The sequence below is a fragment of the Pezoporus flaviventris genome, unplaced genomic scaffold (assembly GCF_033815535.1).
Source record: "Pezoporus flaviventris isolate CSIRO_AGI_PZ_B2104156 unplaced genomic scaffold, CSIRO_AGI_Pfla_v1 ptg000095l, whole genome shotgun sequence".
Taxonomy (NCBI): Eukaryota; Metazoa; Chordata; class Aves; order Psittaciformes; family Psittacidae; genus Pezoporus; species Pezoporus flaviventris.
In genome coordinates, this window is record NW_026892643.1 from 1,102,798 (window position 1) to 1,243,206 (window position 140,409).

Consider the following 140,409-nt stretch of genomic DNA (forward strand, 5'->3'; position numbering starts at 1 on the left):
TCCCAGCCGCCCGAGTTGAAATCCTGTGCAGGCTCCCCGTTTCCGGTGCGCTGGGGGAGGGTGCTTTGTCGTGGTAAGTGCTTGCAGGTTTAAACCTGGCATTTCTCCGGCGGCCGGAGGTGTCTCCGGAGGGCCCGAGGCCAACGCCGTGTTAATACCACTCTCTTGTACAAAAGTAACGGGGATTCATAAAGTCCAACGCACCGATCCTGCGAGTATGTCCTTTGAGTGCACTGCTATCATCAAGCTGGTCCAAGCTTGCTTGGGATGTAGCTAGGTTCTTGTTACTAATGAGTGCTACCCCCTCATCCCCCTCTGATAAAGGGCCAGGAAAGATGGTGGTACAGTTTGGGAAAAATACTCCATCTAAACAGTAACAAAAATGAAGACGGCTAATGAGATGACAGTAACAGTTTCTCATGGGAACCAGTAGTGCTCTGGAAAGATGCACATTTGTATGCTCCTCTGTTTACTATAAGACTCCATAATCCTTTTTTGGTTTTTCAGTTTTGAAATTTCTGCAACATCACTGGTTAGAATGATCTGATGTAAGGAGAAAAGATTTTCTTTCAATTAGAGGCTTAAGTTTCAGTCAGAGCCATTTGTTTGCTGACCAGTTGCTCTCCGAAAGCTGTCAGGAAAGGAGCTCACTCCTGGGGCTGCTTATTATTCTTATTCTGCTGTTCTTCCCTTTGCGTTGTCACGTCTTCATTTTAAGTAAGGTCTAAGGTGTCAGCATGCTTTCCAGGCAAGCCCAGTTCTGGTCTGCTTCCTTGTTGACTCGTTTTCATATTTCCAGAGCTTTTGGGTGGCAAATATATTTCTGGCTTTTTGGAGCACATTTGTTCTCTCTCTGACTCTTTGGTGAAATGCTTGCCATGTGCAGTGTTTTAAGCTTTCTAGTGTTTTGCTTGGGCATTCTGTTTGGTTTTCCCTCTGTGTGTTTTTAGTGCCCACAGCACTGGTCTGTCTACAAGAAACAATATTATACACTGGCCTCTTGCAGTGCCCGTGTAGTCCAAAACCACTGAAGCAAAATGAGAACGCGACACATATCTGCAAATATGTTGAATACCAAAGGCAAACATGGATTTTTTTTTTTTTTTTTTTTAACAGGACTGTGAGAATCCATTTGTAAATGTTGTAGGGCCTGGTCAATCTAGTCAGAAGTGAGCAATGATTTCAATGAATAATCTCATTTCTGTAGATGACTTGACACCTTCAGGTAATAGAAATGAGCCTAAAAGAACATGTAATAGCACAAAATACAAGGTACTGCATGTGTGGATTAATAAGTATACATAGCATAAATCCAGGAACCCTCCAGCGGAGTAATAGGAAAATACTTGGCTTCATTAGTCAATGCCAAAAGGAAGCTGCTAGTTCAATGCAGTTGGGGGAAAAAACAAATGTGACTGTGGTGTGCACACAGTCAAGCTTCTGGGTGACTAGTGAGACAATACTGTGTCCAGTTCTGATAAACCATGTCCAGGAAAGAGGAACTTGTACAGAAATACACCCAGGATGGCTACTGGAGAGAACAAAGCTTATCTACAAGAGTGCAGTAGGAATATTTGTCTGATTAACCTAGGAAAAGCAAATGGAGGAGGGTTGGGAATAACCAGTAAGGCAGGGTAGAGTTAAGCTTAAGTGAATAAGCATTTAAGATAATCAACAATATTGATAGATGAGCATGGATTTAAACTGATCATAATCTAGATAGAAAACTAAGAGCTATCTCAGGAAGCTGAGGGCTTTGCCTTCAATTAAAACCAGTGAAAGATGAACATGTGTAACAGGCTTCAAATTGTATTGTGCTTCAGAACAGGAAGATGATCTATACAAAATAGATTTGTGATCTGTGTTGAAGTGAGGAGATTTGGGCCTCCCTTATTACTCTTCCTGAGACTGGAACAATCTCCTGATGTTCAATACTCCTTAGAAAGAGAGAACTGCTGATTTGCGATGAGGATGATGATTAGAGTGAGAAGGCAACAGTTCAGAAAGAGATAACAGAAGTGTTCACACTAGCAAGATTTACACCAGGTGTTCAGTCTCATAGATTACTGAGTTTGATGGGCAGCAAAATGTTTTTTCTCTTAATAAGGATAGTGGAGTGATGTGTGCATGGACTAAACAAACATGTACAAACCCAAAATATAGAAGGAAAGTATGGAAGGAGCATGGAGGATGGAAAAGAAAAGGCAGAATGGTTAATTGTGGGGGAGGTGATGGATGCCTTGAATGGATGACTGTTCCCAAGGATCTCGGATACTTTGTTGTGAGGCTGAACACCTTCCCATTGCTGCCTTCACCCTTGGTTGATTTTGATTCACCTGGGGAGAACAGCAACATTGAAAATTTAGCTAATAAGTGCTGGACGCTCAGCCCTAAAATCAAATACAGTATCAGTTATGTGGAGTTACTTATAATGAGGTGGAAAACATAGAGCTGTTTAGGTGCTGCCAGTCTTTCTTTTATGCACGCTGCTTATACTTTTGCTGTCCTTTACCAAAGGGGAGGAGGGGGGAAGAGAGGAAGAAGTAAATTTCATGGAAGAGAAACTTCCTGCCACAAAAGATTGAGCTGGGCGAGGCTTACCAGGCAAATATCTCAGCCCACAGCATGCTTCCCCAGCACAACTTCCTCTGCAGCTTTTGAAAGGAGACTCAGGAGGCATCCAGTCGCTCTGTATTGTACAGATGGGTTTTGCCGGCTGCCTAGGATTCAGAAACTTCAGTTTAATTGCTCACTTCTCAAGTCTTTTTTATGTCTTATATCAAACTACTCTATTTCAAATTTCAGCAGCCTGTGGCTAACCACGCTCTTTTATGATGAAGTTTCTCAATAAATATAGATTTTTTTTTTTTTATCGTGTACAGAAACCACCATACTGTTTCATAATTTTTTTGCTAGCTACTGTTGCCTTTGGCTACACATTAGGGCATGAAAGAGGAACAAGGTCTCTAGTACCTGTTTTAATTCCAAAGCCAGGGTTTGCTAATTCTTCAGTAGTAACAGTACCAGTGGCAAGATGTAAACTGGAATAATGTGAAAAATGGGAAATCCATAAACCCATAGCCCACTCCCCCTGAGAGCTAGTCTCCTGATGCTGAAGCACAAAGGAACTTGTGAAATAGAGTCTGTCTACTCTGCAGACTGTTCTGGTGATTATTTGATTTCCCTGGTCGCAAGATTTTTTTAAGTGCATGTTAGTAGAACATCAGTGATTTCTTGTCCTTGCTTACTGTCATATTTTTACATTTGGGCTTTTAGTGCCATTCTTTCAGCACATGGATTGCTCCTAAGCATGTGTCATTACAGTATTTTAGGAAGTGTAGGAAGTGTTAAGGATTGAGATTATGTTTAGTCTTAAATATTACTTGCTATATTAATTATCTTATTAGAACTGTCCATAAATGTGTTATCAAATTCAGGATACAACTAACTGGAGTGAAAGGTGGCTGACTTTTCTTACGCTATCCTTAGCATTTTCAGATGTTTACACTGTTAATTTCCCTTTCATCCCATTGGAAATGTTGTCCTTTTTTATTTTTCTGACTGCAAATTTGTAGGGGTTTGACATCTTTGTTCATTAAGACAGCAGCTTTCTAGAGGAGAGCAAGCACCGCCTGAGTGCACTTGCAAAGGGAAAGGAGGTTGGACCTCCTCTATCCTGTTTGGTAATGGTTAGGTAGCAGCTTTGGTAGCCCAAGAGCCCGACCAGTGGCAGCAAGGTATAGGAGGTATGCTTAGCACAGTTGAGTGCATGGGACTGGATCTCAGCTGATCCACTGAGTGTAGCAAGTGAGCCAGTGATCAGCATTGCCATGCTTTAGTTCTGGTATCTGGTTTTGGGAAGAAATTCACAAAGGTGTGGTAAGTGGTAGGAAATTCTTGGCAAAATTGAGACTTTAGCACTTGGATTTCCAGCAGTCAAGCATGCTGAGCTGAGAGATCTTAAATCAGCTGATCAGAAATGTGTGGGCAGATTTTTTCTCTTCAGGTTAAATTGCTTATACCATTCATTTAAGCATGTTTAGAGTCAGAGAACCAAATGGTCTCTTGCACTCCCTGTGACTCCATAGGGGTGTAAGCAGACCCTGCTTGCTGTGTTAGCTTCCCTACTCTGCCCAGAGCTACACCGCCTTTCTCCCCATGACACCTGTGCTGGGCCATTTCAGCTCCCTGAATTTGTAGAAAGCAAATCCAGACTAGAAATGCAAATTCTTGTATAATTGCTACCTGCCAGGGACTCAGCCATGGAAGAGGAACAGAGTTAACACCATCCTCAGCTTAAAACAGTTTAAACCCCCACCTGTTTCTTCCCAAGAGACTTGTGTTTTGTGTTGTGAAGGAAAACAAACTAGATTAAATTCCAGCAGAAGGAGATTCAATTAATGTGTTTTACCTTACAGCTAGAGAGGGTAACAAGTGTGAACACAATTACTGTGGCTCCACCAATAGATACTCATTAAATTGCCATACCTGCCACTTTCAATTGTGTACTCCAGTCTCCAGGGTATGCCTTTTTTTTTTGTTTTTTACAGTTTGAAGGAGATGGAGGCAGTAGGACAAGCCATACTACAGTCTTTTCTCAGTCATAATTTAATTTTCTAACCAGAAAGGAGCATTAAGGCTTCAGTCCCATGGGTTTATTTCAGAGCATGGCCAGTTTGATAGCTCTGCAAATCAGGACAGCTTTCTGCTGTTATCATCTCATGAATATTCTTTCCAGACATTGGGAATTAACCATTCAAAGGAAGGGGATCACTTGTTGAGGGTTAGGGCTGATGTTTTCTAACTACTTTATGCAATCAGATAGCCATCCCTGTCACATAATAAGGTCATTGTGTTTAATTGAAGATGGTGGTAAAATTTAAAAAGAGTAATTGCTGCTGGCCCCTCTTTTTATTGTGAGTGAAAATTTGATCAAACCATTCCCCAAAGCACCAAGAAATCTAAGTGAAAATATTATCATTTAGTTTGGGACCTGATTTTTTAATAGATTTTAGCGTAGTTTTCGTGGACTTCTGCTGATGGGTTATGGCACTTCACAAGAAATTGGTTTTTTGCTTCCCATAAAAGCAAAGAAGAAACCTTGGTGTGCTTCCACTGCATATCTAAATTTTGTAAGAAATACTCATATGCCAATAAAGTTAAGTTAAATAGCTGTCATTCAGATGTAGGTTCAAAAGAGGGAAAGTTAGTTTCAGGATAAAAAAGAAACATAGCAAAGTAAACTAAACCCAGCTAATTTATTATTCCATTTGACTCTTTCTTTCTCCTCATGATATGCAAAAATAAATCAATTCAGTTGCAAGACTTAGTAGAAAGTGAAGATAATGATAGTCTGGTTTTATTAAGGTACAAAAGTCTTGCAATATCTGTCACAAGTCACATAGCCACTTTTTTTTTTCCCCTGAGTCAGACTTGAAGCAAGTTTAACTCCTTCTTTTTAATAACCAGAGTATAAGCATCAGGGACTTGTATTTCATAGGTGTCAATAAAAATTGAATATTACAGTTACAATAATATTTTCTTTTTACATGGTTATTTTGAGCAAAATATTCAGAACTGAATTAAATTGTAAGATGCCTTAATTGCTGTGAGTTACACTGTAAATTAAAATAAGATTTCTAATACAGTTTTCACATTTCTTCTATATGCATTTTCTTGAAAGGGGCAGCATTTAATCTTCGTCTCATGTAATCAAATCATAACTTAGGTCAGTTCAATTCAGTACGTGTCCTAAAACTGAGGACACATCTTTTTGGTGGGTGTCCAAATGGACACATTTGCTCTGGGTGTTTGGGTTTTGATCATCTGTTCTATGCTGTGGAGCTGGTTGCTCTGCAGAGTATCCAGATCAAACAGTGAAAGACCCCTGAGAAATCCCCGAAGAGGCAGGTTTTAAGGGCAGACTGCAGAGAGGGAGTTTCAGTGGGGCTGGCCATTGCTTGAGGGATGTGAGATGCCCCAAAAAACTCAGCAGCCAATTTATCAGCCAGTGCTGCCCCATCTCCATACACAAATAGCTGGACAAGTGTGCCCAGCTCAAGCACGGGCCCATGCTCCCTCCCTCAGTGAACTGACAGATTTAGATAGGAGGTAATTTGGGGATATGGGCGTGGGGAGGCAGGTCTCACCTGTAGAGTCACTTCTTTGTTTCTACCTGAAGGTCTTCTTCTGGAGTTGCCACTTCTGGGAGCTTGTTGAGCCCAACCTCTAATTAGCAGAACAGGAAGTTTTAACTAAAAGCTTCAGAATCATGAGTTTTATGTATGATCTTTATCAACATAGGAGTTGCTAACCACTGGCCTTCAAAGATAAACATTAAAGACTTGAAAATCAAGAGGGTTTGCATCCCCACACTGATCACTGGATTTGCCTTTTAGTCTTTAGATATTATTGCTTCATTTCAGTGCTTCTTCATACATTAAACGCGTTTTGTTTTGTTTAGGTGTTTTTTAACAGAAGCCAGAAGACACATGTTCTTGATCCCAGTAGCTGGTGCTTTGAAAAGACCCAATATCATAAATTTGTGATAAAATCAGAAGTTTTGGCAACAGTGACTATGGATAAAGAACAAAATAGCTGAGTAATCATTCTGAGCCTGGAGAAAAGATTCATGCAAGGGAAACTCAAAAAGGAGCTGAGTTAGTGAGGTGTATGGCACTCTCGTACTTTTTATTTAGGTCTTCAGTGCTGTACATGAATACAACCTGTGACTGCTGCTTTCAAGCAAACTTTCAGAGCTGTGTTATGTGGGAGGCTTATCCAACAAGCACAAGACACGTATATGCTACTTTAAAGAAGAACCATAGCTCATTTGCTTAAGGGAAATAATACAAAGACTTAGCTCCAGCCTCTCTTTGCACACCCTCTTGGGATATCAGTGGGGGCAGATACAACTGTAGGTAGATCGTTGCAAAATAATTGGGGAGCAATTCAGAACACACAAAATCTATGCTATTAGATTTTCCAGAATGATTCAGGAACTTTCATATAGCCCTGATTGCACTGCACAGAATGGCAGCTTGTATTGGGCTAACGGCATGTTTTCTGGACCATGGCAATGCAGCCTGTTGCCTGTGTGTGTCTGGGAAGGGAGGGGAGGGAATAAACATGTGTCCTTGTTCCCCACAGGCCTATACTTCTTTTGGAGGTGTGTGTGTACATTAGCTGTGGTAATATGTGTAACCACATAGAGGAAATACATAGAGAAAATATGTTTCTGTCAGATAACATTGTATCTTTCTTTGCACAGAGGAATATAGAAGCAACAAAAATTGCGGGTCACTGTGGTCCTGAAACGTGCTCTTAACCATACGAATCAGCCACCACCTGTCTAGTTAAGGACTAGCTTTTCATGAAATACTCTTACAAACAATTATTGAACTGTTGAAATTATTAAAAGTGTGCTAGAAAAAAAAAAAAGTGTTGTATTTTAAAAAGTGGTAATTCAATTTGCATATATTGTCTAAGTGTCTGTGTATGTAAATAGCTTCAAACCCCGCTGAGTTTTATTTAAAAACAGTCATGACCAAGAACTTTTTAGAGAGTGGTTAATTCTTGCCTCTTTGACCAAGAAATAATATTTTTTTATATTCTAAGTCACGTAGCTGTCCAGAAAAAAAAAGGATGATAATATAGTTAACACAGACAAACCCTATTTACAAATCAAAAACAAAGTAGCATATTTTGGTTAAACAGGCTATTTGCAACTCTCTTTGCACTTTTTAATTTCATTTATTTTGGTATTTTAGCTAGTGCCTAAGAAATGGATTGTCTCTGATGCTGATACACTGTCACACAAAGCCATTTGATTAGAGAAAGAAACATCTATTAAAAACGTGTAAAGGAAATTAAAGAGCAAGAACAGTCTTAGCTACAGTATTTTCTGTGGCCTTGAAAACCTTCAGCCAGAGTCAGTTGCTGTAAGATGGCATAAACTCTAATACCTTAAAGCTGTGTTGGTTTATGTGACCAGAGGAGATGACCTCTCTGGGATTTGTGGACCACTGCATAAACACCAGAGCTTTCAGCCTGCCAAGGATAAAGTAAATAATGCTTTTGGTCCAGTCCTGGCTCCATGCTCACATATTGCTCCCTGATTTAAACAGCATCACGTGAAGCAGCAGAGCGGAGAAGAGAGCCTTCATCAGCTCTGCATTTCTCCCTACCACAACCTCCCCAATCCCCAGGTGCTGCCATTCTCACCTTGCAGATGGGGGAACTCATGAAGAGGGAAGCTGTCTCCTCACTGCCATGCTGAAAATGCACTTTTAGTCAAAAGAGGCAGTGGCAGAGCTTTCCAGTACTAAGTGAGGGGCAAACCCTCCTCCTGGGGAACCCTTGGCAGGGCAAGAACACTTTGTTCCTCCAAGCCCCTCACTTGTCACAGGAGTGATGTAGAGGCAGGTGGAGAAAAGGACAAGAGCAACATTCATGTCCTCCAGAGGCTAAAACTGAAGGGACACTCTTGCAGTGCTGCAGCACTCCCTTTGTGCTCACACAGGTGCTTCATCCATGTGAGGGCAAAACAAATTAAATGGTAGGCCCCCACAGGCTCTACCTGTGCAGTTGTGCCCATCTGTAATGTGTTGGTAGATGGACACACAGGGACAAAAGTGGGAATCTAACTTGTTCAGAATGTAAATGCCTGAAGAATGGGATTTTTAAATAGTTTTCTTTTTCCCCTGAGATAAAGGAGGCAGTGATGAACCCAAACCTGGGGACCTGAGGATTGGGAAAAGGTGCCAATCTGAGCTTTATCCAGAGGACAAAGGCAGTGGTATGTGAGGTGCCAGGGATGCCCCCAGCAGCACAGCACAGAGCAGTTCCTCCCTGCACCGGGTGCAGCAGGTTTGCTGTACCAGCAGACATAGCTGCAGGCTGCTGTCATCATAAACCTCCAGCTATTTTCGTTTTATCAAAACAAATGCAAAGTTAACCCCTAAACGGGTGCAAAATGCTCTAAAAGGGTATAGGGCTTTTCCTAACATGGAAAAGATGCATCAATCCAAGCCCTGTGTCTTATGCTGTGTGGAGAAGGCATGTGTAAGGATGCCAGGAAGGGCTGAAGAGCTTTTGCTGGGGGGCTTGGTTGGAGCTGGGTGAACAGCTGAAGACATGAGCAGATGCCATCAATAGCAAAGGGAAGCTCAGGGCAGAAACAGGCAGGCATGTTGCAGGCAAGCCTAGTCTTACCTCAGCCACCTCCAAGGTGTGTAGGTGCCCCATGGCAGCTAATCAAGTTCCCAGGTGATTTAGAAATAGCCTCAGGCTCCTTATGAGGCTGAAGCTGAGGAGACTCCCTCATGATCCAGCTGGACCTGTAAAACCCACCTGCTGCCCTGGGTCCCCCACAAGTGTGTTTTCCAAGTGTGACAGATATAGGCATTTCTACATTTGTCTTTGCATGTGTTCCATCCAATTCTGCCATGTTTTGCAAGAAGGAAACATGGCAGAAGGGGATGGCTCCAGGGCAGCCAGGGCTGGAATCCACAAGAGATTGGGCAGAAGAAATCCCAACTAGGAGAAGCCAACAGGACTTACTGCAGAGGCCACAGACTTCTTCTTCATACTTAACTAGCTTCTCAGATGGGTCTTGCTACTGCTGACACCAAGGTTAGGGGACTTCGGGTTTTATTGTGAACAGTGATACTATTTTGGATATGCAGGAACGGGACAGCTGGTGAGACTGTTAGGATTCTGCCACAGGGATGTGCTGGACTGCTCAGGATGAAGACACATACCCCTGGTTTGGGCCTGAGTCCTCTCCTTTGGGCCTTCCTCTTGCCTCCAGCTCTGCTAGGAGGCTGTAGGATGTTTGTTCCTATAGTAAATCTATAAATCTGGCTGGTGGACAGAGCTGCTCTTGCTCACTCATACACTGAGGAGACCTTCTATGGTTCGTTCACAGCCCACCTGGTTATGCATGTGCTGATTGCCACAGACAGCCACCATGGGATCCTGAAGAAAATCATTACCTTTAAAAAGATGTGAGATGCTTGCTTCCATTTCCAACAGCCAGGGCACGTTTCACTGCAGAGCAGCTGGCCACAGCTCCTGCAGAGCACTAGCACATGGCAGTCTCCATAAATCCACACACTAGCTTATCCTAATACCTTGCTCCAAGTAACCCAGCCCAAATTTACTCCTTTTAGCTCTAGTAATAAGTTTCTAACCCCAGCAAAGCCCAGCTGCTGCAGGTCTCGCTGCTGAGAAGCCCCCCCCCAAACTCCAGCTGGTTCAGTGGGCCCTGTTAACCTTTTGACACCATGATGCTATACCACACATTTCTGGATGTTTCCATCACTGAGTGAACTAAATCCAAGCTCTACAAATACCACATCTTATCAGGGCCATTTTCTTGATCAGTTTTGCTGCAAATTGGCTCAAGTGTATGGACTCCTGGAGCATGAAGCCACATCCAGCTATGTTTCAGAAAGCAGCTGAAAATTAAAGGAGAGGCAGCTGTATCTCTACAGTATTCCTGAGGTAATAATAGTAACAATAAGGGGAAGTAAAATAGGACAGTTACATTTCTTTGTGATGTTTTTTTTAAAGTAAGGATTTAGTTGAATATAAAATGATCATTGATTTTAGGCACTTGATGGACTAATGTTTGATTCTAACAGAGACATTTTCTGAGAAAAGCAGAAAGAGAGCCATGTCAAGAAGAAGCAACCCTCACTTTGTTAGAGAGAGGCTGCTGAGTAGTGCTGCCAGAGTCCTTTATATAAGTAGGAATAATTATATTGCACAGAAATCTTCTGATAATTACTCCTGAAGAAGAATGTATCTGCTTCATTCGCTGAAGGCTGAAGGCTCGCCTTGTATCAGAGAGGATCATCTGCATTATGGCTAAAATTAAAGCAAAGGGAGAGGAAACAAACAAGAAAGGATATAAAACTCCCAAATGCCAGGTTAAAAAAAAAGGAAAGTCATTTCCACCAAGGAGCAGTGAAACATCTTTTAGAGTGAACATCTGATGTAGATGGAGATGAGAGGCAAATAAGAGAATAATTATACTGCGCTTGGTTTCCACTTGAAAAGGAATCCCTAGCTCCTCGCAGTATGATATCCCCTCACAGTTCTACACCTTGTGTTTTCCACTGGGTTTTCACCATACCCACGAGCTCTCATCAAAACCTTTCATATGAACAGCAGTCACTGTGAAAGACTGGAAAATGTTTCTGGCTGAATAATTGTATGCAGAGAGCTGTTTCTGCTGCTGAAGCAGGGTTTGTTTGCAGTCAGCCTGGATTGCAGCCTGTCCTCTCCGTCTTCTTCCTGACCTTCAAAAGCTGGATGGAGCAGGCAAGGCAGTGCCTTCATGGAAGTCAGATCCTCTCTAGGAAGGTTTAGACCACTGTACCTTCCACCCAGAGCAAATCCATAATTAAATGACACTTTAAATGCTTGTGGTTTCCTGTTTTAGTTACGAAAATTAAGGCCATCTGGTCAGTTCCACTGGAACTGACTCTCACACAAGCTTTTGTGAGCTCACAAGGAACTTCTCTGCCTGGCTTTTAATTTGGATCCAAGGGTTTCTTAAGGAAGGCCAGCAGAATAAATGGGAAAAGATAAAATACAAGCTCAGGAGCATTGCTACAAGCTCAGGAGTGTTGCATCCCAACTAGAAGGAAGTGCAGCAGGAAGGCCAGGAGACCTCCTTGGATGTATAAGGAGTTGCTGAGGAAACTTAGAGGGAAAAGAGGTTTATAATAAGTGGAAGCAAGGACAGGCGGCCTTGGAAGAATACAGGGATGTTGTCCAGGAAGCTAGGGACCAGGTTAGGAAAGCTAAGGCCCAGTTAGAACTAAACTTGGCTAATGATGTGAAAGATAACAGGAAGGGATTCTATAGGTATGTTGTGAATAAAAGACAGACTAGGGACAACGTGGGCCCTCTGGAAGCTATCAGGAGAACTGGCTACCCTGGATTTGGAGAAGGCTGAGGTTCTGAATGACTTCTTTGCCTCAGTCTTCACTGGCAAAGGCTCTGACCACAGCACCCAAGTCTTGGAAGGCAGATACAGGGACTGTGAGAATGAAGACCTTAGGCCCACTGTAGGAGAGGATCTGGTTTGAGACCATATCAAGAACCTGAACGTGCACAAGTCCGTGAGACTGACAAAATTCATCCACGAGTCCTGAAGGAGCTGGCAAATGAAGTTGCTAAGACACTGTCCATCATATTTGAAAAATATGGCAGTCAGATGAAGTTCCTGATGACTGGAAAAAGGGAAATATAACCCCCATTTTCAAGAAGGGGAAAATGGATGACCGGGGAATTACAGACCAGTCGGTGTCGCCTCTGTGCATGGCAAAATCTTGGAGCAGATTCTCCTGGAAAGCATGCTAAGGCACATGAAAAACAACAAGGTGCTTGGTGACAGCCAGCATGGCTTCACTAAGGGGAAATCCTGCCTGATCAATTTGGTGGCCTTCTATGATGGGGCTACAGAACTGATGGACAGGGGTAGAGCAGTTGATGTCATCTACCTGGACTTGTGTAAAGCATTCGACACTGTCCCACACGACATCCTTGTCTCTAAATTGGGGAGACATCAGTTTGATAGGTGGACCACTCAGTGGATAAAGAACTGGCTGGATGGCCACACACAAAGAGTTGTGGTCAATGGCTCAATGTCCAGCTGGAGACCAGTAACGAGTGGTGTCCCTCAGGGATCGGTGTTGGGACCGGTCTTGTTCAACATCTTTGTCGGTGACATGGACAGTGGGATTGAGTGCGCCCTCAGCAAGTTTGCGGATGACACCAAGCTGTGTGGTTTGGTTGATAGGCTGGAGGGAAGGAATGCCATCCAGAGGGACCTCGACACACTTGTGAGGTGGGCTGATGCCAACCTCATGAGGTTTAACCATGCCAAGTGCAAGCTCCTACACCTGGGTCGGAGCAATCCCAGGCACAGCTACAGGTTGGGCAGAGAAGAGATTCAGAGCAGCCCTGCGGAGAAGGACTTGGGGGTGTTGGTTGATGAGAAAATGAACATGAGCCAGCTTCAGTGTGCGCTCACAGCCCAGAAAGCCAACTGTATCCTGGGCTGCATCAAAAGGGTCATGACCAGCAGGTCAAAGGAGGTGATCCTGCCCCTCTACTCTGCTCTTGTGAGACCTCACCTGGAGTATTGTGTGCAGTTCTGGTGTCCTCAGCATAAAAAGGACATGGAACTGTTGGAACAAGTCCAGAGGAGGGCCACGAGGATGATCAGGGGACTGGAGCACCTCCTGTATGAAGACAGGCTGAGGAAGTTGGGGCTGTTCAGCCTGGAGAAGAGAAGGCTGCGTGGAGACCTCATAGCAGCCTTCCAGTATCTGAAGGGGGCCTATAGGGATGCTGGGGAGGGACTCTTCATTAGGGACTGTAGTGACAGGACAAGGGGTAATGGGTTCAACCTTAAACAGGGGAAGATCAGGTTACATATAAGGAAGAAGCGGTGAGGGTGGTGAGGCACTGGAATTGGTTCCCCAAGGAAGCTGTGAATGCTCCATCCCTGGTGGTGTTCAAGGCCAGGTTGGACAGAGCCTTGGGTGACATGGTTTAGTGTGGGGTGTCCCTGCCCATGGCAGGGGGGTTGGAATGACATCATCCTCAGGTCCTTTCCCACCCTAACTATTCTATGATTCTAAAAGCCTCTATGCACAGATTAAAACAGGACTGGCTAATACTTCTTGTAAGTCAGAAGAGGACATTTTCCCCCTGAAGTTTCCCTAAGCAGTAAAGGATTCATATTAATGTGCACATGTAGCAGTGGGGAATGTTATTTGATTACTGCAGAACTGGTCATTTACAAATCATCTCCTCACATTTCAGGCAGCATGCTCTATCTCTGCTGGTGAGAGAAATCAATTCGTTCCAAGTGATGGGCCTGAATGACATGTTAAAGCGCTGCAATGGTGCAAAGATCGAGCTGTGCTCCTCAACCACATGATGGTAAAAAAACCTACATCATTTCTAGCATGAAAGGAAAAAAAGAGGAACATGATGTTTTAGAAAACAACCACCCTCAGATAAAAACAAAGGCATAGAAGCTGACAGGCAGCATGGGGTTCCTGTAGTGCCTATGTGCTTAAAAGAGAAGCTCATGTGAATGACAGAACAAGAAGGATCTGACACTCTGGGGGCAGGAATGGGCATGCACAGCACCTTGCTGTGTGCCCCAGCTTCATGGAGTGGGTCACCTTAGGCATCTCTGTAGGCAGCCAGGCTGGAAAGGCTCCAGAAGAGGCAATCCTGCCTGCAAATTGAATGTTGTTGCCCTCTGGCAAAGCCTCCCTCTCTCTTACCATTTGCTTATACAGGAAGCCTGAGGCTGGATGCAAAAGGCCTGATTTTTGTGTGGTAAAAGCATACTTCTCTTCTGCTTGCATACAGAAAAGGATGCTCAGAAGAAAACTATTGCCACTGTTTAGGCAATCCATATAAATACCAGCAAATAGAGCGGCTGCAAGCGAGAAAGTGTAGAGTTGTCTGACAAGCTGATGTAATAAGATTTCATATAGAATCATAGAATAGTTAGGATTGGAAAGGACCTTAAGATCATCCAGTTCCAACCCCCCTGCCATGGGCAGGGACACCTCACACTAGACCAGGTTGCTCAAAGCCCCATCCAACCTGGCCTTGAACACTTCCAGGGATGGGGCATCCACAACTTCTCTGGGCAACCTTGTTCCAGGGTCTCACCAGTCTTATAGTGAAGAATTCCATTAAAAGAAGCTGTGGCTGTGAGGCATTGCTGCCCGTGGCAGGGGGGTGGAACTGGATGATCTTTAAGGTCCCTTCCAACCCAAACCATTCTGTGATTCTCTGACCTGAGATACCTGCATGAGGCTGACAGACTTAAGATACGCGTCCAGACCCTTGCTCCTCCATAGCAGCAGCTTTAGGCCAAGCAGGCACCCTGCAGTGTCTGAAATGATACCTGACATCCCTGGGGAGAAAGCTGGATCCCACCTTCAGAACTTTTCCAAGTGTGAAATGCTTGGTTGCAGTCCTGAGCTGTGCTGTCAGCTCCCAACTTCAGCACCTCTGAATGTGCTCTGCTGGCACTCAGTGTGGTGACTACAACCATAAAACAAGGAAATAAAACCATGTCCTCCCTGTAGCCCTCTGTGAAAAGGAGAGGCATTCATGGCAAACGTAAACACAGCTCAAGTTTAATGCAGGAACTCCTCTGTGTGACTAGTCCTGGGGGCTGCTCCTACAAGGTGAACCTCACACCATTGTGGTCACCCTTGTCACCACCACATCCTCTGAGGAGCCACCCACCATGCAGGCTACACCCTGACTGTTTTGTGGCAATTAGACTGAGGAGGACACTCACCTGAATTTGTTTCCCTTACAAGTAGTATCCAAATCCAGCTCTTTGAAGATGAGAGGAACAGGGCGTCTTTCCTGTAGTGATTTTCCTAAATCATATAGCCAAGTGTATATTCCTCACTCTGTAAGAAGCTTTGGAGGAAATAATGCAACTGCAACACAACATTGCATAAGCAGATCATACCAATATATTCCTCTCACATTTCTTAGTGGTTTCCTCCCCTGCTACAACAGAAGGTATTGTCATGTAATGAAATGTACTCTACTTTTTACAATTTCTATAGTTTCCATAATTACAAAATTAGAAGAGTAAAAATTTAGAAGATGTTTCTCTAATTTATTCACTCACAATCTATATATCCTACACCTATCACTATTTGCTCCAATACATTACACACCAGCAATAATAACTGCTTTAAAGCAACAGCTAAGATGGTATTGCCTTCACACATACATTCAGTCCAGCATTAAAAATCATCCTGACCATGCAAAAAGCCTCCAGAACTGTCCATTATGTGACATTAAAAAGACAGGTTACTCGACAAAAGGCTTGGCTAGAGAAATGATTGCAGGCATAAAGAGCACAGTATGCATATGATAGGATGCCAAGGAAGGTTTTCAGCAATTCTAGGCAAGGCATTTTTCGGGTCCCTTGAATTCATGCAGTAAGTGCCACCAGCAGAAGACTGGTCACTGTGGGCAGACTGCCTGCCCACACTGTCAGGGACCTATGCCCTAAAGTCCTTTTCCCAGCATCACTCCCAGTACAGAGGTGTTGAGGTCTTCTAGGCTCTCTCCTGGAGTGAAATAACTCTTCCTGAAAACCCAGCTGTTCTTTCAGCCGCTTGCTCACCAGATATTCCCAAAATGCAGCATAAGCAAGGCTGAACCAGTTTTGGTTTCCTTTGCTGTATGCAGACATGCAGTGCTATCCCAGCAGGCTCTGATGCCTCAAATGTCACATCCCCTTTTGTTTCATGCTGTTAACTCCAGTGGGCTGCAAGAAGAAAAACAACCCAGCCCTCAGATTACTTCAGACTTTTGAACTAAAACCCAAGCAAAACATACTGAAAATAATAATTATGCCTTACGGTTATGGCTACACCATGTGCGGCCAGTGATGATGCTCAAGAGAAACACTGTGCATGTGGACCTGGAAGGTCTGCTCTAGAGAAGGCTGATGTTGAGCAAAGTGATGCTGCTGCTGCATTGCTTGGCCTGGGGCGAGGGACTTTGGCACCAGGGCTATGGCCCCTGTCTGTCCGTGAGGATGTGCTTGGTGAGGGGAATAAAGCCTCTTTCCTAGAAGTATCTTGCTTCATTTTGAAAACACTGATATTATCTGTAGGGGGTAGGCTCCACACACAGGGGTGTACACAGATCTCCAGTTTGGCGCTGCTCCTAAAAGTTCACAGCTCCCACAGCCACTTCTCAATTGCCAAAGAAGTGGCAAAGTTGACAAGAAACAAAGCAGCTTTTACGCAAGAAAATCAACATGTCCTGACTCTTCCTGGCAGCTGACAACTGTCCAGGGTGAGGTTTAACACAAAAAGTGTGAACAGACAGGGTGTCCGCTCCTGAATGATTGGGAGTTGAATCATTTGCTGCTTCTGCTCTACTGTGCTCTTGCAGCCCTCTAATGCTCCAGTCCTTCTCTGTCCCTGCAAGTCATCCATGTATCTCCTCTCCATCCCACATGCTTATTCTCAGCAGGCTTCTGGCTCAGTGTGTTTGGGCTATGTCCAGATTGACTGGTTGACCTGGTGCTTTTCCACATCAGTTGTGACCTTGGTCTCCTTTTCAGCCCTGTGCCGATAAAATATACGCAACTTCATGACACAAACTCTTCTTGATTGTGCAGGAATTGTCTTTCTTTTCTAAGTATTTTAACAAAAACAGATCAGAGAAGATGGTGTGAAGAAACCACGGAACTGCAAGACAGACATTTTAATCCCTCCTCTATCAGTGGCTTGCTGTGTGATCTCTGCCCTTGGGCATGCAAATCCTCTGCGATGCTGCTCTCCCCAGAGGAACTAGTTGATAACGGGGAGTATTTGTTGTTATAATATGCTCTGAGATGTAGGCAAGAAAGGAAAATGCAGAGGATGCACTGGCAAATAAGTCCCCCAACACTTAGGCATTTGTGAGCCACACCGCTGGGATAACCACTGCCTGCCTGCACCCCAGCATGCACAAGCAAGCAGAGAGTGCATGAAAGGACTGTCTGGGGATAAAGCCATGCAGTGTGGTATCCTCAGCACGTCTTCAGCAGGAGAAGTGTACGTGCTTCTTCATATAGCATCTGCATGTGCCCTGCCTCTGGGGACTGCCCTAAAGGATTTGTTACTTGACTCTGCAATTAAGAAAAAAGAAAAATAACTAAACTAAACTAAAATAATAAAATAAAACAAAGTAAAAGTAAACAAAAAATCAAAATAAAACAAAGAAAAGCAAACAAAAACCAAACCAAACAAAATGAAATAACATAAAGCAAAATAAACCAAACCAAACTAAAATAGAATAAAACAAAATAAAGCAAAGTAAACCAAACAGAATAAAATACCCCCCCCCCAAAAACCAAAATAAAATCAAGCAAAGCAAAACAAAAAAATCAAACTAAAAAATAAAAAACAACAATAACAAAACCCACAATAAAAATAAACCAAAGTAGAATAAAAAAAAAAATAATATACACTTTTTCAAGACTCCTCCACTTTCCTTTGACTATTCTGTTACCCCCGGCCCTTCCTCCAAGAGCCACGCCACAAGAAAGAATGTCCCCGACTCCTCTCTCATTTTAAAATGCTTCTTTTTATTTCAGTGGTTGTACATTGGGTGAATGAATTTAACGTCACAACAGAAATAGAATGGCTATTTAACAGACCACTAGTAGTTATATGCTGGAAAAGAGTGAATGGAGGGGTTTCTTTTAACTGTTACTGAAATATTCATCGTATGTGTCGTCAATTATGCTGGATGAGAGAGGCAAACAAAAAGGTATTTTGGTGAGGTGCTGTACATCCTCTGAAGAAAATAAACACTGAGACATCTCAGTCACTTGAAACCGTGTCCCAGCTACAGTATTCACGGTCTCCATGTTGGCCCATCTCATGGTTCTTTTAGGGGAGTTTTATTTGTTGTTTTTTTGTCTTTTTTTTTAATTAAACAAAGCATTTAAAATTTAATCATTTTCATTAGACTTTTTTCTTAAAATATAAACAAAGTTTTGGCAAATAATATTTATACAGAAAAATAGTTTTAGATCTTCCCAAATTTTGAAATAGTCTATAAAATTACTTTATAAATAAATAAAATGCAGAATCTGTTGTACACGTATTTGCACATCTCTGTAATTGCCTCCTTACTGTTAGCATAGGTCTGTACTTGTACAGTTTTCAGGAATATTACAAAGTCATAAAGTCAGAAAGTGGATCTCTTATTAAAAAATACATTTTCTCTTTTTGTCTGTCAGTTTGTCTGGATGAAAGACCTGATGTATCTGAAGCTTCATCATCCATGGGCAAAAAATAGGAGTCTTGGATTAATTGTAAAAAACATAGAATAACAGTTATTTTGAAACATAAAAAGTTCACACAAAACAATGTCCTGGAGAGTTATCTACATAAAATATTTAAACAACATGGATAATTTACCATTTAGTATTATACAATAAGCTACCCAAATGCCTAAATTAACTATTATAAAAAAATAAAAACAACTTTGACAGATATAGGCAAGTTGCAGTGTCAACTACCTAGTTATAATGACTGAGAAAGTCTACAAATATTAGTGTTTTAATAGTATATAATGGTGATACCTTAACTGCTAAAGTAACGAGTTAAGATACATTATTTTTCCACAAATTAAACTAATGCAACGTTACAAGCACTATGTTAATTTTACAATCGAATTGTGATTATTTATTTTTTCTTTCGGATGATCAAATCTCCAGCTTCATCTATAAATAGAGAGTAATTAGACATCGGACAAACAAGATTTAGCCTGGAAGAGAATTTCCTCGACAAATAATTATATGGTTAGTGCCTTCAGTCGTTCCGAACAGGCAGTGCTGCCAAAGTTTAAAATAGTTTACAATCAATCTGAAGAGGTTAAGTTAAAATACTGCAATCACTAATAATGTCCACATAGAAAACTTATGCTGCAAACAATTATACATAATATCCACTTATAACAGCTGTCCTGTTTTCTTTAAACAATAATTTAAAAACTATGTCATTTATGAGATATATGTGCAACATATAAAATGTGAAATATGAAATATTTGGTACAATAGTGCTTGAAACAAATCTCAAATCAAACAAATGAAATTTTAATTATACATATATAATTACCTTGTAAATCAACAAAGTATTTAAAAAAGTAAACAACATTAAAATCTGCTTCATCCATATATATGTATATATGTATGTATGTATATATAACATGTATATAATTGTATTAAAGATATCTTCATACTTTTGTGACATAAAATATGTTTTTAAAGAAAAACAATTAAAAGAACTATTTTTTTCTCCACTCTAATCTGGTTACAAGCTTATAATCCAATTAAAAAAAATGCAAATACAGCAATGATTTATTAAACTGAATCTCATTCTACATTCTTAGTGTTCAGTTAATAGTCTAGATTAAAGTCACTGATGAAGTTTCAGTGACGCAACTGAATTTTAATTAAATTAGAGTATCACACAGTCTTCATCTACAGCCTTCTTTTTCGCCTTCTCTTTTGTTAGTTTGGTCTTTTGTGTGTGTGTGTTTGATTTTTACACTTCTACAAGTTACTTCGTAACAGCTCGGATCTTTTTGGTTAACCTGACAATGAGTTTTGACAGATTATTCGCTTCTGGTGACATTTGACTGTTGGCATCAGGCTCACTTTCATCAAGTCTGATGTGACAAAATTTAGGCACTTCTGCAAAGTCTCTTTTAAAAACATTATAAATACACTCGTAAAATAATATTCTCAAGACTTTGTTCTTTCGGGGATTGAAAGGGGTATGAAGTTCATACTGTGCAAATTTTTAAATTTTCTTCTGCTATTCTGCTATGATTCAAATGCAACTTCTCCACACAAGTCAAACACCAACCATGTGCATCTAAATTGTGCTTTGCTTTGGACTTCTGGCTAAAGATATTCAGATTGGCGGGGTGATGTGCAGGACACTGGGCTGCGTTTCACTTCCTCTGTCTTGGAATCGACTCGCTGGGGGAGCAAAACCAAGACGTTTTTTAAGCGAGAAGGAAAACCCCAATCGTAGTTTGGGTGAAAATTAAACCTGCAACCGGGATAAGATTTTAGCCAATGCAACTTCATTATTGCTGAGCTCGAAAGATTCATAAACACTGAATCTCGCGAGACTAACTTAACTGGACCATTTCCATTAGGTATAGTTATGGAGAAAAGACAGTATTTGCAAGAATTAAACTATGCTTAGAAAAATCTTTAAAACTAAATGTTACCCTTTATGTCTTGAAACATCACAGCTGGTATCAGGTAGTTAACTACTTTAGGTTGGAGTATAGTAAGCATACCATATTTAATATTCATATATGACATAGCAGCACTAGCTTTTTTGAGTTTGTGATTTGTCCATAAGAACAAATTCTTGACTTAGCATGCAGTTTGTGGCAACTCTAGAGAGGAGGAGACGGGGTAGTATGTACAGTAGCCGTGCTTGGCCGTCCGCAGGGAGGCTTCGTGACACTCTGTTCCACTCCTGCTGGCTATTTCAGGATTATCTGTTAAGAGAAAGGAAAGCATGATTGCTCTTTTAGGTGATGTGGGGAGAGCAGTTCACCCAGATGGCCAGCGCTGGACTAACTAAGCTTGGGTGCAGCTCATATCAGAAAGCATCCCAAACGGGACAGCATTCCGTATCCTCACACTGCCTGAGAAACATCTGAGCTTCACAAACCTAGTCGTCTTTCTCCCACACACACGTCCCCATGTGCGTGAGAGCACACAAAGAGGGAATTTTGTGTATCAAAATACTAGAGATGGCACCAAAGCCACAAAGGAAGGGGCTGGCTGTAGATGGGGTGTGTATTCCCCAGTGCCCCAGCTGTCAGTGGAGAGGGAAGCAGCCCTGCACCTCCCGAGGAAGCTCAAAAGCACATTGGTACCTGCTGCAAATCCCCAGCTCCACCCTGCTCCCACAAAGGCAGGAATGACCAGGGGAAATGGTGGAGGCCAGGGGAAATGCCATTAACAAGCAAAAAAGATGTTCTAGGCTGGATGTTTTCAAGAAGCTGGGGTATCTTTTCAATGCACTTTTACAGCTGCTTATTTCCTAAAAAAATTATCTGCAGGTCAGCAAACTTGAGAGGTTTTTTTCACACCTCCTTATGTCAGGGGATCCAGGGGGATGATGATAGTGGTACCTGTGTGCACTAACTGTGCTGCTTTACCTTCACAGTGTCTGAAACTGAGGGTGAAGCAACCACTTTACAGATGCAAACTCTGTGCCTCCAATACTGTGAAGGTTAAATGCACACTGTGCCCAGCAACAGACTCAACCTGCTCACAGCACTGGAAAACAGTCCAGGTTTCCACCACATTTGCTGGTGAAAGCGATGTCAAAAGCCAGAGGTGCGATGTTCTTTCTGTCACACCACTGCTAAACTGTGCTCCAGACTTGAGCACAAGTCGAGGAATTAGAGTGCATCGCTTGCTCTTCCTGTTTAATTTGGCACTTGACATATTTTTAAGCTGTGTTTGTAGGTGGTATACAAGACAGTCATGACAGCACTTTGACCTACTTGTGTATTACAAAGCTAGACCGCAGCTTAATGCAATATTTATTTTAAAAGAAAAAAAAAATAGGTGATTTGAAAGTAACTGCAGCAACATACTACCTCTGACATACAGCTCGCCAAAAAGAAACACGGACGCCTTCTGTGGAAGGTGCTTGTTCTAGCCCCTCGCCCAGCCACCTCACACATGCCTCACAACCAGAACTGTACATAGCTACCAGCTCCCTGACCCCACCTAACTTGCCAGCGTGCCAAAGAGTCAGCTTTGATTACCATCAGCACTGCCAATCTGGTGACACGCGAGGCCCCATTGTAGTGGCACTGTACAAACACCTGCTGCTCCAGAGGGCTTAACTTCTAAATACATCATGCATACAACAAGGACGTATATTTTTAATGAACTTCCACCCATTGTCAGTTTGTTAGCTTATCGCCTATCTTCTGTTTCCTATTGAAATAACAAAGAAATAGCTTTGCTGGAATAATAACGCCCTGCCTGTGATAACCCTGGTGCATCTACAGCACTGTGATGTGACAGCATGTACAAAGAACGTAGCCGTGCTGAAAGTAAGAAGTGACCAAGATTATCAGCACTGATATTTTGAGCATGTTACAACCCAACACGGCAATGTAATTAATAAAGCAGCTTTAGCTGTAATAGGTTAGCTATAATCACACAAGTGTATTTAAGGAATCCTAAGGTCTGCGTTAATGGGACACAACCTGAAATCTACCTGGTGTAAAGAACCCAGAATTTCAGACACTGCAGCTGCCTACGTCATCTGGCAACTTTTGAGGGGATAAGCTTGTATTTTCCGATAGGTATTTTCTCTCTGTACCGGTAGATAGGTTAGAATCATAGAATAGTTTGGGTTGAAAGGAACCTTCATGGCTCATCTAGTCCAGCCCCCCTGCAATGAGCAGGGACATCTTCAACTAGATCAGGTTGCCCAGAACCACATCCAGCGTGGTCTTGAATGTCTCCAGGGATGGTGCATCCACCACCTCTCTGGCCAACCTGTGCCAGTATTTTACCAGCCTCACTGTAAAACATTTCTCCTTCACATCCAGCCTGAATCTCCCCTCTTTTAGTTTAAAACCATCACCCCTCATCCTAGTGCAACAGGCCCTGCTAAAGAGTCTCTCCCCACTTTTCCTACAGGCCCCGTTTAAGAAGTGAAACATCACAATAAGGTCTCCCTGGAGCCTTCTCCATGCTGAACAACCCCAACTCTCTCAGTCTTTCCTCATAGGAGAGGTGCTCCATACCTCTGATCATCTTTGTGACCCTTCTCTGGACCCTCTCCAACAGGTCTGTATCTTTCCTGTACTGACTCCAGAGCTGGACACAGTACTGCAGGTGGGGTGTCACCAGAGCACAGTAGTGGGGCAGAATCACCTCCTTGGACAGATTACTGCCCCTTATGTCAAGACGTCTTAAAGGTCAAACAGCCCCATGCTCCCAGTTCCCCCAAAATGTGTGACAGAGAAGGCAGAGGGACTCATCTCAGTCTGTTTCTTGGGAAAAGGGTAGGACCGTTCTTGGCACTTGGATTAACCCAAGTGCAACTCACCCTGCAGCATGCCAGGCACAGTGAAGGGGCCCTGGGCAGCGCGAAAGAGTAGGGACTGCTTCTGTGCGGTCCTCTGGCAAGTGGCAGAGCCCAGGTAAGGACTTCCACTGTCCTGTGCCTATTCCTGCCATTTCTCCCCTCCTCTTGAAACTCAGGAAGCAGCGAAGACAATGTAAACACTTTACTTTTGTGCACAAGCACGTCCTGTTTACGTGGCTGTGGGTGCAGGAGGAGCAGCTGGAGCTCTCCCCACCATGCTTCTTGTACTGCCAGTGGCTACGGAGCTGGCTTGCTCCCACCACATTGTCCTCACCGCCACTCGTGCAGGGGATGTAACTAGGGCATGTCGCACCCCAGCTATTTCTAGTACACGTAGGAGGCCTCCTAGGAAAGAAACCTCAAGTCTCTCCTTCAGAACAAGCCTCTCCAGCGGGAAGATGCAGAAATGAGGAGCTACATGTTTTTTTTAACCTTAGCCACAAAGTGTTAAACGTATCCTGTAGTCTTTAATTATATGTTCACACCCTATTTCTCAAAAGATATCACAGCACTGCCATACACATGTATCAGCTTCTGCAACTGTTTTTTTCACTGTGTCTGACAGAGAAACATAAAATGCTGAACTACTTTACATGGAAAACACACTGCGAACGTCTTCTGTTTAATCTACAAATGAAGTAATAAACTGTGATGGAAGATGGAAGCTATCTGAGTCTGCATCAGTGCTAATTGCTCCATTGCTTGCCTGCATGCTGAAAAAGAAACTGCAGAACATACCAACGAAGGAACATTCCCACAAACACTTCCTGCAGAGTTTGCGCAACCTCGTTACTTGTAAATAGGTCCAACATCCGTCATGTTCACTACTGTGTGAAGAACTATATCTCAAATATATGACTTCTCATATTTGCAGTGGTACTATTATGTCATTATACTTCATAGCAACTTCATATAATGTATTGACATCTTTACCATAGTATATATACACATAAAAAAACCCTGAAACACGAGACAATACAATGAATGTGCATTGTCCCATGTACAAAGGTCTACAGGTCAAGCATGGGAAAGCATTTTCTGTCTGTATGAATAAGATCCACAGGTGTGGATACAGACATGCCAGAATACGTACCTTCTGCTGCTGTAGTAAGAGAGCTAATAAGAACACTATTTCTAGCACAAGCAGAATGGCCTGGCACTTACAGTTGAAATTCACAGATGCAATGACAGTACAGGGCATTTTTTCAAGGCTATCACAGACATAGGATACCTTCTCCATTGCCTTCTTTTTTGGTACCTGTTCAAAGTGCCAGAAAGCTGGCTACCCTTTAGACTAAAATCACTACAATTGTGCCAGTGCAAGTTACTAGACCTCACTGAAACCAGTAACACATAGAGTGAACCTTTATTTCTGCAAACTGCTTTCTAATTGCCAAGAAGCATTTGCTCTTTTGAATTTTCAGCTCTTTAGGGGTGACGTTTTCAGCTCCCAAATTCCAAGACTTTCTCTCTTTTCTATCAGAGCATGGCTCTCTACCCTCAGGACCTCTGAATGACCACAGTGGTCATTAAGACCCTTGCTGTGCAACACAGAACATCCCTAAATTCAGCCAGGATTTCTTCTGAGGGTGATCAGTTCTGCAGTGTCACCCATGGGAATGATAACCAAGAGAGATGATACTGCCAATCGTTTCAGCTTCTCACCAAACTACTGACCCATGGCACACAGCAGACAAATCGACATCAGCCCGGGATTTCCTCAGACCCAGCAAAGGCGGCTGCAACCAGTCATTGTCAAAGACTTAAAAAGAAAAATTGAGAATCTCTTTTAAATTAATGTAGAAATTCCACTTTTGTGAACTCTTTTTCTGTCACCCACATTACTATGTGCACTGCTTTACTTGATACAGTTCACAGATTTAACCAGATTACCTAGAATCACGACTGTGAACTAAGAATTTCAAGAACACTCTCTGGCTTAAGGTTTTCTATTTTGAAGCTACAACTCATGAAGCTTCTTTATTCTCTCTGTGTTAAATTCTGTTTCCAGTTTCAGATTCATAATACAACGATGAATACAGAAAATCCACCATTCTGCAAGAATTCAGTGTACATGAACTCTTGTTCAACTACAGACCTGTCACAGTGGATCAGCTGGAAAACATGACTTTGCATCTACCCCTGACATGTTTCTCTTCTGGAAGTTTAGAAATAACTTCTCCCAGTTACATTTTGCTCTATCAGCGTTAATACATTTTAAGGGAGCACTAAGATCGTACTTGACCCCCACACGGCGAAGCACTTACGCCTCCAAACTGAACTCACATGTATTACACATTTTAGGCTGCTCAGCCTTTCATTTTAAGAGCAATGTAGTCAACAGGAGTTTCTTGTAGACGAGATTCATCTCAGGTGATTACAGATGTGTACACCTCAGCTGGTCACTCTATTTTACATCTTCCTAGCCTACCTCAGGCAACTGATTTTACATGAGACAGATTACCAGCTCATGATGCTCTTTTCCCCTCCACCAGATACAACGGTCTGCAGCAAACAGTTCACACCGAGGTATTTAACTTTTAGCCACCTGTGTCGGGGCAGATGACTCTTTCCCCAGTGACACTTTCTATTTTCATGTTTTTCACAGAGTAGCAGACTGGTCAGATATATCTAGGGTACACACTGAAAATGACAGATATTTTCAGACAGCCGGCTCATATCAGGCTGTCTCATAACTTCTCCCGCTTTCTAAAAATAAAGCTAACACAAAGTATTTCTTCCCTTTGACATGAAACTCAAGACTATTTATATTTCCCTGTGCCTTTGGGAAATGCCTCCAACTCTTTATTTTTCATTTTCTCTCAGAATGCTCTTTTGTGGCATGTGCCTTATTCTTTCAAATAAATCAGTCTTCTATTTATTTTTTTTTTAAATCAAAAGTGGAAAAGGATGAGTAAATATTCAGATGTTTACTGAGGGTAATTGCTATCATATCAGTTATGCTCGGTCTTAATTATTACATAGCCTTACAGATGGACTTTTTCACCTCCTATTTCTCCATAGCCTCAGCAGCAGCACCTTCACACAGCACCAACCTGAGCTTCCAATTTCCCACTGACATTCCCTAAGGGATGGGATTTGCCCTGTCCTCAACTGGCCAACAGCTGAGCTGGCTACAACTCTTGCTTGCATTAGAAGCATCCTGCCTCCTCCCAGTGCTCAGGGTGGAAAGGTGCTTGGGTACACATGCCTCATCTGTCCCATCTTAGCTGTTGTCCTGCCCCCTCTCTTGTAATCTCCCACTGGAAGTTCCTTCCTGACCTACTGTCTGCACTACATTGCAGGCATTGTCACTGCCACAAGAGCCTCCCTTCCTTGTCTTTACTACATACATTTGCACATTCGTGCACACATCTAACATCAGGCCTGACTCCTCACTCATCTGTCCCTTTCCACTTTCAAAATCCATGGTCACCAGTCTGTAGTACTCCTCTAAAACTAGCATCAAATCTACCATCTTTCTGCAAGGTCATCTGCAAACACTGCAAAGAAAAAAACCTGAATAAATGGATCCGCAAAATCCGAAAGAACTACTAATAGCGTTGAAGGGACCTGCTGAAAGCAATTTGTTACCCCTGCTGTCACTGCTGAACACTTCACTGCTTTTCATAAACACACTGAGCTCCACCTTGTGTCACTGGTTTCTTTGCTACTCTCACTGGCCAGAAATCTCATTCTTATTTCCAGCATATTATGATTTAATGTAAACATTCTTCATTTTTCTCCTAACTTCACTAACTTCTCCCCAGTTCAGGGGTGAAGGAGAATTTTTATCTTATTGCTTCTCCATTAACCCAATGTATCCCCAATATGTGTACTGCATTCATCAGTAAGGTGACCTCTGATTTGTACATAAGGGTGAGATGTCTAGGTCACAGATGATCTCCTCGGTTGCCTGCCCATATAGTGACTAATACAATGGCACCAGGTTTCTAAAGGCTGGAGGTCCTATTTGCTTAGCTTTCTCATAGCCCATCCCTTGATATGGTAATTCTGGTGCCCTTCTCCATTCTCTTTTCTCTCCTAAATCTGAGTGTGCTCAGTTCTGCCTGTCCCATGTGTTGATATTATGCCTCTGTAAATGGCTGAGGGTCAGATGTCCATGCTGAAGCGGACACGTCTGCTGGCACATTTTCAGTCTATCAGCGCCAGCCTGTTGGCCATCAGGGTGTCATAAAGCTGACAATGACCATGTCTGAATCCAGCTCTTCATGATGATCTAAGGAAAAGATCAAGGCAGCTGTGGGATCTCAAAGGCTCAAGGGTTCAACAGCATCATTGTAATTTAATATTCACAAGGTCCTGAAAGAGAATCCAAAGCCATTTGTGCTGCCAACTCCTTAGCATGCTTATGAGCTTCAGCAGGTATTTATTCAAGTAATAACGTATAATGCTTAAGTTAAATTTAATAGGTATTTACTCACTCTGAAGAAATAGGACTAGTTGTATTAAAAATGAAAGCATGACTTTATTTACTCTTCTTTAAAGTAATAAATAATGCAGTACTAAAAACTGATCCTAATACACTCTAATATATTCTACCCAAATCTATTTTTAACTGATCGCACAGGCAGCAGACAGACTACACAGAAATGACTGAAATACTACTGCTGTAGTATTTTAGGAGCGCCCATAAAGTGACTGTTTTGAACAGCCATTCAATTTTACCTTTCAGCAGGTCTGAGCTACAGCAATCATCTGTGTTTTTCATGTCCTACTTTCAGGTCATTTTCACTCTCTTCTTGAATTTTAGAAACTGCCAGAATTGACACATGCAGAAGAACTGAGAGCACAAAGGACTGAAAGGCCAAGCTTGTATTACCTGTGAAAGTGCCCATATATCTGTTGCAGAGGTACTATGCCTCCAAATCTGTATTTTCTTAGGTGTCCTCACTTAGCATTGTTTTTTCTTTTAACATGCCCTGCTTTGTATTTTCCTCTTACACATCATGCATGCCCAAATTGAACAAGATGAGGGTGCCACTACACGTCCAAAACCTGCTGCTTCAGTTCAGACTCCCTTCCAAGGAAGAGGTGGTCCACTAACAGCCAGAACTTAAACACAGAAAGGTACCAAATTTATGCTCATCAAGGTTACTCATCAGACATCACTGTGTCAGTTGTATAAAACTTACTATGCTTATAACTTCTCTGAGGAAATCTCAATGTTCCTGACTATTGACTGCTGTTTCCTGAATTTTCTTATCTGAATGTTCCCACATAGAGAGACATACATACCACTGTGAGCCACTGCAGATAATATTGCACCAAAAATGAAGTCCGTTGAAGTTAATAAATCTCTGCCTCAAGCCAAAAGTCACAACAGGTACAAGAAACAAGCAAATAAATAAATAGATGTTTCCACTGTGATGACATGGGCAGCATCCTGCACACTCAAAGGCAAAGACTGGCATTTCTGGTGGGCAACATATCATAGAATCATAGAATGATAGAATCGTTAGGGTTGGAAAGGACCTTAAGATCATCAAGTTCCAACCCCCCTGCCATGGGCAGGGACACCTCACACTAAACCATGTCACCCAAAGCCCTGTCCAACCTGGCCTTGAACACTGCCAGGGATGGAGCATTCACAACTTCCCTGGGCAACCCATTCCAGTGCCTCACCACCCTTACAGTAAAGACTTTCTTCCTTATATCCAATCTAAACTTCCCCTGTTCAAGTTTGAGCCTGTTACCCCTTGTTCTGTCACTACAGTCCCTGATTAAGATTCCCTCCCCATTATCCTTGTAGGCCCCCTTCAGATACTGGAAGGCTGCTATGAGGTCTCCATGCAGCCTTCTCTTCTCCAGGCTGAACAGCCCCATCACACACTGAGATAAAAATATGATATTCCTTTAATTCAAGGGAATATAGTTGGAGAAACTAGAGATGTCCAGATGCAATTATTTCAAAGAACAGAATTCCAGACAAGTACATCTGGAGCTCTGTACTACACTATGTTAAAATTTTATGATGGAAAAACCCAGACTCACATGAGCTCTGTGTATATGCTAAGCACAATGAAGCCAACTCAGTCTTCCCGAAATGCCTACAAAATAAGCTGACCTCAGGAAAACATTCCTATGTTTAAATAATAAATATATGTCCCAAAAGACTTCTACTCAACTTGTCAAAGTATGGTTTGTTGAATAACTGAAAGTAAGAGCACAGTAAGAAGTCATCACATCAAACATAAATACGATTCTTTTTTTTTAATTTCAATGATATGAATGGTAAAGTTGCCTATAAGAAGAAAGAGAAATATATCTCGATTTTTGTTATGCAAAAGAAGTGTTTGCCTTTGCTTACTTCTCGTTATGTGATACTGCCATCTAGCAGGCTACCAGAGGAACTGATGTTTCAGTCTTTCTCTAAAGGGGCAGCAGTGTGTGAGGGGAGAATTCCCAAAAAAGCTACCCTAAACAGACTTCTTCCCATTTGTTCCCACTGGCTTCTTGTATATGAGCATATGATCTAAAACCCCGTATGCAAGCGTGCCAGAAGTCTTCCTCATCTACACAGAAGCAACGTGCTATCTTAAGAGACCAGAAAACGTTACTAGAAGTAAAATAAAGGTTTGGTTAAGGTTTGCATGTGAATTCCGTTACATTTCCCAGGGCAACCTTTTGTTTTATCATCTTTGCTGCCTTGCAGTTAACAAAAACAAAGTTTTGCCATGTATTTTGTAACTTCAGTTGCTTCAAGGCAATTCAAAGGGTATTTCCTTGATACTGCTTAAGAAGTGTTGTAGGCTTCAAGGCTCCCTTCTTGAGCCTGCAAATTGTTAATTCTGAAAGTTACAGCTACTTACATGTAACTCAATTCAGTAGTTATCTTTTCTGAAGACACTGAATGAGACTTGTGATTCTTGGGAGTCCAGCATGAAAGAGGCAGCAAGCAATTTAAATTTGATATTCAAAATTCCTTTTCTAGAGAAATGGCTCTTCATGATCAAGGACTGTTTAGGTTCACTTTTCCAGCCTGATGCAGGTACAAGGCGAGATATCCAGTCCTGCATCCCAGATGTCAAGGCTTGCTGGTACCTCTGCGTGGAGCAGCCTGGTACCATACGTGCCCTCACTAGATGCCCAACACTGTTATGCCCAGGGCTCACTCTCTGCAAGCAGTCCTGCAATAATGTGGCTGAGAAAGGAACCTGTTCCTCCATCTCCGTTTTTATTTTTAACTTTTTCATGTTGGAATCATGTTGCTAGAACAGATTTTATATGGAAGTATTTAACTTGGGACATTATGGAATTTTTAGACCAAAACTTTCTGTCAAAAAAAAAAAAAAAAACAAACATTGGTTAGATAGTTATCATTCACAACAGAAGTGTTTTTCCACCTGTTCCCCTATTCCCTTACTAATGGCAATCAAAGCTTGTCAAATCATTAACAAGAATTTTGCACAGGTTCTTATTTGTAACTTTGTTGTATACTGGCACTAAAGATGTAAATAACATTAGTTCCTCCTTCCCACCTTCCTTCTCAAAAGCTTGCTTTTAACCAACAAAAAGGCCATTTCCTACTACTAGATTGTCCAAATCATTTTCTCTGTATATTGCTACTGTTCTCTCCAATTACAATTCAGCAGGTTTCCACAAGGAAGAGGGAACGTGAGACAGAAAAAGTCTTGTCAGCAGTGTGGAGGACAACCCTCTACCCTGCCAGAAGGCTCCCTGGGGCTAGGTGGGTAGGCTGAGAGGAAGCCCTGTTTGGGACGCTATTTGCAAGAAGGAGCAACTGGCGCTTCTACCGCGTACAGAAGGAGAAATCAGCTTGAGTAGGTGCCACATGACATTGCAGTCTAAGGAGAATCTGCCTCCTTTGGGAGTGGTGGCTGCCTCTGTGAGCACCTTGGCAAGGAGAGGTGCTCTGTTGCTGCATGTCTGGCTCCCCTCCCTCCCGAGGGAGCTGTCGCACTCAGCATCTCACATCCCCATTAAACATTTGGTAGGTTTGTATTTTATATTCTGTTAACTACTTTTTGGATTCCAGAGCAAATATTTTAATTGTCCTTTTGTTTGTGGCACTCAAATGTAACATAACTATTTTTATTTTCCCTTCATTGTATTTTTGCAGATTTTGACAAAACCAAAGGCTACTGAATGACTTCATAATTAATATCTGTGCAATTGCCACCTAATTTAGTGCTAATGCTGATGCATAACTTAACAGCTGTGCTAGATAATCACAAGCCTTAGCATGAGAAAGCCTGTTGATCTTCTATTTCTTTTCAGACAGTGCCTATGAGTATTCATTTTTTCTACTGGATCTGCCTTTTCATTTTTCCCTCTTGGTTAAAGGTCATATAACCAGTAGGATAATGTTGTCAATAAATAACATCTTCAAGCAAAGTTACTACCAGTCACCCAGGTGCCGGTTCAGAAGCATGCAGATTTGTCTGTAGGTCCTGTATTGCAACTGCCAAGCTTGTCAAAATGTCCTGGATAACCCAGACATCCAAGGTTATCTTAGGACAATCTTAATCGTCAGTAGACACATGTTTAAGCAACTGAACCAACTCCTGTGTGACTTTCTGAGCTCTAGACTTCATCTGACTGTGCTGATGACCTTCACAGTCTACAATAGGCACTTAAATTTCTAGCTTGCATACAGACATCCATACTCAGACACCAACATTTTGGTGGCCTAATTTTGGGCAGGTGTTGGCATTATTCAAAATTGAAATTCAGTCCCAGAATTCAGAAAAACACCTCTCATCTAATGTTATGATAGCATATCCCATGCACTGATCCTCTGTTAAACCATCTTTGGAGTGCAGGGTAGAGGAAATCACAGCTCTCTGCATCTTCAATTAACGTGAACATTGTCAGCTCCAAGTGGGTTCTATATAATATTTCCCCAAGTTTCTAATCCTGTATTTACTTATAAAGAAAATATAAAAGAAAGAGAAACAATCTTCCAAAATAATTTTCCTTAAGATCTATGACTTTGATTTCATCCTGAAATTGCAGCAGTGCACAGCCTAAAGAAAATCAATAAATATTGCTCTGCTCCTCTACAACTATCTGAAAGGAGGTTGTAGTGAGGTGGGGGTCAGTGTCTTTTACCAAGTAACAAGCAATAGGATTAGAGTAGCTTGAGGCCTCAAGTTGTGCCAGGGAAGGTTTAGACTGGGTATCAGGAAAAAAATTTTCACCTAAAGGATTGTCAAGCATTGGCATAGGCTGCCCAGGGAAGAGATGGAGTCACCATCCCTGGAGGTATTTAAAAGACATGGAGATGTGGCACTTAGGGACGTGGTTTAGTGGTGCACTGGGCAGTGCTGGGTTAACAGCTGGACTCCATAACCTTAAGGGTCTTCTCCAACCTAAAGAATTCTGTGATTCTACCTATGAGTGAAGCTGAGCCGGTAACAGCTTCCTTGCTTGCTCAAGTACTGCCAGACCACTAGCTGCAAGAATAATAATTAAAAGCCTTGATAAAGATCTCTGAACCAAGTATTGACAGGCAATGACTGTATTAATATTTTAAGTAAGATGTTCTACACACCTTTGCCCACATATGTGCACTAGAGGGAGCCAGGACCAAACTGTCCACAGGCACGCTCTGACATTGCTTCCACCATTGATTGTTTCACATTACTTGGAACTTTGCTGGTTCCATCCTCCAAAAAAATGGTGTCAGCATCCCCAAACAACAACTGAACTTAAGTTCATTAGGGATCTAACCCTGAAGCGAGGTTAAGCAGCTATGGCATCCATCCCTATTCTGTTGGGAATACCTGGAGCAGTTGTGAAGGGGGGAAGAGGAAAACTGGGAAGGATCTCTTGCCTCTGACTGGTCATGCTCCCAGACTCACCACGTACCTCTGGAAGACCACCTGCCTTTCACTGGAAAACTTAAGCTTCAACTCCCCTCCTCCATCCTCTCCCATCACAGCCTGGCAGCTAGAGGAAGAGGGGATACCTTCTCACAAGACAACAGCTCTTGTATCAACCAAGTCAGTCTTTAATAAGCATTCGGAAAACAGGTTTTGCTAAAGCACTTTTGCTCCATCTTGTTTTCACTGCACTAAGCCAAAGTGATTCTCCTCCCCTCTGATGTACACCGCAAGAAAATTACTTTGGCTTTAAAACCTAACTTCTGTAAGGCAAGAAAAGCAATAGATTTTCAATTTTCCATATATTCTTAACTGGTGTCACTCTGCACAAACGTACTGTGGTATAGCCTTTAACCCTACGCAATCTTCTCATGTACTTTGAACACACAACACATACAGTTGCTGGGCAAGTGTGACTGGCTGTGCGTGTGTGTCAATGCAGGCACATTCTGAGCTGTTACTCACGTTATTTTTAGAAAGAAAGGACATACAGAAGACATGAGACATCCTTCACCTTTTTTCAAGATATAAACTGACAGCACACACTAAATAATTTACTGGACCCAACAGGGTTGTTAGTTTTTTTTTAGCCATCAGCCGAGACTCTATAACTTTTGGGATGCTGACTTCTCCTTCTGCTGGTGCTTCAAGGGCACCGGCATCATCACACTCAACCCAAGGAAGTCCAGCAATCTTTCCTCAGGCCAGAGCACCAGGCCAAGTGATATTGAGCTAAATTATTAAGCCCTGCTACAAGTTTATTTTCATGCCTGGCACTGTGAGAAGAAGCCGCAGGAGCTGAAATGGGATGGGCTGAAGGCTGCAGGTTGATTAACAACACTGGGAAGAGGAAACCATATCCCACAGATATGTAAAGCAGTGTGGCACAGGCCAAGAAAGGACATTTCATTTAGATGGGAATAAAAAAGTCTTTCTGAAATACAAAGGAGAGTTTAAATCCATACAAAAGGACACAAACAAAGAACGTTATGACCATGAATAAAGTCTTAACTCATGTTAACTATCTGTTCCTTCTGTGTTTCTTGGGCTAAAGAAATACTGATAGGTAGGACCACAAAATTATGGGGCTGTCCTGGGTTCAGCAGTAGCAGTCATGTTTTTTCCTTTGTGTTAGCTGGTGCAGTGCTGTGTTTTGACTTCTAGTTTTGAGAACAGCGTTGGTGAAGCCGATGTTTTCGGTTGTTGCTAAGTGATGTTTACCCTGACCAAGGACTCTGTGAGGCTCATGCTCTGCCAGGGAGGAGGGGAAGCTGTGAGGAAGCAGAGACGGGGCGCCTGACCCGGGCTAGCCGGGGAGGTATTCCATACCACAGCACGTCATGCCCGGGGTGGGGGGTAACTGGGAGTTAACCGGAAGGACAGGAGCTTCCGGGTGGAACTCGTTTTCTTGGCCGGTGGTATCGTATTCTCTTCCCTTGTTATTTTCCCTTATCATTGTTTTAGCTGATAGTAGCGGTGGTGATTTGTTGCTGGACTGTTCTTGTCTCAACCCGTAGGAGTTGCACTCTCTCGATCCTCCTCCCCGTTCCTCCGGGAGCGGGGAAGGGGAGAGCCCCGGTGCAGGGAGGGGGGGGGAGACGAACACGGACCTTGATTGTTGTCAGCTTGGCACCACTCACTGGGAGTGAGTGAACAAGTTACCTGACTGGGTTTAAACCACGACAGTCCTTTTTTGGCGCCCAACGTGGGGCACGAGGGGTTGAGATAAGAACAGATCTGACTGGATTGATAGTCATCACAATGACGATTTATTGGCTCTCAGAGTTGTTTCTCTTGATCTCACAGCTTCAGAATGTTGTAACTTAGGTAGAGCCGGTATTTGCTGTGTTAGTGTTTATCAAGTGTGGGGCCCTGAGCAGCAACAAGCCTTTGAGCAAATTAAACGCGAGATAGTTCATGCAGTAGCCCTTGGACCAGTCCGGACCGGGCCAGATGTAAAAAATGTGCTGTACACTGCAGCTGGGGAGAACGGTCCTACCTGGAGCCTCTGGCAGAAAGCTCCAGGGGAGACTCGAGGTCGACCCCTCGGCTTTTGGAGTCGGGGATACAAAGGATCTGAGGCCAGCTATACCCCAACTGAGAAAGAGATACTGGCAGCCTATGAAGGGGTTCGAGCTGCTTCGGAAGTGATTGGCACTGAAGCACAGCTCCTCCTGGCACCCCGGCTGCCCGTGCTGGGCTGGATGTTCAAAGGCAGGGTCTCCTCTACACATCATGCAACTGATGCTACATGGAGTAAATGGGCTGCACTAATTACACAACGAACTCGAATAGGAAATCCCAGTCGTCCAGGCATTCTAGAAGTCATCATGGACTGGCCAGAGGGCAAAGATTTCGGAATGTCACCAGAGGAGGAGGTGGTGCGTGCTGAAGAGGCCCCACCATATAATAAACTGTCAGAAAGTGAAAAGCAGTATGCCTTGTTTACTGATGGCTCTTGCCGTATTGTGGGAAAGCATCGGAGATGGAAGGCAGCTGTATGGAGTCCTGGACGACAAGTTGCAGAAACTGCTGAAGGAGAGGGTGAATCGAGTCAATTTGCCGAGGTGAAAGCCATCCAGCTGGCCCTGGACATTGCTGAACGAGAAAAGTGGCCAGTACTTTATCTCTATACTGACTCATGGATGGTGGCAAATGCCCTGTGGGGGTGGTTGAAGCAATGGAAGCAGAGCAACTGGCAACGCAGAGGTAAACCCATCTGGGCTGCTGCACTGTGGAAAGATATTGCTGCCCGGGTGCAGAACCTGGTGGTGAAGGTACGTCATGTAGATGCCCATGTGCCCAAGAGTCGGGCCACTGAGGAACACCAGAACAACCAACAAGTGGATAAAGCGGCTAAGATTGAAGTGGCTCAGATGGACTTAGATTGGCAACATAAAGGTGAATTATTTTTGGCCCGGTGGGCCCATGACACTTCAGGCCATCAAGGCAGAGATGCAACATATAGATGGGCCCGTGACCGAGGGGTGGACTTAACAATGGACACTATTGCCCAGGTTATTCATGAGTGTGAAACATGTGCTGCAATTAAACAAGCCAAGCGGTTAAAGCCTCTTTGGTATGGAGGACGATGGTTGAAGTATAAATATGGGGAGGCCTGGCAGATTGACTATATCACACTGCCACCAACCCGCCAAGGCAAGCGCCATGTGCTTACCATGGTGGAAGCAACCACCGGGTGGCTGGAAACATACGCTGTGCCCCATGCCACTGCCCGGAACACCATCCTGGGCCTTGAGAAACAGATTTTGTGGCGACACGGCACCCCAGAGAGAATTGAGTCAGACAATGGGACTCATTTCCGGAATAACCTTATAGATATTTGGGCCAAAGAGCATGGCATTGAGTGGGTATATCACATCCCCTACCATGCACCAGCCTCTGGGAAAATCGAACGGTACAATGGGCTGTTAAAAACTACGCTGAGAGCGATGGGTGGGGGAACTTTCAAGCATTGGGATACACATTTACCAAAGGCCACCTGGTTGGTCAACACCAGAGGATCTGCCAACAGGGCCGGCCCAGCCCAGTCAGAACTTTTACATATTGTAGAGGGGGACAAAGTTCCCGTGGTGCATATGAAGAATTTGCTGGGGAAGACAGTCTGGGTTATTCCTGCTTCAGGTAAAGGCAAACCCACTCGTGGGATTGCTTTTGCTCAGGGACCTGGATATACTTGGTGGGTAATGCGGGAAGATGGGGAAGTCCGATGTATACCTCAAGGGGATTTGATTTTAGGGGAAAACAGCCAGTGAACTCAATTGTATGCTGTTGCCTGCTGTGTAATGCTTTTATAGCCCATCAACTAGATGTCTCCAGGTCACCAGCGACTGGCCCTGACTTCCCTCCAGCCATCATCCCAACAGAGAATGAACTTGGAACATCATGGACCGAATGGACTCGGCAGCATTATAGGGATTGGTCCATGCACTAAGAAAATGATTTTTTTTCCTCTTGGTCTGTATGTATATGGATGTATATATGTGGGAGAGCGATGGTGTATTGAAAATGTGGGATCTGAGCACGACGTGAATGGTATGGAATAAGGGGTGGATAATGTCCTGGGTTCAGCAGTAGCAGTCATGTTTTTTCCTTTGTGTTAGCTGGTGCAGTGCTGTGTTTTGACTTCTAGTTTTGAGAACAGCGTTGGTGAAGCCGATGTTTTCGGTTGTTGCTAAGTGATGTTTACCCTGACCAAGGACTCTGTGAGGCTCATGCTCTGCCAGGGAGGAGGGGAAGCTGTGAGGAAGCAGAGACGGGGCGCCTGACCCGGGCTAGCCGGGGAGGTATTCCATACCACAGCACGTCATGCCCGGGGTGGGGGGTAACTGGGAGTTAACCGGAAGGACAGGAGCTTCCGGGTGGAACTCGTTTTCTTGGCCGGTGGTATCGTATTCTCTTCCCTTGTTATTTTCCCTTATCATTGTTTTAGCTGATAGTAGCGGTGGTGATTTGTTGCTGGACTGTTCTTGTCTCAACCCGTAGGAGTTGCACTCTCTCGATCCTCCTCCCCGTTCCTCCGGGAGCGGGGAAGGGGAGAGCCCCGGTGCAGGGAGGGGGGGGGAGACGAACACGGACCTTGATTGTTGTCAGCTTGGCACCACTCACTGGGAGTGAGTGAACAAGTTACCTGACTGGGTTTAAACCACGACAGGGGCTTTTTCCAGCATTGTAGCTTTGCCTCCAACTTTTAAGAGGCTGTAAATAGCAATCTTGGACATTTGCCCCTTACAAAGAAGAAGTGACTACTACCACTTTCACTACTTCCAAATAAACAGTTTTACAGTAACTTCTAAAGATTTGCAATGACTTAACACAACGACAGGAGTGAGAAGAAAAAGACAGGAATGGCACACACTACAGAAGCCAATGAGAAAAGCTGCCAGGGTGGGACTCGTCTCCTCCTCATGCAGTGGTGCAGAGCTTTGCTACCTAGATATGCTCTTTCCACAGGCAAGAGAAAGCGACAGAACCTTCCAGGGCAATTCATCCTGCCCTAACATGGACTTCGTGAAAAGCAGACGAACAGAAATCCAAACTTGTAAACAAGTGGAAACCCATACCCATGTTAAATTATCCTTTAATTTCAGCATGGAGCTATGTGTATACACACACAGAGATGCATGCGACTAAATAAATACAGACAGACACTTTCCACAACTCCTGTTACATTTAAAATGCTCTAATCCTCCAATGCAAACAAAACCTGCAGTGGGAAAGGAGGAGTTTAGCCTGCTATCCTGCTAGATGAGAAAGCGCATTAAAACACACCTACGTCTCCCCAGTGGCACTAGTTACTCGTGTGAAAGTATTCCTATTAACTAAAGAAAACAAAGACTGATTAGTGGTCCTTTTGTAGGTGTATGGGTATTTATTCTACTCCAGCCACAACCAGCCCCTCTGGCGCTCAGAGGTACAGGTGGTGGAGCTGCCCTGGCTGCATTCCCATGCTGGAGAGAGACCCCAGGTGACCCCCTCCCCTTTTCCCATAGTCCCTTGGCATCTTCAAGCCCCTTGGGGAACACAAAACTGCACTGATACCACCAAACAATTTGCTGCTGCAGACACTGCTGTGGGAAGGACAGTGAAACACAACATTTGCCTGCTGCACTCCCCTCCTCGTCCCAAGCAGGTTTTCACTAAAACAAGCTAGCTCGCAGCAAATAACGCACAAAATGACAACCCTCTTGATGAAAATGCTAGCAGCACAAACACCACAATGCTGGCAAACAACCCTTTAAAAAAAATACAGAAAAGGGACTGGTTTGTGTTTCTTTAAGGAAGTAGGGTGTATTTCAGAGGTAGTATATTTTTCCAAATTATTATAAACTCTTGCGGTAACTTCTATTTTCCTATGGGATACTTACATAGTTTTGGGACCAACAGTAAAAAAAAAAAATCTACTGGTATAATATTATTAAGCAAAACATTTTCATTGATTTCTTTGTAATATCTTGGCAGGTGGAGGAGAATAAATCAAGAGGCGAGCATTTCTACCAAGTCTGCACTAGCTTGTTGGTCTGGGCAGGAGCAACACATGGGAAGAAGATGGGAACATAGCCCTTTACTTTCCCTCGACAAGCAAATCTGCTTGCTTCCTCCTCAGTCTGACCTCTAAAAACCTGAGGGAAAACAGTTCTCAGGTGGAAGTGCCTGAGCATGGTGGCAAAGTAACAGAAACGCCAGAGTGACCCAACTGCTGTGCAAACCCCTCTCCTACCAGATGCTGGGCACATTGGGGTGGGAATCTCAACAACCCCAATGGAGGAGTCAAAGCTACATACTCTGAGCTGCAAACAGATACTCTTCTCTGGGAATCAGGTCCTATAGGAGGGAGGAGAAAACTCTACCAAAATGAAGACTGCCATTAACATAACAAAACACGTAAGAAAAGGAGAAGGTATGGTCTTCCCCAGCCTGCCTCTGTCAATAACTCTAGGTGTTCTTTGTAAGAGCATCCTTCCTTAGGGAAATATAACTCTCATGTTAAGATACACATACAAACATAAAACAGACATAACTATCTTGAGTGCTGTTTTGATCACTAGCATTTACTGTTTTGATCATTAATTTACAAAAAATCATTCAGTCTTGTTTCTATTTTTTTTTTCATCTTCCTTGTCCTGCCTGTGATTTTAGACAGCTTCCATGCTTGCAAGTTAGTCACTTCCACACACCACATGGAGAAGGCTACATTAAGACACCTGAACATTATAAACCTGCGATGATCTTCCTTTTGAACTTAGGAGTTAATAACAGACTTCTGAAAGTAGTCCAGTACTATGGTGATTCTAACTCCAGCTGGGTTAATTACACAATAATTAGGTACAAACATCGCAACACAAAACACAGCTACATCATTATTTGCAACAAATGTTAACTCTAAGTAAGTGCAACCTGTCCCACAAACACTTGCTATAAACGACTTAAAAATAAAAAGTAAAATTTGATGGGGTAAACACAGAAAGAAAAAAAAAATTCTCTGGGAGAATTTTTTTTGTTAAAAAAAAATTAAAATAAAAATCTCAGCACTCATTTAGAGTTCGGGATCTTGTGAAAGAAAGCTTTAAAAGGAGCAAACCTGATTTGCTGTGGCTGTTGCGGCGAAGGGAACACTTGTTGCAGGAGTTGTTGCTGCAGAGACAGTGGCGGCCGTAGCGTTGTGCATCATGGGTACTTTCAGGAGGGGAACCATGGAAGCAATGAACAGGAGGGTGCAGCATTATGGTAAGAGAAGTGGTATTTTTGGCATGGTGAATATCAAGAGCGGCAAGCCATCGTCATGGGTTAAACCGGCAGATGGCATGCAATCACAGTGCAAAGCGAGAAAGCGTGGCGGAGAAATAAAAAAAAAAAGGGAAAATAGCTTATTACAAGTACAATTAAAGGAAGGCTGTCAACACAATCGGCGATTCCCAGAAAAAAAAAAGAGCAAGGACCACTGAAACAGCGGGTGTTATCTCTAAGAAGGTTACTTGTGCAAATGAGGTCTCCACCAAACTAGCCTGTTACCTAAGAACTGTTACATGGGCAATTCGTTTTCTCCCGGTATCAGTATAAAGCACTCCGTAATACAGTTCTAAACAAATCCCATACTGGTTTGCACTGGGAAGAAAATTGATAAATATTTATCTTAATTTTTAGGCACAATTGAAAAATGAATCCATGTATCTTCATTTTGAAGTAAGCCAGATACTCACTGTCTTCCTTTATAATCCAATTTACGTGTTTTTTTCTATTACCGCTGCAAAACTGTTTGTCTTTATCAGAGTTAAATTACCATCTGCTTTGAGGCAAAAACTGGGAGAAGGATAATAATAATTTTCCTGATTTAAATACTACTTTGTTCGATCTAGAAAAGCAAGGTCAGTTCGGTGAAAGTCGCTGCTTTTGCTCATTTTAAGACTGAATTTGTGGAAGAATTACTAACTTGATATTTTAAAGGCTTGTTACTTCAACTGCTTATCTGTCCCACAAAAAATATAAATCATTGGGATAGAGCTACAGGGGAAAGATTAGCTTTCAATCTTACAGGCTACTGCACTGGACATCCATTTTTTATGCCCCAAATGTTAATTCCAAGCTGTAAATATATTTCAAGGAGCGAGATTCAGATCATGGGTTTCAACAGAACCTCTGTGGATCAAAGTAGACATTTCTGGGAAACGCTGATAAAACTTTCTAACACACAGCAAAAAGGAGAAATAGGCACACCACTATGAAACTTTTAAACACTGATGAAATTTGCTGGCTTTTTCCAGTATTTTATGATTTTATAGTACTAGACAATATAAAATATAAATAAAAGTTTGAAAACTGAAAAGCAGACTGGAATTCATGGTATTATGCTTTTGCAGTGTAGTTGTTATAGCAGGTGATACCACAGCTAAACTGCAGCTTTCATCTACAAAGCTAGACACTCTGCAAAGTCAACCAACAAGACAAGCGAACCTTTAATTCTAGTCAGTGGCTAATCCTTGCCTAGAAGTTTTGGAACAAGTGAATATACATCATATACAGTATAAAAAGAGATCAATAAAGAAATTGGGAACCTACCAATACTGGTAGCGGGTGTCATGCACAAAACTGACCCTGCGTGTCATGCAATGATAGGTGAAAAAAGTGGATAAAGGGAAGAAACAGGTTAGCCGTTTAGAGTTAACATTCAAAGTGAGATTCAAGCATAACCACAGAGAAGTAAGTTAGTTAAATGAAACTGTAAGGTCATTCATAGTTTTGCTTTAACACAAAAAAGGTGATTATGTTCTTACTAAACTCCTGGGTATACTGTGTGCCTTTTGGCATGTTTCTGTGTATATACAAGATACTTCACTAACTTTTCCATTTAGTGCTTTTATCCTTTCACTTAGTACTTTTGCAGCAACAGGTTTTTTTTGTTTACAGAAACATCGTTGGTTGAATATCACATTATTTGGGAATTTTAGAACTGACTGCATAATTCAAATGGCTCAACTGTTGCACAGATCAACCAACTGTTTGATGTACACCAGAGAAAGGTGTTAAAATGGAATTAGCTGATACTGTTCTGAAGGGGCTTTGCTGAGTTCTCATCTGATGTTAATACACTCTTTCTTAACACAACGCCGGAGGTGAACAGGTGCTCCTCAGAAAAGAAAACACTACTTGACAATTACCCAAGCTGAACACCTCAAAGTGTGTAACATTACAGCAAAAAGCTCGCAGTGCACCTAAGAGATGCTCTGGAAGGACTGCTGGCCTGCCATGCAGTTCAGGATTGATGCCTAATCTACCTTTAACCTTTCTAGGAAGACCAAATGAGAAAACGCAGCATATTTTAAAGGCAGGCAGATAACGAGACTAGTCCCAGGTACTTGCCTATTTGATACAAAGTCAAATACGCTTCCTGTATTCTGGTGAGGCACTGGAACAGGTTGCCCAAGAAGCTGTGGCTGCTCCATCTCTGGAAGTGTTGGATGGGGCTTTGAGCAACCTGGTCTAGGGGAAAGTGTCCCTGCCATGGCATGGGGGTTGGAACTAGATGATCTTTAAGGTCCTCTCCAATCCAAACCATTCTGTGATTCTACAATTCCTGCTTCATTACTACCACAGACCCTTATCGGGCCATAGCAGTAGCAGTGCAACTATGAATGACCTTACCCAAGAACAGTCCCCAGAGAATACACAGCGTTCCTCTTCTAGAGGCTACAGAAATACTAACAAACAGCAATGGGAAGAGAGAAAAGATCTGCTGTTTTCAAGATCATTCACCAAACAATAAGGAAAAGGTGACAAAGCAATCAAACTGATGTAAAACAAACAAAGTGCAGAACTTTGGAGGTAAGCCATGCTAAGTCAAGCCCCACACTTTTTATTAGAAGAGCAAGTGGTTAAGAAAGCAGAGAAGTTATATAAAACAATTAAGTTTTATATATATATTCCAGCAGCAAAACTTTTTTAAAATTTAACAACACACACACACACAAGGAACACATCTGAAAATTGTACCAGTTCAGAAAATATCACATAATAATTTAAAATCCAACAGATAACATCATGCATTGCTCCACAGACCTAGGTGGCATGACAGCCCGTACACTCACCAAATCCAACCTGCCCAGGAAATGTGGGACTATCAGACGTAACACCTTTACAAAAAGCTCATGACACCCGCTCACACAGAGGGGGTTCCCCTTTCCTAACCTCCGCCCATACCCCACTCCTCTCTCTAACATCCTTTATAGGTCCTATGGCATTGCAAAGGGCCAGGAGGCTCAGCCCTTTGAGAAAGGTTTTCTACTCTGGGCTTGGGCTCCATCTGCTACGTTAGCTCTCTGTATCTTCTTTCTTCATGCACTTGTGTTGGGGCTTGCAAACGACACGGCCCTTAAGGTTTTGTTCCAAGATCCACCCTTCCTACCATCAGAAATTTGTAATATAAAACTATAATTACAACCATTGATTGGTTGGAAAGAGTAATTGACAATAAAAAGCACAAAGAATAAGCTACTTAAGGAAGCATGAGCACTCCAAAAGTCTGGAAAATATCCAAATGCTATTTCACTTAAAAAGGTTTACTGTATTTTCCATAGTTAATTTTAAAACCTTGGTAATTGCACATAATAGCGATAAGCTCTGAAAGGGAGTGAGTGCTTAAGAGAGGAATAATTCATATCATACTGCAAATTCTTAGGGTTACAAAGTAAAATAAATTTGAGGAAATCTCTGTATGTTTGTAAGCACAGGGCAGTCTTCCATTCATGTCCAGATAGGCAGTCTCACAATTAATTCCTTTTTTTCAAACACTCCCATAAATGTCAGTATGTTTTCTGCCTCAGATATTCCGGTGCACCAAAGTGCTAAAAATATGGCATGCTATAACTTACTATTATAAATACAGGGGCAGGCTCCAAGGTTGTTACTCAGGCCTTACAGAAAAATTCCATGAAGTCAAAGCCATCTGTGTTTGTTTTTATCTTTAAAAACATATGGAAATGCTGATAGATCGGGAAATCATCATGTGCTGCATTTCATTCCTTGTTTAACCGACATTATTTCTATAAACTAAAATAACATCGCTGAAATGTCAAGCGCATTTGCAAACACATAGTTTCAAATGATTCTGGAAGTTCACACTTGATAACATTCTGATACTAAAATATGCAATTTGTTAATTACAAATGAAAGCACAGAATTCATCAGGCAGGATACTTCGGAAGTTTGGAGTTGGGGTGACTGGCAGAATTTTGAGGATTACGCTGTCACTGTTTACATGAGCACCTAGCACATTCTTTCTCTCACCATGTTAAAGAGAAGCCCTGCCACCAGCCACCATGCAGTTCAAGCCATTTCTGAATGCTCTGATTTTTACATAGTTCTGAGCACTGAAATGCAGATTATGTCCACTTCTCTCCAGATCACCCCTATGAAGAACTGCGACCCCAGCTATTAGGCACAAATGCTAGGAAAAGTGCTGGTGGCATTCCAAAATGAAAACCATGAAAATGCATCTGATGCCTCAAAGCCCTTCAGTGCAGCTGCGAGGAGCAACGTGCTTTGTCAGTGCTTCCACACAGGTACAGACTGGAAGGTTATGGGTGGTGCTCCTCTTCTTGCAGATGGGGTAACCCCCACAGCTGCAGAACAGCACCCAAGGGAGCAGGAGGATACGCCTCAGCCATGGCACATTTCCCATGGCATCCCTGAAACATGATGCTTTTCCCAATGTTTTTGTTAATGGAATTTGGCACTCTCATCTCCTAGGAGAGCGCTTGCAGGTAAAAGTCAGAATACAGCCAATTTCAGGTGGGAAAAAAAGGGGCAACTCTGGACAATGATGAACGAGGCTATAAATGTGAAAAGTAGCCTATTGTCATGTTGAAATTGCTGCTTGAATTCTCATACTTTGCAGGAGGAATTAAACCAATGTGTAAATACCTGTGCAGACTTCACCTCAAGTAGGACAGGGAGCATAATAAAACCTTGTGTTAAGTGCAAACGCCTGGCATGGAGGCTACCTAAGGAACACAAAATTGGTTCAATGTGGGTACAACATACCTGTCGGGATAAATGCATGTTGCTGCAACTGAGCATTGGCAAGAGCCTGTTGATAGTGCAAGACACTGGGATTGAAAACGGCACTGGCACCATTGCTTTTTTCAAGTGCTTGTCTCTTTGGTAAAGGGTGAAGAACACCAGGAGGAAAGGCCTGTAAATAAGGAATTTAGTTAAAATGGCATCGTTCTTCAGGTGGCGTCCATAACACGTACATAAATACAAAAACTTATTATTTTTTAAAGCAGCTAAAGATGCCTTGCCATGCATATTAACTCCAAGCACAGCAATGTAAAATGAGTGAAATTTTGTTATTGATAGCAAAAGCATGGTACTATTAACCTAAAACTGTAGCAGCACAACTACTGAAAAGAAAGGCCTTTAAAGCAACAAAAATGGCACTGCCTTTAAAAAGGCTTTCAAATATTACAGGGAGAAAAAACCACTTGTGTTTCATTGCCAAGTATTTTTGCTTTTTAAAATTTAAATATCGCTTCCTATTATTATACAGATTAATGGATTACGTTAAGCGTTTTCAATTACAGAAGCAGTTTTATCTCAATTCGACTTTTCATGAGAGGATATTTAAAAAAATGAAACTGTGTTAGGAACCAAACGAAATTGTCTGCGTTTATTACATATGAGAATGAGATGGATAAATAGAGCTTCTGGTAAATTAACAAGTACGTGAAATCATTTCCAGTTGATGTTCAAAAAGTAAAGCGATACGAATTTCATTAGTTGCTTCTCTGAAAAAAAAATAATAACAAAATAATATAAAAATAAATTAAACAAAAGCTACATGCAAAGCAAAAGGTGAAAGGTCAAAGTACCAGGTCTACAGTTGCTTCGAGAGGTCGCTTCATTGCTTTGGCAGTCGACTGAGTCTTTTAATAACAGGCAGCGAGCACATGATGGCAGTGGGCCAATGGGATTCAAGCGAATTAACATACAGGTAAACAGCAAGCAGAGGTGCATCATGGGAACGGCATTGCATTTGTGGATAGGTGAGAAGGAAAAAAATATTCTGAATGCAATATACAACATACAAAACACTAGGCATGCACAACAACAAAAATGTCTTCTAAAGAAATGAATATTACATTTCGAATTAGTACCGAAGCAAAAATGCATCTACTATACCTTAGTTAAAAGCATATAAGAGAGTAAAATATAGATGTTTGAAATTCAGGAAAGTTGAGTAAAACAGCAGCTTGCAGACACTATTAAGCATCGTATAAACACTTCACAGAGAGGCAGAAAGTTTTAAGGATAAGCTTACAAGAATTCCTGATAAGTTAGTTCAGTCATATTTTAAAGCAGGAAAAATCAATTTGAAAGGCTACATTTTCAAATACAAAGCACTAGTGGAAGTTGTAACGCATTACAAAGGTTATTAATATCAGTGCTTGCAAGGTGAGGGTCTTCTAATTGGAAGAAGTGTAATCATTCAATAGCTTTGGGCTTCAAAATGAAAGAGGTTCTCCGTTTTCAATACAAAGCAGAATAAATAGTATCACACTAACTTATCATTAATTCCTTTTTTCCCCCTACAGCTGGGTCATTTTTGTAGCTTTTTTTTTTTCCTTGGAACTTACCACATTATATTGAGAGGAAAAAAAGTATTTCAGAATTTTAAACATATTTTTCTAAACTTTGCTACAACTTTCAGGAGCAGGGAGTAAAAATACTGCTTCCAGTTCATAGGCAAGCATTAATGTATGAGTTATGATACTAGTCCAGCATTATTTTTTTTTTTTCTAATACAGCATTTAGGCATAATACATAAGCATTTACATTTACGTATACTTCCACAGTAAGATCAAACTTATGGCTGATAGGATGGCATTCTGTAAATAATCTTCTCATATGAAATATTACTTTCTAGTTTTATAGTGTAAATAATTCTTACAAACTTTTAGAAAGGAAAGATTTACTTAGAAATCAGAATTTTTATTTCTGTTTTTTAAACACAGGCTGGTATTTAGCTCTTTTCAGGATATGCAGATTATGTCTACCTTGACACCAGTATGTGGAAACAGGGAGCAAAAGTGAAAAAACTCAGAAGAGAGGATAAGGCACAAAATGCCTACAAACAGCTCATGGTCACAGCATTAGCTAGTACAAACTGGGAATTTATTTTGCTGGATAGCCCTCACCTCATCTATTCATTTTTCCTGTCTCTGTGGCACCTACATTCCATAAGGCTTCCCACTGCCCTACCCATCTCTCTTTCAGCACATTTCTGGATTACTTAACCTGGTATACAGGATCTGTTCATCTGCCTGGGTCCAAGACTCGGGCATAAAAATAAACACCTGGTGCAAAGAGGATCTGCAGAGCCTTCTTGTATTTATTCGGGGTGCTGTGCAGCCAACATGTGGGTACCCACCATGGGTACCCCCAGGGAGGACATCATGCCATCAGCACAGGGCATAGACTCAGATCCACTCTGCATCCGCCACAGATGAAAATCTACATGGAGGTGAAGCATTACGACTCAATGCAGCATTGTGCCATGATCAAGTCCACAAATGAAACATCAATAAGTTTCAGTTAATTACCTTTCTTATCCAAATGCAGATCTTACCTGATCTCATTTGTTCACTTATTATCTCTGTTTATGATTGCCTTGCTCCCCTTCTTCTCCATGCTCTTCTTAACCTCACCTACTTCAAACCTTTTTGCTGGCTTTCCCCTCACCTTGCACAGCAAGGTCAGTCTCATAGCTTTCCCAAACTGAAGCCTTTAACTTGACAGGTTTCTAAACCTACTTGTCAACCTTGTTTCCATGTAGCCTCCCACTTCTATCAGGCTTTCACACCAACTGTCCATTTTTCTCCCCATCTTTTTTTTTCATTTTGTCCTGATAGCAAAACTTACTTTATCTCTTTCTGTCCCATCAGGTTATCTCCTTCTCAACATTTGATTTCCTACAACCGAAAAATCAATAGCTGCAGACTGAGAGGAAAAGGCTAAAGAAAGAAAATTAAGATAGTAATACAAATGATCAGACATACTGTGGCACAGTATTTGTCTGCCAAATGTGACATTGGTATGGTAGCGTCTCCTGGAATACAAACAAGATCCACACAGCAGAGGCCAGCAGGGATGTGCAAGGAGCTCTTGACTAAACTCAAACACAAGAAGGGGAGCACGTAAGAGGTGAAAGCAGGGACGGTTGGCCTGGCAGGAACAGTGACACACCCTGAGCATGCAGGGATGGGTTAGGAAAGCCAAAGACCACAGAAGCTGGATCTAGCAAGGGATGTGAAGAACAGGAGGAAGGGCTTCTCCAATTGTATCAGCAACAAAAGAAAGACAAGGGAAAATGTGTGCCTGATGCTGAATGGGGCAGGCGACCTGGTGACACAGGACATGGAGAAGGCTGAGGTACTGAGTATCACCTCCACCTCTTTACTGCTAAGACTGGCCTTCAGGCCAGTGGGAGACCAGTGGGAAAGTCTGAAGTGAAAAAGATTTACCCTCAGAGGATAAAGAACATTTAAACAAAACGGATGTACACAAACCCATAATCTGATAGGATGCACTGGGGGGTGCTGAGAGAGCTGGCCAATGTCACTGGAAAGCTACTCTTCATTATCTTTGAAAGGTCTCTATGACTGGGGCAGGGGGTCCTAAACATTTCAAGAAAGTAAATTAAACTCCTGTCTTCAAAAAGGGCAGGAAGGAAGATCTGAGGAATGACAGGTTGGTCAGCCTCATTACAGTCCCTGGAAAAGCAATTGATCAAAGCTAAAAGCATTCTATGTGTTTGGAGCCTGTTTTCATAGAATCATAGAATCGTTAGGGTTGGAAAGGACCTTAAGATCATCTAGTTCCAACCCCCCTGCCATGGGCAGGGACACCTCACACTAAACCATGTCACCCAAGGCTTTGTCCAACCTGGCCTTGAACACTGCCAGGGATGGAGCCTTCACAGCTTCCCTGGGCAACCCATTCCAGGGCCTCACCACCCTCACAGTAAAGAATTTCTTCCTTACATCCAATCTAAACTTCCCCTGTTTAAGTTTGAACCCATTACCCCTTGTCCTATCACTACAGTCCCTAATGAAGAGTCCCTCCTCAGCATGAAAGCCAAGAAGGTGATGGAAAGGAGTCAGTATAGATTCATGACAGAGAAATTGTATTTAAGCAACCTTAGAGTGGCTATTAGGATCACCTGCCCCTCTACTCTGCTCTTGTGAGACCTCACCTGGAGTATTGTGTGCAGTTCTGGTGTCCTCAACATAAAAAGGACATGGAACTGTTGGAACAAGTCCAGAGGAGGGCTACGAGGATGATCAGGGGACTGGAGCACCTCCCGTATGAAGACAGGCTGAGGAAGTTGGGGCTGTTCAGCCTGGAGAAGAGAAGGCTGCGTGGAGACCTCATAGCAGCCTTCCAGTACCTGACGGGGGCCTATAGGGATGCTGGGGAGGGACTCTTCATTAGGGACTGTAGTGATAGGACAAGGGGTAACGGGTTAAAACTTAAACAGGGGAAGTTTAGGTTAGATATAAGGAGGAAATTCTTTCCTGTAAGGGTGGTGAGGCACTGGAATGGGTTGCCCAGGGAGGTTGTGAATGCTCCATCCCTGGCAGTGTTCAAGACCAGGTTGGATGAGGCCTTGGGTGATATGATTTAGTGTAATGTGTCCCTGCCCACAGCAGGGGGTTTGGAACTAGATGATCTTAAGGTCCTTTCCACCCCTAATTATTCTATGATTCTATTCTATGATTCTATTCTATGATTCTATGAAGTCACATTTTAATTTAGGCTGTACATTCTTCAGTGACTTTTCACGCTGTCTGATGCACCGTATGAATATTTGGAATTCCCCAAGTATAATGACAGATGAAACTGTTTCCTAATGCACTTCACATTCAAGCTGCATGGTCTACAACCTCTTTCACAGTGTCTTTCTCCTTTCTTTTTACTTCAAATGATTAGGCCACCTAAGTTAGCTGAGTAAAAATTCCTGAACTTCAGTGTACAGAAATACAGACAGGGACTTTTTTGCAAGGTCCCAGACTGCAGGATTCACTGAACTTCAGTGGTCTTAGGAGCTTTGCCTACAGTACTCTAACCCTATCTGCAGTGCTCACCTGTATGAGCACCCCCTGGACCACAGCAATGCAGCCAGCTCCCCCAGGAAGGAAAACCTCTCAGCCACAATTTAAACTTGGGAGCATCCTGCAAAGTGAACCTTACAAGTAAGCATTTGCATTTCTGCCTTACTTTTCCTTTCTACATCCAACTCAGTATCCTTGGTTGTTCTTGGGTGGCCTTGCAGGCATGTGTCTTTTCTATCACTTTTCTGTTGTTATTGCTAGTCCAGTGATTTTTCCTTCACTCTAACTGATGGTTTAAAATTTATATTAAACACAAATAATTGGATTGTAAAGAATCTTTTCTCTTTGGCGGTAATATGCCATTAAAGTATTTTGTACATATTTTTCTGGAAAAAAGTTACCTTGAATTACAAATCCTTGCCTTCTACTGTGACACTAGAATCCTAACATTTAAATTCTATATGTTCCAAACATGCTTCATCTTGCTTTGAGCTAATACAACTCCAATTATGCCTTATTAAAAATCACAGGATACATATCCAACCATTACTGAAATGCAAAACCATGATTTCCCTCATCTCTCTCCTTTCTTCCTTAGTATACTGCCTAGAAATACTACATTCTCTAAATGGACAAAAAATATTGCCCAATAGAAGTTAATTAGAATAAAAACCTAGTCTCCTTTGCTTTAATTTCCAGAGAGTATTCAATTTATACAAACACAGGAAAGTTTAAGTAAAAATCACCCAATTCGAAACAGAGCTTGGGGATACTATAAGAGAAAGCACACTAAAACTTAAGAAATGCTCTTCTGTTTGGTGGTTTACTTTCTTGCATAACTTACTCTGTGTCCCTCAAAAATCTCCCCTTTGCTAATTTGCTACATACAATAGCTTGGGGTAGTTATATACTGTACTGTATTGTGTTTCTGGTAGGCTTTTTACCCAGAGAATAACTGTATTGTCTGTAACTATTGTATGCACTGCCCACAAGTCCACAAACCACATCTGCTTAATTATTCGTCCACAGCCAGCAGTGAGGACAATGACTCTGTGATTTGCTGCCAGCAAAATTTTATCTCCCAAGTCAGATCCTGCATGCTCGATTTATTGAACTTTACCAATACAATCTTTAAATTTATCAGCTTTCCTGGTAGCAACAGTAAGAGAGGTCCAATACTGGTAAACAGATAGGCTGACCTGTCCTAACAGTTTCAAGTGAGAGCTTAAAATACCTGAAAATAGAAAGCCCTCAATCTCTTTACTTCTGATTGTAGTTACTAGGTTTTTTCTTAACGTTTCCCATTTTAGTTTACAACTTAAAACTCTGTTATTCAAATAACTTGCCCGTGATAGTGGGAGAAGCAAGATAAGTCTCTAAGCTGAAAATTCATCTAATCAAAGTTGTAAAAGATATAGGCAACAACTTTTAGTCAGCAGGAATAGATGTGTATCTACAGAGCGCACTTCTTTCTCATCCTCAGACAGGCACTAACGGTAGATCAGATGAATGTGCTGTTTTCTCTCCACTACCTGAAAACTGAGACCAAGTTGCATAGGGTAGGCTCAGACATCTGACTGACATCTAAGATGAGGTGAATTGAATCTTAATACAGGTTTCTTCTCTGCTACCTATCTCTGAGGCAAAAGCTCTCTCTTTGCTTTGTTCCTTTTCTTCCAAATTTCCACATGGGTATCTGTCATAAAAGAGCTAAACCAGCATATGTGCCCCTGTTTTCCAGAGGACATCGAAGATTAACAGTTTTGTTTCTGTTTGGAAATACTAAGGATAAATCTAACAAACCTAATCAAGGCAGAGAACAGAAGTGGTATAGAATGTCATTTGCTTCACTGTCTTAGATAGAAATACAGCATCAAAATAAGGGCATAAATCAAAAAGTGCTTCTTCCCATCAAGCAATAGTAATAATTTTATAAAATATCAACTTTCACCAAAAACAAAAAAAAAGAAAAAGGAGGCAAAAGAGAAAAGAAAGTATAAGCAAACAGAATTAAACTGAAGCAAAATAGGCATCAAAGAGCATCTGTCAAAGAAAAGGCAGCCATATACGCCAGCACTTACCATCACAGTCGCAGCTGCCGCAGCTGCCTGGGCTGCCACTGCAGCCTGGTTGGCTTGGTGTTGCGCCGCTTTGATTTTGGCCTGCAAATGTGCAGGAGGGTGAAAATACTTGCATTTCTCCCTCATGCAACGACCTTTTATGTAATCCATACACACGGTTACGGTGTTGTCGTTTGTGTCAATCATTGTGCTGTCTGCTGGATGCGCAAAGCGGCAATCAGTCTCTCCACGTGCACAGTTTCCCCGCTGGAACTCCCTGCACACCTACGTGCAAAACAACATGTGTTGCAGGGGAAGAGCCTGATACAATGGGAAAGAGCAGGGAGACCCCCACACCCTCAAAAGACAGACCTACCCCCATTCCGTGCTTAGGTCAAGTTTTTCCATGAATTCAATTTAATAAACCCTCCATCTTCTTCTGGGAGAGAGAAATGCATCTATTTTACCCTTATGTGCTTGGCTCCTCGGGTAACTCTGTGGTACCACAGCTAAATGAACCTGACATAGGAAATGCCTTTCCCTCTTCCTGTCTGGAAAACACCTGAGAAGGATATTTAGTGAGGTAACTGCCCCTGCAAAACTAGCTGGGAATCACAAAATACTCAGCCCCTTTCTGACTATACTTTATGGTCTTGCAGCTCCACTGGTAGGGAAGGACTTCCTCTTGCTGAGACCCATGGAAGATATGCATCAGATGCATTGTATCTTTTATGGAGTCTACATACAAAATGATGGAGAGCATCCTTAAAAATAATTTCCAAAACAAGGCAGAATGAACACGCTCATTTTTCTAAGAAGGAACGTGCTCTAGACACTGCTGCTTAGGCTTTTGGGAAAATACATTTATTCTTGCAACAGCTATTTGGCCTTCTCATGTACTTGGATGACAGATGCCACTGAGCCAAGCCATATGGAGATCCATCAACACCAGAGAGGCTATGCATGTAGCTGGCTCCAGCCTACTGGAGGGTTGGTAACACTCAACACCTCCATTTGTAGCTCGAGGATGAAGGGCTATACCCTTCCCCTAATATCCATCCACAATCCTATAAAATTCCCTTAATATCAATGCATAAAACCCAGGACAGAATTAGCACTGCAATAAAAATGTGCGTGTTAGATATTTCATCAAGGCATAACTTTATGGGCATGTATACTTCAGGTATCTTGGAGATGATAAACTTTATGAAAGATGAAAATTTGTGTTGATGTCCATGCATTAAATTCAAGCAAATGCACTACCTTAAAAATAACTGTTTAATTACCCCTGGCTGCAAGTGTAGAAATCCTTCCTGGCTACAAGGTCTTTATTTGTAGCAACTAAATTTAAGCATCGTTTCTAAAACAATAGAGTTGGTCCCTCCAGGTTCTTTCACACAGCCTAACAGAGAATGTATTTCTAGTCACCACGGTGTCTACAGTACCTCCAGTTTATCAGTCCTGAGAAGTTTCTGGGTAGCAGTTGAACCGGGGACTGAAACCGGTGGGCTTCCAGGAACAATGACAGGCGGCGTGGGTAGGATCTCAGTCGGGACTAAGCCAACTCCTGGTGTAACTGGCGTTAGGTAAGGAGCAAAGCTAATAGCTGTATTCGTTCCTATTGTGGGACCCACTGGAAATGTGGGCTGCAAAAGGAAAACACAGACCAAGATGAAGAGCTTACTAGTCACCTTTTGCATGTTCTTTCTGGCACTGATTCATTTTCTTAATGAAAAGATTTCAAACAGCTGCCAAAACACACAACATTCTCTCTTCTTTTAATCATGTTACGTATTCCAGCAGCATACGAAGAACCGCCTTTGTAGCTCTGTTATTGGAAAAGAGGCTGCTGATGCAAAGGAAGTTGTACTTTGAACCTGAATCTCTATGGAGGTCCAGCTTACATTGCCGGTTTATTTACACATCTGAGAGTGGTAACATAGACTTTACTGCTTTTTCTCAATACCCGTTTTTCTTGGGAAAACAGGCTATTTTTCAAAGTACCAGATTTCATAGGTGAAGCATTATTAACTATATTAAAGACATATTTCTAATAAGAGTATATATAACAAGCTATTTGTCATGTAACTTCTATCTGTTTGCATGCTGTATTTTGCCACCTCCTGCAATTATATGGTACTTTGGCCCGCACATCGAAAAACCTCACCTTTGCAAATGTTTGTTTGCTCAGCTGTCACCAGTGGCAAGTAGAATAAATATTATAATCTCAGCTGGACACAATATTTAGAAAGGGATTATTCAGGTTTAGCTAGAGTTCATCTTACAAAAAAGATTGATTGGAAGGAATGATACGGGTCTATATATCTGTTTCATGCCTTCCTACAGTGAGTCAGTGAAGCCATGACCAGAAGAAAGAGCACTTGTGTGGTGCTGAAACACAGCACTACCAAGGCAGAATGGTGGGCTTGTTATCACCAGCTCCATGGGGGTGGAGGAAGAACATCACCATGGTCAGTCAGATCTGGAAAGTACTTTAGTTCTGCAAGAGCTGATGTTTACCCCAGAGAGCAAAGTTGTAATTATAAATGAGGAAAAATTATGAAGTAAAACAGGACACATCTCAGATTAGCTTTGTCAGAAATTAAGTTCCCAAATAAGCCGGCAGCTAGAAACGAATCACACAACAGCAGAACACTATGGAAAGACTTAAAAACACTTAAAGGAGGAGGAGTGTCTTTCTCCTCAAGGTGGCTTGCATGAACTCCGTTGGCAAAAGGCAAAAAGCCATGCACGGTATATAGAAAATACCAAAGAGAAAGCATAGGAGTTAGAACGTTTATTTCTGGTTTTATTTTGTGTTGTTTTTTTGTTTTCCTTTGGGACCAATTACTAATTATAAATGAATGTGAGTTAGTACCAAGAAGGTGCTTTGAACAGCAGATTAGCCAGAATACCCAACTGTATGGAAATGGCGTCTACCTGCCCTAGAGAGTTAAAAATGAATGTTGCCCTGTTTTTATCAGAGATCAAAACTGCTTGGTATCAAACAGCCCAGTTCATATATAAAGTATGAGCTAAATACTTTGGAGGGAAATAATGATCATTTATATGAAACAACGGTTCAACTATGTTGAGGACAGTATGTGTTATGTAAAATATAAATAACAGCTTTGTACCAAATATAATTTTAAGAACAAAACCACACGTCAAATGACTTCTGTGGAATTTTCTGTCACTTTTTATCCATTTGGTCAAGGCTGAGTCATCTTAATCTGGCAGTTTATGTGAGACAGAGAAACAAAATACGGCACTTTTATCACAGCAGTCAGTACAGAAGGCATTACGTCAATGAAATTGTAAACTTCAAATGATGACATGAGTGACTAGAAAAAAGTATAATTCTGCCACTTCAATTTTTCTTACCCTACTAAGAAGTGGAATCTATTACTTCATCAAGAAGTTTTCTGGTGAAAACTCAAGCAGTAAAACCCCAGGAAATATGAAAACACATTATACCAGTATACCAAGTTACATTTTGACGAATATGCACCAGAAATCCAGGGACTCCTGACACCCAATTTTTGTTCATGCCTCCCAGCTTACAGCAGATGTTTCAAATGTAAAAACACATTTGAAAGGGGCACCTGGGGTGAGCTTCCTATTACCAAATACAGATGTTTTTCTCTGAGATGCTTACACTTGGCTCCTGTGATAGCCCATGGAAAGACAAAGGCACTTAAAAGCCCGAATAATATAATCTGAATGCAGATGTCTGAAACAAATCAAGCAAATAGTAATAGAATTGCCTATGACTTTTGATAAAATGTAAATGGACCATGGAAGCCCTACACAGAAGTTGATGCCAAGACTCCAGATGCCTCAAGTTAGAGAAAGAAATCCCACTCCAGTGAGATACCTTAGACTAGGCGTTCAGATTGAGAAAACACCATTAGTAGCCATGTGTGAAAAGTCTGATTCAGATTACTTGCCTAACCATGCTTTTGAAGCCTGGTACAGTGAGGAACTCAACTGCAAGGGCAGTCCAGAGCAATGATCATCTTAATGTACATCCAAAGGTGCTGCTCACATATGCAAGACCAGTTTTATGTTACCTTCTGCATTTGAAGTGTCCCAGGCACCATATGCATTACTTTAGGATAAAATGCTCAGTTTGTAAAGTGCATGCACCAGTAATTCTCTGGTAAGTAAGAAAATGCTCCCTGAATAATGACATTTTTGGGATTAAATACTGTTTTAAACCACAGACTCCTACTCACATAGTTTACTAGCAAAGTATTATTACGATGCAAATTTTCACTTCCAGAAGGATTAGAGGTAAAAACCTTGCTAATCTGGACTAAACCTGATATGAACTGAATGAAGGAAAAGAAAGAGCCCAACAAAACAAAACAGGAAAAAAATGCAAATTATTCTGGGATAAAAAAATGTATCAAATCTACAGCAGTACTTTATTACGTCTTCAAATGCAAATTATAAATGAACATATCTCTAGAATCTCAGCAATTCTTTAAGTCAACAGAATGGGGACTATTTTTATTGACATCAGTTTAGAGAACTTTTGCAGGTCAATATAGTCTTGTACTTCAACTTTACTTACCATTAACACCATCAGAGAAATACACTTACCACTGGCTGCAGTGGTGTCCCCGGAAACATGAACTGCATTTGCTGGGCAAGCATTGCTGCTGCAGTTTTTTGTTGGATTAAGTTGTTCCTGCCATTGATTTCCAGTTGAGTTTTTAAATGTGTTGGTGGATGAAGGTACTTGCAGTTCTCCCTTGTACAACGACCCTGGAAAAAGAAATCACGCTAATCGGTCTGCTGCTTTTGATGATGGTTTAATGCCTTCAAGCAAAATATTACACCATAAACTAAGCAAGAACTAATGAAATACAGGGTGTTTCCTGGGAACTGTGTAGCAGGCTGGGAGGAGCTGATGGCCTTGAGCTCTGCCTCAGCCCACTGCTTCTGACTGATCATTAAGGCTATTAGCCATGAAAAAAAAAAAAGGAGATTTTGAAACAGTATTTTCATTGTCAAGTACAGATCACTGCCATCACCCTGAGTATTACCCAGACTGCCCAAACTATATCTCATGGTATCTTGGTTAGAGTACCTGGTGTTACGATAACATAGATGTTTTTCATAATAACATTACATTATGAATAACAAATTTATTTTATTTTTAATATCACAGAATCACAGAATGGTTTGGGTTGGAAGAGTCCTTAAAGATCATCTAGTTCCAACCCCCCCTGCCGTGGGTAGAGACACCTTCCACCAGATCTTCCAATTTATTTGTGTGTGACATGTATTTACACAGTGTCCCCAAAGTAATTCCGCAAGACCCTGCTCAATTTAATTTTTTTTTAACTACAAAAATTAAAACCTTCTTTAAGCAAAAGGCACCTTTTAAGTGCATTATATTAAAAAATAATTCTGTGTTCATGGCAGTAGGGATCTAAAGTGGCTACTCTCTACTTGTGCTCTCTCATACGTTCACCCTTATTCCAATTCACTGCCTTCTGGCTTCCTGTTTTTATTACATCAGCATAACTCTGAACTATTTCCATTAAAGTATAGAAGAACAAAAGCCAAGCTAGTACTTTTGCAGCCTAAATGTAGAGGCAGTGCATGGAGCTAAATCTCCAAAGCAAAAGGAGAGCTCCTGGATCAACCTGAAAGCAGGAATTGTTAGGCTATTATGAGACAATAAAAGACAACAAAAATATGGGTGGGTAGTCACCTCTGACGTGGCTTTTGCTGGAGGAAATGGACACGGAGCACACCTCTACAAGCACTTCATGCTGACCAAAATGTAGCCAAAGTAGCATAAGACGCACCGATACATTTTCCCCCAGAAAAGGAAACCGTAAGGTGCACCAGCAGGCTGTGCAGCTGCAAGGCAGGACCTGATGAGATCAGAGGCTCCTTGATGACGTGGCTCACAAACAGACATTAAATTTTAAGAGCTGTGACCAGAGGTCCTACAGCATTAGTCAAGCTGCATTTGACACGCTCAACTTGTAGAAGGTAAGCTTCCAAATTGAGACATTTTTTAAATGTGCTTTTTAAGCTTTCCATTCACTGGTATAAGGGCTTTACAATCTAAGTCAAAGAAGGAATATCCTCCTATAGCCAAGAAAACATTCAGATCCTTATTCAAGAACACCACAGTGTACAAATGTACACTGACTCTGTGTATGCATACACACGCATACACACTGCTACAAAATCTTCAGTATGCTTCAAATGTCCCAGAACAACAGCGTTCATGTTATACTTCTTACTCAGACATCAAAACACTGATGATTCTGCCTCTAATCTGCTATGAGGATATTAACTACCTATGCAGGAGTGAGTTAAACACGTTCAGGAAGGAAGGTTCTCCTGTACTGAGGCCAATGTAAAGGCAGACAGCTATTTCCACACTATTAAACGACTGGGAACAGCTCTTTGTGAACTGTGCCTAGAGTATGCTAAATGGCAGAAGCCAGAAGAATTCAAGAAAGCGAAAAATTTAAGAAAAACCCACCAGTCTCATTCCTCAGGAGCAGTGCTTGGTGCTGTTTATATCTGCTATAGATATAGATACAGCCATTCTCAGGACATCATGCCTTCCCTCTGACTTCCACTGTGCGAATCACTAATGCTGCCTCGTTCAATGAACTACACAAAACGAATGCTACTTCGTCAGCTGGCATGAGCAGAACCAGAAATAGTCATGATTTGACGGACAGCGAAGATGGCTGGCTTTTCTATTTAGGGAGAACAAGGCCACCACCACCTTCATAATGTTAAATTGGAGAATGCTCAGCACAGGCAATGAGCACATGCTTTTGTTTTGGCTGATGAGGCAAACTGATTAAGATGTTTTTAACTGAGATCTATTTAACCTTAGTCTATTTTGCATACGAATGGTTCATACAGCAAACCTGAAAATTAAAAAGGCAAAATAAAAAGAAACTACCTAGTGGAAGTCTCAACCTATGGAAACAAAAGTGCTCCTCTGGTAAGGATTGAGAGCACCAGCTCTCAACCACAGTGGCTTTCGAAGTACCTTCAGCCTGAAGAGTACCTTCAGCCAGCCCTCCGTAATGAAAGCACATGGCTAATACATACCATCACTTCAAGCTCTGAGGAGCAACCCACAGGGCACAAAAGACTGGTTATTTCAGAAAACTTTCAAAATAATCCAACCATACAAAAATGTACTGTCCTCCCTGAACTTACTCGTGTCTGTGCCTCCTTTTTTTTGAGCTCCTGTTTAGCAGTGAACGTGCTATAAAAGAGCTGTGTGTCCCTGTCATGCTCCTATAGAAAACACTGTAAACAGATCAAGCCTTGTTGAAATTAAATGACCCAAAATAAACTGTGGTGGAATGAGCATTGAAAATAGTGAGCAGATTAATCCAGCCCTTGCTACCAAAATTACATAAATTCTGAGACCAGCTTTCACTTTTCAGACCTACAATGGTGGCAAGAAAATGCCTATAAGCAACTTTTCATTCCTTTTTTAACAAATGCCCCAAGTCCCTGTGAACTCCTGGTGAGATTCATTTCAGAGAGGAACTGGTCTGATTCCCAACTACTGAGCATTGTAAGAGCAGTAATTCAAACTCGTAGTGTCATCTCAGTCAAATGGGACCCTGGATTTTTTCTTTGTTTATTAAAAAGCCAAATAGGAAGTCTAACTGAGATAACAGCACATATCAACTGAGCAGCAGAACGGGCACACAACACACAGGGGTATTCAACATGTTGGCTCGGTAACCATCTACATAACAGCCCACTTTAGATTCTTGAAAAAGCTACTGTATTAGCAGAGCACCTCATAACAAATTCAGAGACAAAACTGAGTGCTTTAACTTTAAGATGCATCAGTACCAAGCCTCTGAAGCAAGGCTTGCTTCTTTACAGCTCTTAAAACCCCAGCTTTTCCGGAGCTGCTCCACAGACATTCAGTCCCCCCTGGGCGCACAGCAGCACAAACTCTGTCAGCAGGATGAGGCAGGCAGCATGGAAAATAATTGCTCCATACAACTTTTAACCTGCTCCCCCATATGAGTCAGAGTCCTGAAACTGAAGGCGCAGACAGACGGGTTTGAAACTTGGTCCCTAGAAATTCCTGTCACCCATGAAGTTGAAGTTATCAACAAGCACATCATAAGCTGTTGCGTACTTCCCATGCGAGTTCTCCCAAAAAAATTGCTTTCAATGAGCTGTGTCCTTATCTGCAATGGATAGTAAAGACAAACAGACATCAGATTAAATTCCCAGCACTCTGTTATTCCTCTTATCCTGCAAGGATGGTACCTACCTCTGACCTTTCATTTCTCTGCTTTTGTCCTCTACAGCTAGCCTAGCCTAACGCATAGGGCCACATTTCAGGCAGGTAATGGAAGGTTTTAGCAGAGAACGACTTTTCCACTGCTAATTATCCAGACTGGGAACATGCTGTGCCTCGCATCAGGGGTATGCCACAGGCTTCATTCCAGTAAAGAAGGGGGAGAGGAAAAATGTGCATCAAGGACCTGGCAACTCAGACGACTCCAGTGCCCATCACCCAAGCACAGCAACAAGAGGCCCCACTTCTGCAGGGGGTCTTGGAAACTGCTACCTGAATGGCTTAATATCAAAATAACATCTCTTAACAAGCCATGTCACACCACTGACTTTTTTTTTTTACATCAGTAGATTTCCCTATTAAGAACAACAAGTGCTTAAAATCAATGGCACAAGACAGCCCACAGATGGGAATATATTAAAAAAACTAAGGTATGTGCTAAGAATTATTATTTTAAAACAAGCAAAATGAGGCAAGTGCAGAAGTAACACCCCATAACTTTGCATATTAAAATATTAAGAGCCCATTTCTTGCCTACAAGTTGTACAGCCACATCTCTGCCTTGAATATTTTACAAACCTACAGCTTTCTTCAGTACTGCACTATTGCCCTAAGAGTAACAACAATAATAATGCATCCAGGCCCAGGCTGGGAATTGCTTATGCATTATAATGAGTTAGCTTTCACTTAATAAAATTATTTTCCACAAAAATAAGATGTTTGAATAATAATTAAAAATTAAAAGAAGGCAAAATAATGTTTCTTTTATCTCTTAAGCCGAGAATTAACTAATGCATCCACAAACATTTCTCTCAGGTACTGAATTCTGCTTTTAAGATGGGGGTTCATAGATATGAAAATCACAGAATTACAGAACCATTTAGGCTAGAAAAGACCTTCAAGATCATCAGGTCCAACCATTATCCCAGGATGGCCAAGTCCTCCACTAAACCATGTCACCAAGGGCCTCATCAAAAGAGTTTTTTGAACACTTCCAGGGACGGCGATTCCACCACTGCCCTGGGCAGCCTGCTCCAATACCTGAGCACCCTTTTGATGAAGAAATTTTCCCTAATATCCAATCTGAACCTCCCCTGGTGCAGCTTGAGGCTGTTACCTCTTGTTCTATCACTTGTTACTTGGGAGAAGAGTCCTTCCGTTTACTGTATTCGGTCAAAACCCCTGCAGGCCTACCCATGCTACACGGTTCGGTTTGTTGTTTCTTTCAACACATACAAAGCCAGAATCCCATGGGTTTATTACAGAGGAGAACACCATGCCACCACAACAGACAGCAGGCCATGGGTACAGCATGTGACCCTCACAAAGCCAAGTCTCAGCTTCCCCATCTACCTGTTTCTACAGAAGGTCGTTAATTCATCAAGTCCCAGCTTTTCAAGCTTTCCCATTAAAGGAGCACATCCCAAAAGTCACATGTCAAGATAGAAAGGGACAGATCAGGGAAGGCGTTTTCAGAGTGCTGTGAAGCAGGAGAAATGGGAAGGTCTCTTTCTCCAAACCCTAGGAATGAGTTCTTAGCATTCTTACCATAAAAGTCCCACTATTAAATGCAACAGCCCCAGTCTATACAGGCAATCCAAAACTGCTGTAAACCACTTTTCTGCAGCATAGTGTGGTGGGGGTTGCTGTTTAGGGTTTTATTTCTGGAAAAGGAGAGGATAATTCAAGTTGGAAGAGACCTCAAGAGGTCCTCAGTCCAACCTGCTCAGAGGAGGGTCAGCCTTGGGGTCAGATAGGTTGCTCCAGGCAGGTCTTGGATACCTCCAGAGCTGGAGCCTGCACAGCCTCTGTGAGCAATGTAATCGACTGCTTGACTGTCCTCTCAGTGAAGATGATTTTCCTTATACTCAGTCTCAACCTGTCTACTTTTGGCTTATGCCAGCTGCCTCGTGTCCTCCCACCATGCACTGCTGTGAGGAGCTGGGCTGTACCTATAGACAACTTTCTTGTCCTTGAAGGCTGCTCTTACAGGAGGAGCATCAGCGTGCAACATCATCACGTCATCTGTTAGCGTGCCTGTCTCAGGTTTGTACCCTGAGGGACATGTTACGTTTTTTTAAACCATACCAGATAAATTAAGACTCCTTCTATGCTTTACCTCATCCCTTGGGAAGGCAGCAGCCATGGTTACCTGCTTTACCAAAGCAGCAGTGTTATCTATCACCAAACTGATCAAATTATTTGTATTTTCCTTAAATAGTTGAAACGGGGAAAGTCCAGCTTGAAGCTAAGCATACAAATCCAAAGTTAATTGATGTGATTTATTGATAATATTGCCTGGAAATAACAGAGCCCCTCCTCACAGCATAGCTTAACATCTGACTCCCAGCTTCCTCCTGTACCCCGCCTCCATCCTTCTCCCCCAGAACACCCTCCCACCTCTCCTAAGTATAGACCAGGAAACAACTCACATGATAAATATAACTTCCTCAAGCTGTGCATGTCCTGAAGGGCCAGCCAAGATGCACACGTGGCCAACAGACCATGCTCCAGAGCGGCTCAGGGCATGCTCTAGCCTCTTTCTTAACTTGGTAGTAACTTGGATCTCTCTCTTCTACCCAGACACTGATTTTTGCATAACAAGTAAGAACTTTGCAATATGTCTTTGAGATGTCTGCTTCTAGCAACTCTGCTTAAAATGGGCCAGGGTTTTCAAAAGTTATTAGGGTGTGAGGATGATGCCAGCAAAAATATGGACAGTGCAATTATGCAAAACCCATTTCCTTAAGAAAACAGGCTAAAACTAACAAATGCAGATGAAACTGTATGATCCCTCAGGATTAAATATGCTGTCTTCTGGAACAAAAAAATGTAAAAAAATAAGGTATATGACTTCTAAGACACGTCTTTTAGAAAGCAATTGAGCAACTGGTTCTACAAGGGCAAAAAGATTTTCTGGTTTCCTGCTAGAGACTCTGAGATCTAAACATTTGCTGGAGTTAGAAAAGATACACCCCAAACCCTGTATTTTTTGAAGAGTAGTAATCACTTGATGTCACAGCCACCTCTCTTACTGGGGAAAAAAAACAAAAGGAAAATGCAATTTGCTGTATTACACAGCTTTAGCAAACTTGAACATGCTTGTAAAATCAGATCACATTTTAACAAACTAATGCACTTGCAACTGTGTGCATGCTGGTTAGCTATACATCACCTGCTTGATATTATTAGGTACCTGGAGGTATTACATACTGTTCAAACCTTGGCAGAGTAAGAGCTAGCACAGGTCACTGCCTGGGGCGGTGGCAGCACACAGCAAGAATAGCCACAGAGACAGCAGAGTCAGCAGCTGTGGAGGTACCTAAGCTGTAAATAATCCTCTGGAAGAGTTTCTGACAAGAGCAGAAACTCTTCCTTCTCCTTCAGGATTCATTCTCAGTAACTCCTCAGCAACATCTGGTTGGGAACGTGTGTGGCCTCACCCAATCAATTTAACAATTTCACCATTGCATAAAACAGGAGCTTCTAAATTCCAATAATCCCAGGCTCCCTGGGGCTAAAAATAGACCCAGTCAATAGGAGGGCAGGGTATTTTGAGGTACTTAAGCTTCTGCTCCTGTGCATAGACAGCCACACTAGCTCTACCACCCCCAAACATCCAGTTCACATGTTATTTTTCAAGTGCAGAAATAGCAAAAAGGAAAAAAAATAAAAATAAACACCAAGTGTCTATTCATATGCAGATAGGGATGGTCCCTCTCATTCTACAGGGCTTGCATTTATGTATTTTTATACATATTTTGGTACATGAGAGCTCAACCACCAGCACTTTAAAGGGAAGGAAAAACATCAGAATTCAGTTTGAACTGAGTAAAAAGTATTTTCCATCTAGTATCACAATGAAAGAATTCAATGTTCCTATGCAGAAAGTAAAAAAACAGATACCTCTATTAAAGTATTCCCTTTGCACTTGTTGTATGTACGATCTCACACAATCTGTAGGACTACACATGCCCGCAGTTAAGCATATGTTCAAGGACTTAAGGGATTTAGTTAAGCCCCAAGAATGACTAGTCATAGATTTTTAAAAATGTAACTTAGCATTTTATTTCTTCCTTAATGTATACAAAAAAGCTTCAAACATTTTTTAGATTTTGCATAATTTGACATCTAGAGTATGTTGACTTGCAAATATGAATGCTTAGGAAAACACGATTCCTTTAGCCTAAGCAGTATTGCATCTAATTTATAGAAAAAAAAAAACAGAGATCAGAATAAGATCCCTTATCCTGAAAATGAGACATACTTGAACTGTTTGAGAAAAAGAAAAATAATTTCAAAAGGATCAAACTGTACGAATAAGAGAAATATTAAGCTTTTGATGGAGAGCTCAAATGCCTCAACCTGTTGCCATACACCCTACCAGCACAAACGCCTAAGTGAAAAAATGTATTTAAGAAAACCAGCATCTCCTGTATTTCAACTGTTGGATTTGTTTTCCTGGGGGGGGGGAAACCCAAAACCAGACACCAAAAAACAAACAAAAGCCACCAACAAAACCAACTTAAAAACTCGACTGAGAAATTAATTCCGTATTTCTAAAGCCACCTTGCAAGTCCACCCACCCAAGTCAGTGAGTGTGCATACATATTTATATGCACCTACGCACTTCCGTTTCAAGAGAAAATAGAAAGCAAATTCACTTTCTTACTTTAAAGTAGAAAAGAAATAGAAGGCAAAAAATTCCCAGGTGACTTCAGCTTGAGTCATTTCCCAACAGCCTAAGAGAACCCATTAGCTGCTCTTCTAATGATTTCAATTATTTGTAAGAAACTAAAAGCTGGTAAAATACAAATGATAATTTTATTCATAAAGTTAGAGAACAAGAACTGCCTGTAACTGACATAAAAAATAGAAAAATCTTGAAGAAAAATGGAAGCCTTACAAAAAGATGGAGCGTTGAAATGATGTCAGTCTTAACACTAAAGACTTAATAGGAGATATTTATTTAAATGGAAAAAGACCAAATGTTCTACTGAAGAGCACATTTGCAATGCACAAAGAGCTCAGAGTCTCTCAAGATGCTCTTTCAAACAAATGTTGAGAAGGATGGCTGTAGAGAATGGTTTAATAATTTGCCTTAAAATATCAAGGGAAGTGTACTCAATAGTAAATTGCTCAGAAGAGAAAGAACTCAAGCAGGTATTACAGATGCTGAAAAAAAGGACACTTAGGAAATTGTAAGTCATTTGACAAATATGCTTGAAATGCCTCTAACAAATAAGACAACAAACATTCAGACAAAAAAACAACAGTTTAAACCAGCACCCATTTATTTTATTTTTGTGTTTACTGCCTTGAAAATAATTTGAGAATAATAGGAAAATAAAGATTATTTCTTCTCCAATTACATAGCTCCTTTTTCTTTTTCTATTTTTCCCCTCACTGGCACTCAAAATCTAAACCAGTTATTTCTACTTAGATTCACGTTTGCCTACCAGCACTGATCAGTACATCACAAGCAACTGTAGACAACCCTTGATAAAAATCTTCCCTCTAATGCACAGAGGCAGGTTCCATGGAACAAGAGGCAGTGTAGGGGAAGACCCTTATGGAAAAAACCTGAAGAAAGCAGAGGAGAGTATGACCTCGCTTAGTTAAAATTCCTCAAATGTCTCATTTCTATTACATAGGTGGTGAGACTCTTCACAGGATGCCTTGCGCAGGCTCTAATCAACATACAGTTCTTCTCAGTCTAGATGCAGCCATGCAACTCAAGACCAGCTGCAGTAGGAAAGTGGTGATTGAAGCCCTCCAACTCTGCCTGTTCAGAGCAGTCAATATATTTGCAGGTTCCTGCATTATGGAAAAAACATATAAAACCTTTATGGAGTCTCACAATACAGCATTACATACAACTAACTGATGGCTGGGCAGCTTTAATGCACCCACTCATCACAAGGAGAGAGTGGTTTTGTCAAAGTCAGAAGAGAGCTGTGTAAATTGCAGGTGGGACCACACAGTAACTCAAGGTGACATGGATTTTCTGCTGGTAAACAACATACTCCACTATTAAGTTTAACTCGACTAAACTGTAAAAGAAGGTAAAGGCTTAGAAAGGGCCAATTTCCTTCAACGTTTCTCAGTATCTCAAGACCAGGCAAAAATAGCCATTCCGTAATGTCAGTAAAGGAAGGCAAGTTGTTTGACTGCATGGCACCTGGCAAGAGAAAAGGCAAGAGCAGTGTAGCAGAACAGCAGAAAACCAAGCAAGAACATGGGCATGGCCTGGTGCCACTTCCTGATGTACCTCCTTCCTCCTCTCCTTTACAATTCCCGTAAAAGACTCAAGCACATATATGCTGACTGTATGCATGTTTGCTCATACAAACGGGACTGAGATCAAACTCCCTTGCTTTGGAAACACCCATTTGCAGTAAAAAGGTAGGCAAAGATAACCGCAGAACTGACAGTCAAGCCCTGAGACACCTTATTTCTCTCAGGGGCCTGTGAAGGAAAGCCATGATGTCACAGCATATGGACCTACACCCTCCAACATCCACACCACTTGTCTTCCATTGTAACCTGGTTAAAAAAGAAAGAGTGAGAAGTGAGGACAAGTCTTTGCTACTAGGATGTCTGTGAGGCCAAATGGTGAGCAGCCCAGTAAGGACCAGGCAATAGGCTGGTATGCTGACCATGGTTCTGTCAACAACACATCAGGAATACTAACATGCCTCATAAAAAGACATAAAACCAGTTATATGGCATAAAAAAAGGAGCAGAAGACATGTCTTGGCAGTGAGGAGCCTGGCTGAGCAGATCAGAAGGAAATAGGAAGAGAGCATTGTAAAACTGGCCCTGTTAGCCTCCTCAGCGAGTCACCTTCCCAAGGGAGCCTTGAGAAGATGTTTCATTTGAGAATAGCAGTGAATCAAGAGATTTGGGAAAGGCCCGTTACTTGCAAGAGTCCCACAGTATGGAAAAGATCATCAGCCTAATGTAGAAAGTCCCTTATGTTGTGTTATGGAGAAGGACGAACCTAATGGAATCAGGAGCAAGCAAGGACACACTTTGGCTACTGGTGTGTCAAATCCCCCAGCTCTCGAGGTGGATGCCCAGATATCATGAACTGCTGAGAAGTTCATAGGGGTGACCTGATCTGTTTTTGGCAAGTCCCTCTGCCACTCTTCGCAGGATCCTTTCACCCTGGCCAGACCACTTTGCACTCAAATGACACATCAGGGCTCCTAGTCTATGTGTGGCTTGCTGGGCCTCCTGCCTGTTGGGGATTGCACTCTTTCTTGGCCAACTGCTTTACAAACAAAAGGAAAAGCAAGGGCCGAGTTAAACACACAAACTGCCAAGGACACCTCACGTAATTGCAGAGGTGGAAAGTGCGCTGCCTAGTCCCTCTGCAGGGGACGAGTGTTTACTCACCCTCAGCGCAGGGCTGGAACCACAGCTGCATTATTAATAAATCATGGGCTTCACTTCTGGGACAAGCCAGCGAGGGCCAGAGTCTGACACCAGCTCTCAACTCACCAGGAAGTTCTTGAAAACATACAGAAACTTTCTGGCAGCTTAGAAACTCCATTTATTTGAAGCTGCACTGAAAAGCACAAATTCAAAAATGGCTCCTTGAAATGAAAATACATTTACATTTCCAAAGAAGAATCACACATAAAATTCCCGATACTCTCTATAACCAAATGAGGAGTGGGAAACAAATTAAGGAGATGAAAAGACACTGTATCATTGTAGGACCACCTACAGACAGCAACCAAGCATGCCCGACCTGAAAAGAGAAAGGTGAACAGGCACTTTTCTAGCCTTTTCTATACTCAGTCCATGCTCCTCCTCTTCTGGGAATTGTTCTCTTAACATCAGTGATAAGTTTCAGTTTCTACCTTTTCTTGCAGCTCAACACACCTCAGATTACCTTCTTCAGGCAATGGGGAAACCAGTGCTAGTAGCAGAATGGGCAGCAAGACCCCTGCACCGAAGAAGCAGAACATGAGAGTTATCAGTGTGAAATACTCAGAGAATCAACAAATGAGATCACCTCAAAAAAAATCAGGGGAAGGAGGAGGGTGGCAAGAGGTCCAGAAATTCAAGCAAGAACAAAAAATGATGCCCTGGCATCCAAGTATGCTGCCAAAACCCCTTTTCTTTTTGCTGAAGGGCTATCTGCCCCCCTTCACCTGGTATTAGGAAGCTTCTAGAAGGTCTAGCAAAAATAGCAAGAAGTATAATGCCATTACATTTATCTCAAATGGTAGCTTACTGAATTAGGCAGCTAAATCACAGTTATGAGAGAAGATAAGACACACTGGGATGTCTTATTACCTTCCTTGAATACTATATTCAACTAAGTACTGGAATACGTGATTGTGGTCTTGAAAGTGCTTATGCATTCTCAACACTGTGTTGAAGGAGCAGATAATTATTATCTTTGTTGAGACAGATTCAGCACCAACTAAATAGAATTCTAGGTTAATCCCAAATTAAAATACTGCCTCTAGGTTTTCCAAGGCATATATCCTTGACTTACAGGGGAATGCATACACTGGATTCCCCACCATTTATTATACTGCAACGACACTGTCAGTGTATTCTGATGTCCATGGCACCTGTCTTCACCAGTGCTTTGAGTAGATGCACTGATAACAACCCCAATTGCATGACCACATCTACTATTTTACTCAGCCCTCTTTCTCAAATAGTATATAGACAGCTGAATGGTATTTCTTAGCCAGTGGGGTAGTAGAAGAGTAGAACTCTAATGCATGCTCATCTAACTCCTGGCCTGAATGCAAGATACTTATTTCGTTTTGGGTTTGGCTCTGTAGGAACACATTAGGAATGGATCTGCTAAAATTATTAATGGATTTCTCAGTCTTCTTGCGAGACTAGACACCATTACTTCCACTCTGCACAGAATAAACTGAGACCAAATACCATTAAAGGGCTGAGAAGCGCCTGCAGTTTTCAGCTGCAGATCTCTGCCTTCCTTCCATTTTGCTGTGGAAAGAGGCACGGCACATGCAGGTGGTCCACTAGATTCCTACTGCTTGTCCCACCTGTCCTTTGCTCACCTACAGCATTCACAGAATCACAGAATGGTTTGGGTTGGAAGAGATCTTAAAGATCATCTAGTTCCAACCTCCCCTGCCATGGGCAGGGACACCTTCCCCTAACCAGGTTGTTCAAGCAGTGCCAGTGCCTCACCACTCTCATAGGAAAGAATTTTTTCCTAATACCTGATCTAAATCTACCCTCTTTTAGCGTAAATCCATCCCCCCTTTCTCCTGTCACTACAGACCCATGTAAAAAGTCCCTCTCCAGATTTCTTATAGGCCCCCTTTAGGTACTAAAAGGCTTCTGTAAGGTTTCCCTGAAGCCTTCTCTTATCCAGGCTGAACAAGCCCAACTCTCTCAGCCTGTCCTCATGGCAGAGGTGCTTCAGCCCTCTGATCATCTTTGTGACTCTCCTTTGGACTCGCTCGAGCAGGTTGAGGCCCCAAAGCTGGCACAGCACTGCAGGAGGGGGGCTCATGACAGTGGAGTAGAGGGGCAGGATCACCTCCTTCGACCTGCTGGATACACTTCTTTTGATGCAGCCCAGTATATTGTTGGCTTTCTGGGCTACAAGCGCACACTGCTAGGTCATGTTGAGCTTCTTGGCTACCAACACCCCCAGGTCCTTCTCCTCAATCCATTCCAGTCACGGAAGAGCACTGCCTCTTCCCCACTCCCAGCACCAGCATGTGACATCAAATGGAGCAAACACAAAGAGCAGTGCGCTCGGTCCTTGGTCTAAAGCCAGCCCAAAGTGCACAAGTCTGTCCGATCTGCACACCAGCCTCTGCCAGGCATGCATCGATGGTGAGATTTCATACTTCCAAAATGACCAAATGTGGGTGAAATCGCACAAAAGCAGCATAAGGCAAATTACAGATGTCAGAGCAATCTTCTGCTGCTAGATCCCAAGGTTCAGCTGTAAGCAATGAAAAAACAACTTTAGCATTGAACCAGTTTTAAGAAACGAGAAGGAAAAACAAGGTATTTATGTCTCAGCTGTTTCTCAAAAATGGCTGAAGTGTTTGACTGAAAACTTTAAATAAACACTCTGAGTCAGTCACTCGTACGTTTCAGCCCAGATAATTGCATTTTGAGAGACTTAGAAACCACAGAAAAGGACGATATTATTTGGAAAGTGGTGGCTAAGATTAAATCCAGGTGATGATGGCACACTGTTGGTGATAAAACACTCATACGTGCCTCATCAACACACCCAACCAAAGGCTAATGGTTGCAGGAACTCCAAGCACTTATGTGTACAAAATGTAAAAGTATTTAAAAACAATGACAGTAAACAAAACATTGAGTAACGTTAAATATGAAATCTGATGAACCGTTTGTCCAGAAATATTTCAATGCAAGTAGTCATTACACATCCTGGCTGATGAACTCTGCAGACACAAATTGTTACTGAACAGCCTTTTGGAGAACATAACGCCTACAAGCATCTAAACATGATTTTAAGGCAAGCCATGTACTAGAGTACCAAGACTTCCCAGTGTCATAGCAAAGCCCGAATGATTTATACAGAAAGAAAAAAATTCATGACCATTCGACTTGAGCAACGATGACTCCTCTGATTTCTTCATTTGTTTTGAAGATGATACCTTCCCACCCTAACTTTTAGCAGGTAAAAGAAGTTCATCAAGTATTGATGGGCTACCATGAGATCTATTATAAAATGTGCAAACCTGCTTGGATAAAGGAACCACATTTGTGACTTGTTCTTCCTTCCCCTTAAAGTTGCTACAGGAGACAAGCAGGCTCCCCTGCAACAGTGACAAACTAAACTGCTTTCAGTGTCTATCTCCTGAAAGCCTTCACAAGTTTGGCACCGTTCTCATCTGTTTCTCCGGAGAAACTAACAGAAGGTCTGAAATAGTGTTCTGCAAACAGGAACCAAAGGACCACGTAATTTATGACCTTCCTTTGTGGGTAAAGTGTTTTCACTGCCTGCTCCTTATCTGAGCAGCAGTCACAAGATGGAGATTCCCATCAAACATCTTTTTGTCAAATGCTTCCCTTTGTTTGAGTGCCAAGGAGGAGGAGGCAGGATGTGGTCAGAAGCCAAGGGCACAGTCAAGGCTTCCAACACTGCTTTTTACTCCAAAAGTGGCAACAACAACCAAGTGAGAAACTCCAGGTGAAGATTACACCACCTGCAGCTGACAGACATTTTTCCCTCTCTGCTCCCAGGCAGAGAACCTTCCTCTCTGGAGCAGCAAGGAGAAGAAAACCACAACCACCAAGTCCTCAACACTGGACACAGATTCTGAGAAGGTATCCGGATCACCACCTCACCTGGCAGCACAGCTTAACCATGTCTTTATCATTCCTAGGAGAATCATTAATCACAGCTACATGGCAGGACTTTGGTTTAAATATTCTTTATAAATGTCACAAGGCTGAAAAACACATTAAAACTAAAATTCCACAAAACAAACCAAAGTTTTATGGAAATAAAAAAAAAAAAAAAAAGCATAATGATCTCATGCTTTTCACAAGAGTGGCTCTTTCACAGCCAGGAAGCATGAAGTATTTGTTTCTATTTTCTATTTTTATGTGTCTGATATGCACATCACAAAGGGATTACAATTGTTGTGGCACATCAAATTCAATTTGAAGAGCATTCAGGTTAAAATGTAGTATGGTACATAATGTTAATCATAATTGAAACAATCTTGACTCAGATTTCCCAAAAAGCCTTTGTAATTGCAGACAGTCTGGAAAAGAAGTATTTAAATGACCAAATGAGTGGGTTTTTTTTCCTATCCTGCTGCTTTTCAGTGAAGAAAAATTGTGATGGATGAGTACCATTCATCAGGAGAAACAGTCAAAATATGAGATCACTAACCAGCATCTAGACAGGGTTTAACCAACTCCCTTGTTTAATCACTGGGGACTCAGTGGCTGGATGCTGGGCAGGTGGGAGGGAGTTTAGATGATTCTACGAGTTTAACACTAACATGTTAAAAAACATTTTAAAACATTTTAACCAGCCTCTAGTACTTAGGAATATTCATCACGGGTTCCCAGCCCAGAAGAGAGAGAGATATTCTCTCAGCCAACAGAGACTGCACGAATGCTGGCCTATGTAGCACTAAAAGCTATTTTGCCATGTTAGCATGACAGAGACTAGAGTTTTCTTTGTCAAATGTAATGGAAAATCATGCCTAAAAGATACAGCTCCTGATACAAGCTGTCATTTACCTCCTACCACTCATTCACAAGACAGCCTGCAAAATCTCTCTCTTCAGGCTATTAACCCCCTATGCTATACTACTTAGTAAATAAATAAAAAAATAAAAGCAAAATGAAAGATCTACTTTCAAAGATGTTTTCACAATTTCAGGCCAGTCTTGGGGCAACTAAGCTGCTCTGTAGGGGTATCAGAGTACCAACAAACACAGTATGAGAACCTAAAACTCATTAGGAATCCTTCGGAAGACCTATGAGTCAGATGGAGCATCTTCCTATGAGAGCAAAGCTCTGACCCTAGGCACTGCTAAATAGATTACAAGCACACAGGTAAAAGAGGGGGTTGGAAGGACTGCACTCATCTCCTCTCATTGGTAGGGAAGCCACACGCTACAGGATATTATTATACAGGCAAACCAAACACATAGATAAAGAGAGATCTTTTTAAAGGTACCTCTGTACCACTAACAACAGGGCCTCTGATGCAGAGATTACTTTGGAGATGAGTTAATAGGAATGCACTCCAAGCACTTAATTGTTAGCTTTACAATTACTTAGTTCCATTTGTTTTCATATATTTTTAGACACCTTAAAAGCAGACTGATTAGAAGAATCTTGCCTTCCTGCAGTAGATCATGTCAAATATAGTAAATAATTTCAATCTTCCTTGGCAAGTAACTTCAGTAGAAAGGAAGAAACTGCCAATGTGGAAAACGTCTTTTAATGAATTGTAAATTGACATTAAGACTACAGCAGTGTTGTTAATATTTGTATCCTTCAGTAGATGTCACAGGGATTTTTATTTATTTTAATTTACCATCCCACACTGAAAGCCCAGTGTTTCATCAGCAACTATTTATCTGAGTTCTTCTCTGCAATGATTGTCCCACACTTTCTGTGAATAGAGAATGCCAAACTAGCTTTAAATGTCAACTCTGCTTTAAGAAGAAGAAAATCATTGAATTTTCAAGGTATCACGGTCTCAATAGGTTTGTCATATGTACAGCCACCCACCACAATGTAGACCATGCTTTATTAACTTTCCCATGCTATAATCCTGAGAGCAATGAAGTAAAGAGACAGCAAAGAATGGCATGCATGCCCGAAGGATTCCCTTGGCTGGTTGCATTTAGCAAATAAAGTGTTCAGTTTTAACTAGTTAAGAACATTTGGTTAGCATATCATAGCAAAACCAAAGAAAAGGTAAGAGCTATGAAAAACCTTTTCCAACATTAAACAGAAATGAAACAAGCTTATAAACCGAGTTGCCTGCAAGCTAACAATTTCTGGAATGTACTGGGGGAAGCAAAGGAGAATCCCACAACAAAGGACGACCGCAAAAGCCAACCCAGTTTAACAAGTGGAATTACCAGTTTGGAGACTGCAGGAAAACTATGCGAAAACGCCATCAAGTCTGATACAAAGTACTTTTCTTAGCATTTAACAAAACCCCCAACATAAAGGCCAACATAAAGGCCACCAATCACTAGGTAATTAAATATGGCTTTTTGGAAACACAAAGCCTTACACAGAGTTGTTAATTACTCACAGAGTACTAGAATTAATGAGGAACTGAAGGTCCCTCAGTGTAGAGCTGAACAATTTCAGATACATCTGATCACAGTTGGAAAATGTTAAGCTATTTAAGTACCAGACAACAATTTACATATCATCAAACAGCTGGCTGCCAATTTATCATGTACTTCTTGCAGACATGCAAAGAGCAGATAACTTATGAAGACCTCTAAAACCTGATACTAATAATTTAAATCTACCTTTTATGCTTGCTATTAAAAACAAACTCACATACGCACTAGACCCTAGATGTACAACAAAGTATTTTTCAGGTACCTCTGACTACAGCTAAGAGGACAATGACAAACCTGCTATGATGGGAATGTGATGATTATCACTGCTCTCCAGCACTCTAAAGACCTCCACAAACTCCCTTATGCTGTAGGCGAGTATACCCAACCGAGCATTCACCAATCTGGGAATGAGAAAGTAATTTTGCAACGTTTTTCCATGTCTGTGCATGGCTCAAGCAGGTATCATGGCTCATGGATCCAAGCAGCGAGCTGTCTATGGAGGCCGGCAAAGTCCCTCACTATTGGACATCACATGGTACTCCACAACAATATTTAATACCCCCAGTTCCCATTGCCTCTTCCCACATGGACAGAGGGATTACTAGAGTGGCTCTGAGTACCTGAACTCAGAGGTGTGAGTTTGCTGGTGCTGCCTACAAGCCAATACCCACCTCTGAGGACCCAGCAGAAAAGACAGCAAAGGACCCTATCCAAAACAACCCAATCTCCCTCACTTTAATGATGGCAGATCCCACAAAACATGGGATGGGCCAGCCTGAGCTTGTGTGTTCAAATAATCAGCTATACAGAAGCACCTATTTTAATGGTCTTCAGATAAACATCATCTTTTGTTTGGAAAGGTAACATATAAACAAAGCAAACTGTATCAAGTCTTTCCTTCTGTTCATGTTCATGAATAGATTAGGGACTGATGCTAATATTCCTACATCTCTTTAGCTGACCTACAGTTAGAAAAAGTAAATTCATATTCCAGCAGTTAAATATTTTCTTTGTTTAAACCTGAAATAAATACACATGTTGGCATTCCTTAAAATGAAGCTGCTTCAAGGACAGCAGAGTCTGATAAAAATATATTGCCTATTGCCTAGTTTGCCATCGATAGAGAAGTGAAAACTGCTATTCCAAGTACCACAGTCAGGAAGTATTGAGGGCAGATATTCAGCCAATTTCAACTAACTCCTGAGCAACAAGTCAACAAAGCCCAGTATCTATAAATGCTCTGACATTTTATAACGTAAGAGTCAAGGTTTTCTAAATTTCTAGCTCCCTTTAAAAATATAAGAAAGAATGTCCAGGTAGGAGGTGAATGCATCAAAAAAATAAATTTAAAAAAAAACCCACTAAGTGAAAAACACTAACCTTGGAGAAAATAACTAAATCAGATGATTGCGCATTTAGTTACAAAATCAGTTCTGACGATTAAATGGATAAAAGTACAATCTAATCTTGATGTCCAAATGCAGAAATTGGTTGGAAATTCTGTGAACACAAATCCTAATTCCAAGAAAACCTTTACCTTTAGCATGTGGTAAAGGTAAAATGGCAATGTGAACAGATAAAATCCATGCCCAGGAACCTTAAAAGACCATCTTCATTAGTCCAGTGTCATTAATAACATTATTTCTATGACTCCCAGCCATGTCTGGGCTCACTGTAGCACAGCACAAATCTGTCACTGACTCTAGAGGCATATAAATTAAGAACATACACAAAAAATAACATTATAAGGCAACAGAGCTCACATTTCTATGTCTGCTTCTTAAAAAAAAATCAAAACCAAAAACAAACCAAAACCCAAAACAACACTGATTTTTTATTATTATACATATTGAAAGGAAAAAAAAAAGGATCAAAATTAATGTTATAACATAGTTTCAAAAAGAATGTGAGAAAAGTTGTAGTTGTGGGCCCTTAAAGTTTTGCTAAACTCACTATTAATAAAACATTACCATCCACAGTTTTGATAAAGTATTATGGAATTTGGAGCCCCCTCTCCCCAGTTCTCTCCTATTCCCTTTCCTGAGCAGTGGGAACAACAGCTACCAAGACTCAGGCAGATTCTGCTCCCCTCTGGCACCCCTTCTTTCCCTCCAGAGTGCAAGCTGGGGTAGTTCCCCTCTTTTCCTGCTTCTCTTCTCCTCTTCAAACATCCAGACTTTCTGCAAGTGACAAACTTCAGTGCAAAACACACTTACAGCCTCTCTGCTCAGCAGAAGGTTACAATTAGGAACACTTTTGTAATTACTTAGATGAGCTGTTGTACACCTCTGAATTTGTCTTCATATTCTCAAGAGCAAACCGCAGACTCCACTTACTCAAGAGCCACTGCAGCTGCATAGAAGTAAATAAATAAAAATCACTTTTTTCTGACAAATGATTCAGCCTTTAAGAAAATAAAACCAGCTGTACTGTGTTAGACCAAGGTCCATCCAGCCCAGTATCCTGTTTCCAAAAGCAGTCAGCAGCAGATGCCTAGGGAGTAGTATAAGAACAAGGAAACCATTTAATGATATATATCGAAAATATTTTTCACATATCCGTGATGGAAAACAGAGATGGAATTTTGACAGAAAAGGGAAAAAAGGCAAAAGAAAACAGAGTCCAACACACACACCCTTTGCAAAAGCATGAAACATTCCTTTCAAAATAAAAAGAGAACAGAGGGAAAGATAAATCTTACAGATGCCCTTTTTTCTTTTTTTTTTTTTTTTTTTAATTTAAGAAGCAAGAAAAACCCAGATTCTCACCTGCTATTCACAGAAACAGCGTAAACACACATTGATGCACATCACTGGCCAGACAATTTTAAAAAACCCTTACGCGTGTCAATAGCTTTTTGAAAGAGTCCTCATGGAAACCCACAGGTAGGGATCCATGTCATGGTATCACAGCTGAGAGCTCCCAAAGTATTTAAATTAATGGATTTTTATAAATACAGCTTCAAAAAGTATATGCCTCAGACAGAGGGCAAGCCTGTTCCATTTAACGCCCTGGACAGGGGAACAACCATTAAGGCACCATACTGGAAACAGGCAAAAAGAGCTGCACTCTAGAAAAGTACAGAAAATGTGGGGACAGTGAAGTGCCCATGAAATCAGCTGGAGGTTTACAACTGGCTTAGTTGGACATGGGATCAGTCCCAGGAAAAGTCATCCATGGGGTCATAGGCTGGAGAGGCTATAAAGTCATAGATGCAGAAACTAACTGCTTTGGTTACATTGTTAAGTTTCATATCTCCAGGATACCAAATCTGTTTTTCAGAAGTTCCAGATAAGCTAATGAAACATGCCAATGACTCAAGCTCATTTGGCAATGGGAAGATAAAAGAATCAGGGTATGACAGAAGATTAAAACCTTGAAACCCAGAGAATGAGCACCAGTATGAAAGAACAAAGTATTCATAGCCAGCAACATGAACCCCCCCATACCAGTGCAGACACAGACAGGAAGGTGTTCAGCTGTAACCTGGGGATGGAGCTGACCGTGGCAGAACACCATGGATGCTTTAATCAAATGCTGATTGATGATGGAGATACTGGTGTGACTCTGGAAAAGGCAATCACAGCCCCAAGGATGTATCAACCAAGAAAGGCAGCAAGCTGTTGTGGCAAAACAATTCTTCTCTTGTGGTGAATGTCTAATAGCAATGCTGTGCGTGCTTCTGGTCACCAACATCCAAATAAGATGGATCTGGCCTGGAGCAGGCACAAGTGAGGGCTGCCAAGGTGACTCAAAGAAAGGGAAGCCTGTCTTACAAGCAGAGAAATAGAGCATGGTGGGGTTTTTTGGCTGAGTAAAACAAAGGCTGAGAAGGGGTATGCCTATTTCCACTGAACATCCCAGGAGAAGTTTGGGTGGCAGGTAAAGGTAACAGGAAAGGGGAATGGGTTGCTTCAGCTGCAGAATAACAGTGACATTCAGCTGGAAGGAGGTAAACTGGCAGTGAATAAATCCATGCTGGAAATGAGAAGAATGCACATGGAAAGTGAAGCTATAGGAAAGTCTTCTGATAGAAGCACAAAAATACCCTTCCAAAAAACTCTACCCACGTTCAATATGGAGATTAGTAAATAACTTTAGTGAGGAGATGACGTGCCTGCCCGCGATAAAGAACTCTCTTGCAGCACAAATCATCACTTGTAACCCACTCTCTGCAGCATAGCACCAGGCTTTGGGTGCGGCTGCAACGTGGCTAGGGGATGTCTCTCACTCAAGGGACTTCTCATGCAACCTGTCTCCACTCCAGGGGGCCTCCATTTAAACATCTGAGCCAACAGCTCAAAAGAAGAGACCTGACTCTAATATGTAACTAAATAAAATTGAAGCATGTCCCCTCCACATTCTTTAGGGAAGAGAAAGGATGTTGAAGCTACCATATTTATATTAATAAATTACGCTTAGCTATTTGAACTCGGCTCTTAACCACATACAGTACGCTTCTAAGAAATGCAAAGCCATAAAATAATAAACTAATGAGTTCTAATAATAATCCTCCAGATGCCATATCAGAAAGTTTCAGTCCTCCCTTCAGACCACTTAAGGTCTTTTTTCATTCTTCTGTCTATAGTTGCACAGAAAATTTTTATTCCATACACTAACACTCTTTTCCAAGCCAGTCTGAATTAAACAGCCAAGCCAGAGAACATGCAATACTATCTAAACACAGTCATAACAGCACTGGCATTCCTATAATCTCTGTATCTGGTGTGTTTTCATCACCATACCAGAAAACAGGTTGTTTAGAGAAAAGGTTGCTTCGCGTTATGTGCAACAGCAGCACACAGTTCTGCCCGCAGCTTTTCCCTTTCTACATGCCCACTTTATTATTAGAAAAGTCACTGAAAAAGCAGTGCAGCCTTTTCCAAACTGTGTTGTCTTCTCTGTGGTCTTCTCCTGACATTCATAGGGATGCAGGGCACCAGCATCTACTACTGGGTTCTGTTCCCTCACCAATGTCACCCTCTCTTCATTTGAGTTGCTCTACTCACGTCTCATTTCAAGCAATAAAGCAGTCTCGGATCACAAGCACACTGGTATCAGCGAAACCTGTTAGGTCCAGCAGTTAATTAACTTCTGTTAAACTGAACCAAAACCTATCATTTCTTTATGGCAGCTAAAAAAGCTACACGTTTATTAATTTATCGTGCTACTTTTCCATTTGATGTTTCCACATCTCTATCAATCATTAAGTCAATCTGCTAAACAGGATTTGGCCATGTATACAGATACGTTATGAGTTAACTGACCTTCGCTCCCTACTTAATTAGCCAGCGACAGTATTTCTCATTTCACATAAAAAACTTCCTGGCTACTTTCACACCCCTGATTCTCACATTCATCACTGAGATGCACAGCTGCTTTATAGCAAATCAAAGCACACCAAGATACAATTGACACAGATCACAGATGATCTTCTTGTAACATCCAGGACAGAAAGACAAATAACTAATTAGAAAGAACAGCCTTATTCAATTATCTAATAATAAACTCCGTTCCTCATTAAACACATTACATATATTGTAACAGCTGGCATGCTGATATATCTGATGAAGGAAAATCTGCTTATAGTATTGTTGCTGCTTCAGGAAAAGCTGGCTAAATCTGTTTGGGTTTTGGTTTTGTTTTTTTTTATAGTAGTACTTGTTTAATAGATAATCTATGCATGGAACAATGGAGGTCTTAATTACACTGCAAAAATGCCAAGTTTGGGGGAAGAAAGAAAGAGCAAACATCTCTTAGGCCAGCCTCGAGTAATGCCAAAAACCAGCTTCCTCTTGCACCAGGATACAGGAAGAGCCTTGTAGGCTGCTATCCCGAAAACAAAAAGAGATGCTCAGGACAAAAGGGCACCTGGTTCTTACATAAAACATAGTCACCTCTGCTTCCAGGACAGTTTTGTTTTTTTTCATCAAGTGGTTATCTAAAGAAAAAAAAGGCCTCAAGAAACCTAGCGCAGAGATGGTAACTGCAAACTCCCTCCTTCCAGATACCTAACCATATCCTTACACCTTCTGTTGCTCTCTTTTACTGCCTTTTATAATGTCTGTGGTGCTTTCTGTATAACAGCCAGCTTCAGTAAGGGATGTCACCTTCCCCACCTGTCATCCAGGATCCTTTCACTGCTTTGCACACCCATCTCAAATTAAGAGCTAAACCTGCACTCCTAATGGAAATTTCTTTTTCCTTGATGAAAAAGAAGGGAAGTACCAATGACTCGTTAAGATAAATCTGCTATTTGAAAAGATTAAAAAAGGAAAGTATCATGAAAACTACACCTAACAAGCAAGCAGAGGCTAAGGGTAAGAGGGAATGACTGCAAGCAGCCCTCTGCTATTGCTCTACTCAGCACAAAGACCACTACTATCATTAAATGGGTAGTGCTGCAAGCACCGGCACAAAGGCAGGAGCTTTACACATTTCATTGCACATCTGAAAACCTGGGTTCTTTGTGGTTAACTGAGTTTTAAGGATGTCCTATTACCTTCACTCTCTGAGAAGCTCTTCTTTCATTTGGGAGGGCTTATAGGTCTCTCCCTGTCTCTCCGCTATTTGGCTGCCTGTTTTTACAAAACTTGTAGCAAGTTTTTTGTCCTTGAGACTATGACCTCTTTGTCAAACCTGGCTGACAATCCAGTGGGTTCGCAACTTAGTGGGGGAGGAATGAAAGAGAGACAGTCTGACTCCGTAAGTCTCATTTCCTCAAGAATCCAGGATAAAAACAATTATAGCCAGAAGGTTCAATTAGAGAAAGGGAACTGTAGACTTTCCTGCACTTCGAACACAAACCTAATGCATACTAATCAGCTAGCGCTGCTCTTACTGAAGTAATGAGTTTTGCAGCAAATTAATATTTGTATTGATTTATACTGAGGACTGTTGCAGGCTGAAACATCAACAGCACCGATGTGTTCGGCATGAAGCATAAAATCACTTACCAGCACCACAGTTTGCAGATGCTCACAGTATGTTTGTAACTATTTCCACAAACCTCCATCTCTGCACACGCAAAGCCCTTGCCTTAATTTTTAATAACCCTGACAGATACTGGATGACCAGTGCTATGAAGCACACAGATAAAATAAAATGCATTTGGGAAGTAGCCTGCATTTTCCTAAGTAACAAGCGACAGGCCTCAGGCTGCGCCAGGGGAGGTTTAGACTGGATATTAGGAAAAACTTCTTCACAGAGAGGGTTAACAGGCATTGCAACAGGCTGCCCAGGGAATCACCACCCCTGGAAGTATTTACAAAATGTGTAGATGAGGCCCTCAGTGACACGGTTTAGTGCTGGACTTGGCAGTCACGGGGTAATGGTTGGACTTGATGATCTTAAAGGTCTTTTTCCAACCTGGCTGAATCTATGATTTGTGACATTCATTATTATCTACTATTTTAGGAAAATCACCATTAGGATACTCCTTAAAAAGAAGGTATTTTTTCCCATTTTGTATCAGAAACCAACTACGGGCATATTTGATGGCACTTGACATACGTTCATGCGCAAATGAAGCAATAGAGAATTATCCTCCAGACAAATGGGATTTCTTTGTTGTCACTTTCACGGTTTTCAAATGCATAGACCATATTCTGGTTAATTTCTACCTTTAAAATCTTCATGAGGAGGTAGCTATGGTCGCTATTCAATTTAAATTTGCAAAAGGTTGTCCATCCTTTTATTTTTAAATAGACTGAGTTCCCTGTCATAACATCCCTCTGCTTAGAAAAATTTTCTTTCTTGGCATAGATAGCAAAAGATGAGCCCAGTTAGGTGGGTCACAACTATTTCAAATTAAGGAATGAATGAATTATCTGTTAGCATTACTATTGGTGAACTATAAAGTACAATCTGAAAATGTTCATCCCCTTCTTGGTCTCTGCAAAGGCATTGTTCTGCTACAGGAGACAGTTTCTTCTGGTTTTGGTCTATATGCCAACTTTCTCCTTTCAATCAGGTCATCACTGTGGCAGATGCATCGTCTGCCTTTTTACTCAAGGCAGCTGACGTCAGAGTCTCCTGTTAATACAAGAGCTAGAGCTGCCTCCCAAGAAAGGCTTCACTCTGTTGCCATAGAGAAGTCAGCAGGACCATTTGGAGCACCCTGGGACATACCAGGCCTCTGCATGGTGCCAACAGAACGACATGCTCCTCTGACATGTCACTGGAAAGCCATCAAGAGCACCCTAGGGCATCTCAAACAGTATCAGATGCCTCTGTTTGGGTAAATGAATCAAGTCCAAAGACTGCAGCAAATAAACACATATTAACTTTAAAGTGACTTCCCTATATTACATCTAGGTTAAAAAGCTGGCTTTTTTTGAGTTTTCTACTTGGCTGCAGGTGAGAGCTAGGGGCCTGTTTGACAACAGCAATGGAGCAATGTCTGACATGCTGGGTTTTATTTTTTGGCTCACTGTGAACCAACAGAGAAGGTCCTAGCAGCTCAGCTTCTGAATCACAGCTGAACTGTTCTCACAGCCACTGTGTATCTTCAGAGGTGCCACCAGACTGACACTAGGTGAACTCCTCTCCTGGCAACATGCAAGATAGTACGTGAACCCGTTCAGTCAGAGGTACAGCTTCCCTGCGGTGTGCTCTAGGCCCAAATGCAATTTCAAACAAAAGCAAACAAATCAGGTTTTCACAAAGTTTAAAAAGTATCTGGCCTAAGGGACATGCAAGTGAGGGGGAGCAGCACACCTGATGGGATGCTAGCCCAGGCCATTCTTGCAGCAGCCACTATACTGTGCACCACAGACCCCCTCTTATTCAAATCAGACCAACCTACAGGAGGAAGCAAGAGCTGAGAACCTGTAATGCCTCATGAGAAAGGGTAGGTCATCTCTCAGTCGTGAGTGTGGAACTGAACAGTGCCGTGCTGTGGACCAGTGTGTGAGCTGCGGGGTTACAGCTGCCAGCAGGCAGCCAGAGAGCTCTGTTGGCCCTCATCAAGTGCACACAAGGGTGTTGCACCCCAGCTGCTACATCTACCACACATTTTAATGCAGCTTTCCATTGATTGTTTACTTCTTCCTTTTTTACCGTGCAATGATTTGTCTTTCCAAGTGCTAGGACTATCTGACTTCTGAGGTGTTGTTTACAACACCTTGCCATACAGCTCATTGACAAAGCACATGAGAAGACAGTTTCTTTCCCCATTATTAATTTCTTCTTTGTTGTGGTCAAGACCTTGCAGGAATCTAATGCCGGGTTGCAGAGCACGCCCACAGCCACAAGAAACATATCAATGTGGCAGAAAACAGATGATTATGATTTCCTCTTGCATTTCAGTTGTGGAATGGGTACCTCACAGCAGGCTTTCAATGAAATGTTCCAACATCTCTAAACCCTCAACAGCTTCCCTTTTATTGTAGTGGGTTTCCAATACAATCCACCTCCTCAAAAACAAGGTGCCAGTTTTCATATGAGGAGATACGAGTTGGGAGAGGCGTATGGTTATCAAACAGACTTGCAAATAAACTCCTCAATCCTTGTTGTGTTTGTTGTTTTAGATTTAAAGTATCTTTCCAGCGCTGGGATAATCGGGACTAACAGGAACCTGGGTCTCGTCTCTGCTATGCTTTTACATTAGGAAGCAACCTGCATTTGAGCACAACCCTGTCTTTTGTATTGATGATGCAAACCATAACAGCTTGGGAAGAACAGCTGATGCCTGAGCTGAGAGAAAGATACATAGACAGGGCCAAGGGAGCCTGTAATGAAAGAGGAACCACCTGTCAGAAAAATAAAGGAGTAGGTGGGGAGACCTGGAGAGAGCAAGCCTGTGGGAACAGTGAGTGACCTCAGTTAATGGGGAGCGTGGGGGAGGAGTGGGCAGCGAGCAATTGCTCTTGTGTTCAAAATCCTAGTGACGGGATGAGTCAGAGACTCTGATTGAATCTTGCCTTCACTACACCCACAGACTGGTTATTGCAAAGCTCAGGGGAGCATGGGTTGGTGCAGCAACAAAAACTAGACAGTGAATTGATGGGTATATGAAGCACCCCTAAGTGCCCAAAAATCTGAAGAACAGCCACCAAACACCATACCCTTTTCACATAAGGTTCCTGTAGCTCTAATTAGTCTGCCTAGTTGCTCTTCTTCATCTAACAGGACTTAAGACTGATAACTCAGTGACAGCTACACCTGAGATGAACAGGTATGGCAAAATACCTGGGAATGCTCTTTGCGAGTCTCCACTGGCACTTCTGGAAGCACCAAGGTTAACTCAATCCAGCAAGACCACTGCCCAAGAACTACTAAATGCTCTTTTAGTCTTTCAGGACAACACAATTCAGTGAATAACAAGATAATTTGCATTACATCCTTCAGTGACTGTTCTTTTTCTTTCAACCATTTCTTCTCCTAGTGCTCACCTTCCTCCCCAGTTCAGGGGCCAGGCGACCTGCTCAGCAAGTTCTACCACACCGAAACCAGCCCTGAAAACTGCTGGTAAACACCCACTTGCTCACATCAGGCAGTCCTAACGGACCAAAGGAGGCATAAGCTGTTGGAACAGGTCTCCCGCTTGTGCAAGGCATCCGCTCTGACCAATGAAATGCTTTGCCACTAAACCATGCAATTGGGAAGAGGAGCTTTCCCACATCTTCAGAGGGAAGCAGGGTCTGGATAGCTTCAATGACCAAGTGCCCAAACAGGGTCTTCTTTGAGAATCAAGTTAAAACAAAGCATGCAGGTTTAAAAAACAGAGCAGGTGCCGACAGCAGATAGCAGTGACAGCCAGGGCAGCCTCATGCTCTCAATGCTGCTGCTGAGAGAGCCAAAGGACGAAACAAAACAGGGCCTGAAGGAGGCACCCAGCTTTTCTACAATAATGAACTTCAACTGCTTCAACTTCTCTGCTTTTCATAGGTTCAGTCTGAGGGCAGAGACACTGGCAGCAGGACAGGACTTGCTCTTCTAAGGCTGACCTGATGGCTGTGCTCCTCTGCTGCAGAGTCCAGCCCAATCTCAGCTGTGCCTTCAGACTTTACTCCAGCACAGCTGAGAAATGTCCCTCTCAGAAGAGGGATAAATCCTAGCAAGTGGCATGGCCTGCTCTGCAGTGAGCAAGCATCCACAGCTTTCATTTACTTATAGAAAAGCAGAGCAGTGTGTAATACAACAATTAAAGGCTTATTTCATAAAGACTTTCTTCTTACCAGTTTAAGCCAAGCTCATAGATTTTTAAGGGTGTCTGCTGTGGGATGTGGATGTCCATATTCAGCTAGCTGGTTTTTAACCCTGCCTTCCTTCTAACCCTTCTGAGCCACAAGGGCTCAAATGGAGACAGTTCCATGAATAGACAAAGAGGGAGGCAAACAGAAAAAAAAGGAAGTGATAAAGGAACTCGTGCCTGCTGAGAGGACTACAGGCGAACACTTGAAAATAGAGGCTTTTTGCAGAAAACAAACAAGAACAGGTGATCGACAACACAGAGAATACCAAGTCCCTAAACTTACAGATGGTAGTGATCTTCAGAAAGATATTCCCCTTTCTTAAACCCCACTGTATCTCAATTTATGCTAGATGTTGCTGCCGAAATTCATAATTTCACCTTATGTTTAATGCAGTTCTTCCCTTTCCTTTGGAACAATTCAAAGAAGTCATATGGCTATATAATCACTCGAACAGAAATAAAAAAGGGGAGCTAGCTGTGATAGGACATAGAACTGGATGTAACCATCTCTTTTTAGCAACAGCTCACAGTTGCACAGGTTGGGTATAAGGTGAAATATTGTCTCAGGAAATAAGGGTGGCATAATTTCACGCAGCATCTGACGTCTAGCACTTTATTCTGAGCAAAAAAATTCCCATAGCCTGAAAAAGTAGGGCCTTCAGGAATCATACCTGTCCTGGGAATATATTTTCACAGAGTTCATTTATACACTAAGTCTTCTCTCAAGTGATTTCCTCTGATCTCATGGCAGAGAAATACGCCACTTCCAGAGAGAAGTCAGTGGAGAAAACCCACCCAAATTAATCCATAACACAATTTACAGGAGATTCTCTTCTGCCTTGGGGATGAGATGAAGAGGATTGAAAATGAACAGAAGTTGGTTTCCATGCTGTATGTAACAAAGTTGTGGAAGTCCCTACTGTGGCATGCTGTGAGTACCAGAGGTGTACACAGTTCAGAAAGCAGTGAGACAAATCCAGGGGACAGATGGTCACAGAAAGCCATTAAGTACAACTATATCATGCCTGGCTCTCAACGTCCCTGAGGAGCATACCACTAGGAGCCAGAAGAGCACTCCAGGAAGCCACTGCATGTTTGCACAACACAGAATCAACTAAGTTGGAAAAAGACGATTAAGATCATCAAGTCCAACCTTTACCCCACCTCCTAAATATCCACTACTGCCCATTACAGGGTCACTGGGCTAAATGTGGCTCTGATGTGAGCCAGGGTGGCCACTCCTGTTCCGAATGCAGGAGGAACCTACAGAGTTAATTCTCAGTCATCTAAAACTGGCATTGATTGACACCACTTCTTCATGCCCACACTTCGCAACAACTCAGACACAGGAAAGCTTCTGCCAGGTGGTGTTTTCAGACTACCTGTAAGTTTTCTGGACTTTGTAAAAAAAAAAATAAAAAATGAAAGGGAGATAGGTGAAAAACTGAAGCTGCAGCTGAACCTATTGCTCTTCAGAAGAGTGAGATCTGAATCATCCCCCACCTGAAAGATTTCAGCCTGCAACCTCCACATCCCCAAAACCCACAGCTACTGAAAAGAGCGGCCTATACGTACCCCATCCTGCTGAAATTGTGTCACTGTGCAGCAAAGCAGGCAAAACTCATGGGTCCAGAAAGAATAAGCCACTCTGTCACCCAAGAGAAATGAGCTTGCCTGTTTCAGTCATTCTTCCCCACTAGCCGTAGGCACAGCCCTTGACCTCACCTTGAATTTGAACAGTGTCACACCACATAACTGGGAGATGGGCAGAAATTCAGCCAGCTAGGACACTAGAAACACCCATTTAAATGCTTCCTAGCACAGACAAAACTAGCCAATCGCCTGTACATATGGTGCTCATCTACAGTATCCAGATTGTCTCACCTGCCAAGTGAGAGCAGGTATCACCTACTTCGAAGCATGAGATGATCCTGAATCTTTGACATTTGTAAAACATTTAGATACTCACAAAAGAATCACAGGAAGGCAAATGACTACCTACTGCATTCCAGCTCTGAGCTCACTCTCTCACAAATAGCCTGTTCACTTTACAAACTTTTGTTTCCTTTTCCTAAATGAAGCTGAGGCCATCTTAAACAGATTCTTTGCAGTTCCAGGTATTTTAACTAAGTGGATATTCCTAAATTTATTTTTTTTCCTGGAACCTTTTTAACTTGCTAAACAGGTCTCTGTGTACAGCTTTCAATAACGTTTTATTCTGTAGCGCCAAATGAGACCAGATAGGCATATTCTTACAAGGCTTTCATGAAAATGCAAATGAACAGTTCACACTAGTCTGCTGGCTCAATAAATAGAAGAGTTGAAAGTGTTTAGACACTAGTAAATAGATAAAAGAATACAGAAAAAGCTGTCTGTAGTCCTAAAGATGCTTTCATTTTCTTGCTACCATCATAAAACTTGCAACGTCAGTATCTTCAAGACACTTCCTCTGCTATCTTGTGTTAGCTTAGACAACATATCCTTCTAGTAGCTGACCTGCAAAAAGGGTATAAATCTGAGCTGAGAAATAACACCAGATTTTAAAACCCAGACTCGTCTGAAAACATGAGAGTCAACTCCCAGCAAAATGCACAAGACCATATTTTCTTATCTGCCAAGCTTTTCCCGTCTCCTACTCCTAGACACCACCATCCATTTTAACGTTTTGGATGTTTTCAGTTCTGGCTCAAATACAGCCAAGTGTTGTGTATTCTTGTCCCAGACACTATGTATTAATTAGTATTATTTTGAAAGGATTTTGCTCTTTATTACCACCAGGGCAAGAAAGCCTTGAAAACAGGTTTGCTTAACAGTGTCCAAAGTGGAGGGAGGGATCTCTTTGTGATATGTTAAGTGCTCTATATCTACGTTCTTCACTTTTAAGTAAAGCAACTTGTACCCAGCAAGAAGTATAAAAATATAAATGGTGCAGTTCCTGAAATCCAGACTTCCCAGTTACACAGGCCTCTTCAAAGACCCTTCCCATTGCACAAACACTGCAGAATCCAAAGGAGAGCCTATAAAAGCTCTGAAAAGGCTTCAGGAGGGTTTAAGGAAGCAGACAAGGCTCCGGTAGTGCTACTTCAGCATCCTCCATCTTCCTGCCCACTGTCAGGGCTCTGGGCCTTGCCATGGAAGTACCCCTTCATTCACCTCGGGCACAGTCAACCAGATTAGCCTGGAGACACTCTCATCACATAAAGCTCAGAGGCCACTTGGCCAGTAGAGTTTTGGGTGTGCTCACATGGCTGCACCAGCTGGCTGAGTCATAGAGGCTTTTGCTGGAAGGAGCCCTGTTGCTGGAGGTGATGTTATGACCAGCTAATGGATATACATCTGGCAAACTGCTACATCCATCACCATCCATTGGGTACACAGGGATCCACCTACACCCTCCTAACACCCCAAAAATGCCCTGTTCAGGACAGAACAGGCTTAATCCTTCATGAGAGAGTGAGAAACAAATGCTGAGCTGCATCTCAGAAGCCCATGCGGCAGAACCTGGCTTGAAATCAGCAAGTTTCTGGCCTGAATCTGAACCAGGCTCATTAGTCTTTAGCTATTTCTGTCTAGCCTGGAGCATGTCACAGATGAAAGATATTCAGAGCCCAGACAGTCTTCAACAGAGAGCATTTTGGCTCCTGAAAACTGTAATCAGTCCAACAGTTGCTGTTGCAACTTTTGCTGGGTTTAAAGTCAAGTTTTGCAAGGACAGGTATTCAGAGCCAAAAATCCCCTTTGAGTTAAAAGCAAACAGCGTTCATCAAATTCTGTTGACCTTTTACTTGGAACCAACAGACCTACAAAGACCTACTTCTTTAATACAGGAAAACTTGGATTCTGATGCAATCATATTACTCCAGAAGCCTGGCCTAAGGCCATAGAACCATCACCAGCAGAAAGTGACACAGTGCCATGCAGCTCCTCTCCCTTCTGTCAATAGCAACTACAACCACCACCTAGGCTTAACCACAATCAACTTCACAACGTGGTGCACAGCACCATCACAAAGACAGTGGTGGGAGCACAGAGAACATGGCACAGCATGGAGGCAGGTGTCCCTGGCTGGGATTATTTCCTTCAGTCCCAATTTCTTTCAGTCAGTTGTTACTAATTTAGAACAACCCTGAGGCTACAGGCAAATCAGTGTGAAGATGCTTTGGGTCACACAATCATGGGATGGTTGAATTTGGAAGGTCTTCTGGCTGTCACCTGGTCCAAACCCCTGCTCAAGCAGAGCCATATACAGCCAACTGTCCAAGGACAATGTCCAGATGTTTTTTTAGTATCTCTGAGGATGGAGATTCTACCACAACTTCTGGGCAACCTGTGCCAGTGTCATGCCCCAGCTCCCTCAGCCGCTCCTCATAGGAGAAATGCTCCAGACCTTGTGTCATCTCTGTGGCCCTTTGCTGGACTCTGTCCCGTATCTCCATACTGGTGCTCTGGCAGCCTGATCCAGGTGGCAGATACCAATACCATGCTCCCTCGTCTGCCCTAGAAATCTGGGAAGAAGGCAGCATGCAGGAAAGTGCATGTACCTTCCGAAAACAGGGGCTCTTTAGATTTATCATCATATAAAGGAAAGCCTGTCTCAGAGCACTGTATCTTGTGTTTGACTGACTTCTTAGGGAGCAGCTGTAACTACCAGGCACCACCTAAATGTAACACATACCTCAATCTGAGACTAAAAATATTCTCTGTCTTCTCTGGGTAGGAAGATGTTTATTCAAGAAGACCCAAGATATTTGTTATAATTTATTTTTTACAGCAGGTACACCAAACCAAGACAGTTAAAACACTAAGTCTCCAAAGCCCTAGATATTATGTAAATAAACTCTAAATAATTGGTTGCATTTAAGAGCCATTCAATGTTCAGCAAAGAAAATAACTCTCAAGTTTTTCTGATTTTATCTATAGTCCTAGACTGTTCTATTTACATGCAAAGTTACCTTGCCAAGTGCCAAAGCCTTGCTCTGAAACTGAATGATTAACACCAGTATTTCCAAAAGTTATCCATCAAGTAGATTTATGTGACTAATGACTTAAGTCCCTCAACCATTAGTATAAGCAAACTGAGCTCACCAGGCATGTTCTTACTGTACACTGTTTCCAAGCAAGCTGTGGCTGCCTCATCCCTAGCGGTGTTCAAGGCCAGGATGGACAGGCCTTTGAGCAACCTGGTCTAGTGGAACGTGACCTTGCCCATGGCAGGGGCTTAGAACTGGGTGATCTTAAGGTCCTCTCCAACCCAAACTAGTCTCATTTGATATACAGCAATTTACAAACACTCTTCTGAATAACAGAGATAATGGTTGCGAGGATACCAAATGACAGAGCCAGGAGCTATCTATGCACTTGTCGTGGTCCCAACAGTTTTTATGCATTGCGGGGTCAGGCATCATAGTAAAATGCATGGGTGCACCTCATGCTCAGCAGTGAGGAGCTGCAATTGAAGACATTGTTGTCCCATTATTGGGCCTCCCTCTGCCTGCACCAGGGTTAGTGGAAAGAAATCTGTACCTCCACGGGTACCTGCTTCAGGCCGCAGTCTGGCTTCTTGGTATAATCCCATCTTTACCAGCAATTTAACCCAACAAACTGAACTAGAAGACACAAGATGGGAAGCCCAGGTGTATGCTCTCTTCTGCCTCCTAGAAAGAGGGTGATGACAGGCAGCAAGATGGAGCACCACTGCTTTAGCCTTCACAGCTGGGCTGGAATGAGCTGGCCCCTTGGGAGCAGATGACCTTCCACACTAGAACAAAACACTCCTGCTTGCTTCGACTACATTTCTTACATGGTTTTGTACTTCTCTCCACTGACAACCAGCATTGTTGCTCGGTAAGTTATCTACAGCAATCCCTCAGGATTTCTCTTCATGGTATTATTAGCTTAGGCTGTGACTCCAGTTTTGATTCATGGGTCATAGCTATCCCTCCACAGAAGTCTCCTGCTCGAATAGCCGGCACCTCCGCTGCAAGCGCCCTATGCTGGCAGGGAGCATGATGCTGCCTCAGGCAGCAAGGACAGGCACAGTGATGCTTCAGCCAGAATGATTCAGCAGCAGCAGCTCCTCTTGCACTGTAAACCACTGCCCTGCCAGCCCGTGGGTGAGTGAGCCCTGCTGTCCACCTCCTGCCTCATAGCCCCACGCCTTTACAATAGTTAAAATATGTATTAAAAAATCTCTACTGACTTGCCTGGTTTTTGTAAAAGCTGATTATTGACCATTTGCTGCAGACACTAGCCTGCTTGTTCTTAAAAGAAAAAAAAAAAAAATTAAAATTATCCCATTGGCAGGCAACCAATACACAAGAACATTTACAAAGAAGCTGTTACACTTTATTGAGCAGTAATCCACGGATTAAGGTCATTAATAGCACTCAGTGACATCCTGCCATGACTCCAAAGGTGCTGTTCCGGTTTGCAGAACATACAGAACACAACAGCTCCCCCCAAAAAAAAACATTTTTCCTGAGTCACTTTCTTCTAAATCCTCAAAAGAAGTGAGAAAGCCCAGAAGAAAGATGCCTAGTACAATATCCTGCATGCATAAAAAAACCCCAAACAACCCCCCCAAAAAACTAAAAAAAAAACCAAAAGCCAAACCAGAACACAAAACCAAAAAACCAACAAGTTATAATGAAAATAAATTAACATGGTCAAATAAAACTGAATTTTCTTCTCATTCACACTGATGTTTTTTTTTACAGTAAGGGAGTTTTTGGTGACAGACCAGAATTTTGATCTACAGAGCTAAATTTAAAAAGCAGGCCAAGGCATTCTCCCATGCCCAAAAGACAAAACCACATTTAAAACTTTCACAGTAAAATCTGAAATGCTCAATTCCATTCTTTAATTATTTATATGAAATGAGCTTTTCCTTTCTGTCAACGCGAGAACACAAATGTATCATCACAGAAGACACTGTGTACTCCCCAAATCCCAAGGGATCATTAATCTTCTATGCAGTACACAAAGTATTTTCACAGAACTTTTAAAATAGTTTTCTAAAGCGTGCCTGATGTCATTAGGAAGTTAGAAGTAGCTGATGGCCTAATAACACAATTGCTAAATATCCTCTAAAGGAGAGAATCCCTTTACTCTGTTCTAAACTTACTCTGCTATCCACTCTATCCATACATGTAATTATCAATGCTACTAATTTATCTGAGAGTCCACAATACCAAGGGTAAACAACCTGTTTTGTCAAAATTTAAGTAATGGATAGACTTTTTTCACTTCTTGATTTCAACGAAAGAATCTGCACTCTTTCCATATGACTTGTTTCATTAAGACTCCGTAATGGCCTAGTACTGTGCCACCGTGAATTTTCATTTGCCGTGAAACAATGATAATTCATAAAATGTACTTAGGAGAATACAATTGTCTCAGCAGCTGTAAGCAATCCTGTGTCCCACAGTCACATCGGGTTTTGTAAACAACCCACTGGAAAAGAAGATCCTTAGAAAGAAATCTTTTAACAGCTTCAATAAATAAGTTACGACAAACAACATTTGTATTAATATGCACTTACCAAGAAAAAAGAAAATCCCCTTCTGATTAACCCGATTTAGTTGTAACTCATCATTTCACATTTACTTTCAGCACAATGTAACTGCATTTTCACTACATATGCAATCTTTTTCTCTTACCTTTAAGGAATCAAAGCAGGCAATAACTCTTCCATTTTCAACCTGGCAACTTTTAGGGGGGTGTGCAAATTTGCATTCTTCATCAGAGCGTGAACAAGTTCCCCTCTGAAACTGCCTGCACACTTCTAATGTTAGCCATTTTGTATCTCTTACAGGAGCAACATTCAAAGCCATGATGAAAAGCTGATTTTGAAATTGCTGTCAAGTGAATTATGCTGAAGAAATTTCCAAAACTAATGGCAAAGAACAGGGAGAGAAAAAGGAGGGGGAACAAAAAAAAAAAAAAAGGAAAAAAAAAGGGAGAAAAAATAATTTCTATTCCAATTGAAAAGAAAGTTAAAAAAATAAACCAACAAAAACGTGGGGGAAGATTAACAATGTCCAACACACACAAAGCAGAATAAACAGAGAAAGTTTATCAGCAAGCAGTCACTCATCAATCATTAAGTCCCGCTTGTAGACTTTTGGCTGGGAAAAAACATGCTCAGTCGCATTTCTGTCTGTAAAACACATGGGCTTGTTGATTGTATTACAGATGCACCAGTTTTAAGCCAAGGTCTTTCAACGCAATGGCACTCCTTGATAGTAGTTCTTTGACGGCTGCTTGCTGGTATTGATTACACACAAAAAGCAATGCAGTCATTTGTTCATGTTCTGGGAATAACAATAATTATTATTCTTCTTTTTCTGCTTTCAGTTTTCCATCAACTCATTGGCAAATGGAGACAGCTGAGGTATCTTCCACCAGTTGTAAGGTGAAGGCAAAGTCTGGCTCTCAAAGACGGGATTTTGAGAACACTGGTGTAGCAGTCCTCGTTCATAGAAGTGACTTGACAAAGGCACTTTTTAAGTCACTGACCTGACAAGACAAATACAGTATCAGTTCACGTGTAACTCATTCAAATCAACATTACGAAACCTATCATCTCTTTTTATCAGATGTTATAAACATACTGCCAATGCTCACTTTTACTTCTTTTTTCCAAAGAAAATCAGCCTCCCTCGTGAAGTTACACATGACAAGGGAATAACCAGTTGAAACACGTACTGCAGTAATATTCTAGGCAGCAATCCAAAAGTTGGGAATGATTTAAATAGATGAATGTGGCAGACAAAATAATTAGGCATGCTGGTTGTGAAACAATTCAATCTAATGTGCTTAGTCTCCAAAACAATACACAAGAACCCGTTTCCATTAATTTATCATTTGTCTCTTTAGATTGTGTTACTACATTATAAGCTATCGCTTGTTATTTGTTCTTCCTTAGAAATAAGGATAGTAGAACTCTGTTCATATTTTTTGTCTCTCTCCCTGCTTCTCAAGGGAAAAACACCAAAACAAAGAAATTGTCACTCAAAAAATTTAGGGGGAAAAAAAACCTTCCACATACAGAAAATAGAGTTAGTTTCCCTGTTAAGCTAAAGGCTGTTTTAGAAAGGCTTCTATGAAAGGGCTCACCACTAACTCATCATCTAATGAGTTATTTCAAATATGAAGCAGTGTTTATATCAATTTTTCTCTGATTAAATTAGCTTTCATGTACCTTTACAAATAGATGATTCAGCATCAAAATCTAAAGACTTAAATATAGAACTTAACCTATTTGTGGACTACAAAATACTGAGGATATTTTACAGATAAGCAAATCTGAAAATCAAAGGGTTAGCTACTATAAATATTTTTTAATGAATTACTGTATTTTATACACAGACAGGGAAAGCCGGACATGATGTTTCCTTCTATTCAGCTTCAAAGGAAGAAACTTTCACTTTGCAAATACCAGTCAGAAACAGGTGATGGATTATTTCTGTGCAAGAATAAAGAAAGGGGGAAGGACTGGAATAAGTGAGGTTTTAAAACACATCAATAAAAACAACTCTAAAAAACAGCCAGCTTTCCCATGCCAGAATAATTACCATTCTGTGCCTGGATTCATCTGATTTAATTGAAGTCAGGATTGTTAGTAATGTGAGTAAGAATTACTCCCACACAGTTTCAGGAACAGATCCCAGGTCTGACTTCCAAGTCTTCACATCAAAAGGCTTTTCTATTACTTTGTAATGCTACCAGAAGGGGTTTTACTACGTGACCGATACCTGCACCAAAATTGCTACTGCTAGCATGAATAAAGATAATGCAATTCTAATTGCTCAGAAATTTAGTTTCAAGTCCAACATGCAGCAAGATGGGTCTGGATGATACTTAACTTTACCTGGTCATCAAGAATGAGTTGTAAGAGAATTAGTACATTTTTATATAATTCTACGCAATTGCAGTACGGTACAGTACATGAACTAAGTATTCTTCAAATGAAATACTCTATCAATGTTTTCCCACAGCACTAATGAAGAGTTAGGTTAAGCTGAGAACATACAATAAATTGAGAAAATACTTATAACTGATGAAAGGGAAAAAGAGGGAGAAAGATGAGGAGAGCCTCCCCACAAGAGCCTGTTTACTAATAGCTTGTTGGGCTGATAATTTAGCTGGCTAAATGTGAAAAAGGAAATATCCTCCCTAGAGCCATCCATTCCAATTCAGAAATGCCAGTAACAGTTTTCAGTAATAGATGTAGGAGACAGATGGAAATTTGCGGAAAAGGGTAAATGTTATACCACACACTGCTGAGAAGTCACAAGTAGTAATACTCTCCCAGGCTGCATACTACTAAACTCGACAAAGTTGTTTCTCGAGTAGTAGGTGTTAAGCCTAAAGAAAACCAGATATCACACATGGCAAAGCAAACAGCACAACGTTTATAAATGGCAGTAGCCATGGTTTAAAAAAGTGAACAATAATCACATACGAAGTTTAGTGAAACTGCAGCAAGAACGCCAAAAAGCATCAAGGAGGGTGGAGGGGGGCAGGCAGAGGGTAGAAGAGGAGTGAAATACAGCATCATCCTACTTCCTATCTTCTTACTACATGAACGTTTTCTAAAGAAAGGGAAACATAAAAAGTCTCAAAAGTCCGCATCTTGTCAAAAATAACACCGCTATTTGGTTTCTTGACAGAATGAATGCTCCAGCAGTTTCTACTCCTGCAGGCTTAGGAGACACAGAGCTGAGGCCTTTCTGAAGGAGGCCATGCCTTCAGCAGGAGGCAGGTGCAAACATGGTGGAGACAGAATTCAGAGTGCTTCATCCCCATCATTTACATGCCTGTGTGTTCGTGACCACATACAGGCACATGCCATACCTCCTCTGCCCGTCACCTGCACCAGGAAGGTGAAGGAAGAGATGCCACGTGGAAAGCCTGAATGTGAGAAGGAAAACAAACCGGGGGGGGAAATTATGGGAGAAACCAAAGGAAGCAGAGTTTGAGATATGAGGAAAGAGCTCAAGAGAAGGAGAAAACAGGAGTGGAAGACAGGAAAGTGAAATGGCTGGTTGTAGAAAATGAAGGATGAGAGCAACTTCATGGGAAATGAGGAAAAACATGGGCATGGACTCAAAATGGAGAGAGGATATGAACACTGGGGAAAAAAGGCATGAAGGATTTTCGAAGGAAAGCAGAAGAGACTATGATTACAGGGGAATATCCAGTGGTTTGGGTAAACAGAGGGAAGTAAATGAGGGAAAGAAACATGGAATTTACAGAAGTACAATAATAAAAAATGCCTCCAAGGCCACAGGCCATTACTAACATCACAGGACACCCTGACCTTTTGTGTTGCAAAACCCACTCACCCACCATATGGAGAACACCAGAGCCTCCAGCAAATGGGAACTCTACTCTTCTTTCCATTGCTTCTAACTTCTATTTGTGTCCCAATGTATCAGCCAGTTGGCTGTCCTGCCAAAACCAACAGGATCTCACCAGTCTAGAGCCCTAAGCACCACCAGGGTCCCGTATCATGGAAGGTTTGCTTTTTCATTTGCTTGGGGGTTTCATCTTGTTCTTTTGTTATTGATGACTCCAGATTATGCCTACACATCCCACAAACTACCAAAACTTACAAACTGCAAACTAAACAAACTACCAAAACTTACACATTGACAACTGAGAGTCAAAATATTGTTGCTGAAGAAAGCCCTCAACATGGTAAGTATAAAAGAACTAATGTAAGAGTTGTGCTGTCGGGGTCTTTGTTTTGTTTTTCAACTATTGCTGTTTATTCGCAGTCTCTCACTCCCTTGGATCAATGGAATTGATCCAGAATACACATCTAAAAATGTTTTCACATGCACAGTGAACTAAATTCACAAACTTGTATTTGTAAAAACTATTTAACTTTAAACCTCTCTTTTCAGATAAGCACCACTTCCCTTTCATGGAAAGCCAGCACAACATGGAGGAAGAGGAGGTTTTTGCCAATTCCATGTTCTCCTGAGAGAGCTGGAAAGAGCCTGTGGTAGGCTCCAGATCTTCTTTCTGTTCAAAACCACAAAATAATTTTTACTTTTCCAAGAGAAAAAAAAAAAATCCCAGTAAAAAAACCCTTTTAATTATTAAACAAGGCAAAGCACACAGGCACTCAGAGCTCCCAGAAAAGGTTCTCATTCTGAGGAATATTAGGCACCCAGCATCTTTAGGAGCTGCAAGAGAGCACAAAGCCCTGTCCTATTATAAACCAGCTGGATCTCTCAGCTGGAAAATAGAAACTCTTGCTCTGTACAAAATATGTGCAGCTTTCGTACAGTAGTTTCCCTTGTCAAACAGATTATGGGGCAATGGATTATGTCGTATCTGTTTAATGGAGAAGCTGAGACTTCCTGGACATGTATTTATGCTTCAGTAGATAACGTGCAGTAATGAGTAAAGAACTCATCCTCAAAAAGTTAACTCTGGAAGTGATGACTTCCAGTAAAGCAGCAGAGTCCTCTACATAGTCCCAACACAGATCTCTAGTGGAACCACTACGTTGACTTAAAAAGCATTAAAACAGCGTTTTACATTACTCTTAGAGAATTAAACACTCTGTATTATTCATCACTTTAAAATCTTCAGTAAGAAACGTCAAGACAGGCTCAGTTTGTTGCTCCTACTGTCAAAGTTTATCAACATGATCCACATATTTCCTCTATGTATATATCAGAAACTCAAGAATTAAAAAGTTTGAAAAACAGAGGGAATATGCTAAATATACTTAGCTTTACAAATCTGATCAGTTACAATAGTGTTTTAAAAATAAGGCATTAAAAAAGAAAAATAAAACCCAAAGACTCACTATGCTCTGGAAGCAGGGTATTCCTCCTTCAGATTACTAGCAGGGCAGAAGCCTGTTGACTGTCAGAACAGACTGCTGCCCAAATTCAGGTAAACACCTGAACTCCAGCAGGAAAAAACTCACCTTCAGGACCAATCTACAGTTACCAAAATGGATCTGCTGGATACTCTAATGCCAAGAGAATGTCTTGAGAACTCAGTTTTCAACCCCAGCATGCATATACTGCAACTCTTCCGAGAGAGCCAGTTAGCGTATCTAAACATGGTAACACCGTCAAGAGGACCAAACTCACATCTCTAACCCCAGGAAAATGGAACTGCCCAATTCTAAGCCCTGACCCAAAGCAGGCTGCTGCTGCAACTTTTATATGCTCACATGTAAACGCAAATTCATAATGCTGACTTCCAGAAAATCATGTCCACAGTCTTAAATTCACCGCAGGAATCTTTTAACCAAGCAACAAAACAATGACCCTCCAGTAGACACCAGGCACAAAGAATTTCAAGTTGAAATTTTAAGCTCCGCCTGGAAGCTATAAGCGGGGAGAAACAAGCCCTCTACCCTTTGACACAGTTAACTATAAGCACCACTAGTTTCACACTCCACAATGCAAGTTCGCAAACTAGCAACATCTTATCCACATTACCTTAGCTCAGATTCTCATGTTGCTCCTATTTGTCCAGGAAATAAACTGCTCTATAAGAAATAATAACCCCAGTTTAGCCATTCCCTTCAACCTGTACTTAATGTTTTTGAGTCAGTGATTTCACCTGGGACAATGTGGGATAAAATATAACCACTCCCACATATCCCAGACCATCCAAACACAAGGATTAACCGAAGTCCCCCACCCTACAGATGCATCTTCATACTGACAAGCACTGTGTTCCTTCAAAAAAGCTGCCACTCCTTCAGCATCTGACCACATTTGCAAAGGAAACTTTGCAGCTCGCTATGTTTACAGCCAAAACCCATTGGAAAGATTCTCTGTCTAAGCTTTACACATAGGGATTCTTTTATAACCAGATCAAGTTAACTACCTGGAAATTCACAGTGGAAAATTTAAAGACTGACAGCTACCGAACCCATACCCTTAAGGCCAGGAAAAAGCATCCAAATCCCACTAAGTCATACCTCTTAGGAGACATTGGCAGCTGTTTCAGTCCAAAAGATGGAGGGACTTTGCTTCAGCTCTTCAACTAAACCTCATTGTTACATTCTTTTAAATGTCATATTTTCCCCATTGTTTGCGCTTCAAATAGCATTCAAGGCCTCCAAACCGAAGAGATGCTGCACACCAAAGGACCATCATGACTTCACAAGCATACTCCAGCATTGCTTTCAATTCCAGCTACTTGCCATTTCCATGACTCCCCCGCACTGCTTTCTCTTGCCCTCCCCCAGACTCCCTGCTGAGGAACCAAGGCTATATCTTAATCCTAGGCTAAAGCTGGAAACCAGTGCCCCACCCCGATGGAGTAAAGAGCAGAGCAGGTGTGACAGGGTATGTCAGCACAGGCTGCAGCCCCTCTCCCTCCCCACCACCCCACCTGCAGCAGGTCTGGCTCCTCCCTGCCAGTTCCTGTAATTATGAAGCTATGTCCCTGTAGAGTAAGGCTGATTCTCAGTCATCACATACTAATTTAAGCCTGATCGTGCAAAATCCGCTGCTAACTAAGATCCTAGAGCATCTTATGTCAGAATATGGGAATGTGAATTTAAAAAAGCAATTTTACAGACAAATAATGTGACAGTCGGCACGCTTGTTAATCACATCTGAATAAATTACATTCTTCAAGAGATTGTTGTGTGGTGAATAGGCTTTTCTCACTCCATCAGCCAGCCAGATTAGGAAACAGGGCCAGAAGGTGCTGTGACATAGTACTCACCCAGTGAGTACTATGCCAGTTTCATATATTTCTCTTGAACCAATTTCTAACATTCATATTATCGATATGTAACCTAACACTAGATATTGAGTAAGACTGGGTAACACAGAATCATAGAAGAGCTAGGACTGGAAAGAACCTTAAGATCATCTAGTTCCAACCCCCCTGCCATGGGATGGGACACCTCACCCTAGACGGTCACCCAAGGCTCTGTCCAACCGGGCCTTGAACATTGCCAGAGATGGAGCATTTACCACTTCTTTGGGCAACCTCTTCCAGTGCCTCGCAGAAGAGTTTAGTAATGTCTTTGCATAGTTCAGTAAAATGACAGCATTAAAACCAGAACCAGGCATCTGGCTCTTTTCAGAACTACTGTGAAGTCACAAAAAATAATATTCCCTATATTCAAGAAACAAGGGAAAACAAGACAGACTTCCATGAAACATTATTTGTTGCTTGATTGCAAATTAAAGGGAAAACCTTTCTGCTACCACAACATTTAAAAAACCCCCACAATTATAGCGAATGAATTTTCTTCTACAAATTTCAAATTAAATTTTCAAACATTTATTTAATCATTTTAAGGAGTTCTTTCCACTTTCAGATGTTAAGTATCTTCCATTTGGCAGCAATCAAATCAGCATTGCTCAAAAGAGAAGCCAGAACTACCCTAACAGAAAAGCAACCCACTAAGTTGACCAGGTAGCTGGGAGCCAAAAGGACTAAAATTCTAATCACAGTTCCTGCATTAATCTGACCTGAACTTAGGTGATGTCAAAAGTGCCTCAACTTACAAAAGAACCATTACTTATTTTATTTGCTTGACTTGGTGATAACTGTTGCAACATCTCTCCTTTCCTGTTATACACCAGAGATGAACACTTGTCAGCTGTAATTCAGATGAACTCAAGAGTCAATCCTATTTTATTAAGCCAAGAGAAGTCCAGGGACAGGTTAGAAAACATCGGTCTGTTTTATTTAAACCGAGCATGACCTCCACATATCAATTTTGCTAAATGAGCCATATTCCCCTTGTCAAGATCACTAGTGTGCAGAGTTCAGGTTCTTTAGCATGTCCCACACTACCTACAGCACAGCAATGAGCTTCTTATTAAAACCTGCCGGTTTACTTCGAAGTGGGTTTTACAACATAGTAACGTTAATGTCCTTTGTCCTGAGGGAAGCAGGTGACGAGGAAGATGTACCTGACTGCTAAACAACACGTCCACTGTACTACTTTGCTAATAGACCATGAAATATTTCTCCTGAACTTTAAGTCTGTAGATGACTGGAGCCCACAGGAGTATCTTCTAATATGAAGTGCTTCAGAAGTTAAGCTCATAAAACCAGTCTCATTATGCTTCAGTTAAAACACAATTGCAGAAAACAGTTTTTCTTCTTCAAGCAAAATTCTCCCCCTGGAATGATATTCATTCCACTCCACTTAACCTTCTCTTCTTTCTTGGTTTATACCTTCTCTCATAGCCTGTAACTGAAACACTTCTTGCTTCTAAGTCCAAAGAATCCTGATTTTATCCTCTTAAGTGTATGAATATCATACAGAAAATTCTGCTCCCACCTCGACAGGAGGGCAAAAGCAATTTCTGTTTCTGTGCCTTCTGCGTTATCATCCCCGGCAGCAATGACGTTATCACTTGGCCTATTGTGGAAACAAATGTTTTGCTTTTGGCAGAGAGCACCATGTAATACCTATTAATCAAACCAAACTACCCAGGGAAGGGTACCCCAGTGCGCTAGGGGCTTGTACTCGCATCCAGCTGCAGACATGCATTGTATTTATTTATTTATTTATTTTTAGGACTGTAAAAATATTTATAGAAAAGTGTGCTTATGTACTGTGAAATTTTTATAGACTGGCATGGAGGGAATGCATGATCAAATGACTGCTCTCACCGGCCAAAGGACCAGCAACATGCTGTTACACAGGAGCATGATTTAAAAGAGCCCAGGCTGTTGTCAATTTTCTATTTACTCTGGTTTCCTACTAAGCTGAGAAGGCAGAACTCTTACTGACGCATTTGTGTGACAAACAGCATCCTTCTGTACTGAAAGACAAGGATAGGTCTCAATAAACCATGTCAATTAAGATATGTTGAATTTGCAAGCTGAAAACATGTTGAAGCCTGACAACAGCTTTATTAATAATATACTCTGAAAACTTACCCAGCTCTGGGAAGTTGCACGGCACATCCAAACAAAGCTCCCAAGGCAAGGGCAGCAAGAACACTACCTATGCTACTAACTCTGTTCGCCTCTTAACCACTATACCCTTTTTGCTGCACATATTCCCTGCACAAAATCCAAGGAGCACTGCTGATCTGGGTAAAATACTTGTATTTCTGTGCTGTTTCCTCCATTTGCATTTTACCTGAGAGCACAATACCGAAGTACATAAGGATGACTTCAGCAGGTCAGCCAAAGAGTCCATCTCACTCAATATCCAGTCTCCAATGACAGCCAAGACCAGATGTCTATAGAGAAGTGCAAAATCAGAGCAGGCAGAGCATGATAATTCCCATGAATCTTCTCCCAGCAACCTGCAGCAGATGTCTTTGTATTTAACAGGTCTCTCTGGATTTTTCTTCCATGGATTTGCCCACTCCCTTTTTGAAGGCTGCTCTGTCAGAACTGTCTTTCATCATGTGTGTGGAAAGTAGGGTACCAAGAGGGAGCCTGGCTGGTTTTCATAACTGTTGACAAAAGCCTGGACTCTCAGGAGAGGAACATGGATATGCAAGGAAACACTTCAGGACTTTGGAAATTTACAAAAATTTGAAAACAGCAAATGGAGCTGGGGAGTAAGATGACTGATTACAAACCTCCTTAAGATTGATTACTTACAAACAGTAAATCTGTATTGTTACTGGGTTTTTTTATTACCCCTGAATGGGTTAAACACGAAGTGAGAATGTGCCTGTTCATCCCAGCAAAAGGGGAGCTTGGAGAAAAGCACTTTTAAAACCTACAAGAAGAGGAAGAAATACCAAGACCCCTTCTTCTGCATCCCAAGTTGCATCACCTAAGACCATTCCCAGAAGCAATCCTTTCTTCACAATCCAACAGAGAAGGAGGAAAACTCAAGAGCACGTGCAAAGAAGCCCAAGTGAGGCACTCCAATTGCATTCTGCCAGTCCTGGAGCATTTCACAACCATCTCAACACATTTTGGAAGCAGCAACTCATAATAATGGGAATATGCTTCCAACAGGGAAAGGAAGAAACCTCTATAGTGTCTTCACTTCTCAGAGGGTTGCTCAAGAAAGCCTTCATTAGCAGCCATTTTATTTCAAGGATTCAATTCCCCCTTCTCTCTCCATTAGTACCACGAACATAACATGCAACGACAGTTTTATTTACTTCCAAACCTAAAGAAATCCTCATGAAGCAGAACATATGCAAGTGCTTTAGTTCTTATGTATCTCATGGGACATAATGCAAAGCCAGATTAAGCATCTCTGTCAGAATACTTTACATCTTATAGGAGATAAAAAGATGGATCAAGTCACTTAAATTGAAAGTCACCTATGGAATAGCAGATTGTTATCAAGTACTTCAAAGGCAATTTAACAATTTTTTTTAATAACGTTTTTATGCTAACATTCATACAGCATATGTTTTGTATGACAAAAACTGAAAACTTTCATTAAAAGCCATTTTTTCCAAAAGCCTCTTCCCAGTCAAGGAGAAACTAGTAATGGCCCTAGAGGAGAAGAAAAGGTAGTATTCAACAGGTTATTGGTCTCTCCTGAAGGTAAGTTGCTTTTTTGTGTTTAAACAGAGAGATTGCTTCCTGCCTGATTATCTTTCGTCCTTCAAGGCAAGTAAAGAAAATATCCAATCAAGCTCAATGTGAGGATGTCAGTAAATTACTGTCTTTTCAAAATTCGTGCCATTTGTCAAAAAAAAAAAACAACCCACAAACAAAACCAAACAAAACCACAACAAAACCAAAAACAACAAAACAACCCAAACAGAAAACCAACCAACATTTACAACTTCAGAGGCTACCTGTGTTGTGTTTGACAATACAGAATAGAAATCTATTCTCCCTGGAATAAAATAAATGCACATTTATTGAGCCACTATTCTCTTGTCAAATAGGTATCATGAGTTCAAAAAGAGAATACTTTTCCTGTAAAACTGTTTTCGCAACTGGTGGCAGAGAAACAAAGAAAAGCTTTTCTCAGCTTTTACTTGCGGGTTCTGGTGAATTTCTGGAGATCTCGAAAACTTCTACTTAATCCCAAGGCAAATAATGGAGTTACAACTGGAAGAAGCACACAGTAACTGTCTGCAGATGCTGCCTACCAGAGCAAACCTTTTTTTTCTGGTCCCTAGGATGATGAATTTTAGTTTGGGTGTGAAGTACTGCTGCTGACCTTCCTTTTTGCTTGAACACTGATTAAGAAGCACTGACCCAATAAAAATGGGTCATATGGATCTGTTGTTTTAAATTTGTGTAACATGTCTCCCTCTGTCCAAAAAGCTCACCACCACTGGAGGAAAGTTACATTTTAACTCAGTTTCAGTTTGGAAAATAAACTTTTTTTTTTTTTCCCCAAGTAACAGGAGACAAAGTATTTAACACACACAAATGATGCATAGGAACAAACCCAGAAAGTTTATTTGCCTGCAATAAGGACACTGGATGACTTCATATTTACTTCTCTGCCGTGTGCATAGCTCAGTTGTCTGCAACAGTAAAAGGAGACAAACTACATTCAGATTTCTGGAAGGAAAAAACCCAAACCTGCCAGTATCTTGGAAAAGCAACTTTAATGTACAGAACCTTCCTTTTCTATTTCTGTTATTTTAAACTTAAAAAGAGAATGGATTCAGGCAGTAACACTGACTGGTAGGCAGCATTAATCCAGTACTGCTAGGTCCCATACCCAGGTATGTCCCTGTCTTAAATAAATATATTTTCTCAATATTTAAAGAACATCCCTCTCTATTTTAACTCAGCCATTTAATACAGAAAGAGAGCAAGAGGAGGGAAAAAAAAAAAACAAAAAATCTCTATTTTCCTGAAGATAATTTCAGCATCTCAATTACTTCTCTGAATGAAAGGTAAAAATGCTGAGGGGTGGAGAAAGAAGTATTTTAGCAATACAGAAACAATTCCATCTTGAGACTTTATTTTCATATGGTTGAATCATTTACTGTAACGTAAACATTATAATGGATAAGCATAGAGTTATTCAAGAATACACTGTAAATTGTGTTTCAATAGAGAAGTTGAAAAAGAGTTCTTTCGTCCTTTAACACAAAGAATTGCCACACTTTTGCAGTGAAAACTTAATATATTTTCCAGAAATATTTTGACAAAGCACTTTTCCAGACCTTCCTCTACCATCTCTGCTTACCTGTAACTGCAGAGATTTCTCCCTCCTGCTGGGGACGTCAGTACTGTGAAGCACAGCTCACAGCTCGGTGCTCACCAGCGCTTCCAAAGCCATGGATATGCTTGTGACATTGAGTAGAACTGGCTTTTGGCAAAAGAGAGTTTTCTGCTCACACTGCAGCAGAAAATTTGGACGGGTTAAAATAAGTCCTGACAGTTTTGTCCTTTTCAAAGGTTTAATTCATTTGTTGTACTTCAAGCTTAATCCCAAATGGGTATTTAAAGCCACATTTTGTTTTGCATCATATGATTTATATTGCCTTGCACAACTTCTATGTTAAATCATAATTCAAAATTTTCTTTTAACCCCTCATAAGTCTTACCTTCATAGATAGCACTGTCTTTGTAACACAGAAAATTTGACATTATCTTTCAAAGCCAATAAATAGCACAAAATACATTTTGTATTTGGTCAAATAAACAACATTGACATAACATTCAGGGATAAAAAAACTGTCCACGTATAAACATAAAGAGTAGACTGCTGCTGTTACGCTTACACGCATTTCTATTCCAAAAATCAACTTCGCAAGTTTTTGTGTTGAATGTGCCTCATTTTAATGCAGATCTGCTCAGCTTGTAAATAAGGGATTTTATAGCTTCTAACCTCCAGCTTACATACATAGCCCTGACACCTGGTAAGACCTCTTTCCATTTCACAGAACATTTCCAGGACAAAGCAGGTAAGGCAAAAATCAAACCAGACCACAATAAAACCCCAAACAAATTAACCAACTCTCTCTCAAGCAAAATTATCCCCTCCGGTAATCATCTGCTACTTTATGAGCTGCAAAGTATACATTACCAATATTTGGCTTTCACAGAAATACCCACTTTATTACAATGCATAGGCTCTTCAACTTGAAAACCTACTTGAAAGGCTCTTCTCCACATTTATTCCTCTGCCCATCATCTGAAATAGGAGTAACCATGGTACCACTTTATAGCAACTGAACAGAACTGCCTGTCTGCTACCCAAAAAAAAAAAATGCTGCTATGCTCTGAAAAGACAGAAAAGGGAGAGACTAAAAAGATGCAGTGGTATTCTAGTTTTATGCTTTTAGGATTTCTTATGGGGAAAGAAATTTACATATTAAAAAAGTTGGGAGTTCTTAAATTTAATTATTATGGTCTGTAAGTTTGGATGGAAACCCACAATTTAAGGTCCCACTTTTTTTTTGGCTTTGCTATTGCCCAACATTCACCACGAAAAAAATACAGAAAGAACAATCCCACGTAACAGCAGCACTGGAGCCAATAGAGCCACACAAAGTTTTGTACTTTAAAATCAGAAAAGTAGAAACTTGCCTGCTGTGTCTACAGTCCTATTTCAGGGCATCCATTTTTAGCTTCCAGTGAAGCCCTCCAGAAATGAAAACCAGCACATTTACCTTTCTCCCAAGTAAAAAGCATGCTGAAATTTTGGCATCTACAGGCCAAGAGGGTTGAGATACAGGTAGTTATCTTTACCAAAGTAGACCACTACAACTAAGTGTATTTTAATTTCATTCCTCTAACAAAAAAAAGCAAAGAATCTTCAATCCTGCTGCAGCACAGATACCTCTCACCCATTTCACTGGAAGGCTGAAAACATCACGTGCATTTCACAAAGCTTTATCACCTACAAGTATGTTTACAAGGAATTGTCATTTTTTATTAAGGAGCACAATTCTGACAACCACAGAGAAGAACAAGAAAACACAAATCCTAAAAGCTCAAAAATAAGCAAAATGAAAGCAAATTAACTACCTCAGCTTTTTAATCTGCCGATTTTTGTGGGACCTAGTTCTCAGGGTGATGTCAGTCTTAACAAATGTTGAAAGACATTTAATTTAAAATGGTAGCTAAAAGTGCTAAGCATTTGCAGATGATATGCAGACTGAAGTCAGACCAGAAGTTCAGGGTCAACCACTTCTACAAAAGCCCCTGAACTGAGCAAAATCTCATTGTTAAAGATCATGCTTTAAATATTCTACTGTAATTTTCATAATGAAGTTTGGCAACAGAGTTTTCACCCTCTGCTTTGCAACACAACTACAAACAATAAAAGGTAGCTTGCAGTTAACATGAAATTTTTGCAAAGTCGTATCTGAAGCCAACTGTAAAGAGTTACAAAAGGTTCTCATATAATGAGCACACTGGATGATAAAATGATACAACAGTTTAACATAAAGGCAAAATAATGCAGATGAAGGAAAGAACTGAAAAGTAATAAATAGTACATATACAACACTAGGATCAAACAAGACACTACAGAGGAAAGATCTTGTGGACATTACGGGAAATTCGATGAAAACTGCAGCAAAATACTGAACAGCTGATGGAGTATAAAGCAAGCAGAAGATCTGGCAGTATTAAAGAAAACCAGAAAAGGATTATGCTGCTATGTGTAGTCATGAAGCATGTAACTCCTGAGCGATAAATCAAGTTCAGAGCCACTCCATCTCAGAGACTACTGCAGAGCTAGGAAAGAGGAGGAGAACAGCAACAGCACCAACAGTGCTACAAAAGGGCAGACATACATGAAAAGGCCACAGTGATGCTTTTGACCACAGAAAGAATATGACATTCATACAGATGGATGATGAGGACCACTAAATTTTGACTAAGAGGCAGGGGGGACTCAGTGAATTACCACCTAGGAAACCATACAAAAGAAAGCTCTATCGTTGCATATGACGAACAGCTAGAGTGTGAAATTAAGTGACAGGTGATGTATTGAAGGTCAAAAATATAAACAAGTGAAAAATAATTTTTCAACTTAATCAGGTTATTTAAATAGTCATTAGAACCACTGACAGCTACTAAATTCAGCGGTTGAGAAGGAAAGCCCTCCTCAGAGGGCCTCCCACCTCTGGCGACTAACAGCTAGAGTCATGCGCCAGTCAAGGCATGTACTGCTGTCCTCAGCTTACCCTTTTGCCTTCTCCAGCTTGGGACTGCAACTCCTTACAAGCAGCCTAGTTCTGCAGCCAGAGTTGGCGATGGTTCTTTAGGGACATGCTGATCCTCAAGTTCTCCCATAAGAAACTCAACACTTCCATCTCCTATTTCAAACACATGGATTTCAGAGATGGTGAACTCATTCCCCCTATCTCCAGGCACTTAAATGTGCACTGGCAACCAAAAAGCTCAATCTCTGGCGTCCTCATGCTGAAGGGGAGACAGACATCTCCAAAGGACAATGCAGAATATGAAGGCATGGCTTAATCTCCTGGGGCCATCAGGAAGCCACCAACCTAACTGGACAGACACATGCACACAAAGACCATCAGATCGCACAAGGAACTCTGCCACCTGCTCTGCACTCCAGAGCGATGATTTACCAATTTGGGAATACAAAAAAAAAACATTGCAGAAAACGTTTGTTCTCAGGACTCACCCCCTTGCCCTTCAGTGGTTGTGTCCTGCTCAAGAGAACGGGGAAAGAAGGGGGCAAAAGGACAGTGGGAAAAAGAGAGGAGAGGGACTGGATACCTCATGTCCAACACAAGAGTCCAACCACGTCTATCTCCATGGGTGATGTCTGGAAGATGGATTTAGTCCCAGCTCTCCAACTTCTCCCCCTGAGGTGGATGTTGTGGCTTCTTACCACTTAGGACTTTTTACACCAAGGATTAAGCTGCTGGTTTGTCTCCCCCCTGGCGTTTCCACTTCAAAGAGCTGCTACTGTGGATACCAAAGCCTTTGAAAGTGGCCTCACTGCAAAGTCATGAGCATTAAATGAGGTCTTTTTCTTTTTTTTTTTAGGGGAAAAAAAAAAAAAAAGCACTGACTTTATAAACACATCGGTGCAGCCACTTCGAAAGCCTTTCATGCCGGCTCCACTGTGGCACAGAAAATCTTCAGAGTTTTTTGGCTCCTCCTGCCCCCTTAACATTATGGCAGTAAAGCAACCTAGCCCCAAAGTGTCCTCAACATTAGCAGAGGGGAACTAAAACATGCACAGGGATTGTAAAGAAATACATGCAAAGCTCAAAGTTTTTAAAGGCAAGCTCCTTTTAAAGAGCTCCAGGAGAGCGGCGTGCCGTGCTGCCGGAGCATGTTCAGCATGCCAATAAGGACTGCAGCACTGCAATCCCTAGCACAAGCAGCCCACACACCAGCATCCTCCTCTGCAAAAGCCTCTTGCCAGCCAGAGGACATGCCCCAGGCCTCAGCGCTTTCGGGAGATAAAGGTGGAAGCCAGCACTGGTCTCCTAATGTCAGGCAGAGGCTGTAGCTGGGGATGCTGTGCCATGTGTGAACAGTCATTAGGGAAATCCCATGCGTGTTATTGCAGCCTTTAAAATAAATAAAAAAGCGAGGCAGCGCTGAAGTCCTGAATCATTAATCAGGCAAAGAGGTATGCTCCTGCCTGTCCCACTGGAAGCACAGCCAGAGCTGTTTGCTGACAACCAGTGCAGCTGTACGCTTGAAATATCCATACAGCTTGCTGGGAACAGCACCACAGACCATCCGAAAAGCGGGAAAGAGTACCCAAAAATCATAAAAATGGACTACATCTAGGCTTTGATATTCTACAAGGTGGCTACTTCCCCCCACCTTGATGTCAGGAAGAAGTCTCCCACAGAGCGCTGTCAGAGGAAAGCACTAAAGCTCTTCTTAATAAACACATCATGCTGAAACCCAGCACTGAAAAAAAATCATTCTTCTGAGTGCTTGAAAATAAACTGAAATCCTGCCACTCTGCAGTTTGAGATTAGTTTTAGACCAAGTTCAGAACACTGCCCCTAACACCTATGAAGCGCAAAAATCACGACCAGTTCAGGAAACTGGGGTCAAAGGCCTGAGCCAGTTAGCATACCTGAGTTAGTATACCTGAAACATATGTAATGGTTCATATGTTCAACAGAGGAAGAGGGATGTTAAGAGAGGGAGAGAAACAAAACCCCCACAACATAAAAATCCTCAAAAATCCAGGGAAAAAATGTATTCAGTCTGGATAAGAGAGAATGCTAGAGGGTTAAATAAAACAATATTTGATAAACCTTTCCCCTATAAATGATCACAAAAAAAACCCAAGAAAATAGTGAAAAGTTGTCTTCAGAATTCACGAGAAAAAAAAAAATAGTTTTAACAGAGTCCTAGATCCATAAAGCTACAGAGGGAAAACATTTCTGTTTACGTCCTTACTTGTATTCTCTAATCCTGCCTATTGTCAGAGGTGCTGTACTCCCTGCAGGAAGCAAGATTTTACAGCACATGAACCTCCAGACCGACCTTGTCTCTATTTATGAGTTCATCAATGTGCAGCAGCTAGATCTTCGTGAAATGCTGCTTATCATCCACTCAGAAACTGATTTTAAAAAACATATTGATCTAAACTAAAAAAAAAAACACCTCATAAGCTCTGATATGAACCATCTGTTCCTATGTCTTGATGCGTATCTTCACGCAACTGCTCTACTAAATCCCTCCCACTGTCTTTATTAGCTGTTGTTCACAGCTGAGCTGTAACATACAAAGTTTAAGGTATTGATTACAAGCCCACCAGGTCCTTTTGCCAGACTTACGGCTCCAGGAATCCTACAGGTCTTCCGCAGAAGCAGCCAGCTGCACACTGGCAGTTCTCAACAGCTTCAGTAACCACCAGTAGCACACAGTCCCCTATGTAATTAGTATTTCTTCGTGTTAGTTTTAAGGATTCTGCATTTAATCTCCTGCTAGGTATGCTCATTAATTTTCACAGTCCCAAAAATTTTCCTTTTTTAGTGTGCCCAAAATACTGAACTAAGAACTTTGTCTCACCAGCATGGTCAGAGGGAGAGCTCGGTGTCTTAACAGCCTTATTAAAAAGAATGATTAAAAAAAGAAATGGGGAGATTATGAAGTTGGCAGGTTCTAGAACAGGTCTGCACAATTTATTTCTCCTCATGCACCCTCTACCCCAAATATAGCCAAAAAGTTTGTCTTTAAAATAAGACTTTGGACTTCATATATCAATAACCAACTGCTGTCACTGCATTTGCTAATAATGTATAAGAAGATTAGTTTAATTAGCCAAGCAGTTAATGCTACTATTATTTGAACTAGTTGTCAGCACTGACAGCCTCTTGAAATGAGTTTGCTTTTCCTCAGGCTGTAATTTCAGCCTGATTACAGACCAGTTACATAGCTCTAGCTCACACTAGTTAATCATAAACACATTGTATTAAATATAATATACCAAATTAGTTTCACAATCAAATGCTGGAAATGCTTAATTAAAAAAAATACATAGTAATAAATTATAAAGCAAATGATTTTATTCTCTTTTTGTAGCTTTTGTAACAGCTACATTCACAAAAAATGGGGTAAAATAATTTGGCTTTAAAAAAAAAATCATTTCTTCCCTGAAAGAAAATAAAAAAATAAAGTCAGAATTTTTTTAGTAACTTTGGAGAACAAGGTATCACAAGTAGCTATTATGTGAAATTTAAATCCTAGCAATGTGTCTAACTAATGATTTAGGAAATTAAAACCATATGTGCAATCATTAATGAGGAATTTCATTTGAACACTAAGTCTTTTTCTCATCTTTTAGTACTATAAAACCTGAACATTTTACAGAGCTTTTTACAAATAAACACAGTACAGGTTATTCCCGACATACTTGTGAGCAACAGAGAAGAACATTCATTCACAGCAGAGATGAGTTACCAGACTCGAGTGCCTGAAATCCCACATAACATTAAGAGCTATTTTTCTCAGCACCATACAATTACCTTAGACTTCTATAAAATGTAGGCTTACAAATGAAGAATTTGATTTGACTTTATAAATACTCTATAATCAAACACTATACTTCAGGACCTGTAACTTATTAGAAAATCCTACCTTAGGAAAATGGAGAAACTAATTCTAAACAGCAATTATTCCTTGAAAACGGACTGCATACAGCAAGATGTTATCGCACTAATAGCTCTGATGAAATCCACAGAGCAATTAAGCAGAGAATATACTACTAAATGAAAAGAGGTACCAAAATCTGGTCCAAAATACTTTTATTACATAATTGCAGAATATTTACTACCACCTCTGGCCCCCTAAGACGAAAGCCCACTTACCTGTATGGATAAAGTAGTAGTATAAATACACCTTGAGCAAAAAACATTTTTAAAAATGCTTTGACTGTCAATAGCTTGTATCAAACTGATTAAGTGATGAATGCAAATTTCACTTTGGCAGTCAGGCATAATAAGGATAATTGTAAACACTGCAATCTCCAAGGTACAAAAATCAGTCACTTTAATTATCTGAAAGTGAGAGTCTCAAAACATGAGACTGAAAAGTTTTCTCCAAAAGCTCTGCATGAAAATGGTTTTACTTGAAAAAATTAAAAATTCAGCTCACATTTTATAGCTTTAAAAATATTATTTGACTTGCTTCTAATTACCAATCTTTGCCTTGCTTGCTTAACACGCTCTGCACACAAACACCCCATTTAAACATCAGCAGGGATAGACAAACATACATATCCATACCCCGTGGAATTTTAATAATAATAATGCTCTACAGCCTGACGTGTCACCCCACTTTGAAATTCTCAGAAGACACAAGATTGACTTTACTTAGAAGAGTACAGGGTTTAAAAATATCTGGTTCATAAACTGAAGATGTGTCAACAACCTAACTGCAGGTCTTCAAGTATTTAGCCAGGGCACAGGGAAGTTAAATCAACCTCTGAAGCAGAGTCAGCTGCAAGGAGCCAGGAGGTGACATCAGGAGTTTTGGGCCCACGTCCTGCACTTCTCCTTGGAAAAGGGAGGGCAGGGGTAGATAGTTAGTCTAGACGGGCCTATTTAATGCAATAGTTTTAAAACTAGTGTGACTTGTTCCTAGACTAGGAAAAAAAAAAAAATCTTAAAAATCCCCAACATTACACCACTGAAAGCTTTCTTAGGCAGTAAGTACTTTAATTTCTTCTTTAAGAAATTCATCTTTAGTCTTCCGCTTGATTTTTCTACTGACATCCTATTTGAATACAACTATCTATATGCAGTATTCATGGCTATTACAGGAGAAATATGTTGATAACATTTTTTGCTGTTTACTGTCAGTCTTGAAGGAAAAAAAAAAATTAAACCCCCTACATTATATACTCTACATAAAACATGGCTGCTATAACATAATTGAAGACAGCACACTAATTCAGGTCACTAATTGTGTGGGATCCTGAAAGGTACTGAGCACCACCAGTATATATGGCAGTCTAAAAGTTGATAGGGCTTCAGCACATCACAGGATGAGGCAATGGTTCTCAGACCCCTCCGCAATACGACAGTAAAGTTTGCTTCCAATCTAACAAATAACAACTGCTCTATTCTTCCAGAATTTTACATTTTTTTTTTTGTCCAGATAACCCTCTTCCTTCTCTCCACAGCACTTAACGTAAATCTTCTCCGTTCCTTTCTGAGGCTCCTCCTCCGCAAGAAAGTTGATGTGCCTCAGGACAGTGAAATCATTGCTCTAAAAGCCAGCCTGCTCATTAAGTTATACTGCTAGCTGTGTGTTCTCTCATTAAAAATGTATAATGATCAGATAATTGCAGCACATATTATTAACCTTGTTTTCATGTACAGGTTCTCTTTTGCTGCCAAGAAAAAGACCTGGAAAGGGCAAGGGAAAACTCAAACTACGATACAAAAAAATTCCCTTAGCTTGCTTTCAAGAGCACAAGGAATCACAGTGCAGCCAAAAATGCTCACAATTTTATAACAGGGCAAAATATTGTAATCTCACTGTATGGCTCCTACAAGTCTAAGACAAGGAGTGTTGGCTTCAGTTAAAGCCTCCGACAGGGAATTACATAGCTCAGCCAGTCTAATTCACCTAAATCTTCAAACATAGCTGCTATAAACTTCACAGATTTCCAGGTTGACTCCTCTTTCTGAAAGCTAGGAAGCACCAAGAGACAACAACCCAGCTAAAAATCTAATTAGGGTAACAGCACTTCTGAAACACACTGACCTATTTCTTTTTTTACTTGCGTTAATACGCATATACTCACATTCTATTTCTGACAAGAGCTATTTACGTTGGAAATTAATTCCCTTTGAAACCAAGTTACCATAAAATCCACTTACTGGACGCAAACAGAATATATTCACTGGAGAAACATCATTTCCCTGACTCCCCCAAGCAACACAGACAGGATGCAGCATACTGCAGCAAACTCTTCAAACATTCAATAAAAGACAGCGATCCTCCTACCTTGTTTAGCCCTGTCTATTCGGCACATTTCCAACGGGAACAGGAACATCTGATATAAACAAACAGCCATATCTTTCCCATCGCAAGTCATTCTCAAATGAAACGATAAGCAGCCTGTAATTTTCCCCTTCCACCCCCACTCAGAAAGCCTTGTGCCTTATCTGGGGATTTTTCCTCAAATGATGAAGCAAAGACACAGCCTAAACTCTGTTGCTGAAAGACTGCAGCCCTTCCTTCTCCCAGAGCCCTCCCAGCATATGGCAGCCAATCACACCCAGCTTCGTCAGCCCTGTGCTCTCAAACCAATCCTAACAGGATGATTGACACAGCAACACAGCACTTCTATGTGTAAAAACAATGCATCCATACTGATGAACCAGGAATTTCCCTCATGCAGGGAAGGTGTTTTACCAGTGAGGTAAAGCGATACCTCCATGAAATAACACACAGCAAAAGCAAACGACTCCCCTCCCCTCCACTGCAACAGCAGCTACACCATGTCTTCTTCCACAAGGATTTTCAAAGCTTTGCTAATTGTAAACGCGTGCACAAACAAGGTTTCCAGAACTGCGGAACCGCAGGGATGCCATTCTGCTTGTAGAGATGAGCTGTACACCATAAACCAAACAAACTAGCTCTTATTTTTAAGACGTAGCAAAAACGCACTCCAATTCAGGCAGCAATATTTTAATGCTGCATAATCTTACAAGCAGCATTTGCATTTAACAGCAACACATGCATAATGTCTTTCCGAATATTCGAGACTAGTTGTTAGGGACTGCAGGTATGCGATGCTTCTCGACGAAAACATAATGTCTACAATGGTGTTTTAATATCCTTGGCAGACAAATCACATCAGCAGCATCTAAACTGCGGTTCGGGTGATTAGCTTACCACTGATGCTCATTTGTATCGAGGCTCTGGCACAAGGACTATGATATCAATTGCCATTTTCAAGTCAAACTGTGGGCAGCTTGATACGCTTGGTACTCAAGGTCTGCTGCCAGTCAGTTCTCCCCACAAATTTTGCTGAAGTTTTCTCAAAGAGGAGAACAAACAGGCAAGGATTATTGAGAGAGAGTTGCAAATTAGAAAAGTATCAAAAAGCAGGTTAAGCTGAAAGTCAATCTTTATCCAGACAAGGGTAAAGACTGCAGTACAATGCTACTTTAGACAGCATTTATGCAATTCAAGCCATTACAGTAAAAAAAAAAAAAAAGAAAAAAAGCATAAAATGTGTTTAAAATTCCACTAAAAGTTTAGAAATATGAATAGACAAGAGGAAAACAAAGCTCTCATTCACTGGCAGCTCTGTCCCAAGGCCCCATTGTTTCCTATGGGCTGTTTTGCATATTATAAACACAGCTTCCCAAAAATCTATTATTCCTCTATGCCACAAGCAAAAACTCTCCTTTGGGCTCCACCAAATCCCACCCAATTTGTTAAAAACCTCCTCTCCCTAGCACAGCTGAAATGTGCTCCTACCAGCCAGCCCTTACTCCCTGCTGAATCACCCCCTCCACTCTGCTCTATTCTGCCCTATATACATATATATATATGTGTGTGTGTGTGTGTGTGTAGATATAAAACCCAACCAAAATCCCAAATAATTGATTCTGATGGGTCTTGAAAGACCTCAAGGACAGGGGTAGTAATAGCATCCATTACTAAGATGACCAGTTGGTATTTTCCACATCCTTTTGACTTTGCCAGTCTCGAGCTGCCCATGTTAAAAATTTTCCATGCTGGACATCTGCTGCAGGATTTATTTACTTTTCTGCCAAAACACAGTTTGCCCATTTCCAAGATAGCCAAGACAAAAACATGTTGCTCTGCTACCCTTGTAACTCACTCACCGGGGAGCTCTGGCTGCCCTGGCCATGTCGGGGCAGTCTGAAATTTAGCAGAGTGCTGATCCCTTGCTTTTCCAGTTGTTTTTCTTTGCTAAATCAAGGCTATGTTGTTTTGCTATACTTATGAAAATATTTTCCTACTGAGAAAGCTTTAAAACCTGCTAGAATTCAGCTGACACACACCATCACTCTGATTCTTTTCCTGATACCTACAGTGCAAACCTCAGAAAACGTTCTGCAGTAAGCGTCCACCGCTCCTCCAGCCACCCATCTGTATGTGGCTGGAAAAGCACCAGCCCCACAGTGCGACTGAGCATGTAATGGGCTCAAGTTACAGGAGATTAGCAGGATTTCCCCTGTAACTGCTGCTCCCATCTGCCAGAGACCAGACATTGGAGCTGACAGCAGGAAGACAACCTTGCCTGTTGCTCTCATGACCCTTCGGCTAGTGCCCCACGGACATACAGGAGACAAGCTCTCAAGAGCGCACTGCAAAGGGGGTGTGAGAAAGGTCATGTGGACCAAAACAGGACATGAAGCTGAGCAGAAGAGGAAGAGAGAGTGATGAGAGGGAAAGGGAGAAAGAGACACAAGAGCCAGAGTCTGAAAATCCTGGGCCTGGTTGAGCAGAAGGCTACAACAAAGAAGACGATGGTGCCCAAGCCTGACAAGGAGCTGGGGGCAGTAAGCGGCACAGCCACTACCAGTCAACAGGAGCCAGCCACCCTCCGCATGGACTATGTCCATGTTCATATGGTAACAGAAGCCAAGAGCTCTTGTCATCTGTTAGTTTGCTTCCAGAGATGGAGGAAACTTCCAGATTACCTCAAAAACAATCCAAACAAAAACCACACAACACTAAAACTCCCAACAAAAGCACCATAAACAACATAAACACATGACAGGTTGCCAACACAACCCCTCAATCGGCAAGGGTTCAGCACTGGCTGCACAACCACATTTCAGCACCATCACTTCACAGCACATACACCAGTATTCAACCACTGCAGAGCTTCAACTGCAGTCAGGCAGGGTTGAGATGTTCCAAAATATCATTCCTAGGATTCTTGAATTCTGAACACAAAACTGTCAGTCATGCAGCCCACCCAGCTCCTCATGTGGATTATTACCTTTTAGTTCCTCCCTTGCCAAAGGATCAGAAGCCACTCAACTCAATAGGGCATGCTGAAAATAAATCATGTCACGTTTGTGAACCCTTCAGTCAGGCCCCATCAAAAACCTGAACAGAAAATGTACAATCTTTCTCAAAAATGGCACTCGAGTCATGTGCAACAAATAAGGCATGAGTTCATGGACTGAAGAAAATGATTTCAAAAATACCTGCTCTGTACCCTGAGGTGTGCCCATGTGCCCATTCATTTTTCATACCAGTTACAAAAGTAAAAGGCCAGGATCTCAGTTTTCAGGCCAACTTCTATAATCATATTATATATTTAATTTCAAAATGACATTCTCTTAGAGAAGCTGAGGCATTCAGATGTTAAGCACAACAAAGAATAACAAATAAGGGTAAATTCCCAACTCAGAAAATGCAATCTGCTCTGCTTGACATACTCCTTTAATAAATGAATCAAGGGGGAAATGCTGCTAAAGGTGGCTATTACAGACAATTTTCTGATAAAACTTTGGGAGAAAAGTAGAGTATTTTGGAAGTAATAAAGACGAAGAGAACTGGAACACACAGAACCTGCACAGCCATTTTTTTCCTTCTTAGCTCTTGAATTACAGTGATTAAGTCTAATCCCAGAAACAACAAAATGTCTCAATTTAAAGGGAGTTTTGCAAGAAGCACGGAATATCTATAATACTAACATTGAACCAAGCAACTTATGTGACATTAAGTATAGCAGAAATATGATTTTGAGCCTTGTGTAGATGACCTATGGCAACAGAAACATTTTGGCAAGTTCAGCAATGACAAGCAGAACTTTGAAACTATTTTCTATGTCACTGATAGCCTTCTCTCATAGTAACTTTTGCTGCTACTAGCAAAATTCAGCTTTGGTAGCTATGGTCTGAATGACAGCATAAAGAAAAGTCTAGGTGGCTGCCAAGATTTTAAAACTAGGCATCTAGACCTATTCATGCATAATACCACTGATGTCAGCCTTTGCAAAATACCTCACTCTCTCTTAGGGCTGAAGTGATGGTAGAAATCATTGTTAAGTTACAAAAGTAAAGAGTAATGCCAAAATTCAGGTTAGTAACTGGAAGCAGGTATGCTGTACTGAAAGGACATGTTATCAGAAGAACTTTAAGTCCAGGATTTCAACTGTTTTAACTTCCTAACATCCAGACATCCCAACATCTCCCTAACCAAGGAAAACTGGAGACTGACTGTGCACAGACATGAAAACAGACTGTTTTCATCATATATGCTGAAATATGAAATGAAAACACACCACTGAAGCAAGCACATATTCAAGTTACATGTTAAGATCCAATCTTACCAAAATTAAGGTGGCTTCTGGAGGCTTTCCAAATCCCCTCTCCTTCTGCTGGTTGCACAAGGAATTTAAGCCATGTCTAAATTGTGAGATCCAAACACATGGGTTCACATACACATGCAGTCTGCATCCTGACTTTATTTTGGGATAACACCAATTCCCCATCAGGATGAAAACTGAGTACATATGCCCCATGCCTTCCCAAAGGGTGGTCCCAGTTGGGAAGCGTGCTGAAGGCACCAGGCAGAGCAGAGCTGCAGTACACTCCAACTAGGCTTTGTATAGCTGAACGTTTGAGATATGTATCCCGGGTGCCGTGGAGAGCTGAGCTGCCTCTGGATGGTAGCCTTATGCACTTAGCTTGAAATACATTTGACCAAATATAAACAATCACATCTCACTGAGTCACTCTACTCCCCCTCTCTCTTTATAGCCACTGAAGAGAAATAGGCATTTGTGGGCTGTGATTCATCCTATCCCAAAGTAGCTATTCTAAGAGATTCCATCATATCCTAAAAGCATCTATGTGTCTCTTCCGTTGGTTACCTGAGATGATCACTCTTAGGCTCCTTCTATCATGTCTGTCATTAAATGTATAAGAAGCTTAATTAGGAGCACAAATATTTAGATCCTTAACTTGCATGCACTGGACAGCACTTTCACTTTCCAAACTCATTTTAAATAACTAAAGACATTAACATACAGCTAAAGAACACCTGTATTTTGACAATGTACAATTACAGCTTAGGTGTAAGTCAGCTTGCCATAAGCATGTTTCACATATGTTGCTATATAAACTACATTAGCTTGTTCTCTAAGCTATGCTGAACATGTCCCAGTTTTTTTTTCCTCGACTGAACATCAATGTTGCACTCACTCACGCTTTCCTCCTCTGAACAACTGACTGACACCAAATTAACCTAAGAGGAGTTGGCCTGGGATCCTCCTCCTGATTTTCTTTTTGGTTTGGGAGGGGAGCTTTTCTGGGGGGAAGGAAGATTGATAAAACAATCAATATCTTGTTGACTCTGTCTATATAATCTAGGTAATATAAACTGGCAAAATAATAAGCTAGGTAAAATAAACTGCCAAACAACCTATATTGCCTTACTCTTACAACACTTATGCAAAAGTTTTTTTTTTTTCAGAAAAGTGATCCTATTTTTCTTCATGACAACTGGGGGAAAAAAAAACAAATAAAAAAAGCTGTCTGCAGTTTGCTGATCTGAAATACCAAATCACAGAAGTATTAAACCATTAACATTTATATTTTTGGCACCTGGACATTTAGTGCCTTCTTAGATGCCCTAGGGAATTCCTGTTGACCTCCAGTGGCCACTACTGGGAAGACTGGGCTACTGTTATGTCTTGGCTTATATCTGCCAGCCCCATGCAGATGTCCAGATATAAAATTGTTTATTGTCATTTTAGATGCCATATATACAGGTACCTGTCTCTGTCCAAAAATGTAAACCATTTCATTGATACATATCAGAATAGAACTTACCAACTCTTCTAGCAGAATATATAAGGGTTACATACAAACCAAAATCCTTTATCTTCAACTGCTGAACCCTACTTAGATGTTTTAAGATCACAAGGAATCATAGGGTAAAAGCACAAGCACTGTTTAAGCCAGGAACATATATCATAAATTCAAGATAAATCCTTCTCTTTGCTGACTTCATGTCGCCCTATATTGTTCAGCATCTACCATAACCAGCAAATTATCTAATGGAAATCTCCCAAGCCTCTCACTCTAGCCGAAATAAACACCAAATGTTTAAGCCTTCATAAAAAAGTATTTTCAATCTACGTGGTTATGAAGAATACTTTCCAAATGTGTCAAATTAAGAAGAAAGCAAATGTTGTGCCCTTTAGTCTTTAATACCCATTTGGAAACAATGAGAAGGTGCAAACTGCCACTATTCACTAGTGCCTAAATTATCTTTAGTGAGACCCCTGTGTATTGGGAAGTTCTTCCACTGCTGATAAAAACATGCTCCTTCCTCCTCAGATCCTTCCATGACTAATTTCCTCCATAGCCATTGTTCTGGCCTCAGATTTGGAGTAGCTCCTATTCAAACCCACAACAGGAGGAAATTATTTGATAAATCACCTTTTCAGAGACCCTACTAGCCTCAGCCACAAAGTTATAGGCATAGGGGCATAGGAAAACTCTCTTGTGTTTCAGGGAGCATAGGTGGAGGATGCATATACTAAATACTACCCTTTTTCCTGAGAATTTGCTGGCTTCACACAACCGCCAACCTACCAGGGAGCAAGATTTGCCCTCTAAAAAATTCCTAAATTATCAAAAATAATACTTCACATAACTACATGAGAAAAATATTCTAATGACGTTTTCTGCAGGTAAAACAAGGTGGCTTTTTTTTTTTTAAATCTCCTATGAAGCTTCAGTTACCAGCCTCTAATGCATCCGAGATCCTGCATATAATTCAGGCAATGGCTGCAAATAATGTATCTTCAGACAGTGATGTAATGAGGACTCTAGCTACCCTTTGAATCCAAAAGTTCTGTTTCATTATTCCCTTATAAACCCAAAAGAAAAATGATGCCACTGAAACTGAGCTACATTTTGAATTTTTCCCATCTTCAATTAGCACAAAAATAAATCAAAGCAGTCTAAGTCATTAAAATTATCCTGTTGGTTTTGCACACATACAGGTGTAAAACACCCCATTGGTATTTAACAGGTGATGCTAGCTCCCGTTTCCCTGCAAGCTGCCACTTAACAGCCCAAGTCTGTAGGGTAGATGCTCAAGGGCATGCAGCAAAATCAGCAAGCAATCTCAACTGTAAGCAGAGCAAATAGGCTTCAGGAGACTTCGCAGAAAATGAGAGCCAATTGGATAATTTTTGTTTTTTAAAATCAGCAAGAGCAGGATTCAATTCCTCACCCTTTTAGAGCAATTAATAACCTGCACATGTAAGAGCAGAGGACTCCATATAATTAACAAAGCATTTCTTTGGCAAGGAGGGAAGGCCTGGAGTATGTAAGTACAGGGTTTTATTTCTTTCTGTGAAGTATAAATGATAGGTAGGAGAAAGCTATGCCAAATGAACTGCTGGCAAGCAGCTAGTCTTTTGGTTTGCAGGCAGCTCTGTTTTGTGAAGTCTATGAGTTTGTGTTCACATAGGCAAGCTTTTCTTTAAACATCACTTACATGCATTCAAACACTTAGGAGTTTTGCACCAAATTTCCATTTTCACCTCAAAAGACATCGTTCTGTTTCGGTTCACTCTCCAGTTACTGTGAAGTGCCAGGAATGCTTTTATTTGTATAATGTTTTTAAACAATGCATGTGGATCTTTGCCTAATTACTCAGATACATAATATTGTATACATGACCCATGAACTTTCTTTTTTGCCAATGTCATGTAACAGAAACCAAAAAAATAAGTAGCTGTATACATAGGAAGAAAGAAGAATTGTTTTCATGCAGGAAAAATAAGCAAATGAGAGTAATGAAGAGCAAAAAACAAGGTCCTCTAGCATAAACACTAAGTGTGGGATAAAATGGCAACCAAAAGCCTGATCTCTGCCAGCAGCATGTTTCAAGCAGCACATATCAAGATATAATCCTGCCACCTCAAAAATTAAGTACATATCAGAAAAAATGCCTCAAAAATCAAAACACATAGAAGACTTCATTCACCAATGGTGCAAAGATAGAACAGAAAGTTTTATTTGCAGGAAAAAAAAGTTTGTAAGCAGGCAGCATCCAGCTTTCTAACACTCTTCTGTACTTTTCTCTGACTCTCCTCTTCCTCTGTCTCCTCCCCTCTGCACACAAAAAGCATTATAATATTGGCAAAGCCATTCATTTAGTTATTCCCCCTCATACAACTCTAATAATGAAAAACATAAGCACTAATACATATTAATATAACCAAACTAAGTCTTTGGCTTCCTTAAATGCAGTACTAGGCAAAGGGGACTGCAGAAGAAAAGCACAATACGAAGGTTACACAGACCTTTTGCTGTGGGGTATTTAGTATTATGCCCTTAACAATATAAAGCAAATTTCACTCAGTCCACCTGCCTTCTTGGTGACTTCATCCCCTGAAGCCATCTTTGGCAGCCCAACAAAGAGGGGTTTTCCTTTTTGGACAGTATTAACCATCTGTCCCTTCCCTCTGGCTGCACGAGACCAAAACCAACCTGTTGACAAAAATAACCTGCAAGCCCTCAGGTCATAAACATTTAGGCCAACAATATCCATTTTGGTACTGGTCATCAAAGCACTATTGTATGAGCTACAGTAGATGTACTGAGGTCTATGACACGACATTAAGTTTACCATCAAGCATCCACAGTAGTTGGTCAGCTCAGTTCAAAATTGTCTATAAAACTTTATTCTGGAGGTTATCTGAGCCTAGAAACCTTGAAGAAACCTCTGGAGGTTACCTAGTCAAACTTCTGACTCAAAACAAGACTATCACCAGTAGTATATCAGATCAGTTGTGGCTTAGCCTTGATGAGCCCCGAAAAGCTCTGACACTAGCTTCTCAGGATGACCTGCTGCAGTGCTGCACTACTTTCCTAGTAACAAGATTTTCCCCAAAACCCAACCTGAATCTCCAAAGCAACAATTTTCTGGCATTGTCTCTTATACTGCCATCTGGCACTACTAAGTAGAGTTTGGCCCTGTAATCTTCATAACCACCCTCTAGTAGCTGTAAAAAGCTGCTGGACTGACCCTTGGCCTCCTTTTCAATCAATTAAAGAAGCCCAACTCCCTCAACCTAGACCCCTGTTCATAATATAGCTCTTCATGGGATCTAGGCACAGCAACAGCACTTCAGACAAACTAGAAATACCACCTCTGACAAAAACAGTGACTGTGCTCAGTTTCCCAATGACTAACCAAAAAGACATGTAGTTTTATCTCTTCCCTTTACTGTTGGCAGCATATAAAGGAATATCACTCAGGTGTTTTGCATTTGCTTCTTTTGATTCTTCTCTGAACTGCTGACAGAGGGATAGGTTAAAGCTCTGGATCCTGTACATAAAGGTCAACAGAATTTTAGGCCTTAGTTTCTCACAGATATTCTGCATACCAAATACACTTCAATTTTATGAAGATACCTATGACCAAGCCACCTAACAACAAAAATATGAAGTTACTAGTGATTACTTTGCAGAAGAGTTCTTTATAGATCCTTCAAACCAAAAAATTTAATGTGGACACTTTCAATTACGGCCATCTCCAAGGTTTTCTTTTTGAGACAACATAACTGTAAGTGCATTGGCAGCTCAAAAAAGAAACAAAAAAAAAACCAAACAAAACCAACCACCAACAAACAAAACAAACAAAAAAAAAAACAAAAAAAAAACAACCAACCAAAAAACCCCCCAACCTTTAAGGATATCCCATTCATTCTGCTCCTTCTTTTCAGTCTATTATGCAGAAAGCAACAAGTAACTATGAACCCAGTGACAAAATCCTGCCTAAGTAACCAAAGTGGAACTACAGCAGTTTCACTGCCCCTATTTAGAAAACTCATCATCTCAACCCTAAAAAGCCTTCTGAACAGTTCTACACAGACTGACATCTCCCCCCTTTTCAGTTCAGTTCCAGCAGCAGGCTCCACCAGGAACACAGCAGCAGCAAGGACCAGCTCTAGCAGGTTTGGCACTGCCTGGTACCATGTAAGAAAAAGTGATTTGATCGTCTTTGAAACTTGTAAAGAAGAATGAGGTAAGCTCTCTAGAAAGCAAGAACAATGCGGTAATAATCCTGCTGTCAGCCCCGGGGCCATCACCACAATTCAGATGACCAAGCTGCTCTGCTGCTTCATGAGGGAGGAGTGTTGAGCTCCACCCAGCTCCAGACTCCAATTATTGCCACACTAGTAGTTCCAGAGGCCTCTTTTTATAGCTCGGAAAAGTGTATTGATTTTCCTTCCCTCTTCTAATTCACAATAGTGAGAACACGTTATTTCAAGGAAATGAGTGACTGAAGCCACCAACAACACCTCCTTCTGCTGGAATGTGTCTTAATCTTACCATTATGGCTATTACACCCTCACCCTTCCTCTCGACACTCACCACTGATCCCTCTGGATGTATACCCAGGTCTAACCATTCCCAGGTTTCAACAGCTTGCACCTCCCAGGGAGAATCACAGAGTGATTCCCATGACTCTCCCATGGCACCCAGTAATTTCAGTGGCACAGCCCTTTTCACCTGCCATCATATAAACTGGAATGGGCTGTTCAAGAAATCAGGAAAAGAACCAGAGAAATCGGATACCTTCTAATAGCTGCAAGTAGCAGGAGAAATACAAACAGGAAGCAAAGAGCATAAAGCATTATGAAATTAAGTGAATGAATTGAATAATCCAAGACCCACCTCTAACTACCAATATGCAATACACAATCCCAAGAGTGAAATACCTGATATGCATTGCATCACCCAAAGCTGTCCAGATGAGCTCTAAATCCCACATTCCCCCCCCCCCCCCCCCCCCCCCATGATACGGAGTCAAAGACTCAGGCATAAGCAGATGGCAGGAAGCACTTGGTTCACCTGTTCTGCAAACATGGTATCTAAGGTGCCTCTAGTAAGGTATCTTTATTATACCTCATTAATCTGAAAAGCTAAAGCTAACATTTATTCAAAGACTGCAATAAAGAAACAGCTTTAGGAAGGCTAGCACTAATACCTTGTAACAGAAGGTAGCAAAATATCCCAGAATGATAAATCCTGGGAATTTCAACAGATATGTTAGAAATGCTGAACATGCTGAAGTTCCAAAACCCTATCTTTTCATGTTTCGTATGAAAAGCCAGTTTCCTTATAGTCCCCTCAGCACTTTCACAGGTCAGCTCCAGTCCAACCTGCAAGCTGGTTGCATTTTTGACCTGATGTTTGGCAGTGAAGTTGAAAATGAAGGCTCTCACAACACTACTGCTGTTACAGAAAGAGCATCACCTCGTTCCAGCAAGTGAAAGAATGTCCAGTTTCCCAGGAACTAAAAAAAGCCTCAGTAGAGCAAAGATCAAGAAACTCCAAAGTCTTTCAGAGCTCACAAATGGCCAGCAGGACAAAGGCCCAGGGCTCAGGGAACCCCACACTAGTGATGATCAATGACTGCTCCAAGAAACACAACACCCCAAAACCACTTTCATGTTTTCAATGTCTCTCCATACACACTCAGAGAAATTCTATATTTGAGAATGGCAAATAAATGCTGAAGTAATTAATGCATCAAAGCCTATGCTAAGGCCTTCAACGCTCAGGGCCTACAATGTCCATATAGACATACTGTACTTCAAAGAAATGCTCTACTTCATTAAAACCTTGTGCTCTGGAAAGCCCTCTTGGGTAACAAAAATGCACATCACCCATACCCACCAACAGCTTACACAACACAAGCTGAGCACATTTAGATACCCCTGTACCTTAAGAGTAACCTACACAACCTAAGACAGTTGTTTTTTCCTCTGAGACTGGTGAATTCAACCCATACTCCTTGTAGTCTTAAATCATTAACAACATATTCAGAAGTTTCATTCCTCCTTGAAAACAGTCCTCCCACGGCTGAAGAAACATGCCATGGATATACCATCCCAAGCCATAAGTGCCTTGTGCCTAATCTCCCATTCCTGAAAAAAAGTCAGTAACAAAGCCAACTACTGGCTCGTTTAAATGAATATAATGCTATAGATCAGGGACACCAAGTTAAACAGAGGACATGGACCTTCCTATACTTAAAATTACTGCCCTTCAGAGGAGGTGTGGGCTGACATATACTCAACCTGCCAGACCTCCTTTTTGATACCACCAGGCATGAAATGCTTGTCTCTTTCCCAGGGGGTAGAGACACCTGACAAGGGCCCACAAAAATATGATGAACAGTCTGGGTCTTTCCTTTATAAACTAGGAGCAATGGGGAAACAAGCACCAGTACAATCTAGCTGCAATGGGAAGCTACTCACTCCCACATCACTCGATCCTCCCTCTGTAGGGAGCTACAAAGCTCGATTCCCTTCACGCTACTTTCTAACATCAGCATCAAACCACCAGGTGAACCAGTCAGAAACAGGCTCAAATTCTCTCAATGTGGAGACACAACCAACCTATTTATCCTTCAGCCTGAGCAGCTGCAGCGCCACCGAAACAAGGAGTAGCTGAAATTAAACCTAAACCTGGAATTCGGTGGTGAGAAGAAGACTTTCAAGAGCTTGCAGCCACAGACAGACCCTGGTTTTGTGCTTTGAGAAACATGATCCCAACTGGTCATCGGTCAGAAGTATTTCTGGACTTTATACTTTCATACTGAAACATTACTCAATAACAGTGTTGCTGTTATTAGCTCTATCTAGGCAGTGTCCTGCATCTCCAGTATGGGGCAGGCAGCTTATGAAACCTTCCAGTACAGGAAATCTGCTTACTCCAGAATGTGCTGTCTTTCCCAGTAATACAGTCGCATACCACCATCTTCCAATCTTCCAGGCTGCATCCTCACAGTGCTCAAACACCTACCCACAATCTTACAGCTCTCTGTGGCCCCAGTCCATGGCAGCAGAAGGGCTGCCTTGGGCTCTGCAGAGGAACAGTCCCCAACTGTGATCACTGTCATCAGCATCCAACGGTGGTGTGCAGCTGCAAGTCAAGATAAACTGTTAAGTTATTCAATGCCTTAAGCTCTCAAGAGGTCTATTCTTCCTTCATACCTGCAGTTGACTGAGCCATACCGACTGCATTTTAATTCCGACTTTAGCTGACTGTTTCAATACTGTGTTTCTCTGAAGCTGTAAAAAAACTGATTATGTCAAACCCAGTTATCACAAATAATCCAACCACAATGATCAAGACAGTAAAAAGCACTGGGGAAACAGCAACAGGAGAAAAGAAAGAGATTATTTTTGTTTTTGAAGGCTTATTCACCAGAAATAAGTGACTTGAAGCTGAAAAGCATTTTTCATCAACACTCTTCCTTTCACTTAAATGACATTTTAATGAACACTTTCTAACTAGCTCTACTTACGTAAAGTTGCAAATGAACGTGGGAGAACACTGAAGAAAGGTAATGGGGGGAGGGGAAGAAAATGTCATCAGGCATTTTATTTCACGTATGCCTCTGAGAAAATAAATAATAATTCGTCTGGGGAAAAGTGATACAGCAAAGATCTGACTGATAAAAGACATCTGGAAAGGAGTAATAAGTAAACAGAAAGAGTCTGAATTATGATAAAGGGGCATGAAGAAAGATACAGTGATATCTGGAAGCCAGTTAGGTTACTTTGTTTTTCTGCAAAGATGAAGGTAGCATGTTCACAGTACTTCAGCCCCAGAGAGCTAACAATAAACTGCCAGGAAAAAAAATTACAGAAGAGCAGTAAATGTGATTGCAGGACTGGCTGGAGCCATGTGAAGAGGGACTTCTACCCTGCTAACTGACAGTATGAAAATACTTCTCCAATAACAGGTTGAAAATGGTTCATCTTTCTTAATTTCTGGTTTTACTGACAGGTTGGACCAAATTTTGAAATCTTCCACTAGAATCATGTTAAGACCTTTGAGGGCCTATTAAAAGTGGGGGAAAGAAAGCAATATAAAAGCAGGCTGTTCATTTACCTAGGACGGCATGAGAACATGCCAAATCTAAATAAATTAGGCTGCACAATTTTACTCAGCACTGGAAGAAGTAAAACAATCCTGCAGTGTTGTTGAGATTCCAAGAGCTACCCAGAGGATAGTGCAAAAACATCTAGCACCATCAGGCAGCAATGGGAATACCAATTTAATATGCTTTTACTTCTTCCTGCCATAAATTACTAACAGAACTTTTTCCAGTGTCGTATAATCAAGCATTTAACCCAAGAAAAAGCAAGACTAAGGAGGTTCCAGAAATGGCAGTCACACACCACTGGTGGCAGGATTCACATATCTTTTGCTATGGTAGGTGTACCCCAGTTTAAGAATCCCTAGGTTAGTAAAAAAAAAAGAAAAAAAAAGTCTATTTAGTACCGCACACTACAATTCCAGAGACTCTGCAACCAGCAGAAAAACTACAGAGCAGCTGTAGTAGAAGAGATGAAGATTTCACCCACCAAGTGTTAGCTGCAAGTAGACTTTTTTAAATCATCTTATGACAACTGTTATTCTGTAAAAGCCAAATTTACAAAAATGATGCTCAAATGAAGATTTCAACATCACAATCCCAGAGATACCAAAGTCAAAGATGAGAGATTTTGGCAGGTTTGCTCATGTCTAAAACCAGGCCATTTCTTCAGAGAGAGGGCCTTAAATGATAAAGGGGATAAAGTTTCAGAGAGAAACTATGTTGAGGTAACACACCCATGTCATCCACCCACCGATGTGCACAGCAGTAAGTACCACTCCAGTGGTGACAGCAGGTATACTACCACAAAACAGCCCAACTCTTCGACTATAGGAAAACATTACAGCCACTATCCTACAAGTTACTTTGGACAGAGAGGCCAGCACTGGTGCTCATCACCGCTGTAGCCCACTGCTATTCCAAATTTCACCTGCATGTGGATAAGCCACAGCACACACCAGCAAATACGGCAAGTGCCAAGGACTGAATGCGCTCCAACTCAAAGCTCCAGCCCAATGCTGGAGTTTTGCTCCTCAGATCTCCAACAATCAACAACGGCTGGCACCCCACCACCTTATCATAGGAGGGAAAAACCACAGGGCTCTGCCTGGAATTCATACCCCCAATAAAAGCACAAGAGGTTGATGCTACACAAAAACCTCTTGTCCATAGTGAGAAGAATTACATGCCTTCTAGAGGCAGTATCAACTGTACTGGATGTATGTAAATAGCATTAATGCCAAATACAAATTACAAGTTTTGCATCACTGATGCCGCAGCAACTCAAAAACTGCGTGAAAGATTTCTGCTAGTCCTTGACGACTTCAGAGCACTTTCTAAAAAAGTTTAAATATTCATCCCTAAGGCCTGCCACAGGTACCTTTTTCATTTGCACAGTGTGGTATGTGCACAAATGAAGGGGAAACGGAAAACAGACAGCTAAATCTATGCTTATTTACCAAGGTACGAATACCACCTTAAAATAACAAGCATTGGGCCAAGTCACATGTTTAAAATTAATTACACTTCCGCTACTACCTACAAGTCAACACTGCTTTAAAAATCTACAAGTCTGAACAAGATACGTCAGCATGACATGATCACTTAAGTATATTAATCCCACATGGATATCCTCTGCAGCTGAATTAAAGGCACACAAGTTGCTCTGTGCTACTGTTCAAACACATATTCAGCAACATTACTGTTGCCTGTTCCCCTCCCAGCAGAAATGCAAATACGCCTAAGAGTAAACAAAACATCTGGAAACAGAAGCCTACAGGCAATGTTCTCGTGGCTCAAAAAAATATGTGTATATATTTCAGGCATACAGAGATATACATGTACGTACATACAAAGAATAAATATACCGGGTTTCTACACAAAAGTGACAGAAAAACGTTTTGGGTTTCATGGTTGGCGTTTTTTTCTTTCTTCAGTAAGACAAATGTTTAATTTGTGACAGGTTTCCCCCTCCTGCCATGCTCACCTTCACGGGTGGCAATCCCAAACCTGCCCAGCACTATTCCCTGCTGACCACAGCGAGTCGCGGCCGCAGCGCTGGAGGGCATGAAGAAGGAGACGATATAGGGGAAGCCGCCGGGATGGCCCCAGCCCCCAAGAGCCCTCTTTCCTTTCCCTTCCAGAAGTAACAAAAACTTAGGACTCCCGCTCGCTCCCGCTCCCCGCAAGCGCGCCGTGTCAAACTCTGAGTTAACAGAGCCATAAATCACTGCTGAAACAGATGCAGCGGGCAGGCAGCAGCGCCCGTCCCGCCCCGTCGGCGGCTCCCGTGGAGAATCGAAAGGGAAACGGGCGGCGGGGGCAGGGGAGATTGGCACAAGTACCGGGCTCGGGGCTCCTTCCCAGGGCGGCTGCGGCAGCAGGAGGAGAGGCCGAGGCGGGCTCGGCCGCCGCCCGCCCAGGTGCAGCGGAACAGACAGCGGCTCTGCTGGGCGCGCCCGGGCGGCCGCTCCCCACGCAGGGAGGGGGCGCGGGCCGCCGCCGGGCTCCCCCGGGGCCGCTGGCACCGCCGCCGCGACTCCTCCCCGGGGCGGTGGACAAACCCAACTCTCGCCGCCGCGCACCCGCAACGTCCCCACGCGGCCCGGCCCCGCGGTGGGGTGGGGGGGAGAAGAACGGACACGGAGGCGCCACGGGACCCGCTACTCTCCCGCCGCGGCACCGCAGCGCGGGAGCCAGGCGGCGGGGGCGCCGGCAAGTTGCCTTACCTCAGAGCGGGGCTGGAGGGAGGGCACCCGCTTCTGCCACCCGAGCGGGGACGGCTCCAAGCACCGGCTTGTCACCTCACCCGCCGCGGCGGCAGCTCCTCGCGTCGGGGCGATCCGGCCCCTCCCTGTCGGAGCCGAGCGCCGCGCCGCGCCGCGCCGCACCGCCCCGGGGCCGGGCCGGGTCCGCCCGCCGCAGCCCGCACCGCCCCCCGCAGTCCGCACCGCCCCCCGCGCCCGCGTGGGCCGGGGCTGAGCGTTTCCTTCGGAAAACACCGACGTTGGTAGCAGAGCGGCCGAAATACTGAGTTGGATTCTTCCTTAAACAAATGCTGTTGTTCTGGCTCCTCTTTATTGCGGGGACCGTGAAGTGTCACCATTAGTGTGAGCGATTTTCTAGAGGGAGGAAACAAACAGGTTTGGCTCCCAGAGCTCATTCTCAGATTTTGGTCCGAATTCGTGAAATTTCTGGTCTTTCGCAGGGAAACAAGGGTTCTCCCCTCACCCACAGCAGCCAGCAGGCTGCTCTCCCTGGAGCAAGGGATGGCACCTTTTCCTCAAAACCACGGAGTATTTCCAGAGAGGGAGAGCTGCAGTGGTTCCTGGTTTGCCCCCAGCCCACCAAACTGTGCATGTGCTCTGCCATCTGAAGCTCAAGGTGGAGTTCAGTGGAGCTGTGCCCAGGCAACCAAGGCCAGCAGTGTCCTGGCTTCTATCAGCAATAGTGTGGCCAGCAGGGCCAGGGCAGTGATTGTCCCCCTGTGCTTGGCACTGGTGAGGCTGCACCTCGAATCCTGTGTTCAGTGCTGGGCCCCTCACTACAGGAGAGACACTGAGGTGCTGGAGCAGGTCCAGAAAAGGGCAGCAAAGCTGCTGACAGGTCTGGAGACCAAGTCCTATGGGAAACAGCTGAGGTAACTGGGGTGTTCAGTCTGGAGAAGGATCAGGGGGGACCTTACTGCTTTCTACAACTACCTGAAAGGATAGAGGAAGAAGGTCTGGCCTCTTCTTCCATGTAACAAATGCTCAGACAAGAGGTAGTGGCCTGAAGTTGTTCCAAGGGAGGTTTAGTTTGGATAGTAGGAAAAAATTTTTCGCAGAAAGAGTGCTCAGGAATTGGAACAGGCTGCCCAAGGGCAGTGGTGAAATCACCATCCCTGCAAGTATTCAAAAACCTTTTTGATGAGGCCCTTAATGACATGGTTTAGTGGTAGTCTTGGCAGTCCTGTGGTAATGGTTGGACTTGCTGATCTTAAAGGTCTTTTCCCACCTAGTTGACTCTATGACTCTGTACTGGGGCACTGTTGACTCTGGTTGTGAACCTACAAACTCAGCTAACTCCTGCTCTGGGGGCTGAAAGGGCTGAAGCTTCATATGACAAACTCACTGTTCTTTCCCAGGCAGCTCAGGTCCCTGAGCAGGCTCTCCAAGAAAGGCAGCAAGGAGTTGGTCAGGCCTGGGCAGGAGCCGGGCCACAGCTGCCTCAGCCCAAGTGGATCTGAACTGCTGCATCATCCCAACGTAAAGGCAGGAAGAGGAGGTAAATCAGAAAGAATCTGCGCTTTAATTTCAACTAAATTTCTTTCATCTATCCTTGAAGTCTTTCTCAAGAATCAGTAACTGAACTGCTACTGCAAACATGTTACATTTTGAGAAAGTGAGCCTATCAACTTAGCCACCTGCTTTGGCATTTGGAAGCTGAGAGAGAGACAGAAAGAGAATCCTTTATTTCTCTTAAAGTAATAAGCAGAGTCATGAACCAATATTTTAAGGCAAACTGGAAACTAGCTTTAACCTGTTCGAGGTGACCCCATGAATAATAGCAACCAGGAGCAGCAAGAGCAACACCTCTGTCCTTTCCTTGCCTCTGTATGATTTTAGGCTTGGTGAATGGCAGTTCTGTGAAGGAAAATAAATGAGATTGTAATTTTTTTCTCTCAGCACATTGTTTTTTAATCTTCATTAAATGACAGAAAGCATAAGTGAAAGAGCTGTTGCTAAGCCTCAACAGTACATTCCATCAGTAAGACACTCAGTACACAGCTGATACCATAAAATGCAGGATCTCCTGAGGCCTTCTATTAGGCATCTACTCACAGCAAAGCAGGATTAAACATATTGCAGGCCAAATCCAACATGTTTTTTTACCCTGCTTTTAAAAACATCAAGTGAAGAGCTTGTTCTCTTCAGGCATCTTCCTGTGCCCATTACCTGGTTTTGCACAAGCCCTTCTTTCTGCGAATTAATCCAACTAAATTTTGTCTTCCTCTTGTGATTCAGTCATTCTAAGGAGAAATGAGAAGAATTGTAATTCTTCGTTAATGATGACTAACATACAGTGTATTTGCCAATAAATCCCTCAGTGGGATGTGATCTTGTTGCAATGGCAACTTCTTGTTGATTCACTGAGTATAAATTTTCATGCTTTCCTAAGTACCTACTCAGCACTTGCCCTCATCTTGTTCATTTTGCATACTCTTCACCAATAGAGAGTATTCTTTAGCAGCAAGAGTTTATAAGTGTACATTCTGAAGTGGCTTATTTTGATTAGAACATGGATCATTAGTTTTACATTTTTCTTTTAAAAATAATTTCTAAATCAGTTTAATGGGGCTTAGTTAATATTTTCCTATTTTGAAAGGTGCAGCCTAGAAGTTTGATGAGAAAGCAAGACAAAGTTATACCATTAACTTTTAAATATTTGCAGGGGTTTGGGTTTTTTTTGTCTTATTTGTGTTATTACTTTTTAGTAATAACATACCACAAAGATACCTTACCATTATAACGAAGTGTATGAATAGGGCCATTCATATTTTACAAAATGTTATTCAGAAGTTTTGTGTATACTTACAGCCAATCTGTCAAATCTTTTAACAGATCATGAACGCCATTCTTCTGGTCTTCACTCTCCACTCCCCCGATCTACTTGTACCTCAGGGGCTTGTCCTGAGGCCACCAACCGCGTCCCCTGCCTAGAGCCAGGAGCATCATACGAGCTGAGCTAGCCTGTAGATGGTGCCAGCAGACATCAATTTTCTACCCGCAGCCATCCCCCGCCCAGTGGTGCCCTCATGTGTCTCCACACGTGAATTTCAAACATTGGGATTTGTTGTGCTTTATCTCTGGAGCCTTAAATCATTTGGGGTATTTCATGTAAGGGAAGATGTATGGAATGAAGTAACTTGAGCCCATAGGGGCATAAGCTGTGCTTTTAATTGATTAATAGTAGGTACCAAGAAAATCTACCAACCTAATTTAGATCATGGCAAACTCCTAAGTTCAGACATGAATTCTCTTTGCCCCTTAATTTTCAAGGCTGCCATTAAAAAGAAATTTTACAAATGACCCTTTTTGGTATCTATATATTACTATGCTGCAGCAAGGGAAAGTTGGCATAATTTCACTGATGTTATGCCTGTCTACACAGGTAAGATTAATTTGTTGTTTCAAAGGCAGTCAAGTCGGTTCAACTGTCTCATTTTTTAAAACAACAGAAAAATTCAGTGAAGTATGAAGATTTCCTATATGTGGGAACCTATATGTACATAGAAGGGCCGTTAGGATTCATAGTCAGTGCTATAAAGCATTCTTTTCTTTCCTTTTTTAAAATATATATATATACACATGTACATCATAAGGAGAAAACACGAAACAACTTATGAACTCATGCAAAATAATTGACCAAATAGTTTATTAATTAATGCTGGAACATTAGGTTTCAATAACACAATTCACCCAGTCTGTGCAATGCCGTCATCCAAGGAAACTAAGTCTGCAAGCTGCTTCTGCAGAAGTTTTGAAAAGCCTTTTTTCATGTATGCAACATTAAATTTTTTGAATTATGATTTTGGCATCTGACCCATGTGTTCAGGATGCATTTTGGAAATAATACTTCAGATACATTCACGGTACATTTATTAGGAAGTTTCGCAAACCTTCATTATTTCAGCGCTTAAGGCCATAGTGGATCAATAGATTACAGACACCATGTTCCACGTGCTATTAGATTTTCTCAAGACAGAGCCACAGGAAGCCAGCTCAATGACTTTGTCACTCCTCTTCAGTAGTCACAGCAGAAGATTTCTTACTCCACAGCAGATCGAGCTTTGCATGCTATACTCAGAGAAAAGCTGAAACTGAGGTTGACCAAGGACCTGGCAGAGGCTGGCTGCTTTCTTCATCTGTGTCTTATCTCGGAATGACCCTAAGAGAAAACCCATGCCCTATGCTCCAAAGAAAGATAGGATACCACTGACTTGGACGCAAATTTTTTTGCATTTATGAATGTGTTGAACACTTTGACACTTTGTGTGAAAAAGCCATAGCAGACAAGCATCTGAGAAGAAAGGTTCTCCATATGATTTCAGAAAATGAGAAAATGAGTTTTTTTCCCACTGTTTTTCCTGCTCCAGGAGAGGCTGATTTCCAGTGTGTCAGAGGGAGACAACCTTCTACCACAAAATACAGTTGGGCTATTGTTCATCAGAAAGGAGCCTTTCCTTACTGCGGCAGCCAACCAGCTGAAGTCCAGACATACAAGATTTTAATGCATTCATTGTCTTTATTAAGAGCTGTAAATGTAATGAATGCGCTCATGATGATACAGCGCTCACATCCTCCACCAGAACTGCAGGGGAACATCTCTATATTACTACGTATGACTCTTCTTTGACCCTATGGCCCAGTGACACAGTGTGTGTTGCATGCACATGGCCCAATAAAGCCAGCCACCTGTGTGCACAGTTATTCCTTGATCTTAGGGGATGGTGGTATCTGATTGCTCATTCAGTATCATCTGAAAGCATGTTAGCTGTTGTGTAACTACACTGTGTGTTAGGTAGTCATTAAACAGTCTAGACCAATGCAAATTGCCAGTGCTGAGCTTGTACTCTTGCCCTGTGCAGTTACATGTAACCTCATGGAGTCCTCAACCATGGCAGTGCTGTGACTATCCATCCTGAAACTAGGCTAAAGTGTATGTGTGGAGAAGAATTTTGATTAGTTTTCACCCACTTTTAGTAAGCATGAGTCCTCCACCTTCCCAAACAACCTATTCTGACAGTTATGTTTGCTGCTAGCAGGCGGTCTCCCATTTCAAGTTTGTTTTTAGCCAACTTCAAACTTCCAACCATCAAATAGCATTATACTTTTGATGTCCAGGTTGAAAAGTCAGCCCTGACTGAGCCCTCTCCTCTGCCTGTCAATTTAGTTCTTGTCAATCTTTGATAAACCACAAGCACTGTATTTTTCAAGACTCACATGGTAAAACTCTTTCTGACCCCAAGTTTCCCACCCCATAGATACAGCTAATGTTGTCAGATCTCATGTGTAATACATTTTATTTGTCCCTTTTAATTTGCCTTTCTGTTGACTGTGACTCTCAATGAGATGATTCTGTCCCACTGAAAAAAGCAGAACATGCTCTCCAATATTTACTATCATTGCAAACTTTCCCATATGTTTTATGTTAGATCACTGATAAAAGTATTAGGTGGAAAAAGAAAAGAAAAAAAAACAACAATGAAAAACCCTGAACAACTAATTTCTGGGAAAAAAGCTTCATCACAATCCTTTTCTTTGTTTATGTCTTTTCATTAACAGTGATACCTGAAGATCAACCACTGAGTCAGTTTTTAATCTGTGTAATGTTAATTTCGTATAATGGAAGTTCTTTTCTATCGAAGTGTTATTGTGGATTGACTAAAAAGCTTTGAAGGAATCAGTGGCTGTTATGTGAGCACAGTCATCTTTAGCACTTGAGAGTTACATATTTTTCAAAGCAAGCAAAGAAACACAGACACCATCCCAGTCAAAAAAAGCTATAGCAAGATCTACCTTCTGGGATGCCCTGTTGACTGATCTTAATTGTATTTTAACCTCTAATTTTTGTTAATAAGATCCCAAATTGGCAATCTCTTTGCCATGGTTACCAATGACATCATTAATTATTCAATAAGTCTTTTCAAGTGTTTCAAAACTGATGCAGTTTTGACAATACACTTCTGGAATTACCCATGACCTAGGGAAATGTTTTATTAGCAGCTGAAGACAGGTAGTCATGTAACTCTGTTAAGACTGAAGTTTAATTTGAACTTGAAGCAAGCAGATCCTGGCCTGCTTGCTTTCTTGCAGGCGGTATTCTTTTTGCCTCTTTCTTGTGTGGATACATAATCCCTTTGCTCTAAATACCAAACAGAAATCTCTTGTACTGTTTACCTACTGCACTTCACGTGTAATTGATGAAGGGATTCTTCCTTTCTTTTCCTCCTAATGCTTATTAAAAGTGACCCTTTACTGTATTTAATACAGTTGCCCACTAGTATTCCAGGAAGTAACTTTTTTATCTTGTTATTTTAATACCTGTCATTAATTTCTTTGTTTCCCACCTGAGTCTTTATAAATTGATTCTATATTTTCTTATTTCATTTTTTAACTAGGGTGGCTTTCTGCCCAGTAGAAGCTGTACATGCTCATGAAATGATGCCTATCTACATATCCAGCTGGCTATCTTTGAACAACTGGCAGTTTCTCCTAACACTTCCTACTTCAAAGCCATGTTCTCTGTCCATTATGCTGACAATTAGTCTAAGCTTTGGGTAATTAGCTTCTCTTGGAGTTTCATAGATGAATATTGTGCTATCATTACATGTTTACGCAAATGGAGTATAATCAGATTCTAATCAGAAATACATAAACAACAGAGTAATTTTTAGAGTTACAATTAAATATTCTTTGTCAAGAGAAGGTCTGATAATGAATCATTACCTTTGGGAGCAGGGCATACTGCATTAAGAAGCTGTAAAAAGAAAATAACCCTTCTCAAAATTTGTAATTTCTTTTGTTCTGTACAAACTATCCAGCAAACATTACATAGGTCAAATTAACTGGTGGTATGTATTTTCCATCTTGGTGTTTTATATGTAGTTCCTAAGCTTTAGAATAAACCAATTTGTCATTAGGTAAGATCCAACTGTTTTGACAACTCATATGTAGGAGAACATATTTCATGTGGTTTACCCTATAGCTTTTTAAGGCCAGTAGAGACCAAAGCAATAATCCAATCAGACCTGCATTAAAGGAGGAGCTACATCTAAGCCATATCCCCCCAAACTCACAACATCAAGAGGTCAGATGTTGCACCAGTTACTTCTACCGCTATGACACTGTCTAAATTAGGACAGAATTGTTAATGCTGCAGATGCTCATCTGCTAAGGAAGCTGTATTTTTAAAATACTCTTTTTGATTTTATACAAAACTCCATCATGTGTCTTTTTCTACACATGCTTTTAAAGATACCAATTTTGTACCCAAACATAACCAAACTGTGTAACTCTGTAAAAAGATAGCACATAAAACTAACTATTGTTAGTTCCCAAACAGAGAAGTTTTCTCAGACACATTAGTAAGTCCATACTTTACAGTTTCACCTACATCTATTTAATAGGGCGGGAATTGCATCACTAAATTCTATTTCAACAAAGCACTTAAGTATTTGTTTAAGTTCACTGCTATTTGTCAGGCCACTTAAGTATGTCTTGAAGTTCCAGTGGAGCCTTGGTATGTTTAAATGGTTTGCTGAATAGAGGTGTGTTTAAATACACATGTTCAGATTTTTCTTCTGAAATAGAGACTTATTCTGCAATTTAATATACACTTCCAGTGTTTCTCCTACTAAATGTCTAAGAATGATAGGTGTTTAAGAACTTCGATATTAAAATTACTTACAAAAAATATAGACATATTATTTATTATTTATCCTTGGAAATACAGAACAAATTATTGAAATAGGTACTGTTTTATAAACTATAGTAAATTTTTAAAATGTGCAAATGACCCTTACAGGGATATGCTTAATGAATACTTAACAGATCCCTAAAGCTACTGGCACAACTTCACAGAAGTTATGCCAGAGTTTTATACCTATGCAGCACTGCTGAAAATGGATAATGTTTAAATAATTCATTTCCTTCTACGTGCAATGCATTGGCAAGCATAGGTGCCCTCCTAGCTACCTGAGCCTCAGTTATAAAAAAACAATTGAGAATTTCTGGAAGTACACAGGTAAAAATGTACAAAAGTAATGCAATCATGGAGTCATAGAATCGTTTAGGTTGGAAAAGACCCTTGAGATCATCGAGCCCAACCATTACACTACCACTGCCAAGTCCACCACTACACCATGTGCCTAAGTGCCACATCAACACATCTTTGAAATACCTCCAGGGATGGTGAATCTATCACTACCCTGGGAAGCCTTGTCCAATGCTTACAACGCTT

The 140,409-nt window shown here is 41.5% G+C and overlaps 1 protein-coding gene across 10 annotated transcripts; it reads right to left on the reverse strand.

Moving 5' to 3' along the window:
- Positions 1 to 18,143: 18,143 nt before the first annotated feature.
- Positions 18,144 to 115,733, reverse strand: MBNL2 (muscleblind like splicing regulator 2). 10 transcript variants are annotated; one of them, XM_061476258.1, is made up of 9 exons: positions 115,489 to 115,733; positions 57,402 to 57,566; positions 54,239 to 54,439; positions 52,815 to 53,078; positions 46,492 to 46,545; positions 45,662 to 45,812; positions 42,182 to 42,217; positions 40,707 to 40,801; positions 18,144 to 21,108 (listed from the first exon to the last, which is right to left on the reverse strand). In XM_061476258.1, the coding sequence occupies exons 2-9, from the start codon at positions 57,453 to 57,455 to the stop codon at positions 21,094 to 21,096; spliced, it is 870 nt and encodes a 289-aa protein (XP_061332242.1). In that variant the 5' UTR covers positions 57,456 to 57,566; positions 115,489 to 115,733; the 3' UTR covers positions 18,144 to 21,093. The 10 variants fall into 10 exon arrangements, with proteins under 10 accessions (XP_061332242.1, XP_061332236.1, XP_061332239.1 ...); XM_061476252.1 differs by lacking the exon at positions 115,489 to 115,733 and adding an exon at positions 93,810 to 94,101; XM_061476255.1 differs by lacking the exons at positions 46,492 to 46,545; positions 115,489 to 115,733 and adding an exon at positions 93,810 to 94,101.
- Positions 115,734 to 140,409: the final 24,676 nt, after the last annotated feature.

Coding starts and splice junctions, on each gene's coding strand:
- MBNL2 (XM_061476260.1), bottom strand. CDS start 93,983: ATGGCTTTGAATGTTGCTCCTGTAAGAGATACAAAATGGCTAACATTA. Junction 57,567..93,809: donor CCTGCTTTGATTCCTTAAAG/GTAAGAGAAAAA, acceptor TTCTTTTTCCAG/GGTCGTTGTACAAGGGAGAA. Junction 40,802..45,720: donor GTTTTCAATCCCAGTGTCTT/GCACTATCAACA, acceptor CCCTCCTGAAAG/TACCCATGATGCACAACGCT.